Consider the following 144,179-nt stretch of genomic DNA (forward strand, 5'->3'; position numbering starts at 1 on the left):
TCTCGCTCCTCTGCTGGCTGCTCTGAGAGGCTGGTACCACAGTGGGAGGGGGTGCTTCTTTAATGCGTCTCCTTTTCTTCATTTCAACAAGTAATGTATTCGTTTCACACCATCTGTATAAAAGGTGTTCTGCTAAAAACCCATCATCGAGGGGCTCACCAGCAGAGCTTACACAGTGCTGACCTTGCATTCAGCTGCCCCAGCGTGTCTGTGTCATGTCTCCCAGCCAGAGGACAAGGCTCCCCGAGCGTAGGCTCCATGTCTGTCTCCTTCACGCCAGGTCCTGGTCTGACAAGTAGTCAGTGCTCAATAAAATGTAGTGGATGAATTCATTATTGAGGAGAAGCCTTGACCGCCATGTTCAGTGTCCAGGAGACATGTTGGCAACATGTGCTGTGAATCTCAAAGGCCTCTGAGGGTAACTCATGCTCCTAATAGTATGACGGTGACTTAGAATCAGCAGGTAAGTCACAGCCCCGGGACCTGGAGAGCAAAGATTAAAGAGTACAGTTGTAGTAAGGAAGGGAATCCCTCTGTGAGCTGCTCTCCTCAGCTCTGCAGGCTCAGGGGTCCCTCTCCCTCTGGGGGAGTGAACTAACATGTTACCGTGTGCCCCCCACGTCCTCTGTCCTTGGCATTTGACAGCCATCATCCCTCTTCATCCCAATAATAGTGTAAGGTGAGAATAACGATCCTCATTTTACAAATGAGGAAAGTGAGGCATAGAAAAGACTGTGGGGTGGTAGAACTGAAATCTGAACCCAAGGCTGGCCCCCAAACCCATGCTCTTTGTTTGGACTTCCCCGCACTTCCTGCACTGGCCAGGTTAGCCCACTACGGCTTTCCAACTGTACATCTATCATTCTTTTCTTGGCACCCATTTCACAGGCTAGCAGGACCACTCTTGAAAGACCAGACCAACTCATCCGAGTTTGTTTCCAGGCTTGGACAAGCCCGGACCGCTCAGTGGGCTGGGTGCTGGCAGCGCTCGGCTGTGCGCTTCCGACAGTCCCCGAAGGGGGTTGAAACTCAGGGCAAGTGGAAACTTCCCCCAATGTGGTGTTCAGAGATGGAATTCTCTCTCTCTCTCTCTCTCTCTCTCTCTCTCTCTCTCTCTCTCTCTCCCTCTCTCTCTCTCCCCCCCCCCCTCCCAGTTTTAAAACAGTCAGGAGCATTGGGGCTACAGTCTGGGCTGGGCTCCTCCAGGCTTGATGATTTATTCATCAGGTGGCTTTGGTTCGTACATTCCTCCACAGGAATTTGTTGTAGAAGGAAGTGAAGATACACGGCAACCCATGGGGCTCTTGTTCCCCCCCTCCACCACTCAACCCTCACCCAGAGGTGAACAATGACAACTCTCCAGATCCGCCCTCCACCCCAAGCTGGGTGCTTGATTGCCAAGGAGATAGCATCTGGGCAGCAGGAAACAATTAGCTGCTATTGTATTATTTAGGCTGGAGCCAGAGGGAGGTTAGGGACTCAGGGTGGGAGATTGGCAAGTTTATTAGTTTTCTTCCCTTTTACACGCAAGTGGACACTAATCCCCTTGAGCCCTGGGTTGGCTAAGCCAATAGTAAGGTCAAGTTGACTTCCTTCCTTCCTTCCTTCCTTCCTTCCTTCCTTCCTTCCTTCCTTCCTTCCTCCCTTCCTTCCTTCCATTTCCTCCCTCCCTCCCTCATTCACTCCCTCTATTTCGCCCTCTCTCCCTTCCTTCTTGTTTGAAGGCTTACTTCACTACTTACTCTTTGGGCAGCAATTTGCTTCACCTTTGAAAGCCTTAGTTTCCTTTTCTGTTAAATGGCAAAAATTATAGCACCTCGTGGGTTTGTTGTGAGGCTTAGATGGGCGAATCCATTTTAAGTGTTTAATGGAGTGAATGCATTTTAAGTGGCCCAGCACAGAAAAAGGACACACTGAATGTAAGCTTTCACTATTACTGTTGTTGACTTAGCAAACAGTGATTGCTAACCTACTGTGTGCCATGCTTTATGCTAGGTGTTAGGTATGGTCCATGCCTTTCAGTGACACCCAACTAGTAGGAGGAGCTGGACCAGTTACCACACAGCATGGAAGGGAAACGACAGATGAAGCATGACATTAGGAATTACCATATGCCAGACAATCTTCGAAGATCATTACTTATTTAATCTTTACAACAGTCTCACGAGGCAGATACTATTATTTTCTCCACTCTTTAGATTCAGGAGCTTTTTAGAGGAATGAAGTAACTTGCCCAAGTCCACTCAACTGTTGGGAGGTGGGACGGGAAATCAGACAGACTATACTGGGTGCCTGGCCAGCGTGGGGCATGAGGCTGCGTAGACTGAAGCATGCCTGAATTGACTTTGCAAGTCCAGTAGGCCAAGAAAGCAAAGCAGGAGTGAGCAGGGGCAGAGGACGCAACATGTGGGGTCCCTCTGGTTGGGGCTCGCCCAGTTGTGGAAGGCCGAGGATTTGACCTGGTTTCCCGTCTCTTTAAAATGGGAGTCCCACTTAGTGGTGTAATGCCTGTGAGGCCTGAACAAAAGCATGTGTAGTATGTAAAGAGCATTCCACGTGACAGGGTGCAGAGTGCTGATAAGTTCATTCATTTATTCATTCATTCATTCACTCACCTGTCCAACACATTTTTATTAGGCACCTACCATGAGCCAGGCACCTTCCTGGGCATTGGGTATAGTGGTAAAATAGACAACCTCCGTGCCCTCATAGAACTTATATCCTAGTAGCCAAGACAGACAATAAACAAGTAAACAAAAAATGTATATGTAACATAAGAGCAGGTGGTGGCAAAATATAAAACAGGCCAAGGGGTGGCCGGAGGTTGAAGGGGGCAATGAATAAGGCCTTTCTGAGGAGGTAGTAACAATTAAGCCAAGACCTGAATGGAGGAAATGAGCCATGCAAATATCCGGGCAAAGAGCTTTCCAGACCAAGGGGCAGCAAGTGCAAAGGTCCTGAGGCAGAACATGCATGGGGTGATGGAAGAGCCTCAAGGAAGATCACGTGGCCAGAAGGAAGTGAATAAGAGGAAGGAGAGTGGAGGAGATACAGTCAGACATAGATCATACGGAGGCTTGCGGGCCAGTGGGGCCTTTAGATATTGTTTTAAATGAGCTGAGAAGCCACTGGGGAGGGTGGGAGCAGGGGACTGCCTTCCGATTTTGTGCTAGGTGTTTCTATGGTCCATGCCTTCCGGCAACACCCAATCTAGTGGGAAGAGAGAACTCTTCAAAAACTAGTTAGAACACAGCATGGTACGTGACCTGACAGACAAATAATAATACCAGGGTTTACTCTATGCTCGGCACTCCTATTTTATTTCATGAATCTTCACAACAGTCTCACGAGGCAGCTACTATTCTTTTCTCTTTTGTTTAAGTGAAGAGACTGAAGTGCAGAGAAGTGAAATAACCTGCCCAAGGCCATTCAGTTGGTAAATGTTTCCAGTAAGTTCCCTCTGGCCACTTCCCGGAGAATCAATTAACTGTAGGGGTTACAGGAGACAGCAGGGAGACCTGTGAGGAAGCGGGTGCGATAATCCAGATGAGAGAGGTGGTGGGTGGCTTGGATGTTGGTGGCGGCAGTGGAGGTGGTGACAGTCAATCTGATTCTGGATTTCTTTGAATGAAAACCAACGCGATTTGCTGCTGGATCAGATGTGGGGTGGGAAATAAAGAGAGAAAGCAAGAATGAGCCCAAGATTTTTGGCCTGAGCTACTGGGTAAATTAAATATTTACTGAGATGGGGAAAGCTGCAGGAAGAGCAGGTTGGCAGAGAAAGTCGAGAGTTTGGCTTGTTTAAAACATGTAAAAATACATGTTTACTGGAGGATGAAACTGGCTGCTGAAGCCACATATCCACCCTTCCCACACTCTTTGATTGTAGTTGAGGGGCCTCCATAGTTAAAATGGTTGAAAAGTGCTTTTTAGGCAAGGCCATTTCATACCCTGCCCCACCCTAGGTTTCCAGAGAGAGAGGCCCCTCCTGTGTGACCTTCTCACTTTGTTTTTACACCTTTAACTTTGTTTTGGCAGCTTTGACCTGAAGAGAGCAATTTCAACTCCACTTGTCCTGGGGTCAAGGGGAGGCATCCTGCCTTGACCTCTTTCCCTGGTGCCCCCTGCTCCCCGACTCTTAAGCATTTTTTCGCATGTAGATTATAGTCCTGCTGGCCCTGGGAGAGCTGGAGATGGGTTTGGGGCCTGCAGAGCTAAGTGCGAAGTCTGTCCCCCACCTTCCTTGCTGTCTGAGGAAGCCCAGATGATTCAGTGAGATGAGAGGCTGTCTTCGGGAGGGAAATAGCACGCAGTGGGGAGATCTCTATCTGAGCCATTTGTCTGCTGCCAACCCCGCCCCCCACCCCACTTCCCCATTGAGGGCCTCCCTGGGGCAGGCAGCCTCTTCCAGCTCTTGCCATGGGCGGGTGAGGGTAGGGGGGGTGACTGAGTTCTGGAAAACTGACTATCCAGTTCATCTCGTTCATGTTTTACGTGGGCAGTTTCTGCAGATTTTTGACTTAATTTTATAGGGTGTGCGTGTGCACAGACCAGGTTCTGCTTAAACCTCAGATTTCTCACTGGGTTTCATCTCAAACGTCATTTCCTTAGCGAGGCCTTCCCTGACCACTACCTAGATCATTCTCCACCACGTCACCTGATTTATCTTCCCTGTTGCCCTCTTCACTCTCTAAAATTATCCTGAACATCCTTTTCTTTCGTCATCCTCGTCCTTCACTCTGAGATGTAAGCGCCGTGATGGTCTCACCATCCATTACCAGCCCCGGAGCCCAGGCCTGTGCCTGGCACACGTGAGGTCCTTAGTAAAGGCTGGTGAGAGTCCTGGGGGAGGGCCCGTCAGCAGGGGCGACCCACTCCTCTTCTGGATCTCTGCTTGCTATGAGAGGACCCCAAGGTATAATTTTTCCTTTCTGTACGGTGGAATCTTTGTTATTTTTATCAGGCAATGGGGGCTCGTAGGTGAACATTCTGCTCAACTCCCAGCATAAGACCTGGGCAGTGGAGTTTTACAGACCACCCTCCACCAGGAAAAAGCCATTCTCTCCCTTTTCCTCTCAGGACATCCCAAACCACCCCAGATTCCGCCCCGTGTCTCTCTCTGGATCTGGGGGCTCTGTCTCTCCCCCACCCCCATGTCTCTGTGATTCTCTGTCCCTCTGTTTCTGTATTTCCATCCCCCCCTCTGTCTCTCTCTCCCTTTCCTTTTGTTCTGTCTTCTTTCATTTACTGAATTCTTCCTTCATGGTAAATGTACACATAGATGCTCTCCGACCTGATGAGTTCACCATGGTCCGTTTTTCAGATGGGAAATGGATGCTTAGGGAGGTTTGTGACTTATCTCTTCACACAGCTGGTGCATGGCCCAGCTGAGATTTGAACCCAGGGCCTCTGATGCTTATGCAATGCTAGACCATGGATCCGACAGAATACAAATGCTAGCCGGTGGAGGACATGGTGATTTCAGGTCCACTGCTCCAACAGGTTTCTTCTGAGCAGGAGGGAGGTGGAGACGCGGCTGGCCAGGCCAGGTGTGTCCGGATGGGTGGGCTTGTGAGGTCACACACCCTGGAGGGTAGTTGTCTCCACTCACTGCTGCCTCATCGAGTCCTACCTGATGTGAGAAGTGGGGAGCCCCTTTGGTGTCAGTCCAGGTGCTGCCTGCAGGCCTGTTTGGTTTATTTGTAACCCCAAGGCTAGAGAAACTTGGGGAAGTTAGAGCTGGAAGGAAAGAGGCAGCTATAAATTGTCTCCACAAGTTCACCTGTGACAGATGCAAGGAGAAGACTAACTCCAGCAGATCTCTGTTTGGCAAGAAGTGGTGAGAAGGACAGGCATAAAACTCTCTTCTTGTTCAACCTAAAAGAAACACAGCTCTTCAAACTTCAACATGGGGGGTGGAAAGCCTAGGTTGGGTCAACCTCAACCATGAGCTCCCAGACTGCATTTTGAGATGTTTGGGGCAGCCTTGGAAATAGCTACCCTCCAGCTGGCCTGGCATGGAGATGTTATTGTTAGAGTAGGGGGGAAAATGTACCTAACGCCTTACCCTACCGTCCTCACGCACTGAGTGGGCCGGTAACCTTATTTACAAGGCTGGCTTATTCACTCATGGCCACTGAAGCTAGGAGAGGCAGGATGGAGACAGACTCTAACAAACGAGTTATTTATATCTACATCCCAGACCTCAGAAGGAAAATTCCCATACTTAGACATTCCTAGATGGCCTGCGACACAGGATATTTAAAGTAACAATGGGCCAAATTCTTGCTCACATTTTTGGCAGGGCTCCAGCCTCAGAGTCCGCAAGAGAGAGACTTGTCCGGCTGTGTAGCTTTAGATGGGGTGGGCAGGGAAGGCTGTTTCTAATTTGGGACTTATTTAAGACCTGACTCCCCCTCACCCCCACCCCCTTCCTGGAATTACAAGGAAAACATGATTTTGATTTTAGAGACAACCTTCCATGTTATCTACTTTGGAAGATTGTAGGAGTTGTAGCTCTGTGGATACCCCACTTTGAAAAAATAGGACGGATATTAGCTAAACTAACAGGATACTTTGAAAAACCCTAGACCTCTTCCTATATTTCTTTACCTGAGGGTGGAAATAGCTACTACCTATGGGCAGTCTAGTAGCCAAACTGAATGCTGCAGGCGACTGTCTCGAGCTGGACGTGGCCCTCTACAAAACAGTCACTGGCCCACGTAACATGCAACTTTGTGGCATGAGTTCCACGGAAGATCTCAGAAAAGGTTGAAAATGGTGACTTCCTATGCTGAGGAAGTTGGTGACTTCCTGTACTTAGGAAGTTGAGATTCTAGTCAAGATGACTTAAGGCCCAAGTATATGGTATTTTCAACCTTATAAAGTAGAAAATGTACTAGCTCTGTCCGCGAGGGTGACTTTGATTGAAGGTCACAAGAAGTACCCAGCGTAAACTGGCTTCAATGGTAAGATTTAGTCACTTATATAAAAGGAGTCTCCCAGTATCTGACTTCAGGACTGGCTAATTAGGCAGCTCAATGCTGTCGAAGGGACCCAGTTTCTTGCCCTGTTTTCTCTGCCCTCTAGCTTCTGGTCTTTAGACCAGCTCTCTTTCTAGTACTAAGAAGGCTGCAATTCCAGTGTCAAGAGACACTGGGTATGTTCCTTTCTTCCTTGTTTCTCATTTTAAGAATGAAGCAACTTTCCCCGGAAGCCCCCAGCAGATTTCCCCTCACATCCCATTGGCCATCACTGTTATCACATGTCAATGCATGAACTAATTGCCAGCAAGGGGATTGGGGCCAACATAATTTGACTAGACTCCTTAGGGTGCATCACTGGAGCTGTGAATAGAGTTACTTTTCCGAGAATCACATGGCAGAGGGGTGAACTCTCGAAGAAACTTGAAGCAGCAAAAATGGGGAATGGTATCAACCAAGATGTCTGCCACACTAGCTGTGAGAACAAAAATTTGCAAGCAACTTAAATGTCCATCAATAGGGGATGGGTTCATTTATTAAAAAAAGAAAAAAAACTGATAACCAATGTGCCAGGCACTGTCTAGACCCTGCAGAGACAGCAGTGACTAAAACTGCCCTTAATGAGGGGAAGACGGATAGGAAATAAGTAAATGAACATATCTGTATCTCATTGCAAATTAAAATAAGGCACAGTTGAAGGAAAAAACCAGGACAACAGAAACAGCCCAGGAAGGCCTGTCTGAGGAGGTGCCATTTCAGCTGGGAGCTGAGAGGAGTGAGCCATGCCCAAGGGAGTAGAAGAGCATTCTGGCAGGAGCTAGAGGCTGCACAAGGGCTCAGAAGCAGGAAAAGGCTTCTTAGCTGGGTGGGGGTGGGGACAAGATATGGGTGGGCCAGATTAGGCAGGGTCTTGTGGACTTGGGTAAGGGGTTTGAGTTGCATTCCAAATTCAATGACAAGAAACTGAAGATTCTGGAAATTTTATTTTAAAAGAAACTTTTTTATTTTGAAATAATTTTAGGTTTACAGAAGAGCTGTAGAATACAGAGAGTTCCTATATTCCCAGCTCCCCTAATGTGAACGTCTTACATAACCATATATATTTATCAAAACTAGACAATTAACATTGGTACAATACTATGCAGACTTTATTCAGATTTCACCAGGTTTTCCACCATGTTGCATTTAGTTGTCATATTGCCTCAGTTTTTCCTAGTATGGCACAATTTCTCAGTCTTTCCTTGTTTCTTATGGCCTTGACACTTTTGAAGAGTACTGGTCCAGTATTTTGTCAAGTGTCCCTTCATTTGGGTTTATCTGTTGTTTTCTCATGATTTGACTAAGGCTATGAATTTGAGAGTAGAATAGGAGACGTGAAATGCCCTTCTCATCACAATTTTAAGGAGTCTGTGACACCACTGTGACTTATACAGGTTATGTTTAACCTTGATCACTTGGTCCAGGTGATGTCTGCCAGATTTCTCAAGTGAAAAGTTATTATTTTCCCCTCTTCCATGCTCTATTCTTTGGAAGCACACACTCATGGGGAGGAAGAAACTGGAGGGTGTTAGGGCAGTGACAAGAAGGGATTGGATAAAAACAACGCTCACGATGGAATACACTTCTCTAAGTACTGCAGAGCAGTTGCTGAGGACCCAGTGAAAGCGGTGTGCCTTTCATGTTCCCTCCTGTTTCTTTTTGTGGTCACCTTTAAGGTGCATGAATGCCATACCATACCATCTCGGATTTTGCCCTAACTCAGAGATGTGCAACTTGGCAGGTTTTCTGGAGAGAGAGGAATTTCCTGTGTCCCCCAGTGGCGACTACAACCGGCTACCTGTGTGCACCCTCTCTTTGTCTCCATCACTCACACACTCCTGTTTTGACCACTGTCCTCCTTGGGCAGGGTGGGCAGAAACACCCTAGTATATAGTGGTCCAGGTGAGGCTTGTGGCTGGGTGTGGAGAGCAGAGCATATCACAAGGGGAGGTGGCAAGATCATAAAATGAAGTGCCATGCATTCTGTTAGAAAATTAAAAACTCCCTGTTAGAAAGTCCCTGTGCATTGTTGAGTAAAAAATGCATTTTGTGCTGTGTGATCCCTTGTGTGTGGTTTTAAAGATGGAAGGACAACCCCTAGCACATACGAGTAGTAGACGCTCACTATTTGTGAAACGAATGAATGGTGTATACCAAAATGTCAAACTGAATCTGGGAATATGGTTTTATTTTTCTGCTGTGTCCCTTTTTGCAATAATCATGTTATTTTCTTTATAAAAGAATAATTCTTTTTAAAAGATTTTTTAAAAATAGATGTCCTTGATTCTTTTTCCTGAAGCTAATCAATGATAATTCTTATGCTGGCCTGGTCTAAGTGGGGAATATTCAATACTGACCCTTAATCAATGTTTCTGGTAACCATACATGTCCTAGAAGGGCCAGGAGAACCAAATAACACAAGTTCCTAAACTGACTTCCTTTTTTTTCTCCTTGGAGATGTTCTGTCATAGGCAAGGGGTGATGGGAGCTGAGGACTAGGAATTTGCCAGATTGGCCCTAAAGACCTTCACAGTCCATGAGTGATGCCACAGGGATGCAGCCAGGGCTTCCAGGTCCTCCCACGTGCCAACCATCCCCACAGATGGCTGGCTGGACACCCTGCTGACACCCTCTTTCCCAGTGTCCGTGGGTGGGGGCATGGGTTAAGGAAGCAGGGGCTCTGGAATCAGGCCTGCACGACCTTGGAGATATTATTTCACCTTCTAGGACCTCGGTTTCTTCATCTGTAAAATGGGGGTAATAAAAATACTGACACAGAGTGAGGATTAAAGGAACTAATGGGGGAAAAGCACTTGGTTGGCATTGGTAAATACTCAAGTGTCAACCATACGAGATGGAAGCTGATCTTATTATTCACCTGATGATTCCGTAGTGGAAATGTTACGTCCTCTCACACGGCTAGCTTTAGGACAGAAATAAAGTCTGAGGCCTCTTGTCCATTCCCCTTTGACCCTCCTCTCAGAGTATCATTAATTAATTAATACATTTAACAAATATTTATTGACTGCCACACATATGCCAGATGCTGTGCTGGAAGCTTCCGAACAGGTGTGGAGTATATCGAAATGCTCAGGGCAGTGGGTGTGGCCTGGGGAAGCAGTGCCCAGTCACTAGCAAGGTACCTTGTTGGTTTACCCCAGTGGACAGTTTCCATGTGCTTTGTGACAAAGGCCAGGCAGCACTGAAGCCATGAACAGGAGGCTGGTTTCATGGCATCAGAGCTCATTCTCTAGTGAGGGACAGGCTGTGAACAAGTAAACAGGTCATCACATCACTACTGTAGGGGTGACAGGAAGGAAGGAAGCAAGTAAGGTCAAAGAGAGGGAGAGAATCCAGGCGAGATTGAGTGGGGGGATTCCTGATGGCATCGATATGGTTGACGTCACTTTTGGGGAATTTTTTTCATAGGAGACACAACAGATTGGCTCATCAATGCTTGGAAACTAGTTTCCTAGAAAGACAGAAAACCTGGCTCCTATTATTGGCTTTGTAGCTAACCCGTTGTGCGACTGCCATTCTTGGGGCCTCACACCCCCACCCATATAATGGATTGGACCGGTGATTCTTAACATTTTGGGAGGGGCACATACTCCTCTGAGAATCTGGAAAGTCTCTCTCAGACAAAAAGCACCAACACACAGAAATGTATCGACAATGTCAAAGGGCTCCCTTTAAAACCCCACAAATCCTGGGCTAAGAACCACTGGCCTCCGTGACCTCAGATGTCCTTTTTGGGATTATGACTCTGGTGTCTGTGTCTGAGTGACACGCCTGTAGGGTGAGCGTCCTTAGAAAGCCCTCTAGGTGGGGGTGGGGACATCATGTTTTGGGTTCAACTACTCTAGGAGGCCAATCAGACGTGACACAGGAGCAGCGAGCCAGGTAGGTGACATAAACAAGAGAAGCAGACGGGGCTAAGGGACAGCAAGGTACAAACATGATGATCAACGCCAGCTGGCGCTCGGCCTGGGGGACTTGGTCAGTGGAAGGGGAGGGTATGCCACGGGAAGTGAGGAGACCCTGCCCAGTGTGGAAAGGGGGGCTGGCCAGACCAACTCTTCTTATTTTTCAAGAGGTTTCATATCTGGGTTTAGAAACCTCTTTTCAAATGACAGCCAACAGTTTCTGAAAACACTGTGGGCCAACACTTTGTGACTTGCCTATGTGGTCCAGGCTGCTGGGCTGAAGATGGAGAAACTGGTGCTGAGAGGAGAGAAGACTTCTAGTCTCTGCTCTCCCATGTGAGTCAGGTTTTGACCTCGAAGCTACTAGTAACACTTATCAGTGCTGTGCACAGCCACTACCTAGCGCTCCAGCTGTTACCAGGTCTCACTAGTGAAGGCAGCAGAGCAGGCTCATTGCTCTTCTCACCACATTGCCTTAAGAGGAGTGGCAGTCACTTCTCAGAGGGCCCCATGGTCCTGGCTGTGCCCACTCTGAGACCTGGCCCCGCCGATGGACACTGCTTCTCTAATCCAGTTAGATCCTGGCGTCTCAGAGCTTTAGTGATCCAGGGCTGGCTGGAGCAAGGCCTGGAAACTGGTCAAGCAGTAGCCTGGGGGGGTTGGGATCACAGCTTGGGGGCTTCCAGGTCCCTACCCCTGCCGCCGTCCATTTCCACCTTGGATGCTTTGACTTCCAGGTCCCTGCCCGACCCATCTACTCCAAGGCTGGCCTAAAGATGAATGTGACTTTGCCCTGGAAACAGAGCGGTGGCCTACACCTTTTACCCTTTGTAAATATCTCTCCTCACCCACCCATGCAGACCACACTTCTGATTACCTGGGGCAACTTCTGATTACCTGGCCCCCTCTCTCCCCTGTGAGATTCTTGCCCCTGGCCACCATGGCCCATAAATTCCATAGGTCTGGGGACGTGATTCCTCTTTTGATTGCAGAGGAAATCAGGAAAGCTGGTCAAGAGCAATGTAGTATTGTAATGGAAGGTCCTTCCTGAGATCAGTTTGAACATGGGGCCTCTCATTTTATGTGGGGTATTGTGGTGCGGTGGTTAGACCCAGGTTCAAGTCCCATCTCAATTAGTCTATGTAGTCTTGGTTAAAGATCACTTACTCTATTGATTTATACAGAAGCACAAGTAGGAAGGAAACCTCTTCCTAGGGACAAAGGAAAACATCCCAAGGGAGGTGATATTTGGATTGGGTCTGAAAGTTAGAATAGACCTTAGCATGCGGTGCACACAGGCTTTGGAGGAAGATCCACCACTCATCAGCTGTGTGACTTGAGGCAAGTGACTTAACCTCTCTGAGCCTGTTTCCTCATCTGTAAAACGAGACTGATTATATCAACCTCATTTGATTGTTTTCAAGATTGTAAATGGTAATACAAATAGTCTCTGTAATGATTTCATAAGGCCACTTGACCTTTGTTACCCTGTGAAGGCTTACTAGAAGATTGCAGGTACTCCAACTATTGATTTCAATTAGAGGATCACCTCGAGGCCCATTTTCTTGCTTTGTGGATGATGGATACTTTGTTCAGGGTCCAAAGCCACTCCCTCCCTCACCATGCCCAATGGGAAGGCAGCCAGTCAGAAGTTCACCTGAGTCTCTTCAGGTACAGAAAAGAAAGAGGCCAGACCTAGTTAGGACAAGATGGGAAAGGAAGGGAACAGGGAGGGTTCCAAACCTTGCAACAGTTAAATGTTAATATAGGTGTCGGCATAGGAAGTGTCTTCTAATGGCAGAAGGAAGCCAGGGAGTTTTTCAATCATCTCCTGCTTAACAGATACAGATGTATTCATAATTATCCCTTGCCTGGGGCCTCGAGGCCCAGGTGGGCTCCAGAAGGCCTGTGTTCCTGCCAGACAAGAGTCCTTAAAGAACATCGTGTAGACAATTGGAATGCCATTTATCGTGCAAAACACAATAAAACCCTGAGCTCTCTTCCTGTCTCAGAGACCCATAAATTATGAAAATTATACCTGCCCTAGGCCATGGACATATTGTTTTATTAAAGTTCCGATGAATAAACTTAAGGCTCTTAAAAATGTCCTCTCGGCTTTCATCTGGCACACACCTCCAGCATAGAGCTGTCTGCCTGGGTTCATTTGATTAGTTCACAAATGTTCTTTGGAAAGTTGAGCTCATTTCAAGTTGCTGGTTCAGCAGGCGGGAAGGGCTGGCTGGGGAGCTAGCTGCAGGAGTGGCATGGGGCCTCCTGGCCAGATGACAGAGTTGCCAAGGGGTTCTCGTTGTTTGCGGTCGGAGCTGGGGAACCTTATTCTTTGCGAGATGAGCACCTGGCTTGTGGTGCCCTCACAAGGACTGTGTGGTTACAAGGTGTGGAGAAGGTTGAAGTTCTGCTTTCCTGCCTATCCCCTTAATTTTAAATTCAATGACTGGAGAGTCTTTTTAATTCATCTTGTGCTTCTTCCCTAAATTAAGATGGTAAACCTTCAACTATCTGTTTTTCTGGTCGACCCCTCAGTCATTTATTGGCAGGTGACTTCTCTGACCCTCAATTTCTGAACCTCTGAGAGGGAACTAACAATGGTATCTGCCAGGTACAGTACCTGGCAAAAAGAAACCATTCAACAAAGGCTAACCCTTATTATTACTCAAAAGCTATTTCATAACTGGGAACGGAGAGGGACAGCGGGGCCAGTCAGGGATAGACAGGGAGGCAGATGTGGAACTTTTTCTCTGGATACCAACTTTAAAAAAAAAACAAACAAATAAAAACAAGCACATGTTCATTCAGCTCCCCTTTCCCCAGGAGCATTTGGGTGGGTGGGACTCTTTAAATTCCCAACACCCTGTATAGGATTTTGTTACTTTTAATCCCCACACACACGAAACAAAGTAAAACCAGGGGCACCTACTCCTCAGGAAACCCAAGGCTGAATCAAAGCCTGGTATACAGGTTTCCCCCACTATGGGAAAGTAGAAGATGCCTACAAATCCTTCCGTTAGCTAAAATGGCATAAAGTGAAGGAGCAATTACCATTAATTTATACGGAAAACTTTTTGAGTGTTCTCAGATGCAAAAACTAACCAAATACGCTTAATTACATCCAGTTTTACGCCAAGTGTAACACTCCTACGAGCTCTTACGCTTTTCTGTTACTTTCGGACTCATCTTACTAAGGGATGCCCGAGACCGAAATGAAGCAGATGCTCTCAGTTCAAAGCTATGGCGGCTGGATATCGAGATGCTGAGCGTAGTTTTCCGGGCAGGAGCTTGGCGGTACCACTCTCGCCGCTGGCGGTGCACGCTGCTTCTGTGTCCGCTCACTGCAAAACAAACGCTGAACGCTATTTACGCAAAAGCGAAAATCCTCTTCCTCTTCAGATTTCTTTCGGTTAGCCAAAACAGGAACTGTTTACAAAGTGGCGTGAAGTGACTTTCAAAAGGCAGAGGCTACCTGTAATTGGGACTGAGGCAATTAAAAAGAAAAGCATCCAGTTACTTACCTCCACAGTGGAGGAAGACAGTGAAGCACTAATTACCCTTTGTGCCTCCAGTGGGAATGGGACAAGGCCCCAAGGGTGGGCGACAGGGAGGGGCGGAGCCTATCTTTATTCTTAAAGTAGTATAGCAGACAAGACCAAGTTGAGGAAAAATATCCTTTGTGCTTTCTTGAGCAGTGACCAAGGGGATCCTTGAATGGGCTTGGATATCTCAAAGAGGGGCCCAAGGATTTCCCAAAGAATTGCAAGACACCATCATTGGTGACTCCAGAGAAACCGGTAAATGGACCCAGGGCTCCTGATCTCCTCTCTCCTTCCAACCCCCTGACCCTCATCTTTGTTAGTTGTCTGTCCCCACTTATGGGTAACAGAAAAAAAAATTTTCCCCCTTTCTTCCGCCTCCCCCTCCCACTCCGTTTCAAGCCATTGTTTCTCAGTCTAGTTGTGTAGGACATACAGCTCCCTGGCCCATGCTGGTGGTAGGAGCCTTGTGCTCCTTCTGGCTGAGGCAGGCGGTCGCCAGTCATTGGTGGGCCGCTCACAGCAGCTCTCGCCGGCTACCGGCCACTCACACTGGCCACTGGCCACTCATGGCAGCACATGGTAGCCCACACAGCACATGGTAGCCCAGCTCCAGGGAGAGCTGTTGTTCACAATCTTAGCTGTAGAGGGCGCAGCTCACTGGCCCATGTGGGAATCAAACCAGCGACCTCTGCGTTAGGAGCACCGCACTCGCTCCGACCACCTGAGCCACCCAGACCACCTAAGCCACCGGGACAGCCCAGAAAGAAAATCTTTAATTATTGCTCAATTCCTTTTCTTTCAGAAAACAAGAGGCATGTGTTCACATGTTCAAAATACAAGTCTAACTCATTGTGATTGGCATATGAATTAAAAGTAATGAAAAAGTTCCCCAGCAACATAAACTGAGAGGTGGCCAGAGTCTCCACCAAGTTTGAGTGCATTTGGTGGGGGGTGTTGGGGAAGCAGATGGAAGGTGCATTAAAAGGGCAAAGGCAAGTCATTCAATGGATGGAAGTCTTTACAGGTCCAAGGAACTGGTTTTGTGTAATATCCACCAATCTATTGAAAATAAAACCGCCAAAGGCTTTTCTGCTTTGCCTTTTTGAAGCATGTATGTGCATGAAAATCTGTTTTGGGGATACCAGGGCATAAAAGCTGCAGAATTTTTGTAAACTGGGCAGGTCAGGTGACAAATCCCCACCTCCACCACTTTCCAGTTTGAGTTTTCTTGTCCATCTGTTACCAATACACGCCTGTGTAAGAGAGGGCTTGCCAGAGCGTTTAGCAGCACCTGGCAGGATTCAGCTTTATAAGAAAGTGAAGCTTTCCTCCAGTTATCATAGAAGCAGGACAAGGGACTGCCCCAGTCCAGGGGCCCTGCCAGAGCTTGGGTACACATTTCCATTTGGTGAGTGACAAACGTGGGGCCTTGCTGGGTGAGGATATCGGGAGCACTAAGACACAAACACGAGACACAGCAGTCCTGGGTATATTTAACAATATATATTTATATATATATTTCTAGATCAGTACATTCAGTTTTAACTTGTTTTTTTCTTCACAAACAGAAGAACTCTTACAATAGTAGACTTTCTAAAATAAATACTATTAAAATAGAGCTTCAAAATAAATATTCTATACAAAGGGAACCTTCTGTGGTAACTTTTGTTGTGGGGGTGTGAAGGGACTAGAGTGAAGAGGGAAAATGAAGTAAGACTGTGGTGGAATGGGAACCTTGAACAGCTTTTCTAACACAAAACCAAACTGTGGGGCAGTGAGAAGAGAAAGCAAGATAAGACACCACATGGAGTTACCCACAGCAAAAAAACGGCAGCGCAAGAAATCGTCATCAGCTGTCACAGTAAGCAGAGGGCATGAAAATGCTTTCGGAAGGCATGAACCAGAAGACCGGTGAAGCTTGCGGGATGCCCTAGTGAACAGAATTGTACAGTGCAAGTTGTGCTGCCCACACCCCGTCAGACATCTCCTGGGGCAGCATGGGAGAACATGAAGCTTTGAGGTGACGGAATCTGGGTGCTGGTCCCAACCAACACTTTACTTTCCATGTTGTGCAACCTTGGACAAGTCATTATCTAACTGGGTCTCACTCGATGTACACTGGGGACCAACGGAGACTCCAGCAATGCTGAAAGAACCAGATGTGTCACATGAAGGTCTTCCATCTCTGTCAGCTATGAAGGGGCCCACATCAACAGCAGGGACTGGTCTCCACCTCCTTCTAGCCAGGGGTGGTGATACCTTGTTATGCCCCGTCATCTATCTGGGAGGGCTTTGCTCTCCTAGACCCAGTTCCCAGGGTGCTTGCTGGAGTTTTGGGCCTTCAAAAACCCACCCCTGAGAGGGGAGCAACCAGGGTCCCCTAGGACAAGTATCCTGGACCCAGGCTTGTGGCCCCACCCCCAATTCCTGGTAGAACCACCACCCACTCCAGGTTGACCAGAAGTGGAAACTAGCTGGCACTTTTCAAAAAAGGTCAAGATGAGGTCTAATCCAGCCAAGCAAGCCGTTGATGACAGAAAACACAATTATCCAGAAGCAGCCACAGAAATGTGTTGTCTTTCTGAGAGCTTGGTCCCTCAGTGGCCCTTGGCTGGCCCCCGGGGTCCACGGGCAAGCCAGTTTTCTGTTGTTTTGCCAAGAAGCCGAAAAAAACATGCTGGGGGACTGCTATGCAAAGGAGCTGGGAGAAACCAAGCTGTTCCACTCCTTCCCTTCACCACCGACCACATGGGACGCGAGTTCTGCCGACATCCATCTAGCAGGTTAAATGCAAACTAAAAAGAACAAGCCAAAACGGGGGAGGGAAAGAAAACAGAAAACTAAAACCCAGAGACGTCCGTGTTTACAACTATGTACACAAAAAGTCAGGGTTCAGGAGGCTGTTTGCCAGAAACAGGGTCTGTAGAGAGGGGGTCGGTGGGGTAGGTGTGTGTGTGTGTATGTACACACAGCTTATGTATATCAGTTCTCCACAGAATGGGCGTGTAGAACACCATCACCAAAGTGCAACTTGCCACTGGGTCAAGTTTCCCATGGAGACATCTGAAGGAGAGGCTCTGGGAAAAGTTCCGAGGCCTCGCCAAGAGCGGACACGTGCCCTCTCCTTTGGGGGTTAACCTCGGCACACCTATTCTGAGGAAGACGTCGCCAAGTCCCTTCAGTACACATCTGATACATTCAATTAGTATAAGTGGTTGGCTGAATGTGTTTTTTCCTACCATTCTCTCCGTTTGTGCAAGAACATCCATCACGACTGTGGCAAGGGTAGCTACATGAATCAGCCTTAGAAAATGCAGATGCAGTATTTCATATTTGCCTTTTACAAGCTAGCAAGTGTTATATAAATAAAGCCTAACATAATAAGACCCTCCCCTCCTTTCCTCCAATCAATAAATACCTATGGTTACAATTAACTTATTCTAAATCATAAGATGTTACTACTAGTCTTCGAGAAGGGGGGAAAAGAAAAGTCCTTGAGAAGCACTGGATGCGTGCCAATCACAGCTACCTGCCTCCTTGCCTCCTTTCTGGACAGTTCTGTTCCTACAGAACACACTGGAAACGCTACAAACGCTCTACCGAATGCACTTCCAGTTTCACCTGGGGAGGCTTTTCTGACCCAAGCCACTTCCTCTCCTTGGGGGGTTGGGGAGACGACACAAAATACCACATGAAGCAAAAGCCCCGTAGAATAGCTGGGGAGAAGGACCAGACACACTACCGCGTTTGCATGCAACAAGTACCTACCCACTGGACGTGCTGCACTTTCTGAGTCCTTTAGCACCTTGAGAGAAAGAGTTGCTACGTCTTTGGGGCTGTCGGGACGGGGTGGTGCGGCCACGCACAGAAGCGGGGCTCAACCCCAAGAAGTCCCTGGGGAATGTTTTCCCTACCCATGCTCTTCCGACTCCCCCGTCAGGGCTTTCTAGCACTAAAATAGACTCTTTTTTCATCATCTGTCTATTTACATTAAAGATACAGACACATCACTGTACATAAAAGGCTATGACAGCAAGCAGCAGAATCAGAAGAGAAGAAACCCACACCCAGCTCGGCTCCACTGTCACTCTGCCAACGGGAGGTGCTGCCTCTCTTCTTTGCTGTTAAAATCCTCTTCTTGGTGGGGAGGGGGGTTGTGTTCCTTGAGGTTGCTCGCCCCCCCAGATTTTGAAATCAGCCCTTCCTGGGGGGTGGCCCAAAAGGAAGCAAGTGTTTTATTATTGTTTTCTAAAACACCGTTAGCATCTGGTTTAATTATTCTATAAAAACGTAATGACTGGATCCAGAGACCACAGCCTCAGACTCATTGGCAAAATGATATTTGGTCTCGCATTTGCCGCCCTGGGCTTCTCGACCCATAAAGTTTCTGAAAAGGATCTGGGTAGAGCGAACTTGGGACACGTAGCAGGCAGGTGAGCCTGTGACTCAGTAAGAACTGGAGCACGGTGTTGTAAGTGGAACACCCCAAGAGTTAGTGATAGAGCCAGAAGGGAGAGATGCTCTGTGTAGTGGCTCCTAAATCCATCTGTGGCTCCGGAGACAGAGCGAGGAACGCGGCCTGGGCTAACGCCCGGGCCGTCCTGTTCTCAGGGGCTCCCGAGTATGTACAACAGGGACTGCCAGGGTCTACTACACCTTCCTCGAGATATTCCACTGTGGGGTAAGAAGGGGAGGAGAAGAAGGTATAGACGTCAAGACTCCAAGGGTCTTCTTCGAAGGTCCCCTGGCCATTCAGTTAATGGTTCCTCCCAGGCAGCCAAAGAGAATGGAAAAGGGGGGGGAGGGAGAGAGGCGGGAGAACTGGGAAGGCATTCAAGCAGCTGCAACTTCCGGATATGTGGCCACATCTGTGTTCCGTCTTCTGAAAAAAAATCCCCCCACACCACACCACGCCCCTGCCACTGTCTGTCTGACACAAAGTTCCAGGACCCTGAAAAAAAACCCAAAGTGCTTCTTCATCCTTTTGGGGAAGAGGGTGGGTGACGGGGGGGTCTCTGTGTCTTTAGAAGCTCGGGCTGGGCAGGCAGACAGACAAGGTCAGCCTCAGGACACGAAAGCCTCTGGCCTCGCTGCGGTCTTCTCGGGCTTCGGAAGGGACCCAAGTTTCCAGGGGGAGCGCGGGGGCTTCGACCCAAAGTGTCAGAAAGGCTTGTCGGGTCTGCAGGCCTTGGCGTCGCTGGCGGTGGCCTTGCAGATGACGCTGTTCGTGTGCTTGCAGCGGCAACCAGGGCGGCGTAGGCGGTCGTAGCCGCGCTGGGCCAGCTTCACGCAGCCGGTGGCGGGCAGGTAGCACAGCAGGCAGGGCAGCACCAGGGAGAGGGCGCCCATGAAGGACCAGCGGGCGCAGCAGTTTGAGCGGGAGCAGGAGCAGGGGTGGTCAGCACACGAGCCCTCATCGTCCTCGTTGGTGCAGTGGTAGAAGACACCCTGCACCAGGCACATGCAGGTGCCATAGTTGACCAGGGTCTGCGCCGAGCACAGGCACTCCTGGTTGCAGACCCAGCAGGAGGGCAACGTCCGGGGGGACGCGCAGTCCTTGCACTTACACTTCCCACAGGCCTCGCACAGCAGGAAGTGCTTGTCCAGCTCTGGTGGGACTCCTGGGCCCTTGAGGTCCAGCGGCTTGCAGTGGACAGCCTTGGGCTGGATACGCACAGCCCTCGGGGAGGCCTGGTCCGCCACCGGCGGTGGTGCCATGTGGTCTAAGAGCCGCTGGTCAGAGGACGTGCTGCTGCTGCTGCTCACAGAGCTGGGGCGCCCACTGAAGGAGATCCAGTGGTGGGTGACGTCCTGGTCACAGCGGGCAGGCATCGGGGCCAGCTCCGGGGGCCCACCCCGGGTCCGCTTAGGGCCGGTGGGGGGTGCCAGGCCAGGGTTGTCTATGTAGTCGTTCTCCACATGGCTAGTCTTCATCTGGTCGATGGGAAGGATGGTGAGTGGGTGTTGGAGCCGGCTGTGGGGCATTCGGCTGTCAAGAAGGGGCTGGACCATGAGTGAGCTGGGAGTCAAGGGGACGCTCTGTGGGATCGGGGGCTCCATTGGGCTGGAGGTCCTGGACTGCGCTGAGAAACAGGCTTCTAGGGGCCCTGGGGGGTGGGGAAAAGGAAGAGAGAATGGATTCCAGGCATCAGTGTTTGGCCTGTTAACACCCCCGCCCCCATCAGGTCCTTGGGAGCCCAAACGAACCGGGAACTGGTTTCCCTTGGTGGGCTCTCCAGCACTGAGGCTTCGACGTTTAATAACGACCGTAATAATAGTTAAGTGGTAGAAATAACACTGATTTAGCACTTAATATATGCCAGCCACTCTCCTAAGCACCATGAATATTAAGTCACTGACTCTTCACAATAACCCTAAAACGTACCTTCTATTATTATCCCTTTTCTAGTTATAGAAAACTAACGTTCAAAGTAACCTGTCCAAGGTCACACAAAACTATCAGTAGCAGAACCAGGACTCAAACCTGGGCTATCCAAGTTCAGGTTTATAATCCCCGTGGAACATGCTCCTTTAGAGAGATAGCCCCATGGTCATCAACACAGGCAGGCTCCGGAATCAGATCCAAGTTTAAATCCTCCCCGCTGCCTCTCCGTGTCGCTGAGAATGAGGTTTATTAACCTCTATGCTTCAGTTCTGTCAACTGTAAAATGGGTTCTTGTGAGGATTAAAAGAGAAAATGCATATCCAGTACCTAGCACTTTGCTTGGCAGACACAGCAAGTGCTCAGTCATTAATCACCATCCCAGAGAGCAACAGTTTCGATTTCCTGAGCACTAATAAGCACTACACGCCAAGCATTGTGCTGAGTGCTGAGGATGTGGTGACTCGGAGAGGCAGCCCTTGTGTGCTCCCACGGCGTTTATCAACTGGATAAACAAAAGCCTTTATTTCAGATAGTTACAAGAGAAGGAAGGGCTATATCTGATGCCTTCACGTCCAGGATATTAACTTATTACAAGCACTTCTAAGAGCCGCAACCTCCAGTGGCTAATAACCCCTGGGTAGGTGTGCTTCTGACAACTTGGATGGGAAATCCTCTTGAGGGGCACTCACATTGCCCATTTCCAAGTGCTGAGCTGAACATTCAGCCTAAATGCTATTTACTAGAATAGCTAAGCCAACCCTGGATCAGTTTCTAATTTCACCGAGAGAGTGCAATTTTAAGTTGGAATCAGGCCAGAGATTCAACTGCAGTGCCTGACACGGAACCCCAGGAAGTCACTTAAATCAAAGAGCGGAAACGGCTTGGTTCAGATTTAGAAAGTGCACATTGTTTTCTATTAGAAGTGCCATTTCCTTGCCTGCTGACCTTTACATTCGGAATTCGGCTGGAGATCAATTTAAAGAAATAGCAGCAGAAGGCCAAGACCTCTGCCCAAGGGGACACGATTTGGAATCCAAGAGAAAGATTAGACTCTGGGAAGATTCTACCAGGGGGTGGGAGTGAGGGTGGGGGACGGAACAGGGTGTATCATAGAAGGGGAAGATAACTGTCTGGAGAAAAAAGGCCATTGTATTAACGTGTTATGGGGTGGGGGTTTTGGTAAATGCTTTTTCAAGATGCTAATGATGTTTTCCTTAGGAGAGCTGAGACCCTGGGCCTCGGCCCTTTCATTCATCTTCTCTCCAAGGTGATGCCTTAGAAGGGGATGTAGACTCGTTTCCTCTTCCAGTTAACTCCATACCGATCCAGACTTGGGACACAGTCGGCCCATCCCAATATTCCAATCACAGGAGAATGACACCTCCCCCAGGTGACTTATCAATGTCTATAAGTAAAGAGTGAAGAGGAAAAAAATGAAAGGTATTCAAAGCAACTCAGTATCATATTTCCCTTATTTGAAACAAAGGTTTGATCAGAAATGGTTACATTGTTAGATGCCTGTCCAAAATGAAGAGCTGCTCTGGATACAAAGTTCATGAAGAGGATTAAAAGGGCATTTATTCACAGGATTCTCATCTGTATAGCACCCACACTGTCAAATGCAAAAAGCATTAAGTCTTTTCTACAAGGTTCAGTGCTCCATCAACTGGTATTTCCCATTTGCATAGGGCATGGATTCTGGCTTTGCTCTCATCGCCCTACCTACTTAAAAGATGCTAGTATTTCTGTGCATGGTTTTTCCCATCTTGGAGAAAGTCTGCCTAGGGGCAGCGCCTGCCTCCTGCTTCTACATTCCCTTCAGATGAAAAGAGCATCATCTTCAAATGGGAGGCTTCCTTCCCAGTGGTGGGTCCGTCACCAAGAAGTAGTCATTCACTGTCATTCACCAAAGGCAGCCTCCTGTAGTCAGGGCTGGATGGAGGAATGTCAAATAAGCACCTACTAGGAGGAGTTTTTCCAAGGATCAGGCTGGCCATAGGGGAGGAACTTCAGAGAGTGCTACTACCTCAGCCCACTTACACTTTGCAGGGCTTCCAAAGCCTTGCTTCTAGAATAAATGGGTTTGGAGTCAACAGAAGAGGGTTAAGAGCCCCCAGGTCCTTTACCTGGAGGAAAAGGGGTGACGAGGCCTAAGAATGGGAAATGCTGACAGAGGCACAGGGTAACACTCTCTGGCGCCAGCCAAGAGGTGCCTTAGCCAGAATCTCCACCCTGGACAAAGACAACACAATTCCCTTATTCTAGAAACTCAGGTCACGAATACTCAGGGTATTGCCAACAAAATGTCAGTAGCAGTTAAAAGGCTGCATTGCCCCATGTTGTTGGACTCTTGTTTCTTAGGACCAAGATTTCTTAGGACCAAGATAGGGACTTGCCCCAACCCGATGACCCATTCTCCTTTCCCCAATTCTGTTCCTGGAGTTCTTTAAAAACAGCCACGTTTTCTATGGATGAAGCAAAAGGCATGAGCAATGCTCAGGGATTTTAGCAGGTCCTGGAATCAGAAGGCAGATACATGGGAAAAGTCCCACCAGGACACCGTGGTGGGAGCAGCAGCTACTGGCACTGGGGAAATTGGTGTTAGAAGGTCTCCATCACCCTCCAGAGGCAGGTGTCAACATCTGGGTCTGCAGTTGGGGCCAGACACGGGAATGAGAGCTTGGTCCATGATGACTCAGCTCTCGGGACAGGCTGCATCCAGCATGGCTCCAGCAGGCATTATTCTAAAATGCGTCTTCCCTGAAATCCAAAACACTAATTCAAAAAGACATATGCACCCCATGTTCATTGCAGCATTGTTTACAACAGTCACGATATGGAGGCAACCTAAGTGTCCATCGATAGACAAATGGATAAAGTGGCACATCTGTGCCATGATTACTCAGCCATAAAAAAGAATGTAATCTTACCATGTGCGACAACATGGATGGACCTAGTGGGTGTTGTGCTAAGTGAAGTAAGTCAGACAAAGTCAAGTACCATATGATTTCACTTGTATGTGGAATCTAAAAAACCAAAAATGAATAGGCAAAACAGAAACAAACTTGTAGCTTCAGAGAACAAATTGATGGTTGCCAGATGGGAGGGGGTTGGGGGCTGGGGGGAGAAGGTGAAAGGGATTAAGAAGTACAAATTGGCAGTTACGAAATAGTCCCAGGGATGTAAAGTACTGCATAGGGAATGTAGTCAATAATATTGTGATAACTGTGGGGTGTCAGATGGCTACTAGACTTACCAGGGTGATTACTTTATAAGGTACATACATGTCTAGTCACCATGTTGTATACCTGAAACCAATATAATGTTGTATGTCAGCTATAATTGAAAAATGAAATTACAAGAAAAATGAAAACAAAAACAAAACAAAAAATCTTGAATTGAAAAAACAAAATACATCTTCCCTATCGTAACCTGGATCAGGATTCCTCCTGGCCAACCAGCTCAGCTGGCTCAGAGCTGTACTGCTCAAATCTCAGGCCTCATGGCCTTACCTCCCCATTAGCAGAGACCCTCCGCAGGAGGGCTGAATTCATTTGGCTGACAAAGAAAAACAACTTCCGAGCAGCCAGTGTGATTACCCCTCAGCACAGCTAAATGATGTCTCAAAAGCAAAAAAAAAAAAAAAAATCCAATCCTCAATTGGCTTCGAAGATCAATCTCGAATCTCTGCTCCCTGGGACACACCCACTCTCCAGTCTAAGCAACGGCTGCTGAACTTAAGTGCAGTTTAATATGTACTCTGCTTCCCCTGCAAGGAAGGAAGAGATTTATAATATAAATAGGAGAGAGCAGGCTTTGCCTCATTTAGGCTGTTTGGAAGACTGATGGCCAATTTGGAAGACTGTGGACAGAGAAACAAAGCCAGCACTCCACTTAGCCAGAGAAGCACCTCTATGGAGTTTTAGGTGGCGGTCTTATGGATTAGTATGAGGAAAGAAAACTTTCACTCCACTCCATCCTTCTAATAATAATAAATAATAATTATAGAAGCAGCTGATATTTATGAAACATTTCTTGGTGTTAGGCTCTGTGCTAAGCCCTCCCTGCTTTTCTCATGTAATCCTCACCATCTCTGAGGAGGATAGCACCCATTTCGCAGAGGAAAAAAAAAAGGAAGAACAAAGGGTCACAGAGCTGGCAAGTGATCAGGGATGCGTTCAAACCCAGTAGCAGGAGCTCCAGAGTTTGCAGTCTCAGCCCTGCAGTCCTGACTTACAATAACTTCTGGTTATTCATGGAAAGGCATCAAAGTGTCAGTCACTTTCATAGCCATGAACGACACCAGTCTCCCTAGTTTGCCACCAGCCCTCAGGAACCGCATCAGGCTATTTTCAGGCTCTTAACCAAACCAGCAGGGAAATGAAGCCAGGCAGGGCTGACAGGAGACTGGCCCCCAGTTAGGGGAATTTTCAGTGTGGACAGCAGAGACGGGGGTTTGAAATCTGTCATTAAAGGAAGGCTTACAGCTCAAGTTATCTTCATTTCCAATTCCACTTTCTTTGCTATCCCTTCTGTCACCTCACCGCCTATCCGCCCCCGCCCCCCGCCCCTCCTCCCAATTTACTAAGTGTTCTCATTTTCAGTTTTCTTCAAGTTTGAATGGGTCCCACTTGTAGGACCTCACCACAAAGCAGTTCCTAAGAGGAAAACCCTGCAGTGGGAGGGAATCCCCTCTCTCTCCTCCCACCTATAAAGCTGAACTTAAGGGTCCCTAGGGCTTCTTCATGGATGGGGCTTTCTGGTCTGTGGGGAAGGGGGAAGGGAAGGAGGAGCCAGTGTTGGAGGAAGCCAGAAGAGGCCTAGAATACTGAATCAGCAAGACACTGGAAAGCCCGGTGCACACAGACCTGCGCTTGCAGCTGGGCCCCCTGTGAGCCTGAAACTGCGTTTGTACCTGTCGGGTGGGGATGAGCACTGGACTGCTCCGTACAGGCTGGCTGAAAAGAACCAAGGCGCATGTTAAAGGTCCAGGCCACCCACCCACCCCTTCCTTTCCCCTTGACTTCCCCCTGAGGAGAGGAGTTGGGAAATACTAGGAAAACCTGACAGTTGTGCTTAGAAAACTGCAGGTCAGCTCATGACAAACTGGCAAGAGGCTAAGAGTGAATGGGCAGTTTCTGCACTACCCCATTCAGTCTCAGCAGGTTCTTTCAGTGATGGTTGTTTAACCCTTTCACAGCTCATTAAGAAGCGTCTCTAGGCTGCCAGAGAGATTGCCCGCCCCTAGTATCCACCTATCCTACCACTTGGTTCTTTGTGACAACATCCCAGATTAGTCAATTAAGCTCCAACCAAATAATGACTGATTGCTTCAAAAAAAGTCTTTAAAGATGAGGGGGCAGGAAGCCAAGGACTTGCCTTCCCTACACCCTAGTGAGGAAGATAATCTCTGCATCTCTGCTGAGAATGGCCCCAGTAGGAGAATAAAGCATTTAGGCAGCTGGATCTGTCTGAGATTCTGTACTCCTCCCCACCACCTCCCACTCCAGCGCCAGCACTAGGGAGCTCACCTCTCCCCATAATCTGTTCGCGATCACAAAAGAAAACAGCTGCTTTTCATCACTCTGTCCCATCACCAGTTATCACTTCCCAATCTTCTTCTCTTCCTCTTCCACAACCAATCAGCTGTGCTCCAAGCCCCAGGGCCCAGAGGATGGAGGAGAGGTCTCCTTGTACTTTGGCTCTGGGTATTCTCACTGGCTTCAAATTTCGGCTTCAGGGTATTACCCCCATAATTGTTGTCTGCTCAGATCCCCTTAAAGAGGGATTAGAAGTCAAGAGTGAGAGAAGAATGGGGCTAGAAGAAGCCTGTTCACACTGGAACAATTGGCCCACATCAAAGTTGGGGGGGACGGACCAGAAACCTAGACCCCCACGGGAGAGCCCCCTCTCCCTGACACCAAGATCCTTGTATTTATCTCACCACCCTCCACGAACAAATGAACTTATAATAGATTTTAGCTTACTCCTGGGATGGGGCAGGAAATGACTCCCCCTTCCGCCCACCAGAAAAAGAAAGATTAGCCGACGAGGGAGACAAGGGAAACCACTCTTCTTCTGCAAATGGCCACCTGCCCCAGAAGGGCCCCTTCCCTCCTCCACTAGATCCAACACATCTGTGCGTCCTCCCCAGTGCCCTTGCTTCCTCCACTGACTGTCCTTGGAAAGAACAATCGTGACCACAGCTGAGCGGTGGAGCTTTTTAAGCCCAGACACATGTCCCGGATACATCCCCAGCCTTGTCAGCTGTCCGGATCTGCAGGGTGGCCCCAGACCCCAAGAATATGCCACGTCTTACCTCATGCAGTGCTCCCACACCTCCTGTGTAGAAAGGAGTACCTGTATAGCCAGGGCCTCCGACTAGGTGCCCACGAGGAACAAGGAGCACAGCCCCAGTCCCTAGGGTTCTCCCTATTCTGCAAAAGGGGAGACTAGGGCCTGACCTTAGCAGGTTTCCTAATCACCATCGGCTCTGACCTTGGAGTAAAACAGTTTTCAGGACGTTGCTCTTCATCACCTTCTTTCTCTGGCTCTTTGGAAAGAGCAAACATATGTTCCAATGAATCACTGCTTTCCCTTCTATCGGGAAGATCCAGGTTGGCCATGAGATAGAACCTTCACTCTTGCCATTCTCCTTCCTTAAAAACACGGTCATGTCTACATTTCAAATACAAATTTTCAACTAGATCCAGAGGTTTGTGCAAGAATCCTTACCCAAGGTTTCTTCTCAAGGAACTTCCACCTCAGGAGGCACCAGATGACAGGCACTTTGGGTTTATATACAAATTAAAATGCCACAACTCTCTAAGAACGCTGAACTTCTCTCAAGAAAAGGAGGCGGCTCCTTTCTACACCTCCTTGGTATCAACACCTGGGCCCTACCCCAATGGCCTGAGGAAAGAAAAATGCTTGTCGGGGCCAGAAAATGTCACACCAAGGGACTTTTAGCAACAAGAACTGGAAGAGAAGTCCCCACAAGTGATCCTAAAGTATTAACCCCCAGAGCAGCACTCCTGAGGGCCAGTTCTAGAGGATTAATGGGTGTCCCCCCTCTCTTAATTTTGTAAACCACTGACTTTCAAATTTTGCACTGAAAGGCTCCCTTCATTTGTTATTAAAATCAGCCAAACCTCTGGGCAGTGGCAATGTTAGGTTTACCAGAGTGGGAAGTAAAGAATTTGAACTGAGCAGAACTGGACAGATGGCAGAATTCCAAAGAGCCTCATCTCTTCACCTATTCTAGATGGCTGAAAACAAAACTGACATCTGCAAGCTCCAAATAATCACCAAGCCCCCAGCCTCTGCCCAGCTTTAGCCAGGAATCTTTCTGTGTCCCGTCTCCTCCCACCAAGCCCAACCAGAGCTTTAAGGAGACATTGCCATTTCAGAGGGTAATCTGGAAAAGGTCGTGGGAATGAGGAGAGCATTTATACTCCACAAAAAGGGAAATGACTCCTGAGTTCAGAATCTAAAAAGGAAGATAATCAAGAGATGTCTTTAATGTCTTCCTCACCCTAGCTGACCAACATTTGTCCATCAAGGTATCAGAAATCTGCCACCTAAATGCTCCCTATCTGGTGCTGGCCATGCAGCTCAGTTGGTCAGTGTGTGCACTGCTCACATTAAGATTCGCCTGGCACCTCTTGGCAAATGAACACCCTCCCATGGGCTGGGAAAGAGGAAATTAATTTCACACTGGACGTGTCTACAACTTCTTTATCACTCGTCTGCTAAGAGAAAGTGGGTGGTGGGTGGGGGGCGCAACTGCAGCCCTTCCTTTCCTATTCCACCCCACACTCACACACGAAGGAGCGAAAAGCTGAAAATTTCAGATGTTTATGCTCCATTTGTGTGATGACCCAGAGAACTCTAAACACTGTGAAATCACCAGTGCAATATGGGTAGGGCTTCAGGCCAGAGCGAGCTTATTAAGTGATTGATAAGGCCACATTTCCTAAATGCTCTGGGCCTTCTCCTTCTAGCTTTGCATCTCGGAGCCTTATCAGAAAGATTGGTGAGCCTTGGTCAGCTAACCAGACAGACATGTACTTCTTCTTGCCCCTCCCCATACTGGTGACACTGATTTGCAGGCAGGAAAGAGGTTGTCCCCATTGGATCTGGCCACCCCACTGAACCCACACCTTTCCATTCAACACAAACCATACTGAGGGCTCCCAAAACCTGCATGAGCCAGAAGGCAGGCTCCTGCCCTCACCCAGGCCTGGCAATATGGATGCCCATCCAGCAGCTGGTGAAAGAGGCAGCCAGCAGCTCTTCCCTCTCCCCACCATCCAGCCCCTCCAATCCAGTACGCTTCTCCCGTCCATCGCTCAGCCCACCAAGCCACGCAACCATTTTCTGCCTCTCTTCCCTCCTCTGCCCAAAACCCCCAGCCCCCAATCAAATAGAACTGAGAAACCGCCTTCTTGCACAACAGCAGCTACTGTCTAAATGCTTTTTGATCGTCTGCATAGAGGGGGAACTGGGCACAGCCCTGGCCCCAGTGATGGAGCCAAGCTCCAGCTGCCTTGGCTGGCCAAATCCGCCCTCGCCCCCCCTTTCATGGCCCCCGTGGCCTTGGCGATTCAGAGTTTTCAGAACGTACCGTCTCTATCCTTCTCTTTTCTCGGGTGCTGTCAAGCCTGGTACCACCAAGAAGGAAGGAGGGAAAGCGGGAGCCTTATCTCTCCTACGCACGCAACCTCTTCCTCCACCTCCCACAAGCCCGGCGTTATGTAAACGCACCTTCAGCCCCCACCACAGCCCCAGCGCGGCCCCGGGGCCTCAAAGCCTGGCACAGCTCTGTGCCTGGGGATAGGGAGGCACGAGGAGGCCGAGAAGCCTCAGGCCCTGCAGAGGCCGAGGAAGGTAAAGGCAACTGCAAGGCAGTTGCACAGCATAAAATGCGGCAGCAGAGCAAAGGTCAGACGGCCAGGAACCGCCTCGCCAGAGAGCAGAAATGCCCAGTCCCGGGCCAGCCCGGCGCTGACCATCGAGGGGGTAGGCAGAAGGGGAGAAAAGCCAGTTCGTCACGGCTCCGAAGGGGACAGAAAAACCCACGTCGAGCATAGGCCGCTGCGGCGGGCTAGGAAAATCTATGGCAGAGCTGGCACTGTGGGCACCGAGCCCGGGGTGGGCGAGCCGCCCAGGGCGAGGGCACTCGCCGGACCCAAGAGTTGGCTCCTGACGGAGCCCAGAGCCCGAGGCGGGTGGTGGCAGGAGAAGGAAAGAAGCCAGGACAGAGGCAAACTCCCGGGGCACGCACCAGGCTTTCCGAGTCGCAGACAGCGGGGAAGCCGGGCTTGGCAATGCCCAGGGGTCGGAAACGGCGGTGGCAGGCTATGGACACCCCCGGCGCCGTGCCGACCCAGCCCAGGGCGTCCCGGAGCTGCGGCGCACCGCAGCGGCTCAAGGAGGCGCAGGGAGAGGGAAGGAACACTGAGGAGCGCCTAGAAATAGCGCACCATTTGCCCCAGCCCGAAGGGGAGTCGCGTCGCGGCTCGGAGGGGGACAGTTTCGGACCCTGAGACCGGCCAGGGACTTACTTTGAGGAGCCTCAGAGTCACGAGCATTGCTCCACGTCTGTGCAAATCCCCGAACCCAAGTGGGTCAGACGCCGCTGTCCTCGCAGACGCCGGCGGGAGGAACCCACACAGCTTCCTGCGCTCCGCAGCGCCAGCTCCGCGCTGTCAGCTTCTCTCGCTGCCTCCGCGGCGATGTTGCAACCACTGCCTGGGAAAATGGCTTTTTTATGAATGGGAGGGAAGGGAGCTCTAGTGCGCACGCGCGCCGCTCGCGATTCTATGAATGGGTGGGCACAAGAGACCCTGCGCGCGCATGCGCCGCACTCATTTTTTTCTTTTTTTTTTATGAATGGGGGGCCGGAAAAGAACTTAACCCGTGATTGCTGGGGCTGGCTCTCGCTCCTCCAGGGGCCGTCGTTCTTTTACAAAGAGGGGTGGAGGTTGTTGTTGCCTTTTTTTTTTTTTTTTTAAATGAATGGAGGGCGGCGGCGACTGCTGCAGCTGGCTCAGCTGCGCGGGCTGTACCCCCTCCCAGCCTGCGAAAGGAGGTAAAGGCCACCTTCACGCCACTGCGGGCCTGGGCAAGAACCGTCAGTGTCGCTGGGGGCGGAGGGAGGGGGCATGCGGCCTCTGGATCCTAGGCCGAGAGGGGGCAGGGAGACGACACACCTAAATCTAGGGATCTTTACTCGCCGCAGGCAGTCGTGGGGGCGGGGGAACTGCAAGACCCCTGCTGGGGGCCTTCTCTTTCTCTAGACTAGGAGCGTCGGGGGCGAGGGGTCTTGAGGCTGCGTTTACCAAAAATCAAGACAACGTCAAACGTCCATATCAAAGAAGGGTGGCGTGGGGGTTGCTGAGTGAATCTGGTTTCTTTCCTGAGGCTGAGTCTCCCTTGAGTGAGTGCAGACCACCCCTCCCCCCCATTTCTTGGGTGTGGACAGCGACAGGGCCGAGGGCTCTTCCGGCTCCAGTATCCTCCAGGGCGATGCTGGCTAGTCTAGAGGAGACCTGACTTTTGACCCGCAGCAAACCCCTTGCCCACCCCCAGTGTAATGTCCGCAGTACCCCGGCGTCTGTCCGCCCTTTGCTGCCCTGACCAGCTCTAGTTACCCTGTCCACGCCGGTGCTTTTCGCAGCCCTCAAGGGATGAGGGCCTGAAGCACCGAAGGCCTCGGCTCTTTGCTGCTGTAGGCGCTTTTCCCCAACCACCCCCTCCAGCTCCCCTCGGGAGAAGCGGGAGCGGCAGAGAATTGGCCAGGTGGATGGGTGGAGCCGGCCGCTCAGAGGATGCTGCCGGGGTGGCCACGGGATTAAATAACAGGGCTCTAGAGCCGCAGAGGAAATGGAAATGGCCGGGGATCCTTTCTTTGCAGTTAATGATGGGGGGGGGGGGCGCGGGGGGAGCGTATCGGCTCTGGCCGGTGAAAAGAAAGGCCCCGCCGTTAGGCCTGACTCAGGGAAAGTCGGGAGCCCTCGCAGCAGGCCCAGCTCCGCCCAGGAACCGAGGAGGCAGTAGCCTCCGGGGAATTGGGGGTAGGGGGTGGCTTTGATGCAGGGATAAAAGCTGGGCCAGGGCCTGAATCCCCTGGAAGTTTTGTCTTGCGGGTGTTGTGGCTTCACCGGGAGGTTGTGAGGCTAGTGCGCCTCGTTTTCTAACTACACCACCATAGGACTGTACTCGGCTGTTGTCAGAGGAGCCGATGACAGGCTTCCAGCCCAGGACGGAGGTCTGGCCTTGGCCTGGAGCTGGGTCTGGGGCTCTGGAGACAGTTAGCGGAGGGGCATTTTGCAAACCCAGACCAGAACCCAAGGTCACCGAGTCCCAGTCTAAAATGCCTTCTCCATACTTACCTTTACAGTGTGATTGGTTTACTCAGCTCCTGGGGGTGCAGAACAGGCCCTCCCTAGGGGAACTCAGTCTTTTAAGGCCAAGACCTTCCTTAAAACCAAGAGGAAAACTCTGAAGACAATAAGAGTATTTTACAGTTCAGGACTTCCCTTGACAGGTATTAAATTTCAATATCATTATTCCTATTTGTCAGAGAAAGAAATTGAGGCCAACGGTCCTGTATCTGGTAAATGGAAGATCTAGTACATTGTAGTGCTGATTTTCTAAATTTTTGCAACCCCGTTATTTCTTCTTTGCTCTCACCCCTTCAGCATCACAAACTTAAAAACCTGTTTCTTACAAGTCATTTAAGCACGTTGAACAAGTAAAGTTGGAACTAATTTTCTAGCCAGTGCTCACTTATAAGGCCTTCTTCAACAATTAAAAGAATAGGAATAATAAGTCCTTTCTAAACTATGGAAGAAAATCAGGGTGTTGAGGGGTTGGGGAGCGTGGGGGTGGGGGTGGGGGTGGGGGGGATTCACTGTCCTGTTTCCTTTATTAGTGTTCCTTCCATTTCTGGTCTTTTCTCAGCTTTCCTGAAGGAGAAGGTAAGGAGACCCCAGCCCTGGTGGGATGGGGAGAAGATGGAAGCGACCCCAGTGCTGAACTGGGAGAAGCCTCTGATGCCTGAGCAGAGTGTGATTCAGTGTTTGGGCGGGCACTGGGGACCATATCCTGTTCCTACTTGGAACCTAAAGAGAAAAGAGGTTTCAAGCATGTTATGACAAATTCATTCATTCATTTGTGCATTCATTCATTCATGTATTCTGTGCTGGGGCCTGGCCTGACTCTGAGGAGTCAGTGGTGACAGACTGACAGCCCTCCCTGCCCTTGTGGAGATCACAGTCTTTTAGAGAGACAGACAGATTTGAGATTTGAGGCACGATAAGCACAAGGTGGCAGGGGGTGGGGGGTGGGGTGAGTAAACAGGATCAGAGGGTCTGGGGAGTCGGGAAGGACCTGATTTTAATTTGGGCATCAAGGAGTATCTTCCTGAGAAGGGGCTTGTGATTGTGAGTTGAGTCCTTATGACTGAGAAGGAGTGAGCCTGAAAGAGGAGACACGTCAGGCAGAGGGAGCCTGGGTGAAGGCCCTGTGTGGGGACACGCCTGACATGGAGGTGCTGACCAGAGGCCTCTGTGACCACAGCTTGATGAACAAGGTTGAAGTTGGCCCCGTGAGGAGTTCAGATATTATCCTCGTAAGGGTTTGAAGCAGGGTTGTGACACACTCTGATTTGTGTTTTAAACCTCGTCAGCAGCGCACAACCCAGTGGGTGAGGGGACAGAGTGAAAGATGGTAGAGGAATGCAAAACAGTTTTTCCTTAAGAGGTTGAAGACACCGCATTCTTTTGGATCGGGCAGCCAATAGGCCTGTACTGGGGTTTTTTTTTTTTCCTACTTCATCTGACTTTGTTCATTCCAAAACTGCTCAGTCTCTTCCCGGTATAACTTTTCTTTTCTTCTCTTTTCTTTTCTTTTCTTTTCTTTTTTTTTTTTTTTTTTTTTAACATTTTTAGTTCTAATAAACTTTTTAAAAATTAGTTTCAGGAGTGCAAAGTAATGTAGTAGTTAGACATTTACAACCGTCACAAAGTGCTCCCCGCCCTCCCCCCTCCCCCAGACATCTAATACCCCTCTGACATCGTGTATAGCTGTTACTATACCATTGACTATATTCCTTATGTTGTACTCAAAAATATGGAATGCTTTGTGAATTTGCGCGTCGTCCTTGTGCAGGGGCCATACTAATCTTCTCTGTATCGTTCTATTTTAGTTTATTGCCAAAGCGAGCACCCGGTATAACTTTCCTACTAGAGGGAAATCTGAACAATCTTGCATTCCTGCCCAGGCTAATTACAGTCTTTTCACCCCAACTTCAGTGTAAGTGTCTTCACCCCCACCAGATTCTGGCCAGGCGAGTGGAGTGGGTTCAGTTCTGGGCTCTGCCCTCTTATCTTAAGCTCCTGGCCTGGCCAGCACCTGGGAGCTGAGTTAGTGGGAGTGAGGAGAGGCAGAAATTCCAATTCAATAATAGACATTTATGAGCATTTACTGTGTTCCAGACCGATGCTCAGCACGTTTTTCTCTATAATATTGCTTTAAAAAGCTGTCTTCTTGCTCTTTTCCAAATAGGAAGTCAGAGGCGCTGTTTTAATTATTTATCAATTCCACAGAAAATTATTATGCTCTTCCTGTATGTCAGGCACGGTGTTAGGTGTTGGGGTTACAGTGATAAGAGGAATGGATACTATTGTTGTCCTCATGGAGCTTACAGTCAAATGGTGACACCACAGTGGGGATAGGGCCGGGATATGCTTTCCCTCATTCATTTCTATATTCAATTGACATTTTTTAGCCTTTTGTCAGGTAGTAAGCACACAAAGCCAAGCCCCCAACCCAAACACATTACTTGCTCCCATCTACATAGAAATTGTGAACAGCACTTGTTTGTAGTGAAGTAGGGAGATAGACATTAAACAAATAAATGATCAAAGAATGATTTAATTACAGTTAACAGCAGTAGTTAGTGCCTTAGAGAGTACAGAGAGCGAAGGAGGGGGCCCACAGCCTGGGTTGGGTGGCCTGGAAAAGTTTCTCTGCAGCTCAGATCTGCAGAATACAGACTCAGCCAGGCGGGGTTCAGTGGCAGAAGGCCCAGAAACAGGATGGACGACGGGAAGTGCTAGAGCAACTGAAGATAGCCAGGGGCCCCCTCATCCTCTGAGGAAGGAAGGAGGTGTCAGATCCCAGGTGAGAACTCTGTTCTTTCAGCTTTGGAGGCTGGAGAGCTTGAAAGACAGATGTGCAGACACCAACTGCAGATGGCTGGGGTTCAGTCTTACCCTTACAAGCTCTGTAGCCTTGGACAAGTTATTCAAATTTTTCGTGCCTCAGTTTCCTTCTTTGTAATATGAAAACTAATAGTAGTACCACCAAGAGTTGAGTGGAACTTAAGTGGAATAATGCACATAAAGGCCTTAGAATAGCCCTGGGTCACTGTTAAGTGCTAAATACACACTTAGATCATTATTCAACATACCCAGACATTTTGATCAAGGAATGAGTTAGAATTTTAAGAGGAGCCCATTTATCTGGGTGCATCAACACCTCAGAAAGGAAAAACAATCTAAAGTGCAAGGAAAGTTTTCTTTATTAATGAATACTTAAAGTAATAATGCTGTAGCTGTCACTGCACGACAAAAGTGGTATTTTTCAACTGTGTATCTTTGATTCACCAAAGAGTTGATTTTAACCATGGCCAATATAGATGCTTGAATTTCAGTGGTAGCAAAGAGTGTAATATAATGCTGACTATTTGCTGAATGATGGTTCTTTTGTGTCAGTCTGGAGAGGGGATGTTAAACACTTGGTGATTTTGCATAATTCTTAATCTCCTCAAGCTTCTATTGTAAAAGGGATAGTCATACTGTAGTATCTGCTTCAGAGGATTGTTCAGTGCTTCAGAGCACTAAATGCATGATGTTTTTAAAGTAACTTAGCTCAGAGCCAGGTGCACAGCTATTTTTGTGGTCCTGTCATTTCTGTGTAGTGGAAATTTTAAAGATTTTAATTTGGTTATGATAATACAGATCACTAGCTTCCTCTTCTCCATCCTTCCTCCAAGACCCTTGGTTTTTGCTCTTTGCTGAGAAGGGCAGTGGAATGTTATACAAAAAAAGCAATTCCTGAAGACCTCACATAATTCAAGAGTGATTTCCTCATCAGTGTGAATGTAAAGTCAGACTTGCATAGTATCCGCTTTGGCAACGGAATCAAGGTTTTAATGAATATATTTATACGGCACAGTTCAAATCTGTGTTAGTTCAAATGCACATAAAATGCAAGCACACTGTCCATTTCCAATGTGGGAGCTAAATCCAGAGCAACCTGTGTGATCATTGAACAAGAAGAAAAAAACAATGGCCAAATCAGCCCCCTTGGTGGTCCTTGCTTGCAAATCACAGAAAGTCCCTGATAACCAGACTGGGGACCCTGGGAGAAGCACAGGGACAAGGAATGGATGTCTGGACCTCTGGAGGGGCCAGTGACTTCTGAGGCCCTAGCTTGGCTCCCATACTCCATGAGAGGGATGGACTACACCCTTCTTCCTGACTTGACACGTGTGCTTTGGGCCACATTTTCTCCCCTGGCTTCCATTCATGCCACTTCATTTGGTCAATCATTCATTCAACCAATGTTTAAGCACTTTTGAAGTACCAGCAGCCATACCAGGCTCTGAGGGTAAAACAGCAAATGCAAGGTGTGATAAAAAAAAAAAAAAAAATACAATGAGTGTTTAAATTTAAAAAGTTATTACAGTAAAAGACACATTGCCATTAATCCCCCTCAAAATACTCCCCCTCACTTCAAACACACTTATCCCATCATTCTTGCCACTTTCTGAGGCAGTTCTGGAAGTGCTCTTTGTGAGTGTCTTTAGTTGTGCTGTCATGGCTGCCTCAATGTCCTGAATCAGTTCAAAATGTTTTCCTTTCATGGTCATTTTGACTTTGGGGAAGAGCCAGAAGTCGCATGGTGTCAGATCCAGTGAATAAGGTGGATGAGGACACACTGCAATGTTTTTATTTGACAGAAATTGCTGTATCAGAAGCCATGTGTGACACGGAACCTTTCCATTGTGATAAAAAACTACAACGAATGCTGCTGCCAAGTGCCAACCAATGGAAGAGCAGGGATCTTCAATATAGGAAGCAGCATGTCAAACCTTAGTACCAGTGTATGACAAGTTTCAACTTGTTCGGTGCAGTCAGTTGGGTGTGAGCTATGGTTGAGAGAAGGTATGTTTTAAAGTGTGCCATAAATCATCCTCCATCATGACAACACTCTGTGTCACACATTGCTTCTGGTATACGGCAATTTCTGTCAAATAAAAACATTACACTATGTCCTCATCCACCTTATTCACTGGATCTGTCACCATATGACTTCTGGCTCTTCCCCAAAGTCAAAATGATTCAGGACATCGAGGCAGCCATGACAGCGCAACTAAAGACATGAAAGAGGACTTCCAGGAACTGCTTCAGAAAGTGGCAAGAATGATGGGATAGGTATGTTTGAAGCAAGGGGGAGTATTTTGAGGGGGATTAATGGCAGTGTGTCTTTTCCTGTAATTTTTTTTTTTAAATTTAAACGTTCACCGTATTGTTTGATCACACCTTGTATAATATGGAAATCCTCTGCTCTCATACAACTTACTATAATGAGAAGAGCAGATAATAAAAAAAAAATGACCACCCAAATAATAGCATAATTTCACATGTAGATCAAATCCACAAAGGGAATAATAAAGGGATGTAACAGTGCATTGGGGAAGGAGTTAGCCTCTTTAGGGAGGTTGGGGAAAGCCTCTCTGGGCAGTCTGACGCTGAGGAAAAAGAGCCATGCCAGTGCCCAAGAGGGAAGTCCATGAGTGCAAAGACCGTGAGGGCAGGTGCAAACCGGTGTATTCCAGAAACACTGACACCTTGGGCCTGAGGCTAGAGTTGCTCATCTCTGCTCAAGGACATTTCTGGCCTCCTTCACCACACTGGGTCTGGTCCAGGCTCCAGACTCTGGAGTACACAGCCAAGTGCACCAGCCTCAGGCCCTGGGGAGGAATTTACAACCATGCTGAGCCTGTTTACCACCTGCCAAGGAGCCCTTGGAAAGCACAGGCTCTTTCTCAAAACCAGTTTTTATAGTGCTATGTGCAAGGCAGGATTTTTTTTTTCCTTAAGTAATCTTTTTATTGAAGTATAACATTAGTTGAACTATATGAAATTGCCAATGTTCAACCAGTTTTTATGGTTGTACAAAGATGGCAATTTCATGTGATTCAACAAATACATTCAGAAAGTGCACAGAGCAGAAGTGTAAGACTCAGTGAAGTTTCACAAAGTGAATACAGCTGTGGAACTAGCATCCAGGTCAAGAAACAAATCACTACCAGCATTTTGTAGACCCCACTCATGCTACTCCCATCCCTAACCACTACTATACCCCACCTCCACCCACAAGGGTAATCACTATTTTAACTTTCAGCACTACAGATTAATGTAGCCTATTTTTTGATCTTTCTATAAGTGGAATTATACAGTAGGTAGTTTTTTTTGGTGAGATTCATGCCTGTTGTAGTTTCTTTTTCATTGCTGTATAGTATTCCCTTATATGACTATACTACAGTATATTTATTCATTCCACTACTGATGGGCATTTCGATTGTTTCCAGTGTTTGCTTTTAAGACTACTGCTTCGGTGAACACTCTTGTACATGGCTTTTGTAGAACATATGTTTGTATATCTGTGGATGTATACTGAGGACTAGTTCAGCTTTAGGAGGTATTTTCAAACAGTTATCCAAATGGTTGTACTAATTCACATTCTGCACTGTTTTATGCCTCTTTGCTTCGTTGGCCAGGTTCTGTACAAAGGATGAATATGGGGGTAGTAGTGGGGAGGGTACTGGACACGATTCATGGGATGAATCTCAGTCTCTTTAGTGATGAAGAGGATAAGTCCTGCAGCCAGTTACACCTGGGTGTGATTGTTACTCAGATCCTCTCTTTACCTACTACTTCATTGACCTTGGGCAAGTCACCCAACGTCACTAAGCCTCAGGTCCTTCATCTATAAAATGGTATAAGTATAGTAGCTCTTATCTCACAGGGTCCCTTTACTTGAGACATGTTTGTGGAATGCCTACTTTGTGCTAGGCTCTTTTCTGGGCACTCAGAATTCAGGGGTAAACAAGACAGAGGAGTCTTTGCCCGCATGGAATGTATGTTCTAGTTAGGGGAGACAGAGCAAACAAATCGTTAAAGTAATTTCAGATAGCAAAACATGCTATGGAGGCAATACAACAGGGTGCTATGATCAAGCAATGGGGTGAGGGTGGTAGGGGAGTCAGCGCGGTATGACTGAGCTGTGACCCAAAAGACTAAAAGGAGGCAGCCCTGGGTGGATCTGATGGAAGAATACTTCAGGCAGAAGGGCTACCTCAAAAGTGTGGTGTATGTGAATCGTAGAAAGAAGGTTGATACTGCTGGAACTGAGGGGAAGGGTTGTTTGAGACAAAGCAGCAGAAATAGGTAGGGGCTGGCTCATGTAGGGCATGATAAACAGTTTGCATTTTATTTTAATATCAGTGGAAGTCATTGGAGGGTTTTAAGCAAGGGACCAACATGAACTGATTTACGTGAAGATTGTGTGTGTGTGTGTGTGTATGTGTGTATACACACACACACACACACATATATGAAACTTAGCAGAGAGTCTGGCAGAGTGATGTTCAATAAATGTTAGTTGCTGCTACTGCTATTATTGATGCTCTTAAAAAATCTAAAAGTTTTCCTCCTCAATGATGATGAGGAAGCCGAGGCATAGAGCCATTACCATTCATGTGTAAAGTCAATCAAGTCAGAGAACAGGATGTACATGTTATTAATCAAAGGAAATGCTTTTGGTTCTTTTCCCAAATGGGAATTTTAAGGCAGAGGATTTTCTCTCTGGTTAGCAATTGTCTGGAGCCAACCAAATTCAGCTCGCTCAGCCCCACTTTGCAAAAATGGTTAGAGTTCGGTCACTTTGGTGCCATTGGCCACAGCCCCGGCCGCCATTTAGGGCCCTTGTCAAAGTTCACGGTTGATTGTTCAATCCATCTACTTTCGCGCTGGGTCCGATGGGCCAAGCACGCGGCACTTCTCCCTGTCTTCCACCTTGACTGCCCACCAAGTTTACTGAGGTGCTATCCACTGCCCTGGGTTGGAGGCTCTTCCACCTGTTCTTGCCATATAAACATTGCAGGGAGTATTTTTATGTTGAGGAAAGGCCTTTGAAGGAAGCTGTTTTTAAATCTGTCTGATACAGAGAAACGTCAAGTTAATAATCTGTGAATGAATGAATGAATGAATGAATGAATGCAAATTGTGTAATGAAACTGGGCAAACTTCTTAGGGTACATAACACTTCTTTCTGAGTAAAGTGCCCCTCTCTTAAGTAGGATGTTTTCATTCCTTCATCAATATTTATTGAGCTCCTACTAGGTGCCAGGCACTGTACAGCAGTGAGCAAAAAGGGTGCCATTCTTACCCTCACGGAGCTTCCAGTCTAGTGGGACATACATTCATCAAATAGTTGCACAAATATAAATAGAAAATGACAACAGTGTTAAGTGCTCTGTAGGAGAAGTATTAATGCCCTGAAGGTGTATAATGAAGGCTTGGGCTTTGGGAAAGTTTCTCTAGTAAGTGACACTTGAGCTCAGACCAAAAGGATGAGTAGTGATAAGTGGATTTGGAATGTGGAGTGAGAAGTATTCCAGGCTGAGAAGAGCATATGCAAAGGCCCTGAGGTGGGAGGGAGTATGCATGGTGAATCCAAGGATATACGAGAAGGCCACTGTGACTAAAGGGCTGAAAATGAGGTGGATTTGGATCCCAGAAAGATCAGAGGGCACAGATCACAAAAGACTGGGGACTATGTTAGGATATTCATTTTATCCTCAAGAACTGTAGGATGCTCTAAAAAGGCTTGAAGCTGTGGATGTGAGTGTCTGAGTATGGGTATTAAGGAGTGTGTTATTCTGGCTAGTGGAAAATGGATTGGAAGGAGCCAGAATGGGTTCTGGGAACTGCCCAAACTTCCTTGGCCCTTCAGTCCTAGAGGTGATAACGGAGTGCTGTTTTCAGGGTGTTGCACTATCCGTGTGGTTTCCATACACTCTCCCCACTTGTTTGGACATAGTTTCTTTATCAGACTCTCCTCAAATGACCGAAGTTGTTCTGTTTGACTTTATAGAGAAATCACATTGGCTGGATAAAGCAGGAGCAAACTTGAGCAACTACTTAACCTAACTCCTTTGTTTTACCTGTAACAAGCACATATGACTGGATTTTGTTTTTTAACCAGTTTGACAAGTTTTGTCTTTTTAGTGCAAAGGAGTACTTTTCAGTTTGCATGTATTTATGTAAGAACTGAAAATTACTGAATTAGTTAGATTTCTTTCTATTTTATTTTGTGCTATTTGTCCTGGTGTGTGTGTGTGTGTGTGTGTGTGTGTGTGTGTATTAAGACTATTTTTTAAAGCAGTTTTAGATTAATAATAAAGCTGACAGGAAGATACAGAGATTTCCCATATCCCCCTTCCCCTATACAGGCATAGCCTCCCCTATGCCCTGATTTTTCTTTTATTTTTCTTTTTTCTTTTTAATTTATTGGGGTGACAATTGTTAGTAAAATTACATAGATTTCAGGTGTACCATTCTGTATTACATCATCTATAAATCCCATTGTGTGTTCACCACCCCGAGTCAGTTCTCCTTCCATCACCATATATTTGATTTCTTTTTGTTTTTCCTTTTACTTTTTTGTGTTCTTATGGATTGAGGTTTTTCAGTCATCCCATTTTTTTTCCCATTGATTGCCTTGGAAGTGATAGTCTCTTTGTCTATTCTTTTAGTGGATCCCCTAATCACAATTTTTACCCTCTTAATGTACCTTAAACTACATTAAGCATTTACCTTAAATGCTTAAGTCACCACCCCCCTCTCAATCCCCCCGCATTTATATTCTGTTATAGTCCCATGCTTTCATTCTATCTTCCCCACCTCCCCACGACAGATAAGACATTATTATTGTTTCTTTATACAGTCAAATGTTCACTGGTAGCTTCCTTTCTATAAGAGCATCTGTCTGAAGGTGGCCGGTTAGCTCAGTTGGTTAGAGCGTGGTACTGATAACACCAAGGTTGCCGGTTCGATCCTCTCATGGGCCACTGTGAGCTGCACCCTCCTTTAAAAAAAAAAAAAAAAAATTCTCATAAGAGCCTCTCTCTGAGATTGTCTTCCTTCTGCCTGAAATTAATCCTTTAGAATTTCCTTTAGTAAGGGTCTGTTTGTAGTAAATTCTCTTATGTTTTGTTGGTTTGAAAATGACTTTCTTTTATCCTCATATTTAAATTCTTGAATAAAATTCTTGATTACCACTTATTTTGTCTCAGCACGTTTAAGATACCCTTCTGGCTTCCATCATGGCTACTGAATAGTATATGGTCAAAGTGTAGTTTCTTTGCTGTTGATCTGTGTTAGCCCCAAGCCCTCTACACTTTCACTATTACGTAAATAGGTGTGAGTATTTTTCTTTATCCTTCTTGGGATTTTTGGACACAGAATTTGATGACTTACAACAACTTGGAAAATTCTCAGCAGTGCCAGCACGAGTGTGAACCCAGTAAAGTACCTAGGGCACCAAATTTAAGGAGGTGCTCATTCTTGAGTTTGTGCAAATGCAGGATTGAACCTGTGAACGAGTATCTAAAATAAATATTTAGCTTTAGGCACCTCACTCTAGTCCTGGTTCTGACTCTACAAATACTTCCTCTTATTCTTTATTTTCTTCTGTAAATACAATTAAATATGCATTAGACCATCTTATTCTATCCTCTAATGTCACATATGTAATTCTTCACATTTTTATCTCTTTATATTTCTGGGTCACATTCTAGATTTCTTCATATTCATCTTCCAGTAAACAAATTCTGCCTTTAACAGTATCTAATCTGCTATTTAATTCATCCTAGTTTTTAATTTTTTTTCCCCAATTGGCTTCTTTGCCTTCTATAGTCTTTGGCTCCTGGCTCATGTATTTAAACCTCACATTTATTTCTTGAAATATATTAAAATACCTATTCATATTCTATACTTCATAATTTCTGTATCTCATATTTTTGTGGGTCTGATTACACTGTCTGTTGTTTCTGCTGGTTCTCACTTATGGTGCCTTGTTTCCTTGTGTGTTTTGTGATTTTTAACTCTAAGCTCAATTTCTTGGGACTTTGTGGGCATTCCTTGAGGCGTGGGTTGAAACTGCAGTCCTTCAAAGAGGAATTGTATTTGCTTTCACCAGTTACTTGGGTTTATTCCAAACAAGAGCTCCTTAAATTAAATTTTCTGCTTTAGGTTTTTCAAATTACATGGGGTACAGGTAGTATGAATTCAATCTATAAACTCATGTGGAGGCTTTGTAGTTATGAATTTTCAGGGGAGATTTGTTTTCATTCCCTCGTTCAGTATCAAAAGTTGGTCATACAAATTTCCTTGATGCCTCTTCTGTGCCATGAATTTATTTCTCATTCACCCTTACACAGAGATTGTAACTCTTTGTTAACCCTTTGGAGGGGCTTCTATTAGACTTTTTACCTTGTGTGGGTTTAAGCTTTATCTCCTCATTCCTTGTATTCATCAAAATGGAAGCTTCAAATCACCAAGTTTTGGTAGATACCATCAATTTTAACTGTCTTGGGCACTCAGTTATGTTCCAGAGTTCCCTTTTCATTTCTTTTTTGGCCTCTGTATATTCCTTACATATTGCCTATTAAGCAAGGATTTATGAAAGAAAAAATATATATTTTATTCAGTGTTTGAAATTTTTCTCATTGGGAAGGTCATCCATACTGTCAGAAACTGAACCAATTCCTTTTATATTCCCAGAAAAAGAGGTAGCATGATACAGCACAAAGAGTTTTGAGGACAGATCTTACTGAGTTCAAATCCTCATTCCATTTTTGCAAAATCCCTATGCTGTAGGCCTCAGAAAACCCATCTAAAGCCACAGAATGGAACCAAGAACAAAACCCGTGTGAGAGACTAGAGCTTGTGTTCTTATCCTCAATGCTATCCAACCTTTCTGACAGAACAGGCTACTGAGGCCTAAAAATTCAGTACTTACCTAAATATAAATGTGCCAAAATAGTTAATCTATGGGAAGAAAACAAAATAGATCTAAAACACTGGACAATAGGCAGTGATTTTTGAATAAAGTGGACATTCTTTGATTGGCTATGAGGTATGAAAGAAAGGGCAGAATAAAAGATGACTTCACATTTTTGAGTGGTAACCAGATGCATGGTGCTTTTAGGTATAGGGAAGTCAGAAAGAGAGCTGAGTTTGGTTTTCTGTTTTGTTTTGTTTTACTTAGTGCCTCACTTTCCTCATCTGTAAAGCAAGGTGGTTGGACTCGCCTTTAAAGATTCTGTGGTTCTAGATCTCTTGAGGCTTAAGGATTGGCCAAACAATTCAAGAGGAATTGTCTGGCAGGTATTAATTCAGAGCTGGAATCTGGATGAGTGTCCAGGTCTCAGTGTGTGGACATGTCGACCAGAGTGGAAAATTGGGAGAGGTAGGGATGATAGTTTAAGCCATGCAGATGGATTTATAGAGGAGGATGGGATGTTTGGGTGTAATATCTGTTGTCATACAATATAGGGAATGTATTAGTTTGCTAGGGCTGCCATAACAAAGTACCTCAGACTGGGTGACATATGCAACAGAAATTTATTTTCTCACAATTCTGGAGGCCAGAAGTCGGAGATCAAAATGGCAACAGGGTTGATTTCTTCTGAGGCCTCTTTCTTTGGCTTGAGATAGCCTTCTTCTCTCTGTCTTCACATGAGCTGCCTTCTGCCTATGTCCTAATTTCCTCTTATAAAGACACCAGTCATATAGAATTAGGGCCCACCCTAATGACCTCATTAATTACTTTTAAAGACCCTATCTCCCAATACAGTCACATTCTGAGGTACAAGGGGTTAGGACTTCAACACATGGATTTAGGGGGATGGGGGACCCTATTCAGCCCATAACAGAAGGTAAGAATGGTGGGAGGACAACAGAAGAGTACAGTTACCCAGAGAAACCAAAGGAGAAGAAAGGTGATGAGAGAGGTAGTAAGGAACAAGAATGGAGGAAAGGGCACCTGGATTAACCCCGGGAACTCTTGGGGGCTACATGCAAGGCAACCATTTCAGTAGAGAGATGGAGGCCAGGCTTTGAGGGGTTGTGGCATATGCCAGCCTGGTAAGAGAGTGGAGGGGTCAGGCCCATGCAGCAAGCTTTTGGTTTCACTTCCAGACACAGTAGATGCTCCATATGTATATTTATTGACTGCATAAGTTAATTTCCTTTCCTCTCTCTTCTGATATTCCCTCGTCCTGGGGTTTGGTTTCTCTTTAGAAACTCTGAGGCAAGGCTGTATTCCAGGACCTTGGCCCTAAGCTGATTCGTCTTATGTGGCTGGCTCTTGAGGACAAGCCAGGGAGAATAGAACATCTTTTCTCCTAGGAATCCAGAGACAGAGGAAAACAAAAAACCTGAGTGAAAAGCAAACCAAACCACATTATCACTAAGCTGCTACAGTTTCAAAGAACAGAATGGGGTGACATGGGGTTGGAGAGACCTTGAGGGTCATTTTGCTATTTTCCTGTCTGCCCTCCAGAAATGAAGAAGTTGTCCATTCATTCATTAAAAAAAAAAAGTTTTAATTAAGCACCTACCCTGAATCGGACACTGTGCTAGGCAAGAAGGAGATATCAGTGGAGCAAATAGCAAAGATTTCTTGAAAGCTTATGTAATGCCATGTCCTATATGAAGCACTTGGTGAACCTCCTGCTCTCAAGGACAGTATAAGACAGGGACCGCTGGGGTTGCTTTTGCTTTTTTTTTACAGATAGGGGAATGGACTAACTAATGAAGCTTAGGATGGGTCCCAGAGCTACAAGCAGGCAACTTTGACACAACCCAGGGGCACCTTTTTCCAGCCTAGCTTCCCTCAGGCCCCTGAGGCTTTCCTCAGAGTACAGTAAGTGGCTGGCTTGGGGTCGTATATGAGTCAGGCCGAGCTGCAGATAAGTAGTCCCAGTTCCTGCCGTTCCATCCTGTCCTTGGCCTGAGAAAGGACTCAGTGTAAAGGGACGGATGTGGGCTAGGATAATAATGCCGAGTCACTGCTGATCAAAGCCCTGTGTGTTCACCTCCTCTCAGCTACCATCTGAAGCCCGTCTCAGCTACTGTCCTTACTGTCACACTCACATCCCTCTCAGCCCCACTGAAAACAGCTGGAAGTGTGTCTCATGAACCAAAAACGTGTTTCCTTCCTTCTCTGGGGCTTCCTCAGGGCTACCTGAGAACACAGCTGGATTCTGCAATCCTATTCCCCAAAACTCAGGATTTCCTCTATGCTTTCAGGGAAAGGGAGGAACATGGGTTCTGTGAGCGCCTTCCTATTGGGCAGGATCATGAGGAAATAGCCCAGTGACCTCTTTCTTCTATTTTGAAGTGAGGAAGACGGTGGTCATGCTGCAGATTGGTGAGTCAGTGGGTCCACGGACTGAATGCCACGGACTGTGTATGGGTGGAAAACTCGGGAGGTGGAACCAAATTTGAAGAATCACCCTCAGTCTTGTCTAATCTGGCAATTAGAAGCCTTGAAGACTGAAGGGGTCCACAGACACACACACACACACACACACACTCACACACGGATGTTCGTCATAATGTTGTAGTAGTGGCAACCTACATGCCCATTTGTAGGGAGCTGATAAAATCGATGATGAGTGCTGTCTACAAAAGAAATTTAAGTTGCTATTAAACACTGTGTGGTAGATCTATCAGGTGTGGATATAGAAAGGTGTGCAAGACTGATCGTTAAGTGAATAAAGCAAGCCACAAAACAGTGTACGTGTGTATGTTTCTACAGCCATGGCTGCTGTCTGGAAGTACACATGAGAAACTGCTAACTGGTTACTTCCAAAGAGTAAGAATGGAGGTTTGGATGGGAGTGAGACTTTTGTTCTTCACTTTACCCTCTTCTGTACTTTTGTTTTAAAATAATAGTCATACATTGCTTTTATAATACAATGATAACTATAAAGAAAAAGTGGAAGAAAGGCTTAAAAAGGTTCACAAACCAAAAGCTCCCACCCAGACAATTCAGCACTGATTCCAGGAGTGCTGAGGGCAGGAGGGATGACAAAATGGGCCTGAGATGACCTTGCATGATGCAACTTGCCCTTAGCCACTGCTTACAGAGATGTGCTCTGACTAGCCAAGGGTGGACACAGAGGTAGGGAGTGGAAGGAAATCACTGTTTGCAAGGGTTGACTCAGTTACAGAAAGTCTGAAACAAAATCAAGGCCAAAGTTCAACTCCAAGAACTGGGATTGGAGTCTCTTACAACAGTAGCTAACATATATTGAGTATTTACCGTGTATCAAAACAAAGCACTGTGCAAATTGCTTTACTCAGCATTATCTTATTTAATCTTCACAAACAACTCTATGAGGTAGCACGGTTATTATTCCAGTTTTGCAGATCAGCATACTGAGGCTCCGAGGGTTTACATTACTTGCCCAAATACACAGTTAGTAATTGCTCGGGCTGGGATTAACCGAGGTCTATCTATTTCTGAAGTCAGCATTTTTATCACCTCCTGAATACTACTACATGTTAAACTCTAAGGGGTCTTTAGCTGCAAGAATAAGACATCCTTACATCTTTGCCATCAAGGAGCAGCCAGGATAGCTGGGGGGAACCACACTAACCTATGTAGACTGTATAGTGTCTTATATAAGGCACCTATCCGGATTTAACTGGACTACAAAGATGGTAAGCACTATTTGGATTTCAAAGTTGGGGAGATCAGCAAGGCTTGAAGTTGTCAATAAAGGCATCTTAGAGGAGGAGAGATTTAAACCAGGTCTGGAAGGATGGATTGAATTAAAAGAGGGGTAGGGAGAACATTCCAGAGAAGAGAATGCACAAGTTGTGCACAAATCTGCTCCAAGACAGTGAAACAGCTTGCCTAATCAGAGTGAGTTGTGTATGTGTGATAAGTGAGCTGGTGCATGTATGGAGGGAAAAATAGAGCATTTACAAGTAACTCTGAAGGTTGAAAACTGGCAGAGGAATTGGGACTTAATGTGGAAGGAAAGGAGGAGCCTCTGAAAGTGTTTTGGGCAGTGAAGAGATACTGAAATGTGATGCTCAGAGAGATTAATCTGACAGAGGAGTCAAAGTGACTTGGAGTGAAGGAGGGAGCCAAGTGAAAACCTAGGTGTGGGTGATGGGGGCCTCTAAGGTGGTACTAGCAAGAGGAATGGAAAAGGAGGCTCAGTGTGAAAGCTACTGTAAAGGGAGACGAGGCAACAAGACTTGATGATTGAAGAGAAACAGACTATGAAGGAGAGGGTCCAAGCCAAATAATTCCAGGGCTTCAAATCCAGGTGTTCAAAGAAGGAAATGCCTATATCTGGAACAAGGAATTGGGAGAGGGTTCTTCTGACTTGCTATTGAGGTGGGGTGGGATGAGAGGATGAATTGAGTTTTCATCCCAAACTTTCCTTCTTCCCAAGATAGTGAGACAGCTTAGGGACTTTTTCTCTGATTTGTTTTCTTGGTGGTATAATGCATAGTGCTTTGTCTGGACCACTGCATTCATTTAACAGATCTTTATTAAGCTTTCAGTAGGGTCTGATTTTTGGGAACGTAGCAGTGGGCAGGGCAGACCTGGTCCCTGTCCTCATGGGAAGCAGATATTGAACAAGAAATTATAAGGATTCTTTCTGTGTTCCTAGTATCAAGGTAGCATTTCTTTCCCCAGACCAGTCCTGTTCTCTATCCCTCAAATCCAGAGCATGCACCAACTGGTAAGAGCGTTTGTCAAACATTTTATTAGCGATTGTATCTTGCAATAAAAAAGAAAAATATCATCACAACCATTAATTTATTCCTTTGTTCTACAAATATTTATTGAGTGGCACTGTGGATCTATATTTTTAGCCCCCATGCTCACAATCTAGTAGAAGACTCTGAAGGTTGAAAACTGGCAGAGGAATTGGGACTTAATGTGGAAGGAAAGGAGGAGCCTCTGAAAGTGTTTTGGGCAGTGAAGAGATACTGAAAAGTGATGCTCAGAGAGATTAATCTGACAGAGGAGTCAAAGTGACTTGGAGTGAAGGAGGGAGGCAAGTGAAAACCTAGACAAATAAGCGGGTAATGGTAATAAGGCGTAATAAGTGTAGTGAGGGGGTAAGCCCTAGGTGTTGCTGGAGCGACTAGGAGAGATATCTACCCAACGAGGAGGGGCAGGTGGCTGGCAGGGAAGTTTCCCTGAAAAGAATAATGAGGTGTTAGCTACATAAGGGTGGAGGTGGGGAAGTATATGTTCCATGCAAAAATGTACTTCTAGTTCAAAGACCTGGACACTGCAGAGGCCTAGGCTTCTTGGGGAATGATTTACAACCTAGAATTTTATACCTAGCAAAACTACCAATCAAAATGTGAAAAAAGAATAAAAGGTTATGCAAGGTCTCAAAAAATGTACCTCCCATGTATCTCTTCCCAGGAAGCTAGTGGAGGACCTGCACCAACAAAACAGAAGAGTAAATCGAGAGAGTAAACACCATGAGAGTAACTACATGGAGCTCAGGTAGGTGGGGGCTGAATTAAAAAGGCTTCTACAGGCATAGTGAGCAGTTGGACTTCATTATACTACCAAAATATACTTATAGTAATAATCAAATGACATTCTAAAATAGTGATTTTTTTTTTTCCCAAACCGAATCCTAGGGACCCTTTAGATCAACATTGTGATTGGCTTCAACCAGAAACAATAGTTTTAATACGTTTTTTATATTTTGCATTCCTTTGAAAAGGATTCTGAGTTTTAAAGAGGTTGAAAAAGACTAAAAATGAATATAACTACTACTTAAGCAGCCTTATGCAATTTGGGGGAGCCCTTAGGGTCAAGAGTTGTAGGAATTTTAAGTCTTATGTAGGTGGCCATAGGGCTATGAAAGTTCCTGGAGCAAATCTCTGTGGGAGAGGAAAAAGTGGTATGGGGAGGTAATGAGGCCTAGTTACCAAATTTCAGCAGGACTTTTTGCTGGTCATTCTTCTTTCCCCAGCAAAGGTGATCTGTAGAAGAACATTTCTTCTAGAACAGATCTGCTTACCAATTAAGTGTTGTAACTGCCTTCCCCCAATCACTTCCAGACTGCCAAAAAATAAATTTTAAAAATGCACGTATGGGGTGGGGGAAACACAACATGACCATAGTTCCTTTCCTGCTAAACTTTGCCACAGCTGGAATAAGGCAGGTTGTGTATGATAGTGTGTGTGTGTGTGTGTGTGTGTGTGTGTGTGTGTGTGTGTCTATTCAGTGCGCTCAGAAGAAATTTATGGGTATGTTATATATTTTAGCAAATCATGGTTGAAGCCAGAGCAGGGATCCAGGTGTTCCCTAGATCTGAAGCCAAGGAGAACCTTTTATTTATGGATTCAGCACACAGACAGTTGTTTTCTTTTCAATCTCTGTGTTCCAAGTACAACGATAAAAGATCAGCCCAGAAACCAAGCAGCTTGTTATGGTGTTTACTGGTTTTGCTGGCCATAAAAAAGGGTGTTCCCCAGCTCCCCATCAGCTGGGAGAAATCCTTCCCCACCCCTCCTGACCAAACTCTCTCTCTCCCACTAAGCAAGTGAATTTTAAATACCACTCTAAAGTTGTTGGCTGGTGACCTGGAAAATTCCTTTTGCTTTGTTATGCTGCTAATGGCCCATCAGTTTAAACCTCCTACCCCCAGAAGCTTACTTTCTCCTAACTAGAATGAGGAAGGCAGGAGCAGAAGTCAAAGAGGAAGAGGGGGCTGGGAGAGGAGGAAGGGAGAGGGAGAGAGAGAGAGGGAGAGAGAGAGAGAGAGAGAGAGAGAGAGAGAGAGAGAGAGAGAGAGAGAGAGAAATAACTATTTCTAAGGCTTTTGGGAAGATTCAAAGATGGCCAGGCCAGGATGAATGGAAGGAAGGAATTCCATTTGTCATGACTTGCCTATATAGCAGCCAGCACAAGGGCATCTGTACATAGAGCCTTATTGAATAACTTGAGTTGAAAGTGATAATTTTTGACTGCAGTAGTAGCTCAGTCTTGTAGGATTCTGGTGGATGTAGGTCTTCTGGAAGACCTCTAATTGTGGGGGCCAAGATTCAGACTTATGTTTGAGATGTGTAAACTAGTAAGAGTGTGAATGTCAACGAGCCACAAAACTCAGTCACCTTTCTGACTCTCATTTGAAAGGTATAGTTAATAACTGACTTGGATCTTGTTATTGTTAGTTATAAAACCAACAGTTACCTTTGACTGCATGTGCTAGGAACAACGTTCAAGACTTTTCCTGTATTATCTCATGTAATTCTTACCAAAAACCTCTACGAGGTAAGTACTATTATTATTCCCATTTTAGAGCAGAGGAAACTGAGGCTTAGCAAGGGTGATGGAGCTGAGAATCTACCTGGGTTTTCTAGTCTCTTAGTTCATGCTCTTCACCAGGACATTACACTGTGTATAAACTACAAAGATCTAAGAAAACATAAATAAGAGGAAGTATAGAGGGTCACGACGATTCCTCCCTAGAGCGGGACAGTTTACCTTGTGCCAGTCATGCAGGCCATGAGTTTGCTGAGTTATCAGGTCCTCACTGGAGGGGACAGTTCTGCATATAATGTTATAAGTGGACCCCTGCCCGTACCTTTTGGGGTTTCTGGGATAAGGGTCTGACCACAAAGCACTATTGTTTCCCTTCAGGTCTTGGTCTGTCTGAGTCCATTTCTCAGCTTCCAGAATAATGCACAGACACACAGGGAAGTCAGAGCCTTTGAACACCACTGCCATTCCCTTCACCCACCTCCACTGCCAAGGAGCCCCTTTGGCAATTTTTCTCTCTCAAATGAGCTTTGTCATCTCCTACATCAATTGGAGCTGGCAGCTCCCAAATCTGTCTTCTGTGGGACACTCCCTGACTGGAGGGGAGGCAGTTGACCAGGTAAGAGACTGCCACTGGAATGGCATGCTGAGGAGAAAGCAGCTGTGGAAGAGCAAGGGGACTAGTAACACCAGCTGGAAGAATCAGCAAAGATGGCATTGCCAGGCGTCTACCCTGGAGAGTTCCCAGGGCCCAGAGTGGCCTGGTATGTTTCCCCTTTTAATATTTATTTTTGTTATTTATAAATAGAAGTACCTTTATCTTAAAAAAATTAATACATGATTGTTGTCATTAAGACAGAGAATGTAAAAGTATACCATTAATACAACACACTCCCCTGCTGTGCCCCCTAAGCCCCGCCCCCATGCATCTGCCCAATCATCATTAGTCTGTCCTTTCAGATGGTTCTGCTGGTTTCCTGTGTGTGTGTGTGTTTTACATGAATATTACTGAGAAGATCCTATTATGTGCCTTGTATATATTATCTGCATCTTTCTAGTCTGTACAGTTCTTTTTTCTTTTTTAACAGCAGCCACAATAGTCTGTAGGAATGAACCATCCTCTTTTTTCTAATCTCAGTTTTAACAGGCTTTTTACTCCCGGGGGGAACCTGTCTCAGTTCCCACTTACCACACCCCCCTCCGGGTCCTGTCTCACAAAACTTCTCACGTGGGACAGTGGTCACAGGAGAAAAGGGCAGTGTTGAGCCCCATACAGGAGTGTGTGGGGATAGGTGAGTGTGTTCTATCCTGACCATACTGGGGTATAAAGAAAGTTCTTCTCTCCCCCTCGCCCTGCCATATGGCTCTTCCATCTGGTTAAGGCAAAACTGCACATTTTACAGGGATCATCTTCGAAAATGACTAAGAGGATCAATGCAGAGAAACATGAAAAGCTGTTTTCTTAGAGCCACACTCCCTCATTTGGGGCACGTATACCTTGGGGCTGTCAGAATTACTAGAGGTCATCCAGCCCAGTCCCCTGCCTCCATCCACGATGTAGGAACAGCCCAGACTTAAAGCACCCCATGCTCTTCTCTTGGTAGCTACTCTGTGTGATTGACAACTCCATTAGGTAGAAATTTGCTCCCTGTCACTGGAAATGCACTCCAGCTTAGAGGATTCAGGCAACACAACTTATTAGCTGTATGCTCTTAACCAAATTTTGTATTCTCTTTGTACCTCAATTTCCTCATCCGTAAAAAGGGGATAGTAATAGTACCTATCTCATTTGGTAGGGTTGTTCTTTGTAATTTAAAATATATAATGTATTTAGTGTATGACACACGGTAGTAGGTGCTAAGCACTCAGTGTGACTGATTATACCCTGAATTCAAATAGCTCTGGGTTTAAAGTCTGCGCTTTAAACCCAGACTTTAGAAGTCATCTAGGTCACTGGCTCTTAACCCTGGCTGCACACTAAACTCACCCAGGGAGCCTTAAAAAATGCCAGCACCCGGGCTCGGTTACCAGAGACTCTGATTCTGTTGGTCTGAGGTGAGATTGGGGGTCAGTATTTTATAAAATTTCCCCGGGGAATCCTGATTTGCACCCAGGGCTGAGAACCACGGAATCTAGCTCAGTGTTCTCATTGTCCAGATGAAGAAAATGAGGCTAGAGCAAGGAAGGAGTCACTCCAGTTATACAGCCAGAGCAGAAGGACTCAGGTCTCTCTTATCCTGGATGCCAACCTCCGAGGCTTGTCCTCGTGAAGAAAATATGTCCTTCAGGTGGTCTTGGGATGGGCTTATGTGCTGCCCGTTTCCAGTCTCTTTCCTAATAACTGTTGACCCCTCAACCAGTTCTTCCCAGGTCTGGAGCCTTTTCACCCTCCAATCCCTAGGTCAGAGGGTCACCTGCTCAGAGAAGTCTCCCTCTGGAAAGCCGCTCTTCTAGAATATGATCCTTTTATCATAGCCTTGTAGCTGTGGAAATAATCCTGTCCATTCCCTTCCTTCCTTCATTAATTCATTTCGAGACCTTAAGCCCCTTGGGGGCAGCGACCTGACTATCCTGTTCCTTCTGCACCGGGCCTAGGATGATGACCAGTGCTTAGTAAAAAAAAAAAAAATGCTCATTAAATGACTGAATGAACGAAATCCCAGGAGGGCAGTTGAGTGTTTTTTTATTTTTCTGGTCCTAGCCATCTGATTCTCATTACTCCTACAGCTTGGGAAGCCTCTCTCTGCTTTAGCGTTTTACAAACCTCGTGTGCGTACGTGGACATTTAAACCATAAATCTAGAATTTGGGGGCTGGAAAATTCGAGGCGAGGGGATTCGGAGAAAAGGGATAAAAACTACACGGAGGTCCGAAGCTGGGACAGCACTGCTCTGGGGTTGGGGGTTGGAGGTTGGGAGGGGAACCATCCGACGGGCGCCCCTCGGATCCCTGTCGGCCCCCGCGGTGGGAGATGGCCTCGGGCTCCGACATCCATCAGGGGTGCGCCGCCACTGCCTCCACCTCCTCTCCCGGGAGTGGGGGGAAGGGGAATGGGAGGACGCCACAGGGGAGGTGACGCGATGCGATCTGGGTCGCGGCCCGAGGGCGGCCGCCTGAGCCGCCCCCGCATTCCAGCCGCGCGCGCCCCCGGAGGTGGCGCCTTGGGGAGGCTATGGGGTTTTTTTTTTGGAGCCGCAGGGGAGTGGTGGGGGGAGGGGGCCTCTGTGTGTCCCTTTAAGAGCCGGAGCGCTGCCCCCGCCTCGCAGGCGCCCGGAGCCTCACAAAAGAACAGGATGTTGTTGATTTGTCACCAAACCACAGAGAGGAAATGATTGTAAATTTCCTTTAAACATCCCCACCGCGCTCCGGCCGCCCCCGCTTCCGCCTCCGCCGCCCCCGCCCGGCCCGGCGCAGCGGGGCCTCGGCGCTCCGGCTGGGCGCCCGCTCCCGGCCTCCCCGGCCTCCCGGGCCAGGCCACAGGCCCCGGCTGGCTCCGGGGCGCCTGCGGGGGGAGTTCCCCCGCCGCCGCCGCCGCGTCCCCCGCTCGCGTTCCAGTTGCTTTCTTCTGATTATTTTTTCAACAGCTGCAGCGGAGGAAGGGCCTCAGCTCTTGTGGACCTGAGCGCTACCCTTCCCTGCTCGACCTTTTCCTACTGGAACGAATGAGACCCGGGCGCCGGCGCCCTGGCCGTGTCCGGGAAGCACCCCAGCGCACCCCGGCTCTCTTTAGCCTCACAATCTCCTTGCAGAGGCCGTAATCGTTAGTTCTCGTGTCTGGGGAAACTGAGGCCCAGGGAGGTTCCGTGAGTAGCCGAAACTCACCAACCCCTGGATCCCCCAGGAGGCTTTTGGAACTCTCTACCTAGGTTTGGTTCACCCCAAAGCTTTTGTTTGTAACCATGGAACCATACTGCCGCCGGAACCTCTTGGAATCCTCAGTCATCCAAGGTGGCAGTTTCTACTGGGAAGTTCAAAGCCACAGTTACTACAGGAGGAGCGTCCCCCACCATTTCCAGCCGGTCACCCCTTTTCAGGAGCTGCTTGGCTATCACTTCCACCTGTGCTTTTCTGCATCCTTACCTCTCCCTCCACCTACCCCCACTGCTTTGTAGGATTTCTGGAAGGCTCTGATGGAGTCAATATTCGCTCCCAACCTGTGGCACAAGGCGGGGTGGTCGTGTCCGGTCTGTGGTCTCGGGAAGGGTTGCCTTTGCTGTACAGTGTTCTTTTGGATCGGTTAATGCTTGTGATTCCTGCTTGGCTGCACTGGCCTTTTTGGCTTGAATATTCAAAGCAGCAGTTAATGAACGAGGCACTGGCCGCTTTTACTCATTTAATCTTTAAAATAGCGCCACAGATAGACATTGTTATATACAGATGAGGAAACTGAGGTTCACAGGGGTTGGAGAACTAGGCTGGCTCACACAGTGAAAGTGCAAACGACAGGCCTCATTTAGTCACCCCGTTCTGATTACTGGTGGTGTCCCTCTTTGTAACCATAAATCCAGTACCTTAAATCTGATTATTAAACCATGTGCTTTACATCTTGAGTATTTGGTTATGGGGACTGGTAGTGAAGGGACTACAGGATATTTTTGTTGAGTCTTTTGTTACCTCTACCTCCACGGAACTCTGGGAAAAGAGAACCTGAATAGCTGACACTAGCAGACTGGAATCTTCCTTTTTGGGGCTGTCTGAGGTTCTGAGTGGCTTGGAAGAAGAGGAGGCCCTGATGTAGAGTCTTATGTTCTCTCCAGTCTACTTGAATGGGAAAATGGAATCCATAGAAAAATTATCCGGTGCTGGATTCCTCCGGCTGAATAGCCCCCTTCTTTTGCAAGACCCTTAATTCTAAGCTCTAATTGCTGGTGAGGTGAATGGGGGTTGGGGAGAGAGTTGTGTTTGCCTCTGGAAATCATCAGTGTCATACAGGACAGTTACAGTCATATATGCCTGCTGTGTGCCGTGCACCGTGCCAGGTGCCGTGTATGTGCTTTCTCTTTTGAGCCTAAGAAGAAGGATCCTAAGAGATGAAAAGCTGGTTCCCAGAGAGGTTGTGCACCTAGGAAGGGGGAAGCTGGGGTTTGCATCCCTCCTCACAGCGTCCCCTGTGTCTGCGAGAGGAAGTCATACAGGCACCCCAGAAACTTCAGTGCTTGCCTTCAGTCAGTGCAGAAAGCCAGGAGGGTCTTCGTTGCTGCTGGATTTTGGCTCCTTTGTGCTCCAGCTGTCTGCAGTTCCTCAACTCTGAGCACATTTGTTGATGGATTTCCAGAGCGGCTGTGGTATCTCCACCTGTCCTTTTTGCTTTTATAGATTGCCAGTCACTGGGGCATCCGGGTCCCGAGCACTTGGGAGGGAAAGCCATCTGCTTAATTGCTTCCATTCCCCAGATGAGGAGCGCAGGGTACCAACATGCCGAGTTTTTGCTCTGAGCAGGCTGACTGGAGGCAGAGCAAGACAGCAGGAGCCAGGGCCCCCAGGCAGGAGCCAGGGCCCCCAGCCTCGCCACCACAGTTCCGGGGAAGAGGAACCAGAGGGCAGGGCTTTTGACGTCTTTCAGCCTCAGTTTCCTAGCCTGTGAAGAACTTTGGCTACGGGGTGGCCCTTGCAGTCATCATCATCCGAAGAAAAGCTGCTGTTTATTCACTCAGTTAATATTTATTAAACATGCACTATATGCCAGGCACTTTTGTGTAGGAGCTGGAGAGAACAGCAGTTAACAAAACAAGCTTCTTGGAGTTTACCTTTTAGGTGAAGGAGACAAAAACAATTTAAACGTATGTATGTAAAGTGTCAGGTAGTACTTCCTGCTGTGGACAAAAATGAAAAACATAAGGGGGGAAGCCGGAGTATGTGTCTGAGGAGGGTAGCTAGTATTTTATTTAGGCTGACACGGGAAGGTTTGCTGATCAGGTGGCATTTGAGAAGGAAGGGAAGGAGGGAGCCACACGGCTTTCTGGACGTTTCCTTTAGGCAGAGGAGCAAAGATAAAAAACCCAAGAGACGGGAGTGTGTTACATAGCCGTAGCAGTGTGTCAGGCACTGTGCTAAGTGCTTTATGTTATATATTGAATTCTGTTACTGCTGTATTTTATTTAAAGAAGCCAAAGCTCTGAGTGGTGATTTGCCCAATGCCCTGCAGCTAGCAGGTAGTGGAGGTGAAATTCAAATGGCAGGCTTACCCATCATGCTGCTTCCCACTGAGGGACTCTCCTTTTGGAGCTAGTGTTTAATTCATGACTTGGTTCTTTTGATTTCGTGGGGATTAAGTGTCGAGTGGCCAAGGTGACGCCTGGGCCCTGAGTTGCATAGTTTGGGGGAGAGAGCTCAGGGCCTGAAGTTGCTTTTTTGTGAGTGAAAGAAGGTAGTACATTTGATGCTGGAAACCCCATGTTGTGTTTATGGCAGAAGGGGGAAAAAACACCTTCAGATTAGTGTAAACAAGAGAGATGGGAGAATGGGGTAGTCTGAATCCCTTCGCCCCCGTCCTTCGTTTTAATTTCCCCATGATGGGCCCATCACAGCATGTTGTATTATACAGCGATAATTAAAACACTTGGATTAGTGAACTGAGATTTATAGGGCAAACAGGAGCCAGAGGAGAAAATGACAGTCATCTCTCTTATTTGCAGGCAGATATCCAAATTGCCCCTTGCTTGCTTTTCCTTCCTGACACTATCACCTACTTTGCTTAATTAGGTCCTTTTTTCCCCCTCATATCATTTCCAAAGCCCAGCCTCCTGCTCAGCAGTTTGTGAAGCCACATGCTGAACCCTTTCCCACAGCCCAGGGAAGATGAGTCAGAAACATGGCAAACAAAATGCAAACACCTTTGCACCAGGCTGTGGATTCCGGCTGTCCATCAGCATCCTGAAGCAGAGTGGGGAGGGCTGAACCCAGGGCCCCAGGGAGGAAGCTCCACGAGTGTACCAGCCCTCCTTAGTTTTCCACTAAGCACCCTCTTTGTTGTGGGAGCAGAGATGGTGAGTTCCGCAAACAGCAGACCACCCTCAAGGTACATTCCAAAACCACACAGGAAGAGTTAAATCCTGCCCCCTAATATTTATGGAATGTTTTACTATGTTCTAAGTATCATTCTAGACTCCAAGGGGGTGGGAGGTAGGAGGGACTGAAATGAACAAAATACTGCCAAAATTGACAATCTAATAAGACAGGATAGTTGAAAATAGCTGGTGAGAATTTTTGGCCAAATTCATTTCTTTGAGAGTTCTGGAGTACCTACTTTGTGTCGCATTGTTATAGGCACTGAGCAGGACAGGACACCCCCAAAACCCTGCCCACATGGGTTTACAGGCTACCTGGATGGGGGAGGGGCAGGGCAGTAAATTGATTGCTAAAGAGCGTGAGAACTATGGAGAAAAATGCAGTGGGGAAGGTGGCAAGAGAGTACTGGGGCTTGTTTTAAAATGAAGTCAGTGAAGGCACTAGTGTGGTGACTGACAGATCTGATTTGGAATCTGGGCTTTGATACCTACTAGCTGTGTGACCTTTAAGTTTCTGTTATCAACTGGTCTGAACCTCATTTTCCTCATTTGTAAAATGGGGCTAGTTATAGACACTTGTAAAGGGATTAGATAAGGAAAAAATATATAAAATACATGTCTCATTAGGGATCCATGAATGTTAGCTGTTCCTAGTATTACCTGCTTAGAATAGGGTGATGGGAAGCTGAAGGACTGACTGCTCATAATTACAGATGGAGAAAAAAGAGTTATTATCCATGTCCCCTTTCCTTTCCCCAGTAATCACAGTTTGCCCACACACCAAGGAGAAGGCAGGAGTACAGGTGAACTCTTGAAGCCAGAATTAAGATTGGAGAGGATTTAGATAATAGTTTGGTATGTGGGACGTAGGTGGGAGTTAGAGGGTTGTCAGTACTTTGCATTCTCTTTTAAAAATTATTTTTAACATGATCTGTGTTCACCCTTTTGTTGTATTCCACAACAAGCCTGGCAGGGAGGCCAGGGCTGCCCGCTTGACAAATGGGAAACCAGGCACAGGATGTGAGTGCCCGGCCAAGGTCACCTCCAGTCTCCAGAGGAGATCTCCTGCCGGTCTAGAGATGAGTCATCCTGGAGTGTTGCTCCCGGGGTGAAATCACAAAGGAAGGAAGGCTTGGATTTATTGCAGGCAGCCCGGGAAGTTTCCTGTTCTTGAGAAGTCTCAGAAACAGTAACTCTTCCACCTGAGGGGCCTTATTTTCCCAAGGTCAGCTTCGAGAATAGCCCCCAGCCCCCTGGGAGATTCAGGATCTGATTTGGGGTGAGGGAGAGGATGTTAGAAAGCCTTTGGCATAAACGGAGGAAACAGAAAGGAGAAGAAAAGAGAGAAGGTATATAGTGGTTGAGAGCTTGGGCTCTCGGCTCAGACAGATCTGGGTTTGGTGGTTCTGTCACTTACCAGCTTGGGCAAGTAGTCACAATAACCTCTGAGCCTCAGTTTCCACATTCGTAATGTGGGGGATGAAAAAACTCCTCTGCCCTCAAGATTCTTTCGGCTGGTCTAATAATGGGGACCACGTATACATGAGAAAGTCAGAGACCCCACATACGAGTACATGAAGGATTCAAAGACAGAAAGGGAAAATGAGGTATATGTGACATTCTAAGCCAAGGATCACCTTGGGGCTTCATTGCAGGACAGTAAGAAGAACAGATGTTTAGTAATTGTGCCCTGCCCTATAGATAGGTCAAAAATAAAAGGTTATCTCTGATAATCTCTTATTAAGGGCAAGGCCCCTTAGTCAAATTCTTCCAGGTAGTTAAGGGGGATAGAAGTTGCTCTGTAGCCTGCAGCGTCTCAGTTGCCTGTAGCTCAAGACCATCTGCCTACCACAGAGGCACATCTTGGGGTGACTCATTCTGGACTGCTGCAGTTAAATGGGATAGTAACAGTACCTGACTCACAGGTTGCTGGGAAAGTGAAAGAAGATGGTAGGCGCTGAGTGTTGAGGACAGTGTCTGGCGGTGGGTGCTCTTAGTACTGTGAGCTGTTGTTGGAGAGGAAAAGGTCTTGATAAGCTCTGTCCACTGAGGCGTTTAGTCAGTCACACAGCAGGTGCCCTCTTAGCCATCTAGGAGCTTATGCTGCGACCAGCAGAGCAGGACCAGACAAGCATCCCATGTCTTTCCACCCGTGTCACCCTCCCTGGCATCATGGTTCAGTGGGTGTGGCACCTGGGAGTGTACCCCCTCAGTGTCCTCTCCTGCTCACCTTCACGTTTGCTTCTTTGGCTCAGACCCTCTATTCGGCCTGTCTCTGTTGACTCCGTATAATGAAAAATAATTGAGCCTTTCTCCACTGATAACTGTGCAGGAACAAATCAAGTGCCACCTCAGTCATCGGCCTCTGAACACACCACACCTGCTGCCAAGTGTCCTGCTGGAGCCTGGTTCCTCAACTCAGGCTGCGGGAACCCATAGGCTAGATGCACTTCTGAGGGTGGCTGACACACTGGACAGCCTTGTGGTTGGTTGTCTAAGGGTTGTGGGACGAAGGTGCAAAAAACAGCACTTCTGAGCATTTATCCAAAGGGTTAATTGTTATGTTCTCCAGTGATGAATTTGCCTTTCATCCTTCTGCCTTCCTTCTTTGTCACTCCTTGCCTCCACTGGATGTAGAAGATTTCATTACGAAAACAGATAACGGGTGGGGCTGAAGAATTGCATGGGCTTGGGGGACGGGGGCAAGTCACAGAGGCTCCATATTTTTCTGATTTGTGTATCAATTGTCCCAAGAGCAGACCTCAAACTTAGTGATAGATAAGATTTTTGTGACTGTTTTTCACTTAGCACTATGTTATAGACATTCCCCCATGTTCCTCTATAGTCCTCCCAATTATTGTTTAAAATGGGGACATAAGATTCCCTAAACCATCGCTGTGTAACCATTTTTCTCCTTTGGGGCATTTGTGGCCAAGGTCATTGGCTAAGGGCTGCTGAGCAGCATGGGAGGGTTGAAGGTTTGGCTTGTCGGAAGCAGAAGCACGCTGCAGCTGAGAGGAGCATACAGAGCTGCTACCCTCCACCCTCCCACCCCTCCCCTCACTGGTTTTTACATTAGGCATTGAGTTTGCAGCCCAGCACTACCTGGCTATTATTTCAGCTGTGTGAATTAGAGTGGGTGAGGGTGGCAGGGGAGGATCAGTCCTCTTGAGGTAGACAGAAGAGGAATTTTTATCCCCACTTTACAGATAAGGAAACTGAGTCCTGGGGAGGTCAAGAGACTGACTTGCCAGAGCCGGGCTCTGAAGTGGCAAGATGGAGAACAGTGTCTGCGTTCTGCTTCCCGGTGTTTTTCTCTTCCATCAACCTAATGCTTGTTTCTCCTCCTCTGGTTCATCTCATCCAGACCACTTTTCTTCCTGACACATGGGGATGCTCCCCAAGTAAACCTGTGTGTGCCAATGCAGATTAGATACAGATGTTACAGCTGGGCTAGACCCATGTGAACGAGCCCTTTCTAAAGAAGGGCAGAATAGTTGGCAAAGAAAACCAGAACTTGTTTCCTAAAAACTTCCCCTGTAGGAGGTGGGTTTTTACTTTTATTTTTTGGTCTTAGCCAGGAGGGAGATGGTGGCTGAAGTTCATCCCTTAAATCTTCAAGACTTGAAAGAGGCCACTCAGGTCTCTGCCCAGAGAAGTGCAGTGCTGCTAGAAACACCTTTTTCGAGTCTAGGCAGTGGTCACTGCAGTTTTCTTTCATGATAGAAAAAGACATGAGTCCTTTAAAAGGGCTTTTGCAAACAGCATTGAGTTTTTAGACTGACAAGACAGTTTTGAAAGAAGAAAAAAACATTGTTTATGTCAGCTCTGCTGCTTATCAATATAAAGTGAAGATTAAGATTCATTTATGTGAATAGACTGTTTGGGGGGAAATTCATATATATTTGCTAATGGAACCATTTCCATATTCACAATGAAACACACACACACATACACACACACAAACCCCCAAACCCAAAAACCAAGGCTCATAAAACCTTTCCTGGGACAAGCAGAAAAGGGGTGAATCCCTGAAAATACGAGTTTGTGGTATTATCTTCGCGTATTAGCAAATTCTTTAAGCTTTCGAAGTGTGTTGGGGACCTAGTCTGCTGTTAATTAGTTTAGCATTTTCTTTCAATTTATGCCTTTTCTAAGCTGTTTGTCTTCACTCTGGGCCAAGCCTATGCTAGCCTACCTGACACTCACTGTGGCCTCAAACTGTTACAACCCCCCTTTGAAACAGGGCTCCCGTGTGCCTCGCTCCCCAAACACACTGTGAGAATGGCTCACCTAGAATTGGGCAACACGGGGGCCCTGGAGGTGTAGTTATGAGAGATGACCAAGCTCTGAAAGGTTCCCTAATGGGAACTTAGTAGCAGACAGGATTTGAATCCAGGTCTAGATGACCCACACTGTTTTGCCATAAATTAGCAAATCTGTGCTGAGCCCTTTCTCTGGGATGACACCCAACTGTTAGGAAGGCACCTTGAAGAAAATGCCAAGAGGAGTCAGATGGATACCTCTCTGACTCCTCAAGGTACCTGCAGTCTAGGGTAGGTTAGGGGTGATCCTTTATTGTATAGAAACGTGTTAATTCGCAATCCTCATTTTATACATAAGAAAACTGTGATCACACAGGTCAAGTGACTAAGGTCACACAGCTATGAAGTGATAAGACTTTTATTAGGTGGTTGTGGCTGGAAGCCCTCAGGAGTCCGAGACACTGATGTGGACCCCCTCAGGGCTGTCCTGAAAGGGCCCACAGAGCCCAAGTGCTCAAAGGGTCTGTGCTCAGTGCTTCTGGACTGAGTGGAGATTCCAAAATGGATTTCTCCCTGTAAGATGCCTCCAAGGCTCCCGGGTCCATGGCCTTCCTGTCAGCAGAACTCATGGACTCACCACCTCTCCCCGCGTGAAGGGTCCCTGCTTTGGCAAGCTCACTCAGGAAACCTCCCATCCCCAAAGATTTCCCAGTAGGACAGACGGGGCCACTGATTTGAGCTGTGCTGTGTAGAAATATTTGCCCTAGGACCACAAACCAAGGAAGGTGTGGAGGGACGGGGAGGAGGGAAGGCTAGGAATTGCCGTGTTCTCAGAGAGCAGTGAGCCCCAGGGCCTTGGTTTTCTGGCCCCCACCATGGACGAGGTTTACGAACTCTCCCAGCCCCTCTGCTCAGCTGGGAAGTGGCATCACGGGAACAGGGTCTCCCTCAGTGTTGGGAGGATAGGGGAGAAACAGCTGAGCCCGTTGTCGGACATCGAGTAGCTGTTTTACAGGTTTCTTTCCTTCTTCTTCCCTCCCTGCCTCCCTTCTCTCTTAATTCCTAGCTGGTTAATACGCCCTGTGAGGCTCACCTGCTGCCTTGACATCTGCAGTGACAGCATTTCCCTTTCTCACACTCTCGGCTTCCCGGCGACTGCACTGCCATACACGACGCTCACTGGAGATGCGCACATCACGAGAGAAAAAATGTTGGGGCAGCCACATAACGGACCAGGAGGGGGTCCAGTGAGGCCGATCTGTATTTGCCCTTTTGAGTCATCCGGCCTGGGTGTTCATCCCAGCCTCTGCCACATTGGCTGTGTGACCTAGGGTATGTTATGTAACCTCTCTGTGCCTGTTTCATACTTGTAAAATGGGATGGGAATAGTACTCAACCTTACAGAAATGCAGGGAGTATGAAACACAGTAGTTCACTAGAGCCCCTGGCACTGGAAAGTGCTAGGAACTGTTATCTAAAGAAAACACCCAATTCAATGGGAAGGGACTTGACACATCAGGGCCCACCCCTTTATTTTTTAAACTAATTTATTTAATTGACAATAAGAATGACAAAATAACATTTATTGAGCATTTGCCATGTGCCAGGCTCTGTGCCAAAAACTTTCCATGTATTAACTTGTTTAAAAATGTGAGCACACAAGAGAGGTGTGTCTGCCTCCCACCCCGAGTTTCCCTCCACGGATGCAGCCACTGTTACCAACTCTCTGTGTCTTTACCGAGGTCCTCTGTGCATCTGCACATATTTCAGTCTCTGTTTATCCCTTCAGCGTTAAATATGAGGAGACTTGGGCGCAGGGAGGAAACACAGCAAATTGGAATAATAGTTTGTATTCTGTGTAGAGGGCGCTACTCCAGGCACTGTGTGATTTTGACCCCTTGCTACAACTCTGCAGAATGAGCTGTAGGTATTGTGTAGAATAAATGCGCCAAGCTTTAGTTTACCTCAGTGGGTTGCTTGAGGATTAAATTAGATAACCCCCATAGATGGATTTTTCAGAGTTCCTGGCACATCATAACTTCTCAGGAGATGATGGCTGCAGGGAGAGGTTCAATGTTTCACGGGTGCCTGAAGCTTGTACACTTTGAAGGATGTCTTTAAGAGAAATAATACAGGGGTGGCCAGTTAGCTCAGTTGGTTAGAGCATGGTACTAATAACACCAAAGTTGCCGGTTCGATCCCCGCATGGGCCAGTGTGAGCTGTGCCCTCCTTAAAAAAAAAAAAGAAAGAAAGAAAGAGAAAGAGAAATAATATGAATTATGAATTCAATGTAGGAATGTAAGTGATTATTTATTTAGAGGAAGGAAAGAACTCCAATTTACACATTTTAAAAACCAACAAATGACTCCAATGCTATAAAATCCAGGAGAACAACAGCCCATTTTTATTAATTAATTGCCTGACACACCTCTATCATACTTTTTATTTCTACATTTTCTGGCCTCATACTCTTTGATCACATTTTCATATGATAACAATGTTCTAAAATAACTTTCTAGAAGGAGAATAAAAGAAATTCAGCCTTTAGCTTGGTTGATCAACGTTTGTTTTGTATTATTGACAGCTTAGATGCAGAAATGAGTAAATTCACACACACACACACACAGTAGTAGTACTGCATGTTCATGTTCCACAAACAGAAGAATTTCAGTAAATTCTATTTTGTACTGTTCCCATCAAAAATGAATGAAGAAGCTATGGTCCATTATAATTGTATGCATTGAGTATATTTCTGACAGTAGAGAACTTCCATTTTGATTAGAGGAACTGATCTCCCCCTTACAGTATTAGGGGTCTAGTAATTATTAGGTTGATGCTTAAGTAATTGCAGTTTAAAAGATTAAAAATAATTGCAAAAACCGCAATTACTTTTGCACCAACCCAGTAGAAGCGTTTCTACTGGCGGGCATCTGACTCTGTCCATTTTAAACCTTTCTCCTCCTTCCCTACCACACTCTTCAGTGTTGGGCACTGTAGGACATTTCATGTGGTGTTTCAACCGCTGAGGTGGCCTCAGGAACTGGGTGGTGGGCTCTTGGGTACAGGGGTACCCCTGGGAGCTGTGCCTGCCCTGGAGGGTTAGCAATCACTCAACATGCACGGAGGTGACTGTGAGCCCCAGAACTATATCCTGCTAGGCTCACACTGAGTGTCCCACCTACTTGACTCCCTCCTAGGCGTTCCCTGAATGCCTGAGGCCACCCTAAGATCACACAACAGGAGGACAGGAGTGACAGAGGGAAACTGGAGTGGCGAGAGACTGTGCTCTTTGCAGTGATGGTTAAGACTTGACTTTGGCAAAGCTTAGAAAAACCCGTGACCCCAGTTTCTTTCCGGGCCCCCTCTGAAGGCCTTGTGCTGAAGCCTCCGTGCTGTCAATCACAGTGCACCTTGCTCGCTGTGGTTAGTATTCGTGGTGAAAAGCAGTGTACTTCCAGATAGAGCTGTGCAGCCCACTTTGGAGCTGTGCAACCTTGTTGGCATGTTCATTCCCTCCATAAACTTAGGTTCCTCTGCAGTAAGCACGATACTGTGACTAGTATCCACCTCGCTGGGAAGGTCAAGTCCATGAGGACAGACATGGCCTGACTGTTTGCTGTGTCTGGAATACATGGCCCACACTCAACAAATATCTGTTTTGTAGATTTAATGAAGTATAGGGTATTGGGTGTTTACCCCAGTCTCTTGGAGAAGAGGAAACTGAGGCCCAGTGAGCTGAAGTCCCTTTCCTGTACTACGCACTGCCTCTCGTTAGACCCAGCGGAGACCCTGGGTCTCTGAGCCTCCCTTTGTTCCCGCTGACCCTCCCCTGTGAGCTGACTCGGAAGGGGATGCTTAACTCACTTCCGAGTGCCTGAGATAATCATTTGAGTTATTCCCTCCGTTATGGACAGGAGCCAGGGTCTCTGGGTGTCGTCTCTGGAATTTGCTGTGATCCACGGAATCCACTCTTCCAGAGACTCGCCTGCCTCTTCCCCTCCCTGACCCGACCTGGGTCCCTGGGAATGGTGGGAGGCAAGGAGACAGTTGGAAGAACAAAGGTGAATGTTTCTGAGCCATAAAATAGTGAGCCTGAAAAACAAGTTTGAAAGATGAATGGCTCTGGAGCTTGCGAAGCTTAGCCGGGGCAACCCTTGGAATTATTGACATTCCTGCGTAAGAAGGCTGGGAGGCCCCTCATGGGTGGGAATACCCGCCCTCATCTGCCTCCACAGCTCCCTCCAATTCCCAGAGGTCCTCCAGCAAAGCCGGAAGTCACTCTGTGCTGCAGAACCTTGGTGATGAGGCCTGAGGGGCATCCGTCCGAGGTCATCTTGACATTATGTGACAGGAGCTGTGGTCTACAGAGCCAGGTGGCTGCAGGGGATCACTCCGCCAAACATGTAGAGCAGGTGACAAACCTGCAGTCTGGACCCACAGATGGAGGGCACCTCTTTGCCCTGCTTCTCCTCTGCCTGGTGTAGATTTCCAGCCAAGCTTTGTACCCGCTTCCACCTTGGTTTTATTATTATACAAGCTGCCCCAATGGGGTGGGCCTTTGCCTGGGGTGCTTCCCCTTTCTACCTTGGAAGGATGAGAGTGCTCACTCCTCCTGTGCCCCTTCCCCAATTAATAAGACAATGGGATGTTGCAGCCTCTGCTTCCAGCCTATTCTCCCTCCAGCCCTGGGATAATATTTATATACAAATGCTGGCTCTGATCTCCACTCAGAAAACACCAGCTGCTATTGAAAACCTTTGTGCATGTGAGAGAGAGCAGAGAGGCTGGGCCTCACGTGGGCCCCCTCCCCTTGAGCTGCTCTGGAGGGTGTTAGGGAACAGTGAGTGTGTTTGTGTTTTTCAAAGTCATCCCAGGGCTCTGTCCAGACAACTGAAGGCCTGTCAGAGCCAAAAATGACTTATTCCTTTTAGAAAAGACAAAGGGATTAGGTGTCCCAGGGACTTTGAACAAATGCATTGTTGGTGGTTTTGATGGAGGTTTCATTTAGGGAAGGTAAGTGCAGAAATGAGGACGCCAAAAACGCAGGCTGCCAGGGTTGTGAAGACCCCTGGAGACGCAAGGGTACACGCTGCTGGCAGGGATGTAAATTAGTGCAGCTTTTGGAGGGAAATTTGTCAACATCTTTCATAAAAAACAAGCATGACCTGTGATGCAACAATTCCGTGCCTTGGATAGTATCCTAGAGTGATGCTTGCCCATGTATACAAAGACCCAAGTTCAAAAATGCTCACTGTAGAAAAAAGAGGACAGCACCTCTGTGTCTCTCAGTGGGGGGCTGGCTCAGTAAATTACGACTCAGCCACATGATGGAACACTAGATAGAGGGCCATTGAAGAAAAGAACAAGGTAAATAATAGCAGTGGCTGACACCACACGTATGATACTCTGAACACTATTTTAAGTGATTTTTATGTTTTACAATATTTACGATATTAACTCATTGAACCTTCACAATAATCCTTTAATTACTATTACGGGAATATTTTTATAGATTAGAAAAGAGATGTTAAGGAATTTGCCCGTGGTCACACAGCCAGTAAGTAGGGGAGTCGGGTTTCTAGCCTGCTGGGCCCCGGGTCCATACCTACCACACAAATGTCTGTATGTCCAGATGCCCTTGACGTGTTATGAACTGAAAAATTCAAGTTGCAGAGGAATAGAGGGTGATCTTATTTACGTTAAAAAAAAAAGTGTATGTATGTGCGCCTGTGAATACATCACATCCGTTGGTGAAAGTAAAGCTCTGTTAGAGTACATATCCAAGCAGCAGTTCCCTCCAGGGAGGGGTGTGAGATGGGGGGGTGCAAAGAGGATTTTTTTTTTTTTTTTTTTTACTTTTAACCGGATATAGTTGTATATTTACTTCAACAAGTGCTTTTGGTATTTTAGAAACAGTAAGCTTGAGGACACTATCAAGGCAATGATAATAAAATAATAAAAATTTAGTTTCTATGTCTCAATAGTCCCTTAGAAAGAAGAGACATGCTCTAATGATGGGCTCAGAGTAACCCTTGTGATTAACTCCAGAGTGACAGACGGGGAGCCAAGCGTAACAGACAGCGCTTTTCATAAATTAGACGAAGGTGATCTGAGGAATTGTTCTTCTGGTTGGCTGAGATAATTACTCTTATTCCCATTACCCTCGAAAGTCTTGCCTCCTCCTGGAAGCCTTGGCCCAGACATTGGAAGAGAAATGATAATGTTCCTGACACACAACCCCTCCACATTCCATCTTCACTCCACCGCCCTCCTGCATTTTATGTGTTCACTTAATGCACCATTGCACCTCATGTAAATACGCCAGGTACTGGGCCTTTGTTTAATCACTGTCCCTTCAGAGTCATCTCGTAAAAATGGACTCCTGGTGCATTCTATTTTTAGGTATTTTACAATTTGCAGATCTTATTCCCATTTCATTATTTCAGTTCACTGGGGACGGTGCCTTGTCCCTGTAATGCACTTTGTACAGAATCTCTTGGAGAATTAAACTATGCAGGGGCTTAGAAGAGGGTCTGATGGGGAACATGGGGGTTATCAACGTTTGAATCCCCATTTTTAAATACCAGTGTTTAAGTATTGATTTGTGAAATGTGCCCCATCATAAAGAACATAGAATAATAGCCATACCAGCTTTACTTACTGTGTCAGGCCCCAGAGTACCCCGTGTTTCCACACATTTTCTTATTTTAATTCTTGAAGCAAGTTTAGAGGATACTATCTCCCATTACCTCCATAAGGAAGCTGAGGCTCAGGGAGGTTACATAAAGTCCTCAAAGTTGTACATGTGAAAAGTGGGAGATGGATTTCTCACCCACGTCTCTCTGTCTGTCTGCAAAATCTGAGCCCGAGCACTCAACAGAGGAAATAATAGCCACCTCCCTAACATACTGTTAGCAATTTAGGGTTTATTTCCTTTGTTTTATCTATCTAAACAAAACAACGTGGTAATCAGAGGATAGGTAAAATGTTTATACCCTGTTTTCCTTTTTCACTAACATTATCATAACGATCTTCCTTGTTGTTTTGTGACCTCATTTTAAATAGCATACTTCTTTTAACTCAATATTTAAAAAAAGCAACAACCACAAAAACTAATGACCTGATTAAAAACGGGCTAACGCTTGAATAGACATTTCTCCAAAGAGAACAAAGAGGACAACAGATTTATGAAAAAATGAAAGTGAAATCAAACCATAATGACATATTACCTCACACCTTTTAGGATCGCTGTTATAAGAGAAAAAAAAAAGAGAAGAGTTGGCGAGGATGTGGAGAAATTGGAACCCTTGCACACAGTTGGTGGGAATGCAAAATGGTGCAGCCGCTATGGAAAACAGTATGGAGGTTCCTCAAAACATTAAAAATGGAACTACCATATGAACCAGCAATTCTACTTCTGGGTATTTACCCCAAAGAATTGACATCAGGATCTCGAATAAATAGTAGCACACCTATGTTCATCGCAGCACTATTTACAACAGCCAAGATGTGGAAACAACCTAAATGTCCATCGACAGAGGAATGGGTAAAGAAACTGTGGTATATACATACCATGGAACACTAGTCAGCCTTAAAAAAGGAGGGAATTCTGCAATATATGACAACATGGATGAACCTTGAGGATATTGCACTAAGCAAAATAAGCCAATCACAGAAAGACAAATCCTGCATGATTCCACATACATGAGGTATCTAAAGGAGTCAAATCCATAAAATCAAAGTGTGGAATGGAGGTCATTAGGAGCTGGAGGAAGGGGAAAATGGGGAATTCCTAATCAATGGGCATAAAGTTTCAGTAAAGCAAGATGGATACGCGTTAGAGATCTGCTGTACAACATTGTACCTATCGTCAACAACAATGCATTATACATTTAAAATTTTGTTAAGAGGGTAGATTGTATGTTGTGTTCTTACCACAATAAAATTGAAAAAAAAAAGATTGCATACTATTCCAGGAGAGTGGTGTCCTTGGGAGGGATTCCTTGGCGTGGAAATGTTCCTGTGGTTTTTGAAATCAACTGCTAAATTGCTTTTCAGAAGGGCTGTGTTAATTTGCACTTCGACCAACAATTTTTGAGTGTCATTTTCATCATATTCTTGCAGGCATCCGTTATTACTAAAAAATGAAAACACAAACAAAAAAGTCCAACTTGTTTGCTAATATCTACCAAACTGTTCACAGTGGTTAAGGTTGGAGAGTGGGATGGGGCTGGTGGTGGTGGTGGGGACACTGAAGGGGGGTGTCCATTGTCCGTTTTATCTAGTGTGGTACTATTAATATTTTATTATAGGCAGATATTACTCTTGTAATTACATATTTTAAACTTTTTATTTTGAGATAATTTGTCTTGCAAAAATAATAAAAACCTTCCATGTACAGTATACCCTGTGCAATATTTTTTTCTTTTCTTTCTTTTTCTTTAAAGATGAAGTAATTAGAAATGTCCCCCAAATGACAGTCCTTTCAGGTCAGCAAGACACTGTAAATCAGGGTTTCTTAGCGGTAGGATTAGGGTGCAACAGCAACTCAGGGAAAAGCTCATTAAAATGCAGACTCTTAGGCCTGAGCAGGCTCTATGAGATCAGAATGTTTGAGGGTGAGCCTGGAAATCTGCATTTAAACAGCCTCTTCTTCCAGGTGGTTCTGACGCCCCACAAGGGCTGAGAACCACTGTTAAAATGTTCTTCCTTTTTATTTTATTTCCTCCAGCAATATTGTGGCTTCCTTACTTGGAAAGCCCTCTAATGTGCAAAGGTTGGGAAAAGCAAGTGAAATCTGAGCATCTTTGCTGCAACTTTTCACACTTTGTACTGCTACTACTCTGCTGCCGCCAAGCTGTCAGTAATTTGTTTTCTCAAAAGCCTGCTCTCACCCTCAAACTAGCAAAGACCGCTTCCAAGAGAGGCCAGGTCCAGAATGTCGGTGTGGATGGTGGTGGTCCTTCTCACCCTGGCCACTTCTAGCCCAGAGGTTCCAGGGAACGTGTCCTGGCTTCCTTGGAAGAGCAGCCTGGAGGCCCTGAAATGGGGAGGACTCCCACCCAGATCCTGGCTCCAGGTCCTCCTGTTGTTTCTTTTGTTTAAAGCTGATACTTTTCCATGGACAGTTTGTTTCCCCTGGACACTGTGGGCACAGCCGTCCTACGTGTGTTACACGGTGGAGGCCCGCCCCTCACCCCAGCACTTCCACCCTCCACCTCAGCAGTCCAACCTTCCTCTCTGCCCCTAGAGGTAGTCTTTCCGAAATTACCTGATAACTTAGTGACTGAATGACTATGAAAAGGGAGTGGTGGGAAATGTGGCCTGAAGGACAGCAGAGAGCCAAACTGTGAAGAAGTTTGAATGTAAGCTGAAGGAAAGTCTATTGTCGTCAATGCTGTTTGCTCCTAACATTATTGTTTTCTACATTTAAAAAGTAATACCAAGACACACCAAGTGTTATAAGCCCGTATTACCTTGGAAATGGAAAAAAAAATTTTTAATGTAATAATGGTTAATATAAGTAATTTGGAAAATAGAAAAGTAAAAGTAGAGGGGGAAAGATGGCCAGCAGTGTGGGGAGGGGGACAAGGACATAGGCCCTGAAACAGAAAAATAGGAGTACAGATTCCTTCTTTCCCCCTTACCAGCTGTGGGCAACCATTGCCCAGCTTAATTATCATCTTCGAGCTTCGGTTTTCTCATTGGTAAAGTGAGAATAAAAATCGTTCCTCATTTAGTAGGCTTGCCGTGAAGATCAAATGAGATAAGAATGCATGTAAAGCAGTTAGCAATATGTTGCGTAAGTTAGTTCTTTTTCATCTTTTTCATTTCCTTTCAGTCCTTTTATTGTAAGTTCTGTTTTTGTTTTCACATAGTTGTGATCACACTGTCTATATAATTTTATATCCTGCTTGTTTCGCTTAACGTGGTAGCCCAAGACTTTTCCATTGCTATTTTCATCTCCTCATAAACATACATTTGAATGGTTGCATAATATCCAATTGAATGGATATATCAGATACATTAGAGTTTAGTTAACCATTTCTTTATTGTTAGTTATAGGAATTATTCCAGGTTCATTGTTCCAGATAAACCTATGTATAAACACCTTTCTGTGTAAAATGTCACCCTTCTTCTTCTTGTCACTGCCAGTTACAACCATTTCCTTGGGGGAAATTCTTAGAAGGGAAATGATAAAGTCAAAAGGCATGAACATTTATCAAGGTTTGTGACCTATCCTGCCAAATTGGTTCCTGTAAAGTCGGCCTCCACTTTTATTTTCAAGGCAATGGATGAGACTCAGGCCGAGCGACCTGGATTTTATTATGCAGTGCAGCTGTTGGGCGGGTGTCACACAGGGTTGGAAGAACAGAATCAGATATGGCATTTAATGGATTCATCTGGCAGCCACTGAGAGCGTGGGTGCGGGCAGGGTCAACGTTAGGGGAATTACTGCGAGGAAGTTCTGCCCCAGGGCAGTGATGCCACAGCTGTCCGTGAACCTGGCTCTGTCCCCATGGCAACTAGGGGTCCTATCTATAGGAGAACCTGTGGTCACAGTCTCACAATCCCATTTTCGCCATGAGTTGCTCCGCATATGTAAATTTATGCCTTTTCAATCTAGCATAAGTTGTTTCTTTCCCATGTGATCAAAAGGACAGGGCACTTTAATTTTAGGAATCATAGTACAAGATAGTGAGTGAAGAAAGCGGGGAGCTCTGGTGTCACTGCCTAGATTGGGATCTCAACCCCACCACTTATTATCTGTGATCCTAGGCCTCAGTTTCCTGATCTAGGAAGTGGTACCTACCTCATAGGATTAAATTAAATAAGGCGTTGTGTATACAGAGCAGAAAGTGCCGCATGTTTGGTGTCATTCTTATCTCCTGCTTGTAAAATTAAAGCCTCTGATTGAAGGAAACTAATTCAAACTCTAGATTCACTACTTTCCTCCCCTCTAGAACCCAGCAAGGGCATCAGAATGAGGGAGCAATACCAGAAAGCCCACCTTCCCAACATATGTGCCTGCCTGAAACCGTGGGGGTGGTAAGGCAGGAGGTCAGGATGATAAGTGACCATGCCATGCCGGGATGCAGTACTTTCAGTGCTAAAACCGGGACAGTTCCTCGCAACCTGGGATGGTTGGTCATCCTAGCACAATGGTGTAGTGGGGTGACGGGATCTGGTAACGTTGTTCAAGGGAGAGAGAACCAGAATCTGGAGCATTCAAGAGGGTTCACTTTTTCCCTTAACTGTCGTTCGGCAAACCCAGTTGGAAACTCGTTTCACCTGGAACTGCAGGGAACTGGCTGCCAGAAATGAGACCCAGCTGGGGTGGGGGTGGGGTGATAATGTGACTCCCAGGAAGTGGGGCGGGCCCTTCAGTACCTTCCAGATTCCTGGGATGTGAGTGGAGTGAGCTTCGTGGCCGGGAAGGTTGTGTGGAGTTTTCCAATCCTGGCCCGTTTTCTGCTCTCAAGACGCCTTTCTTCTTCGCGGGAAGAGGAGTCAGTAGCCCTCAGTGGACTGGGTTGCTTCCCACTTCTGCCCCAGGTAACTTCCTGATCCTCTGGGTCTCTCTGTGTACAACACCCCTGAGACAGAGGCCAGGGGAGGGGAAAGTGACCACACTTAGGCTGCAGGCCCTGGAAGGGGTGGTCAGTAGTCAGTATTTCCTCTTCCAGCCCTTTCAAAGCATTTGTAAATCGGATTAGCTTTTCAACAAACACTTGAAGGTTTGCTCTCCTCTGAGAGGCTCAAAGGACTGAGGAAGAGTCTCCATCTGTTTACTTTTCCTTTATGTGGAAATCTACTTGGGCAGTTTCTACAACCAGCTGTCCCTCCCCACTGAGGTTCCCCCCTCCCCCACCCGGAATTCACCAACCACTACGGCCCTGGCCCACTGTGGCTTTGCGGGTCTAATGAACCTCATGCCCTCCAGGGTCACAGCTTTGAGCAGTAGGGCTCAGGGCACTCACTCGGACCCATACTGGCCGCGTGAGTTTGCCCAGAGTGGGAGGTGAGCTGAGAGTGGCTGGCCCTGTTACAGGGTAGCCAACAGGAGTGCTGTATCTCCTCCTGTGGGGGGAGAAAGCCAGGAAGATGGGTGCAGAGCCGAGCTTGCTTCTGGAGAGCAGAGTGCTGGCTCTCAGCCCCACCAGAGCTCCTCTTCCTCCCCTTTTAATGAAGACCCTGCTAGGGGTCAGGGAATGTACGTGGGGATTGGGGGGAGTGGAGACATGCAGACAGATGTGTGCAAGGATGTCTATACAGAGCACAGAGACTGGAGGTGTGGAAGGGAAGGAGGGCAGATGGTCAAGATAGACGTCTATGCTTTCTCCTCTATGTGAATATAGTATGTAATTAGCTCATGAAAAGTGCATATTCAACCAGAGAATTAGTCCTTGTGATGAGTATGATCACTGCTACGTGAAGTATAGGGTCGAGGCTTCGAAGATTCAGGAATGACTTCCCAGGGGAGGGTGGTGGGTAAACTGACACGAGAGAAGTGGTAGTAGCCAGGGTTGTTCATTCAACAAATATTTGTTGAGTGTCTGTTGTGTGTCAAATACCATTCTAGAAGCTAGAGGAGAGCAAAACACATAGACACCTGCCCTCGTGGAGCTTACAGTCCAGTGAAGGGAGACAGATAAACAAAAAGATCATGTGATGTCAGGTGATATGAAAGAAGAATGATTCTGACACTTATTAAAATGGTAAGAAAGAGTTTATTCAAAATTATTGCACTAGGCAAAAAAAGATGGAGCTCAACTCTGAATACAGCAAAGACAGTTGGGGATTTATAACCACCGAGGGAGGGGATCGGTGGATGGAGACATCAAGGGTAGGGTATTCTTGCTGAACAAACATGACAAGATTCTTGCAGAAGGCAGGCCAAGGACTTATCCATCGGAGACAGGGGACGAGGAACTTGATCAGATGTCAAAGGTAGGGGGGATGACTTAGCAGGAGTCTTTGTTAAATGGCAGGCCAAGATTGAAGCCTAGTGGAGAAGAGGGCTGAGAGGAGCCTGACTAAAAGTTGATCAAGGAGAGAGTCTTTGGTGGTGGTGGTGACAGATGCTGTTGAATTAAAATAAAGGAGGTGTCGGATGGAGTGGCTAGAGAGTGATGGTGATTTTATTATGGTGTTAGTGAGACCTCTCAAGGGAGATCATTTTGGGCCGAAATCTAGATCACGTGAGGGAGCTGGACTTTCAAACACCCAGGAGAAGGGTTCCAGGTAGAGGGAACAGCAGGCACAAAGGCCTTGAGGAGGGTACAAAGGCAAGGAGGCCATCGTTTGTAGGCGGGGAGTGGTAGTAAATAAGGTCAGATGACGGTGTGGGTGAGGGTCGGTCACACAGGGATGTACAGGAATGTGTTAAGGGGTGAGAAGTCCAGAAGAAAGGACAATTTGGACCCAGGGTAAGAGAGAACTTTGCTCATCTAGAGGACCACAAGAAGATGTGTGTCTGGGAGCATAAAGAGGGAGCATGTGCCAAGGAGCAAGTCCAGGGGGCCAAGGAGGAGGATGTGAAGGTGGCTGGGGGCGCAGAAGAGAGGAAGAGTAAGAGCCAGAGGGGGAGGGGCGGGTCATGCAGGTCCTTTCCCATCTTGGCAGTTGGGGTTTCTCAATCATTTTAACAAGAGCCTCAGCCCTTGCGTAAAAATCAAGCAATAAAGGGAGGAATGCCTCTTCATTTCACTTGAAGAACTACAGAAAATGGAAAGGAGGGCTGGCTGAAACAAAGTTGGAGCTGGTCTAGCTTGGCCCACTGCCCTTCCTATAAATATCGCCCTCCCAGTCCTGGAAAGGTATCAGTTACGGCTCTTGTGAGCTACTGGGGAACATCCTTCCTGTTCAGATGTCCAGGCGCTGGCGGCGTGTGTACATCCGTGTGCACAGTGCCTGGAAACAGGGAACGAGAGCGCAGAATAAGAAGTGTGGGATCCTGAGCCCACTCCTTTTACCCTCGGGGGCTGCCCCACTTCCTCGGGGGCCCAGGCATCCCTCTGGCATGGCTTGTGCTAAGAAATCTGCAAAAGTCATTGGCCATGCTTGGACTAATCCTTTGTGCCAAAGGGGTTGGTGGTGTGGAGGAGAGGGAGCTCCTTGCCAAAACCAGGATGTCCTTCACTAGTGGTGAACCCTGCTGCCTCCTGGCCTCTTGGCCCAGGCTTTTGAGAGGGGAGAGGGGGAAATGGGATTGAGGGGCCAGTGTAATTCCACAACATATGAGTTAAAAAGCAGATGAAAACCCACAGAGTAACCAGACATTCTTCTCTTTGCATGCAAGATCCTGCTGGATGTTGGAAGAGGAAGGCATATTTTTCTTGCTTTTTAGACATTACATCCTGTGAGGGGAAGATTTGGAACAGATGGGGGCCAGGGGGGCCTCACTGTCTTTGCTTGTTTCCCCCTCTCCCTTCCCACAACCAGAAATGTTTCATTTTTTTTTCCCTAGTGAAGTTAATTTTTTTTAAAAAGGAAAAAATGTCCTGTGGAGTAGGAAAATAAGACATCAGGAGTCAGGGAGAGATATCTACAAAGTTCCAGAAAGAATCCACTTTTCATGGCAAAGGCTTTTTCTAAGTCCAAACATAGATAATTAATTCACAATTTCATTTTAGGTATAATCACTGCTCCAGTGACACCTGCATTAACGAGGGGGAAAAGAAAAAGGATCTCCTAACAGGTGGAGAAAGAGGCCCTCTGATTAGTGAAAGGTAAGGCATGTTTCTGAAATCCTGGGTGCGCCATGTGGGAAAAACAAAATTGGTAATATCTCGTGGGAGCAGTTCGAGTGTTTGCACGATTTCCCCCCCACATGTGTTCTGTCGGGTCGGTTGCATTAGAGAAGACCGTAAGCGTGCTGATGTAAAGTGGGCTGTGATATATTCTATTGGCTGCAGCTGGGTCCCTGGTAGAGCCTGTCCTTGGCACTGCTGTAGGCCGCTGGACAGCTGGTATGGTGTTAGCCCCCAGACCACAGTGCTCTTTGCTGAGGAATGTCCAGAGCGCGCTTCTCCTTCCTCTGAACCCAGAAGGGACCTCTGCCAGTGGAGTCAAATGGCAGTAATTAGCCAGGGTGGGCCAGCTGAACTGCCCGCTGCTGTTTTTATCTGTTCCCAAAAGGAACATGGGTTGATTGCATGTGAAAAGCAAAGGGCAGGAGGAAGCGAGAACAGCCTGTTTTCCTTCTGTTTTTCCTTTTTGGCTCATGGAGCCTGTGTGGGGATGGTCTCTTCCTTCTTGGGAGGAGATGGTGTGCTCCCAGGTCTAGCCCAAGAGACAGATGACCGGAATCTCTGGTCCTTTTCAGTCCTGTTGCCTGGCTCGGGCATGCTGTTTCTGAAGGGTGTTCTGGGAAGTTGGTTCAATGAGGCAACAGCAACAAGCTGATTCGAGGAAAAAGAGAAAAGGTGCTAATGGCTGTATGCTCAAGTTCCCAGCTGATATGGAAAGCTATGGGAAATCAGACTCTCCTCCTCACCCTGTGAGATACACATGTGCTTCTGCAAGAAAGACAAATTAAAAAAATCGCTTGATGGGAGAGAAATATGTCCAATGGGCCTAGGTAGGATGGCAGCTCCCGTCTTGTTTCTTCACTCTCAACTTCGGGAACTAGATTTATAATTAGATACAGTGGGATGGGAGCATTAGATTCTCCCACCCCCTCTGTTAAAATTCCCACAAGCGTTATCTGGCCATTGGAAAGGATGCTAAAAGGCAGCAAACACTGACCGAGTACCATTACCTACTGGGCACTACAGTTAGAACTTCAGGGGACACATGAGTGACTAAAATACAGGTTCATCTTCCACAGAACCCAAATGCAAATATAAGAGTATTTAACTCGTGTGAAATCACCAGGGTCAGACAAGCATGCACAAGGTAGACCAAATAAGTTCATTCAGCAAATATTAATTGAGCACCCGCTATTTGTGAGACCCTGTGGACACAGTGGAAAGCAGAACAGACACAGGCCCCAGCTTCTTGGAACTAGAGTCTGGTGAGGAAGATGGACTAGTAAAAGGCTCCACACTGTGAGAAGTGCTGGCAGAGGACGGAAAGGGTATTGTGGGCCCTTTCTGCAGAGTTAGAGAATAGGGAGGACCTTCCCGGAGAAGTGAGGTTTAAGTTAATCCATGAATAAGAACTAATACTTGAATGTTTGCTCTAAGTCAGCCTGGTATAGCCTTTTGGTCTTGGCGTCCTTTTCCGCTTTCACTCTGAAAAGTGTTCGGTTGGGATGGTGAATTGTGTGGCTCCCTGCTATGGGCCAACCACTCTTCTAAGAGCTCCACCATCAGAATCGTGCTGGCTCATAGTAAGTGCTCAAAACTGAGCTGTTTGCTAGTCACTTGACTTACCTCATTGAATCTTTGTAAAATCCCCGAGGTGGGTAGCATTTTATTTTATTAGTATTTATTATTTATGAGTATTTTTATTCTCTTACTTTTGGCCCCAAGTAAGAGAAAGCCCAGCTAATCAGAATGTCATTTATTGCTGACTAAACAAGAAATCCGGGGCCGGTGGCAGTATCACCAATGGCATCAAGGTCTCAGATTCTTTCTTTTTACTCTACCATCAAGGCCAGCTATGCAATTCGTGGGACCCAATACAAAATGAAAATGTGGGCCCCCTTGTTCAAAAAGCAGGGAAAAAGTGTCACGGTACTAAACCATAAAGCTTTTTACAGTAAGTCCTCAGTTAACGTGGTCAATAGGTTCTGTGACTTTAAGCCAAATGATGGCTAATGAAACCACTTTTACCCGAGGCTAATTGATAAAGGCAAGAGTTAAATGCCTAGGGCAGCTCATCAGCACTATAATGATGGACAAGGACCTGCAGTACTTTCTTCTGCAGTCTTTCTTTTGACTTGCCATGGTATTTTTTAAATTAGCTATTTAATGTTCTAAGTAAAGAAAAATTAAAATGTTAAATTATTAGCATGAGTTTTACTATTTGTCTTTATATTGTACCATGCTGGTTTTAAGTGCAAACATAAGAGCATTTAATTTGTGTGCAAAATTACACAATTTTATTCAAATGAGATAGTCAAATTATATTTTTAACAAGCTATTTTTCTTCTAAAATGCTCATATGTATTAAAAGTAAAAGGAAAAATATAATTTGTTAAAAATTAAAGTTAAAATTTTAATCCGAATCATTTAAAAGCTGAAAAAGCTATTTAGTGTTTTGAATATTAAATCTTCGTTTTATTAAAAACAAATTTCATACCTGCAACTACAGTGCTCAATGTCCACTACATTTCCAAAATTAAGAATTAGTGTTATGCTTCATGCAGTATTGTATTTCATATATATGTGAGACAGGTATCTACGTATGTGATACATATATGCAATATGATATAATTTGGCAGAATGTTTCTTAGCCTCCATGTAAAACTGGTGCTAATATAGCACTAATTGTGGAACTGTGAATAGGAACAGAAGCAAGAAAATGGGTATTCAGCACTCCTGAGCTCCTATCCTTCCTTTTGCAAGACTGTGTTGCATTTGTGCTGACGGGAAGGATCTGACAAGCTCATTTGTTTTTTACCCAAGTGCTCCTGCCACTCATTCTCCCCACACTCCACTGCTGTGTTGGTCTCTCGTGGTGGCCAAAACACAGTCCACGAACCTTCGCTGTTGGATGCAGTTACCTTTTGTTTTGAAGACCTAGGGTGAGAGATGGTGAAGTGTTTCTCTGGGGCCTGGACAGTGTTAGTCATAATGCGACGTTGACGGATGTGGGTCGTGCTGAGTGACTCAGTGATGGAGGTGCCCATGTGTTCTTTAATTTTTACACGTGTGTTTGTGACAGGCGGGACCCTCTAAAGCATGGGGCCCAGGGCAGGGGCCTCTCTTGCCTGCTTCTAAGGATAGTACTGTATTTTCCAGAAGCCCTCAACAGACTTCCTCTTACATTTCATTGTCCAGAATTAATCACTGGCAAAAAGAATGTGGGTTTCTATAACATTAGACCAATCGTGATGCATTCCCTACAATGAGCACAAGGCTCCTGAAAAATAATTGGGATCCTGTTAACGAGGAAGAAGGGAAAATGGTTGGGTATGTAACCACTGGTATCTCCTCAGTTATTATTCCCGTTTATGTGAAGGGGAAATGGAAGCTGAGAAAGGTTAACGTCATCCAGGTAGGAAGTGGTGGACCTGTGGTTGGAACCTAGGAGGCCCAGCTGTAGATCTGTCTTCACCACTCTCCTGACTGCTGCCCGTGGCTGATGAGGAGTGAGCTACTTTGGGGACTGAGCAAGTGAAGAGGGTGGAAAGAGCATTCCAGGAGGAGGAAATGGCAGGTGCATAAGCCTTGCGGGAGGCAAGAGATGGCATAGTCTAGGTGAGGGTTGAAATGCGTTGAGAGCACTTTGTGTGTATTGTGGGAGGGAAGGCAGTGGGGGGGCTGGAGAGGGTATGCAGTGGGGGCTGCTGAGTGGAGATGGGAGCTGGCAAGACTGGAAGCAGGCGTGGGCTAGGCAGTTGTTGAAAAATTCTAGAAGGGGAGAGATAGTGAAAGCTGAAATGGGGGGGAGGGAATGTATGTAATCGAGATATTTAGAAAACAGAATTGGTAGGATTTGGTGATATAAAGGTGAAAGAGAAGGAAGAATCAAGGATGACACCGGAGTTTATGCCTTGGAAATGGGTTAGTGGATGTGCCCTTCAGACACAGAAAACAGGAGGTGGCGCCAGATGAGGGGGCGTGGAGAATGAGTCCACTTTTTTCCCCATGTGATTTTGGACATGTTGAGATAAAGGAGATAAGTGTCGCTGTCCTATAGTTAGTCTGAAGCTCAGGATCGAAGTCTGGACTGGAGAGAGATGTGGGATTCTTCAACATGTAGAACCTCTGGGTTCCACTGTGGGTGAGCATGTGATGTGTCAAAAGATTGTCTAAGACGGAGCCTCGGAACTCCAGTATATAAGGAAAAGGGGCCCACAGGGGAGAGCGGGAAGGAGCTGCCTCAAGTAGAAGAAGCCAGGAGAATTTGTGCCACTAAATCCAAGAAAAGAGAGCTTTAAGAAGTAGGGAAAGATAAGGCTTGAGAAATGGGTACCAAGATGATTGATTGTAGCAGGCTCATAGCCTGCTTGAGCCTGAGAGCAGTAATGGGGAAAGTAGAGGGAAGGTGATAATTTATTCAAGATAATCTGAACAGGAAGAGAAGGTAATGACATAAGAAGATCCAGGGAATCTGGGGGCGGGGTTGGGGGCGGAGTGCGGAAGACTCTGCTGAGAAGTCGATGAGAGGTTGAATATACAGGGAGCTGGGTAGTGAATAGTGCAAACACCTGAGAGGCAGGAGAGGCTGGGATCCAGGGCTTAGATGGAGAGGGGACTTTTAGGGAGGGATGTGGCTCCCTTTGGAAGGGGTGGGGAGGAGGCAAGGAGGATGCCATACGGGCGAATGTGTGGGACTGAGAAGGTGAGCTGCCTGTCGGGCGGTTTATTTCCTTTTTAAAGAAACTGAAAGAAAGGAGGTGGTAGGTCCCACACACGATTTGGGACATGCTTACATTAAACATTATTCATTGTGTATCTGAAACTCAAATTTAATTATATTTTATCTGACAACCTTAACTGGAACTGGCAAATTGGGTAGCTGGTCCTGCTGGGGAGACTGGCAAGCGCAAGGTGGTGTTGAAGGTCCAGCAGAGGTTTCCTTCTGTGAAGCATCTGAGAGTGGGGGATGGGGAGGTATGCAGACTGGATTTGTTGTGGCTCTAGCTTGTGAGGCTGGGAACGGCTTCTAGCAGGACACAGCCTCCTGAATGTCAGTGTGGGGAAGGCAGGTGATGGGGGATGTCTGGATGAGATCATTTCCCATCTCACTGACGTGAGACCCCAAGTCCTCACCTTGGTTTGTGAGGCTCTGCCTTCCTTCCCACCTCTCTCGTCCCCTTGCTGAGCTCACTGCAGCCTCTGGCCAGCTAGCTGCTCCTCAAACACTCCAGGTTCCTTCAGGCCTCAGGCCTCTGCTCTGGCGGTTCCTTCTGCTGGAATGTTCTTCCTCTGGGTAACCGCAAGGCTTATGGCCCTTACTCCCTCTGAGACCCTCAGAGGCTTTCCCTGAACACTTTGTTACAACTGCACTGCCCACCCCTGCCCCCTCCATCCTCTAGCCTGCTCTATTTTGCTTCATGTCGTTTCTTACCTCCTGTCACATTACATATATTTACTCATTTTCTGTCTCTCCCCACTAAAATGAAAGCGCCATGAGGAGAGACTCGATCTTGCTCACGGGCGTGACACCTGGTTCAGGGCACGCAGAAAAAACTTAAATATTTGTTGAATTGAGATATAAAATAATGATACATGGAGGGTACCTTGTGGAGCTCTTAGATTGAACTTTTACGAGTGAATTTGAAAAACCTCACTGTGTGCGCAGGCATGTGTGTATGTATATATGTATGTATATGTATATATAGATATATTCAGTGACACTCGGCAATAAAAGGAACAAACTACTGATACACGCACCAACATAGATGAATCTCAAGTGCATTGTAAGTGAAAGAAGCCAGACTCAGCAGGATACCCACTGAAGAACTTCATGATATTCTGGAAATATAACTTCATGATATTCAGGTAAAAGGCCATAAAGCAAATCAGTGGTTGCCAGGGACTGGGAGAGGCGGAACGGCTGGCACAAAGGAATTTTGTGGGGTGCTGGAAATGTTCAGCGTCTTGATTGTGGTGGTGGTTACATAATTACATGCGTTTACTAGAATTCATAGAACTCTACTAAAAAGGGTGAATTTTACTGTATGTAAGTTGCATCTTAATAAACCTGACTAAGAAACCACGTTCTCGCGTAGATTTTTGTTGTAGTATTTAGGCATTTCTTGTGAATGTTAGCTAATAATTTACTTTGCCTGGGTGGCAAAGCATAACCCCAGTTCCATGGTGACATTCCTGCTTACTGGTGCCAATGAACGCCTGTGCCAAGAAACTCATTTGTTCTTAAAGTGGGAGAGATTTGTTTAGGGAAAAATCTGTTGTTCATTTCCTTTCCAGCATCTCCCACTCCCTTTTAGGAAGAGAAAACCTTTTCCTGTGTGGTTGGCTAGGGCTGACCTTTGCCCTGTGTCCCTAGGCGTGGGCAGGTGATCCTAGCCAATTGAATCCTTCCTGGCACTTATCTGTCAGAGCACATGGGGAAGATGATCTGTTTTTGCTGGAATTGGTAGGACCTAAATGTGAGTCTGTTGGTGAGTATGTGGTTCACTAAATGGAGAAAGGACAGACACACAGGACCCTGACGTTTGAACCCCTAGATCCAGCCATACCTGAAGTTATATGCACTCTGGCCTCCCCCGTGACATCAGCGAATGAATTCCAATTTTTCCCACTTAAGCCATGTCGACTTTGGTGGCTTCTATCAATCACAGCTGAGCAAGTTCTGACTCATACACTGCAAATGAGAAGTTCTTGATCTATGAGGTGATAGGACAGTAAAGATGAGACAGTTAATTAATGAGTTGTGAGAGGAAGTTGAATTTCCCTGAACCTTTTTATTGTGGAAGCAGGAGCAGGGACAGAGGGTTGAGATGGGGGCGAAGGAAGGAGATGGAAGGGTGAGCAGACTGGCATGCTCCTGGCCAAATGGGGCTGGGGATGTCAGGACCCCATCTCCTCCCAGCTAGGGGTCCCTGGCTGGCTAAGGAGACCTGCAGTCAGCAGGCAGTGGGATTGGAGGGAGTCCAGGACTACAAGCCAACTCTGGGCTGTGCCCTTAATTCCTGAGCCTCACTTTCCTTTTCATGAAACAGGAGTGCTGACGGCCTGCCCGCCTCACAGTTTGTGAGAGAGGCTCAAACGAGGTGACAGTCTCTGAAACTCTCCTGAAAACCATCGGCGCTCTTGTAGCTTTCTTTGCTTAAAGGGAAAAGGCTGGACTACACAAGAACTGGAACAACAAGACCCCCCCATGTCTGTTGTGGGACTTGGGCGGTGATCTGACCTTCTTTGTGTGAACTGCAGATGCTAGATGTTCTTGGGTAAACAGAGGGAGAGAGGAAGCATACCGGTAGGGCCCAGGGACTGAGAATTCCTTAAGGGTCAGGGACGTGGGTGTGGAAGGAGTTTTCTGAAGGGTGGGCTGGGCAAGGGGCCTGGGGCAGGTTTCTGGCTGGAGTTGTTAGTTCCGTGCCTTTTACAAATTGGAAAGAAGGGAAGACAGTTTTTTTCTTTGTTTCTTTTAAAACATTATGTGGAGTTTCTCTGAATACAAAAGAATCAATTACGTGCTTAAGAATTTTGAAAATGCAGGAAAGTAAACATGAGGAAATAAAACCACCCATGATCATGTTACTTCCAGAGATAACACTGGTAATATTTTTGTGTCTTTCCTTCCAATATTTATTTCAGCGTGCCTATGTATATTTTATGTATATGAGATGGCTTATAAATAAAATTTGATTCTACTCTATATGTAGCTTTACAATCTGTTTCATTTAATACGTAATATAAACATTTTCCAGATCTTCATGTATTTTTTTGCAGCCTGATTTTTGTTGTATTTCACCATATAGATGCATCCTTTTTATTGGGTAGAAGACTATTTCCACTTTTTTAGGATTATGAAATAATACTGTGTTTAAATGCTTACAGGTGTGTATTTCGTGCACATCCTTGAATAATTTTGTAGGACAGAGCTTTCGAAGTGGAGTTACTAGGGTAAGTGAGAAGTCCATTTGAGAAGTTTTGTCTTCGTCTCGTCAAGTTGTCCCTGATAAGTCAGGCCAATTTGCTGCCTACCAGTGAGTGGTACATGAGAATTTGGTCCCTGGTGGGTATTACTGAATTTTCAGATACTTGCTAGTTGATATGTGGGAAAAGCTATCTCATTTTTATTTCAATCTGCCCTTTTTTTCTGGTTACAGTAAAGCTGAGTACTTTTTTCCATAGAATTAATAGTTATTTGTGTGTTTTTGTAAATTGTTCTTTGCGTCCTTCATTCATTTTCCTGTTGCAGTGCTTGTATTTTTCTTACTGACTTATAAGGACTCTATTTATAGTAAAAATATTAGCCCTTTGTGGGGACCAATACATTTTTATGACTGTGATGAAATGTTTTAATAATGGATTTTTTGTTGAGGTCTAAGGCAGAAGGCTTGATTCTGGGGAGGCATAAATCTGAGGCTGCCCTCCCTGTTCCCTACACATACACCTAGAACTCTTGAGTATCTGAGTATGTTAATCGCAGACAGTTGTCTTTAACCCAGAGAGGGGTAACTGACCCCACCGCACAGAGCTGGCTCCAGGCAGAGCTGGGCTTGAACTGGGCCCCACACGTGCGTTCAGATTCACCACCTGGGACGCCTCTTGTCTCTTCTCCCAGGCCTCCAAACCCTCCCTGGAGGCATTTGGTGCCTGGGTGATGAGTGTTTTTACACCAGTCATTCTACTAGAAAGCAAAATCTGTTTGAAAGCTGTGTTACAGGTTTTTCCAGAACTTCTGGTTTTTCAGAATCCACCTGCTCCCCTTGCCCCCCTGCAATTACCATTTGAATTTCCCCATCTGCAGCTTCCTTTGTACCATGCAGTCACTGGGGCCAAAGGGGCTTTCCATCAGGGGATCTGGTTCCTTGGGTATGGGGCAAGGTGGGTGGAGCCCTTCGGCTGACCTTGGGGCCAGTCTCCCCAAGAGAGTACCTTTTCCACATTCAAAAAGTAGCAGCAGGTCAGTTAGGAGGTGGATTCTTTCCTTGTCTCAAAGGTTCTTTCATTTCAATATGTTCATAACGTTTTTCTCCTAAGGCTCCTTTTCCTGAAAGAATGAAGTTGGAGGCTTTGGTTGCTAAATTTAGTCTGTGCTGACGCACTGGCCTTCTTGCTAGCAGTCTCCTTGTGGCTCGGTGTTTCTCTTAGCCTCGCTTGTTTGCTAGTAGAGGAGCACCATCACATCCTACGTAATATTTAGCTCTGAGGCGTTTCCAGATGGGAAATGCGTTTCTGAATTTTCATAGCCGTGTTCTCTGCATCAGTGGACTGTCGTGAAGCTGGGGGCTGGCAGCCAGCAGGACAGGTCGGGGGGCTGGCAGCCAGCCTGTGAGAGGCAAAGATTCACAGGGTGGTGGCAGGGGAAACCAATGCAGTCATTGTCATAGGTTTGCCTGTCCTAAGCAGGAGAAGGAGGTGGTTCTTGGAGGAGATCTGGGGACGGTGTTTGACTACGCTGTGAATGGAAAATTTTCAGGCATGGGAGGCCCTCCTACCTGAAGCAAGCCTTAGTATTGTTAAAGAAAAAGTTATTCTGTCACTTGTTAAGATGATAAGAAAGATTTTATTCAGGGCTGTTGCAATAGGGGTCCTGCAATGAGGGAGAGAGACGGGGCTCAACTCTGAATCCAACACGGACTAGTGGGGGTTTATTGCCAAGGAACAAGGTGAGGGGCTCAGTGAATGGAAAATTAGTAAGAGGAGACGTCAAGGTAGAGGGAGTCCTGCTAAACTGACCTGACGGGATTCTTGCTAAGACTTGGCTCTGTAGACCTGGTGAGGAAGGCCAAGGCCTAGGCCTAATCGAGAAGTCCCAGGGCTCAGGGAAGTCTGAAGTTTGGTCAAGGAGACAGTCTCTGTCAGTTGCCTCCTCTTGTTCAAGGGCAGAAGAGACTTTCTTCTTTCCTCTGAACCACGTTAGTTCATTTCTCGTTCAGTTGCCTTTTGTTCATTGAGGATCAGCTGAACCATCTGTTGGACTTGGTAGGAGAGGATGTTTGCTGGATGGTGTGAACTGTCAGGCCTTTAACTGAGGGGGATTCTTGATCTGCTGTGGATGAGTCCTTTGAACTTTTTAGCACGTTGTCCAGCTTGAGCTTTTAGGGACTCTAGATCTTGGTGGGGAAGGTCAGCTACAACCAGCCTGAAGTTCTGATAAATAACTGGACAATCAGGTTATAATTCCCAGTGAAGCCACATCAGGAGGGCAGGAGAAAATTGGAAACTGAAATTAAGAATTCGGTAAGGACTCAGAAATTCTCTGTTCAAGATGGCAGGATCTGGTCTACTTTACAGGTAGGTAACAAAGTAAAAGGTAAAATATAATTTACCAAGAGGTGAAAAATAGCTCAGTGACAGTGATCAGGACCAGAATTTGATAGCCCACGAGAGTGTGCTGTAGTTTTCTACTGAAACACGACATTCCTGAAACACGACCTTTGGCTTTATTTATTTGTCCTGAGATATGCTCCTGGGAGCTGTTTATCAGAAATATAGCCACTGACGGGTAGAGTGATGAGAGGGAGAATGGGGCTTTGTTTGTCATCCTTAGAGTGGTCCAGACCTATTCTTCCTAGGGATGGTGCAGAGGGACAGACCAGACTAGGGGCTCAGCCACACCCAGTGTGGCCTCCTGAGGTCACCCAGCCTAGCCTACGTGGGCAGTGCCCAGAGTTACTGGTGGGGGAGGAAGGAGAGCACTCCCTTCTCCCCCTGTGTCCCCCAGTGTCCAATTAAACCTTGCACGTCAGGTTGCTCTAGAGTAGGCCCTGTTTTCTTAGCCCCTGCCCTCCAGAGACGTTTGCCTGCCACCCTGGCTGAAGTAATCTTGGCACCAGCCTGGGAAGGATGTAGTGAGCATTAAATGCTGATGGAGTAAAGCTCTTAGCCTCACATTTCACATGCGAGGAATGACCGCCTTCTAGGTGGCTCATTAATTTGTTGCTTCGGCACTGTTTTAGGTTCAACTGTCCAAGTAATGAGCAGAACAAAGTCTCCACCCTCACAGAGGTCACATTCTAGTGGGGAGGACCCACAATAAACGTGAGCAAATAGATCTGAATGCAGTATTGGGGAGTGAAGAACCATAAAGCAACTGAAAGGGGGGGACCAGGAAGGTGGCATGTGAGCCGAGGCCCGAGTGGAGTGAGGGCGCCCATCATGAGAATGTTGGGGGCATTCTAGGCAGAGGGCCTGAGGGTGGGACCGAATCTGGTGCAGCAAGAAGGCCCAGAGGAGTGGGGGAGAGGCGGCAAAGGGAGTCAGCACGGAAGCTACCGTACGGCATTGGGACTTACCGTCATTTTACACACCGGTTATGTCCAGAGTGCCCAGGTGCGATTGGCTGCTCCTTTCCCCATCTGTCCCTGTGCGCACACAGCCACTGGAGCAATGACCACACGGGCTCCCGACGCTGCCTATTTTACCTCCACCCTGGGAGCTCTGTAGGCCAGGGGCCACGTCTCCTTCTCTGACACCCAGCACCTAGCATGGAGTACGTGCGTCACACATTTGAAACAAATGTTAGAGCTCATGGGCGCAATCTATCAGGGCTTTCAGTGTGCATTTCGTCTTCTCACTCAGTCATACAAGAGACCCCTCCCTAAGGCGTTGTCTCCATTTTGCATGTGAGGAAATAAGCTCTAACCCTGCCTGCCGTACCCGAGGGTCCACACGCAGGAACCTGCTGAGCTGGGATTTGCAGCCAGACCTGTAAAGGCCATGCTTTCCCCCATGACCAGGCCAGGAGGTTAGTGGCATTCAGCGGCTTAGGCCATGTTTGCTGTGACTGCCCTTCCCAGGGCTGTGGTGTGTACCACCAAGGTCCTGGCATCACTCGGTCACCTGGGTCCCTAAGGGGTCACTTTGCATCCCTGCCTGCCCGTCGCATCCCACTGGGCCTGCAGGGCCGTCCCTCAGATCTCCTTACTGCTTCATAATCCACAAATGGAAAAGTGGCACTTAAAACGAATTTATTCAGGTGGGAGTCGTGTAAGACATGAAAATAAGGCTTTTGAGCTGCTTCACATAAACTGGAGTGTAAGTGAAAAAGCTTTTTATTTGGTTTCCGAGCCAGACTTTGAGAAGCCAGTGGGCCGTGTGGTCTGGAAGCGCATGTTATGGGCAGCGGGACGGAACAGGGGCCACTTTGAGTGGCGAGGAGGGAGAATCGTTCTCGCGCAGCTGGAACGGCCAAGAGGCCGGGATGTCAATAAACACAGCCGGGACACAGAAAGCCTTTTCGGCAAAGATGGAAGGTGGGGGAGCAGAGTCCAGGCAGTGCCTCCCTCCTGGTGTACTGGAGAAGGAAAATGCTTGAGGTAACCCATGTTGGCAGCTTTTATAGCTTCCTCCCAGTCATGTGCCGGGCAGACCCTGAACAGGCTGGTGTTTTATTTTCATGTAGTGAAGCCGAGTGGACCAGGGCAGCTCTCCAGCCGCGTCTGGCCTGGGCTCTGCCCCTGGAGTGCCTGGGTCCAGGGCAACGACACCGCCCTCAGGGAAGGCGGGAGCAGGGTTGTGGGCCTCTGCACGCTCGTTTGGCTTGTCACAGCCTTTCCCACATAAGGTCCCCTTCTGACCAGTAAAAGTGACGGCATGGGAAGGGAGTCACTCCAGGAAGGAAAGCACTGGTCCCCGCTGCCTTAAATTGTGCTGGTTGGGAGCTGCATGGGAACCATAGCACGGGAAATCCACAGAACATTCTTTGTGCCTTTGGTTGCCACTTGCCAAAGCTCTTTCCATGACTAGATTTAACCTGCATTTATAGCTCTTCTCTTTGGTAATATGTACATATGTGTATGAGGTATATTTGGACATGGATTACGTGTGTAGTTAAAAATGTGTCTCCATTACGTTGGTAACTTGCATGGGCGTGCCAGGCAACGTTTTTTGAGAGCCATGGGCTGGGGGATATGTTCAACTAGCTACTCTGAGACACTAGCAAAACTTAGAAAACTTCTGTTTCGTGAGGGTATGATCTGCTGTTTTACGTTTTTGTTACAGACTCCCTCTCTGTGTTTTTTTCCCAGGTATTACATGGAAACAATTTATGTATTAAATTTTTTAAAAAAATATTTTCATTCTAAGAATTTTAGTTTTGTTTTTTATCTGTATTTATTGTGGAAAAAAATTAGAATTATTTTCAAAAACAGGAAGATAAAAGTCCTCTGTAATCCTATGATTCAGGATAATTGCTGCTGCTATTTTGGTGTTTGCTCTTCCAGACTCTTTGCTCATGAACATATATTAATGTAGAATAAAATCTGATAATCAATAGCTAACATTTGAACAATACCATTTGCCAGCACTATAGATGTATGGACTCATTTAATCCTCAACAATCTGGTGATAGGTTTTATTATTAAGCCCATTATACAGATGAGAAAGCAGAGGCCCAGAATGATTAGGTACTTTGCTTAAGATCACGTAGTAAGTAGCCGAGCCAGCATTTGAATCCAGGCAGTCTGGTTCCAGAGCTAGATGCTCTTAGCTTTTCACTATACCTACTTGTAAAAGACTAGGATAAAACTATCCACACTGATTTGTGACCTGCTTTTTTTTCACTTAATACATTATGAACCCTGTCAGTGTTGATAACCTTACATCTAGAGCATCATTGAAAATGAGTACGTTGTGATACATATGTCCCAAACATGAATGTTTTTTTCCTAAGTGGCCATTTTGGGTAATAATATTAATTACTATATTAAAAAATAGCAAACATTGAGGCTCTGTGCCTGGTGCTGTGCTGACTGCTCTATGCATATTATCTAATTTAACCCTCGTAACAACTAGAGCCTCTTGCAGAGAAACAAGTGAGGGAGCAGCAGGGTCGATTTTTCAGGGTATCTCATTTATATAAAACCTCAGATTTAGATGTTTGACCTTATTGTCAAATAAGGTTATATATGCAATAACAATATTTTTCTTAATTTTTGAAACAACTTGTTATTTTGACATAGTTTGATTCTGAGGAAGTTGTGAAACTACTACAGAGGGATCCTGTATACCCTTCACCCCGCTTCCCCCAGTGACAACATCTTATATAACCGTAGTATATTGTCAAAACCAGGAAACTGATGTTAGCATTTCCTATGAACTCAGGTACTATGTTTGTTATTAGTGTTAATACTTTTTAAAAATAAATGCTTAAAATACATCACACTTGCTCATCTAGTTTGGTAGTTCTCAGTTGTTAAATATACAGGAGTTTCTAAGTAGAGACAGCTCGGGCTACTCCTGCCTCAGAGAGGTGAACACTGTTACTAGCTCCATTCAATGGGTAAGGGATGGAAGTCAGAGAGGTCAAGTCACTGGCATGAGGTCACACAGCTATAGTGGGCTTCAGAGTTGTGACTTAACCCCTCTGATTCTAAGATTCACTCTCGGAGCCCTGCACTCCCCAGCATCTCTTCTGGTTTGTTGCAGCTTAGGGTCAGGCTTTGAATAGAAGTAGTCATGTGTTTATATGCATCCAGGTGTGCACATGTGCATACACACACACACACACACACAGACACATAGGTTCCCTGCTCTCCAGAGTCCCTTCTCCTAGACTGGAAAACGCTAGAGCTAGAGAGGACCTTGACTTGGGCATTTAGCCCAAGTCCTGATTTAATGGAGAGCAGTCAGACCAGCCTAGGGTCCCATCTGCTGTGCCCCAGAGCTATAGACTGATTCTCCCATAAACACTCTCATTTTCTTGGTTACCTTTTGCGACTCTCTCCAGTTGCTCGTTTCCATGTTTGCTGACTTCTAGCTGCCTGGCTCTCCATTCGCTCAGCTCCCTCCTGGAGGTGTGTGGGGAGCCTGGGCAGTGGTAGGCTGAGCAGCACCCCCTGGACTTCTCCACTCTCCCATCACTTCTCCCATCCCCCTGCCCCATACCTCTCAGCCAGCGGACTGGACTCCAGCAAAGAGAAAGAAAAAGCCACGAGTGTAGGGAAGATCCAAGCAATTAAATTTCTCTATAATCCTGTCCACAGGAAAAGATATTTTACCCTCACCCAAGTCAGCCCCTCTCTTACCACCTTCTTTTCCACCTTCATTCAGAGCTTTAGCGGCCAGCCCAATCCACTTGTGTAACCCAAAAAGCAGACAAAGTCTACCCCCTTCCTTTCCCAGCTACAGCTTATCAGCTCAAGCAAAGCTGATGTGTGCAATTTAACACTCCTGTTTCTTTAAGACATGAGGGCCTCATCTGGTTGATCTCTGAAGTAGCTCTGCCCAAACTTTGACTGGATTTTGTGTGGAGCCGTGAGCGTACAGAGCAGGATTGTTCCAGCCCCTACCCACCCACTTCAGAAATCCCAGATGTGACTTCCACTCGCAGTTGATCTGACAGTTGTGTGTGTGTGTGTGGCAGTGTGCACGCCTGTGTAGGTGTGAGAGAGAATTGGGTGGCCTGCATGAACCTCCTGAGCTGTTGGGACCAGGCCCTTGCTTGTTGAAGCTTCTGGTCCCTTTTGGTGGAGAAGTGATCCCAGACCAGGAGCTGTAACTCGTAGAGTTTGGGCTAGAGAATGATTCATTCACAGAGCTGGTCTGCCAGTTAAGCAGCGTTTGCTAAATGGCATCACCACCCTAACCTCACTACATGCTGCGTCCTGTCCCCTGCCATCCCGTGAGGCCCGTGGAAAGAGTGCGTTTTCTCATCGGAAGCCCCCTGGCCTGAGAGGAGGGAAAGGAATGAGGATTAACTTGCTCTGCCCTGGTACCTGGACTACCTTAGCTCTACAAAGCTCAGTCCATATTGGAGACTTTTCGTATGCAGGGGTGAACAGCTACCCTCCCTAAACATAGGGGTGGGCTATAGAGAGAACATTCCAGAACAACAGGTGACAGGCAGTCAGGTGCCTGCCAGAGCAGGTCTTTCCAAAGGGCGATGAAGTGAGGCAAATATCAGTAGTTCATTTGCCCTAGTTTTTAAAGTACATTCCAGCATTTTAATATTTATTCATTCTTCCAACCTTGTACCATACAGTGTACAATGCAAACTTGACCAAGACTCAGTCTGCCCTCAGGGATGGTCCATGGGCCAGCAGCATCAGCAGCTTCCAGGAACCTGTTGGGAAAGCAGAGCCCCAGGTCTCGTCCCAACTTACTGAATCAGAATTTGCATTGTCACATGCGTATATTGTCCCAAGATCCCATGGGGCTTCACGTGTCCATTAGAGTTTGGGAAGCACTGAGCTAGTCCACATATTCTTCCCTCCTTATTCCTCAACTTGTGACAGACATCACTCCATCAAATAATTTTTTTCATTTACTGTATGTTTGATTTGGCACATGTGATGAAATCTCTTGGTCATCCCTGTCGGAGTAGGAGAGAATTCAATAAAAAGTAATTACAATGCTGTGTAATAAATACAGTAAGTGAGGCACAGGCTATGGGCAGCTAGAGGAGGGACCAACCCTTTGTGTGGGGAGTTGTCATGTGGTAGGTTGTGTTCCCCCAAAAGATAAGTCCTAACCCCCAGTACCTCAGAATATGACCTGATTTGGAAATAGTGTCACTGTAGGTGTAGTTTGTTGAGGTCATCCTGGAGTGGGGTGGGCCCCTGATCCAAGGTGACTGGTGTCCTTATAAGAAGAAGAGAGGCAGAGGCACAGAAAGAACACATGAAGGCAGGGGCAGAGACTGGATTCATATAGCTGCAAGCCAACAAGTGACAACAGTCCCTGTCATTTCTTGGCTTGCAGCTACATGAGTCCAGTAGCTGGAATACCAGAAGCTAAGAGAAATGGAATGGATTCTTCCCTGGATCCTTCAGGGAGAGCGTGGCTCTGGCGACACCTTGACTTGAACTTCGAACCTCCAGAACTGTGAGATAATACATTTCTGTTGTTTTAAGCACCACCACCACCCCCCGAAGCCCTAGGAAACTAATACAGGGGTCACAGAAGACTTGACAAAGAAGGGCAGCGGAGGGGGTTTGCTGGGCATCCCCAAGGGGAAGTCATATCTGCAGAAAGGAGAGCACAGGGAGAGGAAGGGAGGTGAGAGAGCATGGACTTGTTCAAATAATGAGGTGGGTACTTGGATTTTAAACAGGGAAGGGACAGATTTTGCTTTTGGAGCGAGGAACTGGGGCGGAGATCAGGCTTTCTACTAGTAGAAAAGCGGTGAGATTGTCTAGTGTTGCCTCAGTACAAACATATACATGCTTTAAACACTAAGAAAAATTAAAGATGAGCCAGGATCCTCTGTAGAACAGACAGGTAGGTGGTAGGACTTCTGTGAAGCTTTTTCATTATCTTGATAACTATTTGCTGCATACTGTGTGCCTGGTCCTGTGCTAGCAGAAGCGTGTAGCGTAAGGTCAGACAAGCTTCCTGCCCCAAGGAGCTTAAATTGCATGGGGAAGACAGATGATAAGCAGTAAAGCAACATACAAACAAGATAACTCCTGATGGTGATAAAATGCTTTGAAGGGAATAGAATGATCTGACATAAGGTGGTCAGGGAGTTGAGGGTAAAATGAGATAACGGACAGCACAGGATATGCATTGGATAAGGTTATTCTTCTTCCTTTAAGGATGAACATTTTATCTGCCACCTCTCCCTTGGTTTTTAATTTGCAGAGGTAGATAATGGATTTCCGCCCCCCAAACAAAACCTCTCTTTCCTTGATATGCTTGGGATGGCCTAACATTTGTCTTACTGCAGGGATGGTCAAGTGGGCTTCCCAGCTGCTGATAGCAAAGTCCGTCTATGCTTTCTTCTCTGCCTAAAACCAGAACCTGCACTGGGCCGATCAGATTTCAGAGTCCTCCGGCGTCTCCTCCAGTCCTGTAATCAGCTCTTAGAAGGGTCTCCGATGCCTGACTCGTCCAGCTCTGTATCTTGGAGGAAAGACTTCTTTTCCTTCCCTTACGTTGCCTTCTGCTGTCTTCCCGTGGACTCCAGGTTCCATTCCTCCTTCTGAATGGGACGTGCGTCTCCCCTCACCGTGTTTATGGCTGGACCTGATCTCACTACTTAGTGCCTGTAAATCTCTGCCGTCCCTGGCCTTCTACTGTTTGTCGAGTGCCTGTGCTGTGCCATGCCAGGCCCTGCGCTGGGTGCAGGCAGGAGTCCCTGAGTGAAAGGACACAATTCCTGCCCCTGGGCAGGCACGTAGAGCAAGACACTGTTCCCACCGTCCGTCACACACACCGAAGGACAACTCCTCCGGGACCTGTGCTGAGAAGGAGCCAGGTACCTGGCACCGTGAGAGGGTACAGTGAGGGGTTCAGGTCTGGTTGGGAAGGCTTCACCGAGGAACTGAGGGCAAGATGCCAAGTAGACCTCACCTCAGTAAAGAGGGGCAGCGGGAGCAGCAGGTGCAAAGGCAAGGTGGTGAGAGATCGTGGGGAGGCAGGGGTGAAAAGCTGCCCGGGAGCAGTGAGCTACCTGCACCCCTTCTCTGTCCCAACAGCTCCCCAGATAGCCTGGCTGCTGCCCACCTTTCCCACCTCTTGAGTCGAATCCAACAGCCTCGTCTTATTTGACCTGCCAGCAGCACTTGCAGAATTGATCACGCCTTTCTCCTTGAAATGGTTTTGTCACTTGGCTCCCAGGACACTACACCCTCCTGGTGTTCTTTCTGCCTCCCTAACAACTCCTTGTCTCACCTCCTTTTCGTTCCTTGTCTTCTTTCCCGCCTTATGTGTTCAAGTGTCCCAGGGTTTGTCCTAGGATCTCTTCTTCTACCCCCACTCCCTTGGTGACCTCCAACTCTAGCTTTAAACACCATCTCTCCATTTATCATCTCCAGCTCTGACCTAAGTGTCAGACTCATATATCCAACGACTTACCCAACATCCCCACTGGAATATCCAGCAGGCATCTTAAAATGAACAAGGCCCAAATCCAACGTGTCTACTTCTCCCCCACAAATTTGTTCTTCCCCCAGTCTTCCCCCGCCCCAGGAAGTAACTATTCCACATTGTATTCAAACCACTGACCTTGGAGGCATCCTTGAACCCTCTCCTCCAGTCCACTTACATTCGCTGCATCAGCAAATCCTGTCAACTCTACCTTCAGAGTCCATCTGAAATCTTTTTACTTCTCACCACCTTCATTGCTACCCGAGGTCCAAGCCACTATTGTCTCTTGCCTAAATTAGTATAGTCAATTCCTAACTGCATTTTTGCTGCTGACCCAGCCATTTTCAACATGGCAGCCGTAATGATCCTTCTAAAGTGTAATTAGGTCGTGTCATGTCACTCTTTGTTCCGAATCCTTTAGTAGCTATACATGTCACACAGAAGAGAAGCCCAAGTCTTTACAGTGGTCCACAAGGCCCAGCCAGAACTCGCCATCTGCTGCCTCTCTGACGTCATCTATTATTATCCTCCCCTTGCTCACTCTGCCCCCCTGTATGCCCTCCTTGTTTCTAGAACATTCTAGGTTTGTTCTCACCTCAAAGAATGTTTGTTATTCCCTCTGCCTAGAATATTCCACCCCCGCCCCCCAGGTCCCTGCATAACATTGTTTAGTCATAATGTGGATGAGATACCTATCTTGTTTATATCAATTAGCCTATGGTGGCAGAATCTATAGATGATAAGTGAAGACTTACTGTATAAACCTTTAGCAAGTCTTTGTTCAAGTGTCTCCCCTCCACCTGAATTTTCATTCTGTTTTCCTGGGTCATTCCTTACCCCCTTCCCTGCATGGTTTTCCTTTCTGGTACTTATCATCAAACCACAGACAGATTTTGCTTATCGGGTCTTTTCTTTCCTGATAAACATCCCTGTCCCTGCAGGGCTTATATTTTAATCTTCCTCACTGCTAGGTCAATGTCTGGTACCGAGGAGATGCTGGTATATAGACTCAAATGAATTAATAACTTCACACAGATGAGTCATTTATAGATTCAACTTAAAAATAATGAATCTTCAAATCTGTGAACGTGACACACCTCTCCCTTTAGTTAGTTCTCCGTTTATTTCTCCTAGCAGTGGTTTGTATTTTTCAGTGTGCAGGCCATGCATGGCTTCTGTTAAATTTATCTGTAAATATTTCAAGTTTTTAAACATGCTATTGTAAATGGTATTATTTTGTACTTAATATCTCAATTGCTTATTGATGGCATATAGAAATACAATTGATCGCTGTGTTTTGAGTCTTTTTGACTCTTTTGACTTTCTAGCCTGCAACTCGGCTAAATTACTTATTAGTAATTTTTGTGTAGATTCCTTTGGATTTTCTACATATACAATCATGTTGCTTGTAAATGAAGATAGTTTTACTTCTCCTTTTCCAATGTTTATGCTTTTTATTTCTTTTTCTGGGTTTGTTGCCCTGGCCAGGACTCTAGAACGATGTTGAACAAAAGTGGGGAGTGACATTTTTGCCTTATTCCTGTCCACTGGTTAGTTTCCTCTCTCTGTCTCTGTCTTTCCCTTTCCCCTCCCCCCATGTATCTATTTCTCTCTAGCACTTTTACAGTCACCTGTGCACTGTATCTAGAATATATAAAGAATTCTTAAAACTGAATAATAAGAAAACAAACATCTCAATGTAAAAAATGAGAAAATAATGTGAAAAGACACTTCATCAAAGAAGATATATGGATAGCAAACATGAAAAGATGCTCAAAATCACTAGTCATTAGGGAAATGAAAATTAAAACTACAATGAGAGATACCACTGGTACTTATTAGAATGGTAAAAATTGGAAAGACTGACATCCAAGTGTTGGCAAAGACATGGGTACTGGAGCTCAGATTCCCTGCTAGTGAGAATGTAAAGTGGTCCAGCCACTTTGGAAAACAGTTTGGCAGTTTCTTAAAAAGTTAAGCATACACTTCTTATGTGATCTAGCCATTCCACTCCTGGGTATTTACCCAAGAGAAAAGAAAGAAAGCAAGCTGACTCATACATGAATATTTATAGCAGATTTCTTTGTAATCGTCAAAACCCAGAAACAACACACATGTCCATTTACAGATGAGTGGATAACTATATCGTGGTATGTCCAGAATGCCCCTGAATTCGTATTTCCCCTCTGAGAACCTGAAGTCCAGATTTGTGCACTTCATATTCAGGGCCCTTCACCATGCATTCCAATTTCGCTTTCCATCGTTCTCTCCTGGCATTTCTCTTTTGGGTGCTCTCTGCATTGAGCGCTTTTAAGTGCCCTGAACTCTGGGTGTTTTAAAGGACAAAGCTTCGCAACTGCGGTTATTATGCCTTGGATGCCCTGGCCCTTATTTCAGCTTTATTATCCTGTCAAACTCCTGTTGAAGGCACTGCTATATGTTTCTCCTCGGGCATCTCCTCCTGCTCTAGAGTTAGATGCTCCCTTACCTTAAACCTAGCAGAGCTCTTAAATGGCACGCACAGATCACTGTGCGTACGTCTGCCCACGGAATCGCCAGTTCCTCAAGGGCAGGATATGGGAGGCCTGGTGTTTTGTTTTGTTTTTTGAATCCTTTCGGCTTAGCATAGAGCTTGGTAGACCACAGGTCCTTGAATGAATAAGTGAATGAATGAGTGAAAGAATGAATTCGTGTTCATACTATTGAAAAGCTATTAATACTTAGCAGTGAGGCTGGTTTTATATGTGAGTTAGATCTTTTATTCAACTGAAGGTATGCTCTGTTTCCGCAACAGTACCAAAAGCTGTAATCCTAATCATCTGATGGGTCACTGGGACACAGTGTCACACATACAGATTCTTATAATGCACATGACTATTGCAGCACCAAAGTAGTAATAGCCCAAATATTCTTCAGTAGGGAACTGATTAAATAAATCTCAGTACATGCGTAGAATGCAGTTTTGGGGTTGGTTAAAAAAAATCCTGAGTTCTGTACACACTGACATGGAGACATGTAAATAAATACAATACTGAGTAAAAAGAGAAGTTTCAAAACTACAGAATATAATCCTGATTTTGAGAAAGAAAACTGTGTATTCATACAGGTCTATATGTACACTATGTTAATATGTTCTTAGTAAGATCTGGAAAGATATTCACTTAGGGAGTTGGAACATGAGGAAACGTTCTTTCTTTTACTTTATATGCTTGGATATTATTTGAATTTGTTATGAGTATGTTTTGCTTAGTCATTAAAAAACCCACGCAGATTAAAAATATATGCCTGACCAATAAGACTTATTATTTTTATGAGAAAATTTCAGACACTTCCAAAAATAGATTCTTGGGTTAATTTTAACATTTTAGATTTATATAGCATCTTCCTAAAATGCAAGCTGCTTTTACCTGATGATCTTATGTTCACTTTCAGATATCCTCTTGGGGGAGGTGGAGTGGAGAGGAAACTCAAGACCAGGAAGGGTAGGTGCTGTATCCAACTCTGTCCGAGTGTAGGCTGCAGTGTCATTGTCCTGCTCCTAACGTCGCGTAGCCTCTCAGAAAGCTCAGCTACCGCCTGACCAAAGTAGGATGGTCTGATTCCTTCCCGGGGGTAAGCACACGGGCTTTGTAGTCATAGACCTGTTTCTGACCTCAGGCATTACCACCTACTAGCTGTGTGACCTTGGCCAGGATTCTCTTAACAGCTGTGAGTTAGGTTTCTTCATCCGTAACTTTAGGATCCTGGAGAGCACCTGTGTTCTCCGGTTGTTGTGAGGAGTAGATGTGAATGGAGGGTCTGAAATGAATGTGGTGCTTACTAAATGTTAGCTTTTGTTGTTACTCTTGTTACTATTGTGAACCAGTTACTTGTTACCAGTACCTGAAAGAAAGGAGGCCAGATTAAAGGAAATCAAATGAGGAAAAGGATGAATTTTAGTATGAGTTGACACAACTTCGTTTTCCAGTTACATTACTATTCCTCTCTGCATCTCTTTTTAAAAAATTAACCCTTCTGTTGCTAAGTGCTAGCAGGTACATCACGGCTAGCTCAGTAGAAATTGTAGGAAGGACTGGAGAAAATATTTTGCGTGTAAGGAAGGAGGAGCAAATTGCATGGACTGGTGAAAAACATTTATAGGCCGAGGGGTTAGGAAAACCTCTTTGCAATACTGCAGTGATCCAGCAATCCAGGTCCTGTCATAAGTGCTGGGTAGCACCCCAGTGGGGCGATCGGCCAGGAAAATCTGTTGGTAGGACCAGTGCTCTAGCCCTGGGAATCAAAGCTCCATGAATGGCCAAGGAGGGTCAAGTTTTCCAGGGGGCTCCTTGTGCCCAGGACTCCTCGGTTACTACAAGTGCTTCTGAGGAGGCATCCTGTGCTTTCTGTCTGCCTGGCAGAGCCATCCCAGCCCACTCTCGCTGCAGGGGGACAGAAGACAAATAAGGAGGGTAACTGATGTGGCAGTGTCCCCTATACGCCTTAGGTCTAATCGCATCGCGCCCCTGGGTCTCTGGGGACAGCTGGCAGGTGGAAGCAGAGTGCCCTCTCACCCAACCTTCACAATATTGGGTGGCTGGGGCGTGTGGCCCTATGAATGCTGTAGGGGTCAGTGTGTCAGAGCTAAAGTCTCATCGTGTTGGCTAACACAGGATCCCCTTAAGAGAAGTTCTGTTTTGTTTGTTCTTCCTGGTGTTTGCAAAAGTAATAATGGTAATAGCTAAAACTCACAGTGTTTACTGTGCGCCAGGTACTGTTCTAATTGCTTATATTCATGTATATTATATAGTTATACATCTATAGTAATTTGATATATAAATACATATATAAATACGCATTTATCAAATTATGTATTAAAATTAATATGTATCTTTTATTCCTCACGCTAGCCCCATGAAACAGGCACTACTATTACCTGTAATGGTAATGGGTTTTCAGATGGGAGAAATGAGACATGAAGAGGTTTAGTAAGTTGTCCACGGTCACATGCAGGTAAATGGCAGAACTGGGATCCAGAAACCCAGCTGATCTGGTTCTGGAGCCCAAGCTCCTGTTACACTGTATTGCATGTCCATTTGTTTGAGCCATTTGTTTAAAAACTGGGAAATTTCATACCAAATCCAGAGAGCTGGCTTGTCTTGACAGATCAGAAGAATTGGAGACACGGCTATGTCCCCTTGTGGTGATAATTGGGTGGTGCTCAGTCAGGCCAGCCCTCTTGGTGGTCTCTGCCTCGCACCCCAACCCCCCACTTCCCCTTTGTCCATCTCCTTCCTGACTCTGAGGCCCCAGCTCACTTGACCAATTGTCCATACTTATTTGTACCTGCAGGCATTTACATTTTCAACCCCTGGCCTAAAGTCCTATCATACTTACAGATATGAATACTTATAAAAGTGTCCGTACTTTTCCTTCGAGGTAGGACGTATTTTCACCCCCTTTTCAGTGTGTGGTCACTGTGGCATGGAGAGGACCAGTACTCACGAGGAGTTTTGAACTTCACCTCGTCCCAGGGTCTGTCCTTTGATTACTGTGTTTTTCTTCCTCCCTTAAGGTTTGGGGGTTCCTCCCTCCTTGTTAGAGATTCTATGGTGAAATGCATAACTGGAGCAGAAGAAATCGTGGTACTGATGGAGCGAAATGTGACAAGGTCCACCTAAACAGCCCATGCCTGTTTCGGTCTGCGCAGAGTGCATAGTCAGATTTCTAGAACTGTGTGTTGAATGAAAAATAGACTAGAACGAGCTATTCATGAAGCGAGGAGAAAAATCTGACATTTCAAAAACGTGAAACGGCGCCTGATGTAAGTTTAAAAATTGTTTATTTACTGAATTTTTCTTTTCCCCTTTATTACTGGAGGAAATGCCCTTCTTTTTCTAGCCAGTATTACTCAGGATTTTTTTTCCTTCCTTTTTTTGTTAAGCAAATGATACAATTCTGGCCCATTTCTCAGTGACGTTTATTTTAAAATTCCCAGAATTCTCTTTAAGTGGTGTGAGAGTTGGAGCAAGTGGTAACAACGGAGAAACGAGGTTTTGGCCTGGTTATTGTCTAACCAGGTGGGTTGGGGTCCTTGAACTTTAAGAAGCTTTTGTGTTTCCAGCTGTACCAGGGGGATTAGTGGCTTAGTCCTACCTCATGGGAGCGACTTTATTGTTACCTCTCAAAAGGCTGGGACTGTATGTAATGCTTCGGTTTTTACACAGCACCATCTGCTTCAAGACCTCAACATGCTGAGAGTTTTGTACCCCCTGAGTCCCTCCCTCTAAATAAGTTCAGTATCTGGAAGGGTGAATTCACTTTGGATATAGCCACAGATGTGCAGGGTAATATGTAAAATGCAATTGGTTACTTATCAATCACGTGGCCATTGCCAATCTAACAGAGGTGAGGCAGGGGGCTAGACTGCTGGAAAACAGATTTAACTAAAATGTGGTTCCTGCTTTAAGGGTTCTGGTCAGGGCATATAAGACAAAAGCATACAAAACATGTAATAGCCATAGGAAGTAAAAAAGTTAGTAACAATAAGTAGAAGAGAGAATATGCAGCCCAGGAGTAATTGCCGAATGAAGGCTGCAGATGTTAACGTCCGAGGGGAAGTCTGAGCTCTGTTGGGTAAGGTTCCTCCTTGAAAAGCAGCGGAATCCAGAATGAATGTATCCAGTGCAATTAGAGGGACACTTCGAAAGGGAACAAAGCTGCTTGTGTAAGTGCGAGGGGAAATGCTGGCCTCTTCAGTGTAGTCCGGAAATTCATTCTGTAACAAAGAACTGGAATTCCAAGTCAATGACACCTTCCAAATCCTCTCAGACTATGGCCAAAATTATAGAGAAGGAATGGCGAGTCAATTCCGTTCAGCCAGAACTGGATAACTATGTACTTTGCTCAAATGCCTGGGATCTAATGGAGATGGGACAGCCGCCAGGAGATAAAGCAAGTCAATACAGGATTGGGAGAACTCTGATGCTGGAGCAGATAATGAGGAAGGGGCCAGGATTTGAAAGCGTGACCTCTAAGTCTTCCTGTGTAATGAACAGAATATAATGGAAGGCTGAGACCTGAGACCCTGGCGCACCTGGGTGTGTAGTTCCCCAGCCAGCAGCTTGGCTGCGTCTCTGGATAAGTGGGATGAGCTCTGTGGGAACCTTACAGCCTTCAGACTACCTTCAGTGTTTACTGAAAAGAGTAGAAGGCAAGAGATTTCCTCCAAAGGAGACAGGTGTTTGGCTTAGTGGTTAAGAACTTGAACTTTGGCTTCCAGACCAGGCTCCCACGTTTGCTAGCTGTGTGGCCTTGAGCAAGTCGCTTAGCCTTTCTCAAATCATCATCTGTAAAATGGGAGGAAAAAACTATAGTACCTACCCTACGGGCGATGGTGAGAGTAAGATTGGGGATAAAAAAGTACGTAGCAGTACTCACGTGAGTACACGATAAGTCAAATCTTTTATTATTAGTAAAGGAGATGATCAGGAAATAAATATTCCAAATTACTTTTTCCTTCTGTAAATTCTGGACCTGGATTAGAGACAAAGTGGGAATGATTCCATTCTTCTCCCTTAGTTCTCTACCTACAGCCTTTGAGAAGATAAAGAAGTAACTCATGCTGCTGGGGGATCAGAATGTTTTTATTTCTCTCCCCTTAGAGAACCTTAGATATCTTAGAGCCGTGCTTCGTAAACACGGACTTGCATATGAGTCACCTGCGAGTCTGCATCTCTAACAAGCCCCCTGATGCTGCTGCTGGTCCTCAGACCAAATTTTACTTGGCAAAGTCTGGAAAGGCCTGGGGTCATGGAGTCCAGAGGCACGTCGAAACCTCTCCTGCAACTTCCCTGAACTTGCTCATCCAATATGCTTGAATACTTCCCATGATGACAAGTTCCCTACTTGTCAGGCAGCCCTTTGTTTCCCGATGGCAGGCGTGATGGGACTGTGTCTTTTACTCGCTGTTGCTTGCCTCCTTGTTATAGCCATTCATTGATCCGTGTTCATTACTTTGGCAGCAGTGGGTGTGGAGACACCACACAGGTAATGCATAACCCTGATGAAGCTTTTAGCCTGGTTTTGGTCTTTGATTGGGGGAGGCCATGGGCGGGCTTCCCCGTCCATAGTGGTGATGAGGAGGCAGCGATCCCCGGAAAATGCCGAATTTTGTGGGCAGGTACATGTTTCTGGAGAGAGTTTTCATAGCTTTCAACAGTTTTCCCAGGGCTTCTGTTCTAGAAGATTGAGAAGCACTGGATTCTTCTTCATGGACTATTGTGTCCCTCACGAATCTATTTGGATTCGGTCCAAATCTAGATTTGGTCATGAATCTATTTGGTCACCTAATGACCCTCCCTAGTCTATTTATCTCTTGTCTGTGTCTTGTAAAATTTTATTTCCATAATTTTTCTTGTAATTTGGTTTCAGGTACCCTGTTGACCCTCCTAATTTTTCCTGTTTTGTCTGTGTCCTTCTGAGGTTGGCCCCCAGAACCAGGTACAAGCTAAACTCCAGGAGTCAGCTGACCAGGAGGTGTGAGCTACCTCTCCTTGATTTGACCAGCAACTTCTTTCAATTCCTTTTAAAAGTGCAATATCTTCTTTGGAAACCTTAGTATACTCGACATTACTATCAATTTGGGATGTTTGTGTTGCAGATTTAAACAAAAGAAGAGAATTTAACATTTAAAGGGAATTTGTTGGTAGATGTAACAGGACCCAGGGCTAGTCGGTGACTCTGCCTTCAGGTGAGGCTTGATCCAGAGGCTCAGACACTTTCACCAAGGACCCAGCTTCTGTTCTCTCTCATAGTCAACAGAGCCCAAGTCTTTTTCGCACACATTACATAGAGCACTGTCTTCCACCATCTTGAATATTTTGTATTGTTTTTTGGACCACGTGTGCAGGACTTAGTGTTCATCCCTCTGAAGCATCTCATTAGACCATAGTCCTGATTATACCAGCTACCCTACAGCCTCCCTGTCCAGCTTTGGGTCACCTTCAGATCTGATCCGATGCCAGCAAATTAATGATGTTGAAGCAGGCAGGGTCAAGGATAAGCCACAACATGCTCATGCCCCTCAGACACGCCTGCCAGAGTTGATGCCACACACCCTTTGAACATGGATGAGTATTTCTTAAGGTACATTCTGAAGGACACTAGTCTATGGGATGGTACTCAAAAATGGGACCCTGTAATCAAATATATTTGGATTGTGCTACATACTGTAACCCTTTCTTTCTTTTTTAAGTTTTTTTTTTTAAATAAATTTTATTGGGGAATATTGGGGAGACAGTGTGTTTCTCCAGGGAGTTGTCCTTGAATTTAGTTGTGGACGGTGCAGCTCAGCTCCAAATCCAGTGGCTGTTTTCAATCTTTAGTTGCAGGGGGCACAGCCCACCATGCCATGTGGGAATTGAACTGGCAACCTTATTGCTGAGAGCTCACGCTCTAACCAACTGAGCCATCCGGCCGCCTGTAACCCTTTCTTGAAGACTCATGATTCTTATGAGTATATAGTAAAAAGAAATAGTCTTTTACATATGGTAAAAGAAATTGTTAGACGTGGTTTTCCAAGTACACCTGACCGTTAAATTCTCCTCCCCTGCCCTGCTGTGTATCACCTGATAATAATCGGTACACAGATATTCTAGAGAGCACAATTGGAGACATGCTCAGGTAGATAGAGGGTCAACCAGTTCTGAGTCATTCGATTGTCTTATCATCTGGCCCAAATGCTTCCATAGTTGGCCACAAGGGTAAAATAAGACATTGTAAAATGCCTTGCTGAAAACTGTTGTATCTTGCCAGTCTATCACCCATTCAGACGGGGGACAATTTTCAACTGGATACTGTTTACCTGAGGCTGCTCTCTTCCTAAATCTGCCAGGTGAAGTTTGGGTGCCCAGGATGGGTGTTTTTCAAGTGTCCTACTAAGAGCAGAACCCAGACAGACGTGGAGGCTCTCAGGGAAACCCAGAGCCAGGACATAGCCTGTCATCATTCATAATAGTGATAGTAATTGAAATATAATAATAATAACAACAATAATAACAACCCACAGTTATTGAACATTTACTGTGTGCAGGCACGTCATTCAGCGCTTCCTGTCTTACCTCACTCAACCCTCATAGGAACCCTGTGAGCTGGGCAATACTATTGTCCTTATTTTACAGACGAGGAGCCCGAAGCATCAAGAGCTTGGACAAATTACTCAAGGAGACACAGCTAAAAAGGGAGCTGGATGTGAAACCCAGGTTTGACTCCAGAGCCCACGCACTCAACAGATTCACTGTATTGTTTCTCTCACAATCACGTAGTCACAGGCATTTATTAAATCTCAGCTTTGGGGATAGCATGGTATTTGGTGAAATTAAAGACAGCAACTAAATAGACACAGTCCTTGCCCTTAAGGGACTGACACTTTATTTGTGGGAACTTTTGTAGTCTGCTCATAATGAAGAGAATGCTTACCAAGCAAATAGAAGTGAATGCATGAAAGTAGAATCCCAAATGCCACACAAATGGCCTGCTCAGACCTTGACAGCCAAATCCCAGACAGCTTGCTTGTGGATGCCTCCCTCCCATTTTTCCACTTTATCCATTTTCACAAATTTCCCTCTTAGTCTTTATCTCCTGCTATTCCCTTGACCTCTGCTCGTCCCCAGGGGAAACCAGTCACCTCGTGGCTCCTCAGTTCTGGGTCTGTGGTTGACATCCACAGCGCTTGGACAATGACCTACTTTTGAGTGAAATGCTGGCTTTTCAGTTATAGCTTCAATAGGCTGAGTTGGCAGCTTGTCAGCAGGCTTATTATGTCACCTAATGACTGTGTCAATTCCCTCCTTGCCTGGCTTCCTGTTAGTAAATATCCTCAGGATGCTCTTGGAACCCAGAAGGTGTAGGAGGCCTGGTGAGGGAACCAAAAAGAAAACAGGAGAAAGAAAGGGGGAGAGAAGACCTGCTCCTCCCTGCCCAAAAAGAGAAAAACAACAAAAAAAGTATACCAGGAAAAAATTCTCTGAAACAGAGGGAAAGAAAGTTGCCCTGAGGTGTCTCCCTACAGAACAGTTTTGACTCCAACAAGGATGTTTGTTGTTTTAAAATTTTTTTGACCCTCTCTGATCTCCTTTCTCTCCCCTGCGCCTCCCCCCTACCCCCCATGCCCTTCCTTCCTGTTTGGCGCTTTTAAAATGGTATTACTTCTCTTCCACAATAGTAACCTGCTGGGAGTAATAGCAGAGACATTTCCTCTCCTGTGGTTCTCCTTGTCTTTTTACTAACTCTCCCCACCCCATCCCTTCCCCTCTGCTCCTCTTCATAAACATTTCCCTAAGGTGTGTGCAGAACGTCCTGCAAAGGTGAGCTGTGCTTGACGTCTGATCCCCCCCCCCCCCCCACATACACACTGCCCCTTTCAGGGGGCTGGAGCATGCAGGTTTCTGCATGACCTCCCTTTTGCACGGTGAACTGCAGCCTTGAGTTTGGAAGGTACAGACTCAGAGGTTTGGCTTTTGCATTTGAGGGTAATAATAATTGTGTGAGCTCATGCCCCTGGGAGTTACTCTAGGGATTCCAGCCCCTTCCAGCCCTGTGGAGTTGGGTTAAAGATTTCAAGCAGTGTTGGGGGTGCTTGCCTGTCCAGCCTTGCCTGGGGCCAGGCAAGGTCATCCTTAGAGGCCGGGGCAGTTCCACGTTCCTCTCCAAGGACTGTTCTTTAGAAGGCAGAGTTCAGGTCTGCTTAAACCACCAGAATGGATGAATTGGTTAGAGTTCTCTGTGTGTCACTTGCTCCAAAAACATAGATTCATAATCCTGAAGTTCAGTCTCAAACGTTTCCACCAAAATACCACTACTTTTACTGATTATGTATCTCACCAGAGTTGAAAAGCCTAAGGCAGCGATTCCTCCCTTCCTTCAGCCCTCCCTTCCTTTGAGTTGTTAGTTCAGTCATAATTCATCGTTCATTTAGCAAGCATTTGTCGAGTAGTTCATTGCGCAGTGCCAGGTGAACACACCAGAAAGATCTTTGTCCTCATGATGTGTATGGAGCAGTGGGGGAGACAGAGTGTGCAGGGGTTGAAAATAAACACGTGCCCATCCACTGAGAACCCTGCCATTGAGGGAATGGGGAAGGGGAGAGACCTGGAGAGGGTCATCAGGCCAGGTGAACCTGAGGCGGTGACATTTGATCTCAGGTGCAAAGGATAAGGAGCCGGCCCACTGGAAAGCTGGCAGGCTCTGTGGACTGTTCCCAGCAGAGGGTCAGCATGTATGGAGAGTCTTGGCAGAAATGAGCTTGCCACCTTCCAGAAACAGAAGAGGCTGGAGTGAAGGAGGTGGAGAAATGAGCTTGGGGGAGTGAAGCAAGGCCTGAGTGTTGAAGTCTTGTACTTTCAGAAAAGCATATGGAATGTGCATCTAACTCCATAACATAGCTGTCTTTTTTTTTTTTTTTTTTAATAAAGTAGTTTTAAGAAAGGCAGTGCAATGTAATGGCTAACCTCAGACGCTGGCACTGGATGCTTGAGGCTGAACTCCACTGTGACCACTCCTCCTATAACCTTAGGCAACGTATTTAACCTTTCTGGGCCTCAGTTACTATATCTGAAAATGGGAACAATTAATCGTACCTGTTTCATGGGGCCATTTTGAAGAGTATATGAGCTGACACACATGCCTGGGACAGAGTAAGTACTCAGTAAACATGAGCTGTTTTTTGTTTGTTTGTTTTTTAACTTTTCCTGGGGAATATTGGGGAACAGTGTGTTTTTCCAGGACCCATCATCTCCAAGTCAAGCCATTGTTTTCATTCTAGTTGTGGAGAATCAAGCCAGCGACCTTGGTGTTATGAGCATTGCTCTCCAACCAACTGAGCCAACCGGCCGCCCCACCGGCAGCTCAGCTCCAAGGCAAGCCGTTGTTTTCGCTCAAGTTGTGGAGGGTGCAGCCCACTGGCCTATGTGGGAATCAAACTGGCGACGTTGGTGGCATGAGCACTGCACTCTAACCAACTGAGCCAACCGTCTCTTCAACATTAGCTGTTTTAAAAGAAGTTTAAAATATTAGATCGGTTCTCCAGGAGCGTGTTCCTTTTTATCCTGTGGCTTTGTCTGTTCTTGAGCATAAGCATATGCCCTGAGAGATACGCAGATCTCTCTTTGATGGACAGTTCAGAGACTGGCTTGGCTGGGACAGCTGACCAGGCTTGAGGCAGCTTCCGGAGTAATGCCCATTCTCTCCTTAGGTGCTGCTTGGATGTCCTCCTGTTGCTCTGAGCATCTGGATCCAGCGTCTCCCAGGGCCAAGTGTGGGCTCCAACAACCTGGAAGCCTTCTGGTTCTTTCTTTCTTCAGAGGCACAGGGCTTTTGGTTGGACTGCTCATTGTGATTGTTTGGGCATCGGAAGTTCATTTCAATCCAGCAAACATTTATTGGTCATCTTCAGTGTTCAGGCGCAGTGCTGGGTGCTGGGGCATGGTACAGGATCAAGCCCACTCATTCCCTGGAGGACGGTACCATCTAGTTGGGAAGCCAAAGTCATGAACACATAATTCCAGTTTAAACTGGCCACCTGGAGATCCTGGGATCAGCGGAAGGGGCTTTGACCCAAACTGGCTTCAGAGAGACCATCCTAGAGAAAGTGATGCTTGAGTGACTAATGAGAAATAATAAGTTAGCCAAAATGGGAAGGGCTTTCTAGAAGGTAGGAAGAGCTAGCGAAGGCCTGGAGTAGGGCAGGTAGTGTGGAGAGAGAGGGGGAACAGCAAGCAGTTGGAAGAACAGGGCGGCAAGTAGAGTGTGGAGGCTGCAGCTGCAGAATGAGACGGCTTGTGTGCCCCACTGGGGAGTGTGGGATGGAGCCTGCAGGCCATGGGCTGCTGAAGGTTCTTAGGAAGGGAGTTCTGTGTCTGCTGAGCAGATGGAGGGCAGAGTTGGGGATGGGATGGGTAGGGCAGTAGCACGCCACAGCGAGGAGTGTGTGGGGATCTAGTCCAGGTTGGAGGTAATGAGGGCAAAAGGAGGGCTATAGTAGTTGGTGTGGAGAGGAGGGTGGATTAGAGAGAAACTAGAAAGAGACACGGACAGGCCTTGGTGGAGAAGGACTCCATGGGGGACAGTCCCACGGGAGATGGGCTTTCAGGGATGTTGGGACACTGGAGACAAAGGTATTATTCAGGGACCTGGGCACTGACTCTGCCCTCCCCCCCGCCACACTGCCCCCATGATGATGTATCCTGAGTGCTAAGTTTGGTTCAAGGACCAGCGATTCCCAAGTTGGCAAACATTTCCTTAAACAGAAACCCAGGGAATTTCAGGGGAAATTCTTTTGAGTTGCTGATACATGCTTGTATATATATTTAAAAGAGACAGTGACCTACAAAAATTCAGTCTTCTCAACTCTGGTGGGACCCTTAGTGGAAGAGTGTCACCAGGTCAACCGCTTGCTTGTGAAAATCTGGGGTCCAGGAGTAGGGGGTGGACGAGAAGAAGATATGCAGCATCTGCCCCTTCTCTGGGTATCCACTTGGCCCCAACAAGTTTTACATCCTCGACCGAGTACATTACGAACCTCTAGCAGATATCTGTGTGCTGCCTCTCCACTCAAGTCTGTAACGTCCTGGCAAACCTGCTCCATCTTACCCTCTCAATTCCCACTGGTGATCAGGTCAGGGGAGTGGTTTCCTGCACCCTATCACAGTTTTACAGTACTTGGTGCCAGGTATGACATGTCGTTCACAACGTGCTTTGTTATCTAGATTATGGTCTTTAGTTCTGTTATCCCATGAGGAGGGTGTCGACTACCCCCATAGAGAATGGAACTGTGCCTCCAAGAGCTTACATGAACCGCCCAGGCTACTGGAGGAGGGAGCTGGGACTCCAACCTGCGTTGTGTGACTGTTACAGCTGCACTCACCGTTGTGGACACAAGTAGCGGACAGTTTCTGTTGGGCATCTTCTTGGGAAGGGATAGAATGAATGAAAAACTCCATAGTCGAATCCACGGAATTCAAAGAATTTGCATTCTGCAAATCTCCTGCCTGTCCTGCTGCCCGTGAAGCCCATTCTCTAGTCCCACCCTGGCGAGACTTTAAAGCTGATCCCTGAGCTGAAATGACTGGATGGAGGGAGCAGCATGCACTCTGTTATTATTTAATAAAGCGTGTGTTGTTCCCCACTTGGCAGTGCAGCCAAGTCCCTGTTCTAGCAGGTGGTGGGTAACTGGACCCAAGCCCCCTGGTCTTTGCTCAGGAGCTCCTTGGTCCAGCCTTTGATATCAGAACAAGAGGAGAAAACAGTGACACAGGACACTTCCTGTCCCAAAGGGGCCGCGATACAGGACACCTGAAACAACAGGCAGAAGAAAAGCTTCACTGGAGCTGCTTCAGGAAAGCTGCCCTCAGCCTGCCCTCCATGAGGCATCGAAGATCTGTGAGGAGCGGGACTGGACCAGCTGTTTCAGTGAAGTTCTGCTCAGTGGATTATCACGGGTCCTCTGTTGACTGGGCACAGGCTTGGTACTCACATCCCAGCTCCTGCCCTCGTGGAGGGTGTGATCCAGTGATAGAGACCAATAAGCAGGCAGTAAAAACTAGTGTGATGAGGTTTAATTTGTCATAGAGAAAGGAGAGGGGCTCCTAAACTATTCTGGAAAAGTCAGGGAAGGCTTTCTGGAGGAAGAGGCGTCTAGGTTGGGATTTGGAGGATGAAGAGGGCTTTTAACATGCACAGTTGCACAGGCTCTAAAGGTCTAGGTTGAAAAGAAAAAGGAAAGCTTAAGCTTAAGAATTTTAAGAAAAACAGAAAATTAAAACTTCAGTGCTGGTCTTGCTCTCCCCCACCCCCAATTTTCTAGCTCGCTATTATTAGGTGTATCTCCCTTCACATGGAGGGAGGCAGGTGGAAAGTACTGGTGTTTGATTGTCTCTGGGATAGATGCATGCAAATGAGGTGGCTTTTATCTTATAAAGTAAAATGCCTGGAGGCAAGAGCCCCAGATTAAAACCACCCAACATTGTTTTGATTTTTTTTTTTTTAAAGATTTTATTGGGGAAGGGGAACAGGACTTTATTGGGGTACAGTGTGTACTTCCAGGACTTTTTTCCCAAGTCAAGTTGTTGTCCTTTCAATCTTAGTTGTGGAGGGCGCAGCTCAGCTCCAGGTCCAGTTGCCGTTGTTAGTTGCAGGGGGCGCAGCCCACCATCCCTTGCGGGATTCGAGGAGTTGATCTGGCAACCTTGTGGTTGAGAGCCCACTGGCCCATGTGGGAATTGAACCGGCAGCCTTCGGAGTTAGGAGCATGGAGCTCCAACCGCCTGAGCCACCGGGCCGGCCCTTTTGATTTTTTTTTTTAAGCTGATGCATAGCCAACCAGTAATTTATCTTACATCACTGAAAGGTACCTGTTTGAGACTGTCAGGAGTCCAAGTGAGTTGTTTTATACAGCGGAAATTCAAAAACTCTGGGAGTTTGGATATTTCAGTCAAAATCTCGACTCTGCCAGAGGCTATGCGTATGATCTTGGATAAATCACATCCCGTCAATCAAAAATAAGAAATAGAACTCTGACATTTTATTTATTTGTTCATCCAGCTATTGTTTATTTCCCCCCAACTTTTTACTTTGAAAAAAAAAATCTAAAACTTACAGAAAAATGATAACAGTATAATATGTGAGTACATGTAGACATATATACAAGTGTATTCATTTTGCTGAACGATTTGAAAGTACATTGCAGACACCGTGACATTTCCCTTCTAACGTACTACTGCAGTGTGCGTCTTTGTATTCTCCTACCTAACAAAGGTGGAATTGTCAAACTCAGGGAACCTAACAGATACAACACTCTAATATCCAGTCCACTTTAAGTTTTCCTTACTGTCTCCCTCATGTCCTGTATTATTCTAGTTTTTATTTCTGATCCAGTTTAATCAAGGGCATATATTGCATTAAGCGGTTGTGTCTTTTTGGTGTCCTCTAATCAAGAATGGTTTCCCAGCCTTACTTCTTTTTCCTTTCCTGAGGTGACATTTTTGAGGAGCCCGGGGCAGTCATTTTGCAGATTACACAGCTTACTTGTTCAATAGTTAACAGGAGTTGAACGCCTCCTGTGTGTCGGGCACTGTGCCGGTGACAGGAAAACATTGTCATCAAGGCAAGTGGTCTTGGTCCTTTTGGAGCTCATAGAGAGCCTGATGATAAATAAGCAAGTTACAGAAAAGTGAAAAAAAAAAAAAAAAAAAAAAGCTCTGAGGGGCTGAAGAGAGTATCTGCTCTGAAAAATGAAGGCATAAACTAGGGCATAAACTAGGTCTGAGAGAAGGCCATGGGAAGAGGGTTTTGTTTTGACGGGGTGACTGAGGAAGGCCTCTCTCTGAGGTGGTGATGTGTAAGTTGAGACCCACAGGATGAGAATGTGCCAACGAGGAGGCAAAACAGGTGGACTGGTGAGAATAGCATTGTGGGCAGACGGAACAGCACGTGCGAAGGTCTACAGGCTGGGAAGTGTTTGGCCTGGGAGGGGAACTGAGAGGGCGTTTGATTGCAGAACGGTGAGCAGGGGGCAGGAGGTGTGACAGGAGGTCGATGCCTTGGGTAGGAGCCAGATCGTGGTGTAGCTTTTCGATCTAATTTGAGATACACTGGGAAGTCCCTGGAGAGTTGATACCCGGTGTTGTGAACTGAGGCAAGGTGTTGTTTGTAAGGACTTAGAGGGATCACAAAAGATGGTTTTAAAATTCTGATTTATCGTTGAATTTGAAGTGATACCTGAGTAATTTCTGATGCATAGACATACTAGGTTGATAAGGATAAGTCTTGTTTCCCTGTCTTGTCTTTGGTTTATCAGTGATGAGAGCTGACATAGTTGTACCCTGGAAACAGCCCTGTGGTCCCGTTGCCTCCCAGGCAGCTTCTAATTTGGTCATGGACTGCTGTCTCTGGCATATCGTGCCACCCCTAGCTGTGGGGCTCCTGCCTCCCACAGCTCTCCCGCCTCTCTGAGCCCCCACCCACCTTTGTTTCAGGTTCTTCAAGTTGACTGTCCTGGAACCAGATAAAAGCTTAAGGGGAAACAGGACAGCAGCACAGCGAGGCACCCACTTGTGGGCAGGACCCGTGCAGCTGGAGGTGGTGCTCCATGCCAGTGCGCATGTCCTTTGGGTACAGAAGAGCCGCAAGGACACTGGCAATGAGCTCAAAGCTCCCGAAGCAGAGACATAGAGGAGAGGATCCTGGTGTGCAGGGTTTAGCAGCACTGATGCTAAGTCACCATTACCAGTCTGCTCCAGCTTTATGCGGGAGGTGATGTATTTAATTCACACACTTGCATTAATTCCTCCCCTTGTGGGCCCTCCATGAGGTCTGTCCCCATTGTTGTTCTTCTCCAGTCATTCAGCCTCTGCTTCCTATGTGTTGAGAACTGTTGGGAGCTGGGGGGAGGTCACCGAAGAACTAGCGCAGCTCAGAGTCTAGGGGTGGTAAGAACAGCCATGAAACAGCACTGCAGGCAGGAAGGTGCCTGATGGATGCAGGGTCTGGCCCCTGCGGTCCAAGCTCAGCTACAGGGGACTCATCTCAGGGCCTGGAAATGCCCGGCTCCCTACTTCTTTAGGGTCTTGGCACCTGCCGTTCCTCTGCTAGAATGCTTTTCCTGCCTCACTCCCTCGCTTAGCCAACTGCTACCCTGGGAAGCCGTCCTTCCCTGAGCACCCTGACGACGCCTGGTAACCTTATTTCATGCATGCCCAGGTCTGTCTCATTCCTTCAGAGTACATAGTTTTGTTTTGAAAACTGCGTCCATGTATGTGTGTGATTACTTGATTATTGTTTGTGTCCCTTACTTGGTTGTAAACTCTGCAAGGGTGCAGGGACAGGTCCATGGCTATTCATCACATAACCCCGACGTACCCCACGCTTAACCCTTTAGCGGCTGGGTTCTCCAGAGAACTGCCAGTTACAGATGGAGCTTGGGAAGCGAATGTGTGGCTCGGTGGCTCCTGAAGGCTGGCAGGAAGGCAAGGTTCTTTCTCCTGTGGGCAGGAGCCCGTCTGTTATTGGCACGTCCTCTGCAGACTTCAGAGAATCCAGTGAGATGGAAATGAGAAGGAGTTGGACTGCTGAGCAGTAGCGAGTGTTTGGAGACACTGGGCATTTCCTGTCCTCCTAAAGAGCAAGAACCCAGGACACCTGAAGTAATAGCCACCCACGTACCTTTGGAGCAGGCCACAAGGCACTTCATTTCACTGACCTCTCTCCCCCGTACCTCATCGTTTACACCGTGGACCCATTCCCCATGTTGGGATTGTCTTGAGAGGAGCAGGAGGTGCGTTTCATTCTTCTGTTCTATGCCAAGTCCCAGCTAGGGAGAGGAAGTTCTGTAATCAGAAGTGTTTTCCCTCCTCGGCTCCTCTGTGAAGACACTACTCTGAAAGAACGTCTCATTTCATTGAAGACCTGAGCCAGCCTCGGCAGGAGCCTTTATTTCACTTGGATAGTACTGATTCCCAAAGGACGCTGGGCAAATACACTTCTGTGTCCCCACATCCTTGGGATGTCCCGCTGAACAACGTCTTCAATTATAACTGGGAATCTGTGTGGCAGCGCGTGAATAACTCAGGAGCTGGGTACAGATAAGGTGGTTGCAACCTGGAAGAAGAGCCTATTTTTGGGTGGTCCCCAATGGAGATCCATGCATTAGTACCCAACTAGCCCTGCTCCTTGGCCTTCCGATAAGAATGAAATAGCAACAGTGTGCAGTCAGAGGTCAGAGACTCAACTGTCCACAACGAGTAGGAAGGGGGAGCTCTCCTGGCCTGGAGGCTGTACTCTTTAGTTAGCCTCAGTCCCCACCATTCCCTTTGGTCCCCAAGATAAACACGACTACTAGTTTTAAAGGAACAGACTGCTTAGGTGGACACACATCTTAGTTTCTATTTTGGTTGTTAGATGTTTGGGGTGGGGATTATGGTGAACTAGAAAGCTTGGGGCCGCCTAAGAGGGCAGCTGCTTCTCATCTCAAGACAGTTGTTGCCACATGAGAGTATAGAGCCAATGTTACCAGATAACCTGCGTTTCCAAGAGAAGCCAGATATCTGGGCTTGTATGTAAAATTTTCAAACGTCAACAACAAACCCATGTTTTGAAAAATTTGGTGTGTGTCAAACGTAACTTATCCATGAGTTATGTTTTGCGCAAGAATTAGCACTGCTGGGCCAGTGCAGCGTGGGTCATCTGAAAGGCTCCATTTTCTCAGAGGGCAGGACAGAAGCAGATGGGTGTAAATGAGAAGGATTTAAGCCCAAAAGATTGCTGCAGGGAAGCTGCATGGGCTGGGAGAGACCCCACACGTGAATGTGGGAAGGCCCCCATCATTTTACCTCCCTGAGCCTCAGCTTTCCAGCGTACGAAATGGGAAGAATGGTGTCTGTTTCTTCGAGCCTGTTAACGTGCCCTGCGCTGTGTTCCGTAGCTGTCACTCCCGGGGATCTCACCGTCAACATGTTCAAACCGAACTTGTTATGGCTCCCAGGTCTTCCTGCTGGTTGAAGAACCCCACACTTCTAATCCCTGGATACGGCTCTGCTTTCCCCCTTGACCCCGAGACACTGTTGGGGTCCTGATCCACCTTTCCCTGCTGTCTGTCTTAAGTTCCTTCCCTTCTGCTTCTCCTGCCACCATCCCTTCCACGTACTCATTACCTTTCACCTGGATTATGTTAGTTGGTTCCATACCACCAAACCTACTTCCTCCAGGTCACCTTTCTGAGGTGCAGCTCTGCTGGTGGCAGTGTTTAGTTCCTCCCCAGACCTATGGGTGGAGGTTCCATAGCCTGGGCTCCTGAGCTTCCCACAACCTGGACTCCCAACACTTTTCCCATCTTGTGCCCTGCCAACCTCTTCTGTTATCCCTTGCCTTCCTCAGCTCACCCATGCACCCTGGTACCTCTGCTTTCTTTTGGTTCCTCATGTTGCCGTGTTCTTTCCAGGACCCCAATACTTGGTATGCTGGTCTCCCCTCTCTTCATTCAGCTGACCGTTAAATGTTTCTGCCTCAGAGAAGATTTCTCTAGTCTCTCCCCTTATCTGTGCTCATCACACCCGAAACTCCTCCTCAGCTCATAGCCCAGCAGTTATGAATTATTTGTGTATAAACTTGCCCGTCTCTGGCTTTCTTACTAGACTGAAGCTCTGGGAAGGCGGTACCAGGCCTTCTGCGCTTCTTTCATGTTCACTGAGTGAATGTACCCTCCTTCACGTCTCTTCCTACACCGACTGCTGCAGAGAACTGACATGACTCACTGTTCCCTGCACATGCTTTAAATGCATGGTCTCTGACATTGTCTGCTTTGGTTTAAATCCTCCTCTTACCCATTATGGGCTGTGTTGTGTTGCACAGGTCACTTGACTTCTTTGTATCCTAGTTTCTTCAACTGTACACTGGGGCTGTGAGGATGCTACCTCCCAGCATCCTGTCCCACCTCAAATCAGCTGTGCGCCCCCCCACCCCCCAGCCACTTAGTCTCCCTGAGCTGGGGTTTTCCCATCAGTAAAATGCGGGTGGGGATGATCGTGTTATCATCCCTGTTGTTGGGAGGACCACACGAGGGAACGCACAGGAAGTGCCTGGCTTATGCCGGGCGTGGAGCGCTGCTCAGTAAATCATTATGGCTGCTCTGATAGTTATTAGTCTAGTGGTGGCTCTGGCACAAGTTAGAGAGACCTGTGTTTCAGGTAATGCTTTAGGGCCATCTGTGGGAGGTGAATTAGATCTTCCTGGGGTCCATTCTGCACTAACGTTTTCATGTGTTAGCTGGGGTTGGGAGGAGAGAATATTAAATGGAAAGCCCCCAGTCTAATACCTCTCCTTTCACCTGGCTCAAGCACTTATTCCTGGCGCCTGTTTTTTTGCCTTGAAAAGGAGAATTAGCAAGAGCACATGTGTTTTCATCACTGATTGGTGCAGCCTGGAGCAGTCTTCCCTTCAGCATCCCATGGGAGCCATCCCCCAGCCCTTCTCCTCATCCTCCAGTTTGGTTCCTCATAGGATTTTTCCTAATTTGTGACATCCTGGTCTGTCTTCCTTCCTTCCTTCCTAGACTGGAAGTTTCATGAGTTCAGAGACTTTGTATTGTTCACTGTGGAGAGGAAGGAGGGAGGGAGATAGGCAAAGAGAACCATGTAGCGGTCCTTGTATATGTCCTGTGTGGGACAGAGTCCCAGAGAGCAGTTTCTCGGCCTCGTGTGGAAAGGTGCTGGCTGGGTTATTAGATGGCCATCAGCTGTAATCAGATGGCCATCCGCTGTGGCTGGGTGGCCATCAGCTGTTACTGGTTAGCCATTAGCCACTAATATAAGTGCCGTGGCTACGCTGGCAGGGGAGTTGGTTGGTTGGCAGAGAAGTGTGGATTGCGGCTGGCAAGGGGGGTTGGTTGGCAGAGAAGCAGATGGCGGACTGAGGATCGTGTGGATCCTGCTTCCTGTGTCTCCAACCCAGCCGCCAGTGAGAATATAGTGTTATGACTCCCCTACCTATGGCTCCGTGGGTGTTCCTTTTTGGCCTCACCATGTCCTGCGTTCTTGTGTGGGGAGCGGGAGCAGAGACCCTGCATTACATCCTGTTTCCCCGAAAATAAGACCTAGCCAGACAGTCAGCTCTAATGTGTCTTTTGGAGCAAAAATTAATATAAGACCTGGTATTATATTATATTATACCCAGTCTTATATTATATGAGACCCGGTCTTATATTACTTTTTACTCCAAAAGGCGCATTAGAGCTGATGGTCCGGCTAGGTCTTATTTTCGGGGAAACAGGATACTTTAAAAGTCAAGGACTTTAATCTGGTGCCAACTCTGATTTGAGGACTGGAAACGAGAAGAGACAGCGGTAGGCAGTCCTCTCTGGATCCGTGCAGTTTGACTTGGTTGTTGGTGGATTCTCTTAATTTCACAGAAATCTTTCATGCTTTGTGGCCTGTACATCTCCAAGGAGGATGCAAAGCCTTCTCACCCCATTGTAGTAGAAGATGCTTTTCTCCTTGGTCAGCGGGTGCCTGCAGGCCCAGCTGCACCTGGGTCATCTCTGGATGACTTAGGTCAGAGACGGGTGGCAATAGGGAGTAGAAATCACAGCAGCTCACCTGCACGTGAGCACCTTTTCCTGCGTGCTCAGAGACTCGGTGAGCTGAGTCCTCTTACTGTCCCCATTTAGTGGAGGAGGAAACCAAGTCTTACACAACATAAATTAGTAGCCTAAAAATCATAAAATTTCTAAGTAACAGGACCAACGTTTGGACCGTGTCGTCTGTTTTTCAGAGCAACTGCTTCACTGCTGTGCAGCTGAGCTGTGGATGACTTCCAATCCTTGCCGTTTGGCTTTGGGATCTGTTGTGGGTCGGGAGGCGGGGGAAGGGGAAGGAAATGGTACAGATTTATCTTCCTCATTTTACTTGGCTTAGGCTAATATTAAAATTATTTTGAGCACTCCACTGACAGAGGCGGAAGCAAGAACCCAATTCGATATTAAATATTTGCAATGGAAAATTCACAAAGTCTTTTTGAACAGAAGATATGTCCAAGTAATTCCCACGGGACTAATTCAGACCGTTGTTCCTTCTGCGGCATGCTTCCTGTGGTTGCTTCACTATTCTCAGAAATGAGCATTCCTGACTTTGAAGTCCTGGGGTTACGCCAGGCTAGATGCTGAGCTCTGCCTTGGTTTCCCTGGCATGAAGAAAGGGGGTAAGGCTGTACATTGCACTTACTTGCTTGACTGGTAATTCTGCAACTTGTGAAAATTACGTCAAACCAGGCGTCCCCCATCAGGGGAGTGGGATCCAGCCCAGTCATCATTGGAGCCGATGCTGAGGGAGCCTGTGCTGTGTGCCGTGTAGCGTGTGAAGGGTTTCATGAAGAGACATGAATAATCCTCTTAATCCTCACAACTACCCACAACTACTCACAACTAGTCAAGGTCCCAGTAACCCTCTTTCGTAGACTAAGACACAGGATCAGAGAGGTTAAGTGCTGGACCCAGTTGGCAAGTGGCAGAGTTGAGACAAGAAAACCGGCCCTGTTTGACCCCCAAATCCCTTGCCGTAAACCACCATGCTCTGCGCCAGAACTGAGAACTGGTCGAGGGAGGAGCTGGAGATCATTGCCGGGGTAGGCCAGAATCCACGGCCCCGAGGGCGGGTGACCTAGTCTGGTTTGGTTGTCCTGTCACCTGCTGCATTCCCGGGCGTGATCTTGGTCTGGCATATTTCTATGCAGATGAGGAATGAGAGTAGCTGCTTGCTTCACGTCTGGAGGCTCGCAGTGGGAGCCCTTCATACGCTTGAGCATATGAAGTGGCACTGTCCTTTCCCTCATCGTGGCCGTGCAGCCTGTACCATTGGCAGTTTTGTTGGAGTCTGCTTTCTGACCAGGTACTATCTGGGACGTCAACTCAAAGAGGACAGGACTCTGTGCATGGTGTCACTGTTGGGTCCCAGTGCTCAGACAGCACCTGGCATGTGGTGAAGCTTCCTGTGCGTTTGTTGAATCTTGACTCCTAATCGGTCCCCTGCTTCCCTTGTTTACCCCTACTGCCTGTCTTCCTTTCGGCCAGATCTTCTCATGTGCTGTTCCTTTTGCATGAAATGCTGTTCCCTTTGCATAACATACTGTTCCCTACTCTTCGCCTGCCTAGCTCTCTCTCCCCTTCATGTCTCAACTTAAATGTCACCTCTTTAGATGGGCCTTCCCAGATCTCCACGTAGCCCATCCCCCTTGTCCAAATGGTGTCTGTGCTAAATGCTCTCCTAACACCCTATACTTTTCCTGCAAGGCATGAGTCCCGATTTATAATTACACATTTATAAGCGGAACTGTTTAACGTCGGAGCTCTCACTACACTGTTAACTCCACCGGGGTAGAGACCCTCTCTGTCGTGCCCACTGTGGTCCTCCCAGAACTTGGTAGGCACTCACTGTAAACATCTGTGAAGGAATGACTTCTTTTCGTTCCCCACTGACACCGGAATCCTCCAGAGTGATAGGTTTTAATGTATTTCATATTTATGCCTGGGTGGAGGCTTTTCTCCACACACCTGAACCTCACAACCACTTCACTAGCTTGGATCAGACTCACTGTATCCTGGAGGGGAGTGGTTTATTTTCCCATTTGGATCTGAGAACACTTGGGTTCCTAGGAGGCTCTTGTCTGTCCTTACCATGGTTACCCATCCCCGGGCCAAGGGAACCATGGCTGCGGCTTTGAGGGCCACTGGCTCTTTCCTAAGTATTTCAGGGTTCTTCAAAGTCATAGAAAACGAGGCTTAGTCCTCAACCATTTATTCTTTGGGCAAGGTGAAAAAACGTGTGTCTGCTGGCCGCCTGTTAATTATCTCCCTCTGTCCCGCTCTTCCCCACTCCCTCTCCCTCCTTCACTCCCTCTCTCCTCTCCCCATCTTTCTCTCTCCCCCTCCCCCCCCCCCTCCTTTCCCTGCCTCATGGCGTCTTGTTAGCCTTAAACTGACTGAATCTTTCACTAGGAAAAAAATGGGAGAGGTTGGGGAAAATCAAAACCAATAATCCTTTTCAAGTGGGAGCTGGGTTATTGCAGTCTGGGGGTGAGCAGAGAGCTCTCGTGTTTGAGGCCAGAGCAGGAGGAAGCAGAAACATCTGAACAAAACATTTTGCAGGCTGTGAACCGTCTCTGGGTTCTGGTGCCCTTGACCTCTCTCACAAGTGGCCACTCTGAAGGGGAAGACATGCCAGAGAGACCAGAAATTCTGCTTGGGCCCCTTTGGTCTTGCTCTTCCCTCCTTATCCCTTTCTTCTTATTGACAAATTCACCTCAGGCTCTTCCTCGCTTGCCCTTCCTCATCAGTATTGGCTTTCAGCTCGCCCAGCCCGACATCCTGTGGACGCTGCAGTTCAGACAAACAGCAAGATCATCAAAGAGAGGAGCATGAATGAAAAACTGCTTTATGACATGCCTTCAAAGTGTCTTTTTAGAAGTTCAAAGGATGTGGAGAGGAGGCAGGGGAATCAAAGAAGATGGGGAGAGCAATGAACTCTCCAAGGAATCATTGGGTTTTTCATTGTGTATTTTCTATGACGCTTGTGATGTAAAAATCAAAAGTAATCCCAGCCCTCAAGGGTTCTCTGTGTGTACATCTGATGCAAAGACCGGAAACAACTCACCTTGCTGGTGGGGGGTTTGACCCTGATATTCTAAGTTATCCATTTGCATCTGCATTTCCTGTTTGGACCTTGATCGAATATTTTGATCTGGGAAGACTGTCCAGAGATGGAGATTGATGCTGCTTATGTGGTTCGATGGAGATGAATAATTTAGTCTGTGCAGAAATTCCCCATTACCTTTTCCATTTAAAGACAAGCCAGAGTCCTGCTGTAGCAAGCAATGGCTATGCAGAACTCAGAAAAAAATCTGGCATAGATCATAAGATTCCAGAGACTTCTCTTCTGTCAGACAGGAGAACTGAGATTCCATTTGAGGCTGGAGCTGGCCCTCATTGATAAACTCGTGGGCACACCATTGATAGTTTGATGCAGAAATGCCTTCTGCCCAGTCCACCCAGAATGCTTTGGCAACTAACAGTGACAGGCACGTGGCAGACGATTGAATGTAATGAATGAATAAATGAACACATGCACAGCTTTGTTTTGGTAACCCTTGAGATTCTTTTATGGGTATGTTTCCTATTCAGTTTGGGTCACTCAGGCCCAGAATACAAGGACAATCTTGAGGATGAGATTTGAAGTGCTATATTAGTCAAGCCTGCAAGGGATTTCAGCTGCAAAGGACAGATGCCCCCACTCAAAGCAGATTGAGGTAGAAGGAATTTTTTGGTTAATATTGAAAAATCCAAAGGTAGATTTCACTCTGGCTGGACTGGTGCAATAGACTAAAATGTTTGTGTCCCCGCAAAAGTTATATGTTACAACTCTCCAAATGACCAATGTGATGGAATTCGGAGATGGGGCATTTGGGAGGTGGCTAGATCATGAGGGTGGAGCCCTCATGGATAGGATTAGTGCTGTTATAAAAGAGACCCCAGCGAGCTGCCTAGTCCCTGCCACCAAGTGAGGACACAGCAAGAAGGTAGCCGTCACCAGATATTAAATCTGCCAGCACCTTGATCTTGGATTTCCCAGCCTCCAGAACTGGGAGAATAAATTTCTATTGTCTATACACCACCCAGTCTACGGTATTTTTGTTGCAGCAGTCTGAATGGACTAAGACAGCTGGTTCAAGGACCTTTGACAGTGTCCTCAGGACTCCGGTTTACCCTCTCCACCTCTCACACACCTTTCCATACACCTCTGTATGTGTGAAAACCCTGTCTTCTGCAGACTCTCCGCTAGGATGCTAGCGCACAGCAAGTATTGTTGCATGGTTAAGAACACAGTCTCGGAAGCCGGAAGCAGTCTTGATTCAAATCTCCAACCCATCATTTCCTACTTGTACGATCTTAGAAATGTTTCTTAACATCTCTGTGCTTGTTTCCTTGTCTTTAAATTTGGAGATGGTGATGGTGATGGTGATAGTTATAGCTAAAATTGGCTGAGCACTTGCTGTGTGCTTGATGTTCTTTTGAATAGTGTATGTATAAATTCACTAATCTTCCCAACAGTAGTACCCAAGGCAGGTACTGTTATTAGCCCCATTTTGGCGATGAGGAAACTGAGGTTCAGAAAATTAAATAACTTGCCAGTTATACAACTAGTAAATGATGGAGCTAGAATTTGAACACAGGTAGTCTAGTTCCACCGTCAATACCATTGATCTCCAAAATATGCCATCTCATATAGTAGAACTTGCAACTCATGGGATTCATGTGGGAATTAGAGATAATATATATAAAGACAGTTAAGGCAGTTCTTGGTGCATACAGTTCATGTAATTTCATCTTAAAGAAGGCAAAAAGGCTGCCAGTAATTTGGGCCTATATTCTACAGTCGCATAACTTCAGCACAAAACAGCCATCTCTTCCAGGAGTTCTACAGACCTCTCAGAACTGGGTCTTGTTGACTCTTTTGGGGTCACATATCCATATGTGTGGGGTCCCCTATGCATGATGGCCAAGAGACTGTGATGTTCTGAGGAGCCAGGCTGGGTCATATGCCCACCCTGGGGCTGGAGGCAGGGTTGGCACCACTTGCACCACATCAACTGAAAAATGAAGGAGGGTCGTTTCATTAGAGCCAAAAAGCTGAGTTATTAGAAGTAGATAAAGAAACAAGAGCAGCGCCCCCATACCAAGTATCCATACTGGCAATAGAGGCTGTCTGGATTTTGGGGGGGAGAAGAGCACTGTAGCTGATAAGTGCAATGAGAAGGTGGTCAGAGGCCCTACCTCTAAGTCCTGCTGAATCCTCCAGCGTGGAGCAGTGAGGGAAGAGGGTTGAACAGGTTTGGAAAGAAGCACCATCTTTAAGGTCAACTCGCTATACACTCAGGGCAGCATTCAGAGAGCTTAAGTCAGAAAGTCAAGTGCTAGTTCATCTGGATCTGCAGGAAGGTAAATAGGGCGTAATTACCCAGATGGCATGTGGGCAGGCCCCACGGCCACCTTATGAGAAGTGCTGGGCAAGCATTCGAAACCACTAATGATGCCCCTCACGTCCCTGGTGCTGCTCAGAGATGGCACCGCCATCCCCGAAGTGCCCATTCCCATGGCCCTGGGTGAGTCAGGCGGTGCTGAAGCATGGCTCTGCCTGAATCACCAGTCCCACTTCCTTCATTTCCTGGTGGCCTCCACCCACACAACCACCACACCCAGGTTAGCACTGACCAGTGGGACCAAAATTAGTGTCTGAGGCAAAATGGGAATGTTGGTCCAAGGTCCCGTGGGTGGTATATGAATTACAAAGGGCCCGGAGGTACAGATACCAGCTCACCAGTTTCTACATAAGTTCCCACCACCTTCCACGTACTGGGCCATCTATTGCCAGAGTAGGCAAAGAGACATTTCCTTCAGTGGCCAAGTCCAAGTAGCCTGCGCCTGTCAACCATTTCAGGGTTAGGCTGCAAACGTAAGTGTGCGATGGGTACCACCGCCATGAAAATAACTTGATGATAGAAACTCAGCTGCTTTGTCACAACTGCTTATTTATATGTGTGTATGGGTTAAGTTAGTTCTGCACGTTATTTCCCACGCTGGTTATTCCAAACACTTCTGTGTTACCTGTCTTCTTCCGTGCAGTGATGACCTTGCTTAATGCCTTCCAGAAATGAGAACGTCACCTAAACATCTAACACTCTCTGTCTCTCTCTGTCCTTCACTGAGGCCCCAGAACCATCTCTTCCTGCAAATTCTGGGTATTTTATCCATAATATTTCCTACCCTCTCTCACCCCACCATATTATAATTAATCTATCTTTTCTGACTCCTGTATTAAAATGGCCCATCCTACAAAGAATCACCTTCATTCAATACCCTGTCTGTTTACCAAATGTCTTGAAAGAGAAGTTTGCTTATTATCCCTACTTCTCAACAACTATTATGACCTGGTTTCTGCTTTGACCACATCACTGGAACAGCCCTTACAGTAACCACCTTGGAGGTGTCCACACTGTTTTAAAAGCTTCATCCCTATCACTGAAAAAAATATTGAGTATGTGTCTCAATATATGAATATTCATTTATAAATTATATACAAATGCTAGTGTACAAAAATATGTACTATATAATATAACCAAAATAAATATTTTAAAACATGATTTAAACATAGAAGTTCAAATATTTTCCCTAAGTGGGTAGTCTCCTACATGCTTTGGTCTAATTACCGATTCCAATATACAGTTGACCCTTGAACAATACAGGGGTTAGGGGCACTGACCCCCCTCCGTGCTGTTGAAATTCTATGTGTAACTTTGGACTCCCCTAAAACTTAACTGTTAGCTTCCTGTTGACCGGAAGCTTTACCAGTAACGTAAATAGTCAACACATATTTTGTACGTTATATGTATTATATACTGTGTTCTTACAATAAAGTAAGCCAGAGAACAGGACATGTTATTAAGAAAATCATAAGGAAGAGAAAATACATCTATAGTATGAAAAAAATCCTCATATAAGTGGACCCGCACAGCTCAAACTCATATTTAAGGGTCACTGTCTTTTATTTTGTCAGCTTTCATTGACATATAATTTAATACAATAAAATCAATTTAAGTGTACAATTCAGTGAGTTTAGACACGGCGCATAAAGTCTTATAACCACGACATCACTTGTAGTATAGAACATTTCTATCACCCCAGAAAGATTCCTCATTCCTCTTTGCAGATAATCTCTTACTTTTGCTCTGACCACTTGCAACCAGTGACCTACTTTTTATCCCTATAATTTTGCCTTTTCTAGAATTTCATATAAATTAAATCACATAGAATGAAGTTTTTTGTGTGTCTGTCTCCTTTCCCTTACTATGGTCCTGTTGGGTTTCATCCATTCTACTGCATGTATCCACAGTTCCTTTATTTTCACGGCTAAGTAACTACCCACTCTATGGATATATCAAATGTGTTTGTTTATTTACCTGTTGATGGGCATTTAAGTGGTTTCTGGTATTTGGCTATTATGACTCAAGCTGCTATGAGAATTGACACGTAAGTCTTTGTGTGGGTATATGTTTTGATTTCTCTTGGGTAAATACCTAGGAGTGGGATTTCTGGGTAATACGCTAAGTGTATATTTAATTTTTAAGAAACTACAAAACTGCTTTGCAAAGTGGCTGTACTGTTTTGCATCCACATCAGCAATGTATGCGACTTCCAGTTACTCCCACATCCTTGGCAACACTTGATATTGTAGGTCTTTTAACTTTTAGCCATTCAAATGGATATGTAGCGGTATCCGTTGTGCTCATTTACCATCTATATCTGCTCTTTGATGAAATGTCTATTTTTCCCATTTTATTTTTATTAGATTCTTTCTTTATATTGAGTTGTAAGAGTTCTTTATATATTCTATATACATGTCTTTCATCGGATACATGTTTTGCAAATTGTTTTTCCCAATATGTAGCTTGCTTTTTTGTTTTAACAGTGCCCTTTGAAAAGCAAAAGGGTTTAACTTTGATGAAATGCAATGTGTAAATTGTTTTCTTTTATGGTTTATGTCCTATTTAAAAAAATCTTTGCCTAACTCAAGTTCGCTTACATTTTCTCACGTGTTTTTCTCTAGAAGTTTAATAATTTTAGCTTTTACCATGAATCATTTGATTAATTTTGAGTGAAAATTTTCTGGTGGTCTGAGGCAATGTTTTTTGTTTATTTGCTTTTGCATATGAGTATCCAATGGCTTCAGCACCATTTGGTGAAAAGATGGTCCTTTCCCCATTGAATTGTCTTGGCAATTTAGTTGAAAATCAATTGACCATAAATATATGTATCTATTTCTGGATTTTATTCTATTTCATTCATTTGTGTGGCTATCTTTATGTCGGCACCATATTATCATGATGACTAACTATAGCTTTATAATAAGGTAGTATAATCCTTCAACTTTTTATTTATCAAGATTGTGTAGACCTCTCTACTTTTTAAATATAAATGTTTAAATCTGCCATCTTGCAATTTGTTTTTTATTTGTCCCGTCTGTATTTTGTTGTTGTTTCGTCTTTTGCATTCTTTTGGATTAAATATTTTTCTTATGAGTTTATTTTTTTAGCAACTTTATTGAGGTAAAATTTGGGTACTATAAAGTTACTCATTTCAGATATACGACTCAATGGTTTTTTAGTAAATTTACAGAGTTGTGCAGCCATCACCACAATCTAGTGTTAGAATATTTCTAACACCCCCAAAAGACCTTTTGTTCCCATTTGCAGTCAGTATGTTTCCCTTTTATCTCCTTTATTGGTTTAATCAGCTATACCTCTTTTTAAGGTTTACAGTATGCATCTTTAACTTACCACAGTCTGTCTTTAAGTACTATCATTCCACTTCATGTTTAGCATAAGAAGAACCTTACTTACAATAGTATATTTCTACTCCTTCCTCCTTTTGTGCTATTGTTGTCATTTTGTTTCTACATGTGCTATGAACCCCTCACATCATTGTTGCTATTTTTCATTTACACAGTCGCTTCTCTTTTAAGGAGATTTTTAAACGTAAGAAAAAAAGTATTTTATATTGATGCGCATAGTTTTCATTTCTGATGTTCTTCATTCCTTCGTGTAGACCCAGATTTCCACTTGCTATCATTAATTTTCTCCCTGAAAGACTTCCTTTAATACTTCTCAGTGCTGGTACGTACCTGATGACTCTTTCTATGTTTGAAAATGTCTTCATTTCATCTTTGTATTTGAAAAATATTTTTTGCTGGGTATAGAATTCGAGGTTAACAGTTCTGTTTTCTTTCAGCACTTTAGAGCCATTGCTATCTTCTGGATTGCATTGTTTCTGACATGGTCTGCTGTCAATCTTTATTCCTCTAGCTACATTAAAGTTTTCCTCTTTATCACTGGTTATAAGCAATGTGATTATGATTTGCCTTGGAGTAGTCTTCTTTATGCTTCTTCTGTTTGACATTTGTTGAGCTTATTGCGTTGTGGGTTTATTGGTTTAATCAAATTTGGAAAATTTTTAGTCATTATTTCTTTCGATATATTTTTATGCCCCCCACTTCTGTTCTCTCTCTATTTTTTTTTTACTACAATTACAAGTATATTAGCCTGCTTCATGTTTTCAACTGCTCTGTTCATTTTTTTTTTCTGTCAGTATTTCGTTTCTGATGGTTTCTATCACTATGTATTTAAGCTCATTCATCTTTTTTCCCCTGTAATGTCTAAACTGCTCTTAATCCCATCCAGTTTATTTTACGTCTCAGGCATTGTATTTTTCATCTCTAGAAGATAGACTTACAACTTTTTTCTATCTTTCATGTCTCTCCTTAACATGTTCATGTTTTTCTGTAAGCTTTTAAAACTTAATAGTTATAATACGGTTTTAGTGTTTTGTATGCTGTTTCTATCATCTGTGACATTCCTGGGTTTGTTCCTTTTGATTTTTTCCCCCTCCTCATTATGGGGTATATATTTTCACTTCTTTGTATGACTAGTAATTTTTGATTGGATTCCATATATTGTGAATTTTTATTGTTGCATTCCTAGAATCTTGTTGGGCTTTGTTGTTCCGGGATACAGTTAGTATCCTTGGAGTGAGTTTGATACTTTGGAGGCCTGCTTTTTCAGTTTTGTTAGGGTGAGTCCAGAACAACTTTTCGTGTAAGCCAGGTGTTGGCCAACCATGGCCCACAGGCCAGCTGCCTGTTTGGGGAAATAAAGTTTTATTGGAATGCAGCTGCACCTATGGCTTACATATTGTCCGTGCCTGCTTTTGGCTCCAAGAGCAGAACCGAGTCCTTGCAACAGAGGCTGTATGGCCCATAGGCCTGAAATATTTAGTATCTGATCCTTTAAAAAAGAGTTTGCCAACATCTGGTTCAAGCTATTATAATTTGGGCTCAGTATTGAAGCAGTGGTGTCCTGAGGACCTACCTGATGGTCCATGTGTTAGGTCTTTCCATGCTTGTTGGTTGGAACAGGAACTGCTCTTGGCCCTGTATGAGCTTCTGGGGATCGTTCCATCTACTTCTTTATCCCTCCTGCACCACAGCCTGGAAACTCTCTCCCGGCAGCGAGCTGGGGCCTCCTAGGGTTTGCCTCATGCTTCCTTTCTCTCAGGGCGTCATCATCTTGTGCTTTCTTTTGTCCTTTGTCTAAACACTGTTGTCTCCTAAATTTTATGTGTTTTTCTAGTTGTTTAAGGTAGGGGGGTAAAGTAGTTTCTGTTGTTCCATTTTGGCTGGAAACCAACACCCCTCAACTTTTATTTTTATCTCAAAAGAAAGGTATTTCTAGCCTACTGGCTTGTCTGCAACACTGGATCTGATCTGCCACTCTTGCCCTTATCATTATCCCACTTTCACAATATCTCCACCTGTGATCTATTTCTTCTGTCTTTGTTGGCGCTGCCTCTTTGCCTGCCCTAAGTACTTGGGTAGTTGGTAGCACTAATCCTGGTTTGTCCCCTTTCCTCCACCCTCCTGTAGCTTCAACCACCTTCTGGATGGGGAAGCAATAAATGTTTAGGGATTTAAAGGGCAGCATGGACTTGTTCAGTTCTGGATTGAAATCTCAATCTCTTTGTTTTGATGTGGCCAAACTCAAGTTTTCTGGGAGTTAAAAATAATTTCTAATATATATATATTTTTTGTGCTCTTTGTGTATACTCGGTAATGTGCTAAATATTAATACTTTATACAAATCACCTCTAACTCTCCATAACAATTCTGTAAGGGAGATACTATTGTCATACCTATTTTATAAATGGGGAAACTGAGGTTCTGAGAAGTTAAGTCACTTTTCCCAGGTGGACAGCCAGAATTTGGACCCAGGACTCTTTGCCCAAACTAGATTGACCCAATACCCTGGTTTCCCTGAGATTTTGCTGGTGTTAGCACTGAAAATCCTGCTTACCAGGAAACCCCTCAGTCCTGGGCAAACCAGCGTGGTTGCCCACCCTAGTAAATTGCTCTGCTTTCTCTGGATCCCTTCTCTGTACCTGCTTAACACTTTTTGTGTAGTTTAAACTCTATAAATGCACGTTAACCATTTTATATGGTGCCTGACACATAGTAAGTGCTTAAAAGTGAGAACTGTTATAACAGGTCACATTTCTAGCCCTTCTGGATATATTGTAGCAGATGTTTGTTTTTCTGTTTGTCTTCCCAACATCTGAGCATCATTCCTCCATGTAGGGACACGGATCCTGGCCCACTCCAGACACTGTCAGAGGCAGAAGTTCATCCCCGCCCCCTCATTCCCAACCTGGCAGTTAGAGCACAGGCATGTGGCCCAACTCTGATCGGAAGCAGGACCTGTGTAGTCTCCATCCCTGTGAGGATGGCAGTGGTGGCCACATCCAGGCTCTTAGGGCTGCAGCAGTGTTCTGGAAGCAGACGCCTGAGTCAGAGCTTTGAATTCCAGAGTCTGTTTCCAGTGGTATCAATAAGCGGTTCCTCAGTGAATTAGGTCCGGAATGCACTTGATGCTTGCTGGGTGCAGAGGTGCCAACCATGGTTCTCTGGCTGTTCTGGAAATTCTGTGAATTATCAGATACCATTTAATAATTTCCTTATCTGCTTGAATTTGCCAGAGTTGCTCTCTATTCTCTGCACCTGAGAGCTCTGATTGATACATACACCGTCTGGATGTTGTGGGCACTTCAAATCTAATGAGTCCCAAATGGAAGTCATTCCCTTCCCTCAGAGACCTACGTCGTTTTACTCTGAATCTCAAGCATAGCTCTTCAGTACTTACTGGATTTATGAGATTAGGAACTGCAAAGTCACCTGCAACTCCTGCTTCCTAAAGCCCCCGCCCTCTGGCATTTACCAAGGGAGGGCCCACCTCTTCTGGTTTTTTTTTTTTCTTTTGTCTTCTCTGCCACTCTCTCTACCCACCAAAGATAGTCTTCCTACTTTGGTGTCAGCTGACTAGAGCCTTTAATCATAACTGTAAAATCCCTTCACAGCGCTACCTACGTTGGTATTTGACTGAATAACTGGGAGAAGGTGAGTGTGCTACAAAATGGCTTTTGCCCTCTTCTGTCCTTGTCATTTAGTCTATCCAAGTTGACACATCCACAGGCCACCACCACGATGGTCTTCTCAGTGCCACTTGTTGTCTTTCTAGGAATTGGAATGATGACTTCTGGGTCAGTGGAGTCACAGATTTCACTTGGCCATCTCCAAATCAATCTGAGTTTCCTTCAACTCCCACCTCTTTCCTAGGACCAGGCATCATTGTAAGTGTCTTCCGTAGAGAAGGTACTTTGACCATCCTCATGTTACAGGTGGGGACACTGATGCACAGAGAAGTTAACTGACTCTGGTAAGTGATGAAGCCAGGATTGGAACCCAGGCAGTCAGGAGCCAGAGCCCCTGCTCTTAGCCTTCCTGCTCTGCCAAGTCTCAATATGGCCTTGCAACGAGTCATTTCTGTTTCTGATTCCTGCATGTTTTGGGAGGGCAGGTTTGTATAAGGACTACTTGGGATCTTATGCGTCTTGGTTGTCTGGGAACCAAGCAGAGGGAACATACTCTCTTGTTGGGGACGTTAGTGTCCCTTGTAACTGCTGGAATCTTAGACACTACTTCTAGAGCACTGGTCCCTCTGGCCCATCTCCTGGGGCACGTGCTACCTAGAGTCCCTTGAACCACCTGAATCTCGGAGTCATACAGATTCTCCACGTGCTCCATACTCAGACCCTATTCCACAGAAACTCTCCAAGATTTATTTCCTGACGCTTCAACTAAATCTCCTGGCCAGGGTTAGAACTTTCCCGTTGGGCTCTGCTGAATGAGGAAGAAAGGCAGCATGTAATGCATAGTGGGTGTGGCTTTCCTGTCAGACAGGCTGTCCTGCTCCCCAGGTCTTTTCTCTGGGATCTGAGGATGTGGTGATTTTGAAGTCACCGAGAGCCTGTATAGTTTGGGCTGCCATGACAAAATACCACAGGCTCGGCAACTTAAACAGTAGAAGTTTATCTCTTATAGTTCTGAAGGCTGGGAGGTCCAAGATCAAGATGCCATCATGGTTGATTTCTGGTGAGAGCTCTCTTCCTGGCTTGCAGACACCCACCTTCTGGTTGTGTCTTCACATGGAAGGGAGAAGGAGACAGCGGAAGGGGGGAAGAGGGACGGGGTAAGGCAAAATCCTTATCTCTTCTTCTGATAAGGCAAAGTCCTATTGGCTCAGGGCTCTTCTCTTATGGTCTTATTTAACCTTCATTGTCTCCTAAAATCCCAATGTCCGGATACAGTCACATTGGGGGTTAGGGTTTCAACATATGGATTTGGGGAGGACCACAACTGAGTCCATAGTGGTCTCTGAACATACCTCAGGGCCCCTAGTGTGGGGCTCTACTCCCAGTGGGGACGCTGTAGGACATTTGTTGACGTATACGTTTCTTAGAGTAGAACTACTTGCCCTGGGATAAGGGGGAAGCTGAGGGCCTCCCAGTGGCCTCCATCCCTAGCATTCCATTGGAATTAGTGGAAATTTCAACCACCACTTTGTGAATGGTTCCAGATGTGCAGGCTTGGGGAGAGCAAGATAGCTCGAAAGCTAAGCTTAAAATTAAAAGTTAGATTAAGCTTGGGGTGGGGAACAGCTACCATCACCTAAGGATCCAAGAAGGGGGAGAAGTCCCATCGTGGGGTACCTTGGACCTGTGACACATGGAGGGATAGCCCTATGCCTCGATGAAACAAGTATCTTGCTGAAACCAAGTAATTAGCCTTGTCCCTTGGCTCAGATCTTGGTCAGTGTTTAGGGCTCCGAACGACAAAGACAGAAGCAAGAGTTACTGAAGACAGTTCCTGAGAAGAGAGAATAGTTCACGAGGAGATTGAGGGCTAATTAGTCTTCAGAAGGCAATTTCAAAGGAGAAACTGTCAAGTGCCCATAGGGGTTCCGTCTTGGGGACTGTGAGTCACTGGGGATGGCTCTGAGACATGTTTCTGTACTGGTTCAGATGCTGGGATGAAAGAGTATGATGCAGGGTCTTAGGGGGGATGGAGTGGATGACGTTTGTGGAAGAAATATTGGAGGGGGGAAATTAGCTCCTGGCTTGATGTGGCAAGAATGCCTGTAAGGCAAGCCAGACATGAAGACTGTGTATTATCCAAAAATGAAATGTCTGCTTGATGTGGCAGAACCATGTGGCAAATGGGACTGCACAGTTAGATGTGCGAAAACCAAGGGTTGATTGAAGACCAGGACCGGGAGGCTGGTAACCTGCCGTCGTGGGTGCTGACTTGCATCAGCCATGAGTGTGGACTTGGGGACAGTTGTTCTGCGTGAGGGGTTTACAGCAGGGAGCTGCAGCGGGGACAGTCACTGTGCATCCTCACGCAGTGCGGAAAGAAGGTTCCAGAATGCTGAAGATGCTGACCTTGTGATCAGACAAGCTCCAGCATTTTCTATAGGCAAGTTACAATCTCCCCAAGCTTCAGTTTCCTCGTCTATAAAGGTGGATTAAAAATAGTACCCACCTATTAGGGCGATGAAAGGACCAAACAACGAAATGCCTGGAAGGGCCCCGTTCATGGTAAATGCTTCATAAATGTTAGCTATAATTATCACGGTTAAATAATACACCTTGTGTCCTTATGATGAAGGACATTTTTAGTTCGGTTTCTCACGTCAGAAAGAATAGACAAATGGAGAAGGAAATAGATAGAAGAACATAAGTGCAATCGAATGGATTTTGGCCCAAGTCATGCCCGAGGGAGTAGAGGAGAGTGCCTCAGCTCTGGCAGAAGTGTTTATCAAGTTAGGAGAGGGAACTGAGTAACACGGGTATGGCAGGCTTGGAAGGGAGAACAAAGAAAGAAAAGGAGTGAAGTTTACATTCCTGTTACCCCTACTGCCACCAGCCTGGGTAAAGCACCCACTGTGTAATGTGCCCCATTTGATATGGGATCGCGTGGAAATAGATGGTCTGCCCCCTGCTCACATTGGCTGCACAGCACATGCTGTCATCATCGGCAGGGTGAATGTAGTGACCATGGAGGAATTAAACACAGCAGGTGGGTAGGCTCCCAAACCCATCGTGGGCCTGACTCTGTCCGACCTCAGGGACACCATGTGTGTCTCGGACAGAATGTGAGTGCCCACCACTGTTCCAGGTGCTCTGTGAAACATGCAGCCTAATCTCCAATTTTAGCCCCATTTTGGAAGAAAGTCAGTGGGGCGAGGGGTTGGGGGTGAGGGAACGATATTCTGGAGGCTTTGGTAAAATTCCAGGTGAGAGGAGATGAGCCCCTAGTTTGAAGGGAGCAGCGGTATTGAAAAAGAGAGGACAGATGCAGATGAAAGAGATTGCATTGGTAAATATCAGTAGGACTCAGCAAACAGGTCGGAGAAAGGGGAAGGAACTCAGGGTTTGGGGCTGGGGGACCCCTCGGAGGAACTTGGGACCTGTGGTTTTTACATGTTAGGGTGTGTAAGAGTCACCTGTGGAACTTAATACAGTAGATTTCTGGGACCCACCTTAGACCTACTGAGCCTGAATTTCTGGGGTGGCCCTGGAATCTGCCTTTTTATCATGTAGATTCTGATACAGATGGTCTGCAAACCACACCTGGAATTGAGAAAACAAACATCTTAGCCAGGCTCTCCAGAAAGCAGGGTCTGTGGCAAGGGCTAAGGTGCTAAGACTTTGTCAGGGAGGTGAAATCCCAGGCTGCTAAGGGGGAAATGGAGAAGATGCAATAAGATACACTGATTTTTCGTGTTGGCTGCCATGCCCAGATAAGCCACGGGGAACCAAGCAGGTTACACTCAGAGCGTGGAGCTGCTCCGGACAACTGCAGGAGGAGCCGCACCTCAGCATAACTGAAGGGAGAAGGAAATAGGCTCTCTCCCCACCCGGCCCCATTCCTCTTTCCGTTGGTAAAAGTCACCCCACTGGGTACTCACTCCCATACCTTTCAGGATTATGTCAGCTGTCCCCTTGGTGGCCTTTCAGGAAGCCAGTCGCCATATCCCCAGCAGTAGAGTGGCAACCAGAGCTAGTGGAGCACTGGCCTAGAGAGAAACGAAGACGGGAGCAGCTGAGGGCGTGTGAGAAGGTGCACAGGTATGTCCCCCAATACAATAAAGAAGCCAGGCTGGGAAAGGTAGATTTCCAGTTCCCATAGTGGATTACAGTTTTGAAACTGGATATTAAGAAGAAAGATTTCTAGGGAAATTATATAGAGATACGCTAACAATGGTGATAGGAAAAGAAGCCTAAACTGACCCTGGGTGGTGAACACACAATGTGATAGATAGATGATATATTACAGAATTGTACACCTGAAACCTATGTAACTTTACTCACCATTGTCACCCCAATAAACATTACAAAGAAAAATAAAAAAAGAAAGAAAGCCTGGAATTTGTATCCAGAGTAAATGTCTTTCAATTCTTCCTTATTAGTATTTCTTGCCCCAGAAAAACTTCCTGTAAAAGAAGACACTAAGGATCAAATGACACATGTGAGCAGTTGCAAATTTTTGCAAAAGGGAAGCTGTGTAAATTTAAGCTATCACCTGTTTATTTTATATCCTGAATTAACTTTCCACCCTTCCTGGTCCAAAGTTCTAATAAAAGGTTTCACTTGGACTGGAGAGCAAATGAGTTTGTGTATCTCATCCAAAATCCCACAGCTTTTTCTCTAAAGACCTGTAAGTTCCTAAGACGCTCTAAAAGGAACATAAAAATAATAATTGTGATTCTTAAAGGCTGCCAATAGCATATGCGGTTCCAGAGAGTAATAACCTTGCTTAACGTTTACATGAAGCTTTCCATCTGTGTGTTACCAGAACTTGGCTAACATTGTACACTGGCAAATGGCATTAATCTGTCATAGAAATAGGTGGAATTTAGTCACAGGAAGTTTAAATAACTGATCATGTCATATAACATAGACAATTAGACTTATTTTCCATCTATCATCCTGAAGCATTTAAAAATATTTCAGGTGGCTGTGAGATCTGATCATAGGAAGAAATATCTCTTAACAATCATAAAGAAGTTGACAACTCATCTGTGAGAAGTTGATTTTAGTGTACGTGTGTATATGTGTGTGTGTTTTCTGGGGGCAGAGTGTAAAAATTTGCAGCTGTTTTTAATGCAATCAGCATACTTGTGAGGAGAGGTACAGGGTAGGTGAAGATTGGTAGATAACTCATGGTTTGAGGTAGAAGTTCGAGGATGGAGACATGAACAGTGTGTAGATGATTAAGTGCCCACAGGCAACGTAGACTCAAATTAAGAAGTCCAGAAAACATTTTGAGCAACTAAAAGGGCCAAAAGGAAGAAATGAGAGGCTAGTGTCCAGCCAAGAAAGTGAAAAAAAAGAAGGAAAAAAAGAAAGATTGTTGTAGGATCTTAAGGTGATCCATTAATTCATTGCAAGAGATACTTGCCAGATAGAGAAAACAGAAGACTATTTCATTAGCTGGATGTTTGAGCGAGATTGGTTATTGGCAATTGGATGTGTACTGTTCAGTCAAAAAGGTCTGATGAAGCAACAAATACGTATAAGGTTTCTTGCTTCCTGTGTGACATCTTTCCTCCCTAGGCCTTCACATATATATCTGTTTAGAAAAAGAAAGTCAGCAAAGATGGTTGGAACAGGATGCTTTGTCCACAAAGCTCTACAATTCTATTTTTTTTTTTTTTCCTGGGCCAAGTTGCCTAGGGCTTCACAGAGGCTGTAGCAAGTGTGTTCTTGCAGGCTGGATCCCTATAAGGTAGGACTGTTGTTTGAACTTTCTGCCTCCTAATCTTATTTCTACCAGATAGGATTATTTCAGTTGCAAATTGACAGGAAGCCCAACTGAAGCCCGCTTAAGCATGAAAGTAATTTATTGGCTCTCAGTGTGCTGGAAAGTCCTGAGTGGATTTGTTCAGGAATGGCTTGATCCAGGGCCTCAAATGCTCTCACAGCGTTCTGATTTCCCTCTTGGTTCTGCTTCCCCTCGGTTGTCTCCATTTTCAGATCTGCTCTTCCCCTGGCAGCAAGATGACTGCCACAGCTTTAGACGTGTCACCTTTCAATCCCCAGCTTGAACAGAGACTGTTTCTACCTAAGGGTGAGCTCCCACACACATCCCAGAAGTCGTGCTGATTGAACTGGCTTTGCTCATTCTTGAGCCAAAGGCCGTGGCCAGAGGGGTTAAATTGTGCTGATTGGTCAGGACTGGGCCACATGCTTATCCCTGCCAGAGCCTTGTGGAGTGGGGAGCTTGGGACCATGTAACCAGGAGACAGGGGAATGGATTCTGGTTAGCCCACAATTAATACTGGGCTACCCTGGGCTCAGTGAAACCTAGGAAGAGACCTGAGTCTGTTAAAACAAACAAACAAACAAAAAAAACACAAAAAAACAAGAGAAGGCCAGAGGAGCAAAAAAGAATTCCAATCCAGAGATGGCTCAGGGATTGAATGACACGTCCATGGAGGCCGCCCCCTCACTGCCCACTCAGCATGCTCTTTGTTCCCTGGGCTGACCGGGGATTTTGTACAACCCTGGTAAATAGTAACTTTCAGGAGATTACCGGGGGAGAGGGAGGGCAATACTCAACTTCCTGTTTAGGATTACTCTCTGAACTCTCCCCTCCCACGCAGGCCATATGTTCATTCTAAGCCTCAGCATCCAGCCAGAAAAGCCCTTTGTGTTTTCTTGGCAAAACTAGGGCCCAGTAATTAAAGTCCATATGCAAAGCTGCTACCTCCAGCCCACACCGAGGTCTTTTAATTAGTATGTAATTGGTCAGAGAGGTACTATCAAATCGCTCCCAGGCTGGCTGGCTGGAAATGCGATGTTTGAAAAGTCCCAGACCAGAGAGGGATAATAAATGCTTTAAGTCCCATCTGTTGGAATGATTTGTTTAAGGTATGAATTTCTGTTCTGTTACTATTTTTAACGATTCCGCTTATAGCATTTCTTCAAACCATGTAGCAACTTACCGGAGTGTTCACTGGAGATTGGAGTGTGAGTAAATGGACTAGAAGGCGGCTCCACAAATCCATGTCTTACCCTTCAAAGAAATTCAGAAAATGCAGTGGGGAGAGGCAGAGGGAGAAGCCAGCTGAGTTTGGTTTGAGTGACTGCTCAGGAACTTTGGGGTGATGTCCGTGCACGAGAACAACCATCAGGGAAATCAGCCCCTTAGCAGTTTGCGGGCTTGAAAGTGAATAGCAGCCGAGTCCTTTAAAAGCACTGACCTGAAGGCACTGTGCAACAGTCTGTCTCCGTGAGAGAAAGAACTTTGCATTCACCTTGGGAGTGAAGTCATCAACTGTGGACTTCATTCAGAGTGACCAAGCAGAGGAAATGAGAAGTAGGGAGCCTAGATCTTACCGCCCTCTGGAAGCGGTACAGACGAGAGTGAAGCTGGACTAATAATAATAATAATGACGGACATCGTTATAGTGGTAGCGATAATGACCTCATCATGACCTTCTGCTCGCTATGCACTGTGCTCAGTGATTTACATGAATTGTCCTTCTGATCTTCACATGGATCGATAAGGTCGCTACTATTGTTCCCCCCCGTTTTCTAGGTGAGGAATCTAAGACTGATGGCCTGACTAACTTTCCCAAGGTCACTCGCTAGTAAGTAGCAGAGCCGGGGTTTGAACCTCACAAGCCCACTCCGGCATGGAGCGTGGGCTCTTAACCAGCATGCTTGCTGTCTCCCTCCAAGCATCACTGAATGCCTTGGTTTTGCTTGAAGACTATTCCATGGAGGAAGAGAGGTAGAAGGTGAATGGCTGAGCCCCTTCCAGGTTCTTTTTATTTTCTTTGCCCTTTGGGCAAACCTGTAGTCAAAACTTGAGGTTTAAAAACTCAGGTGGCCATTGGTACTCTAGGAGAAAGAGTCGGGGCTCCCTGTCAGCTCCTGTGCCTTCTCCGCGGACCCCCACGTATGGAAGGAAGGAAGGAAGGAAGGAAGGAGAAATGTGATACTCCACTAGGACCACCCCCAGAGGAGGGGTGAGGTTGTGTAGGGGAAGACGTATGGAGCATTCAGGCCTGTGCAACCTGAACAGGTCTCTCTTGTTCCTTCATGTGGCCAGAACCCTAACTGTTCCCTCCAAGGGAACTTCTCTCTCTCTTTTCTCCTCCGTCTGCTGCTTGACGGGTAAAAGACGGGGACTCACCCCATTTGTCCTTCTAGATGGAAATCCTTTCTAAAGAGATACTTGTGCTGAGAAGTAATTTGGACTGAGGCCTGCACCCACTGAGAGAAGGCCTGACGGGGTTTTTTTTGTTTTGTTTTTTTTTGGTCTTCTGTTCTTTTGTCTTTCATTCGTCCATTCATTCATTGGTTCCCATTCTTTCTCTTGAGTACACCCACTTTCTCTTCCTTGGCTGAGGAGGGTAAGGGGAGATGGCCTAGATTTACTCCATTCGAGGCACTGAGTCTGTCACCTTATTTTTCTTGCTCGTTCTTCTCCTCTCTCATGTGTCGTGGTGGCTGGCTCTCGTTTGAAGCTGTGTTTGGGACCTGGGAGTGACCATTCAGAGATGGTCCTTACGCTTCTCTAGCTCTCGTAGGGAGCTGCCAGCCCAGACCGTCTTGGCTGGAGTTCTGCTCAGAGCCTGAGGCCAACCCCAGCTAATAATAAAGTGTGGCTTCCCCTTGCTTTGTTTTCTGTGCATCCCTTTCCCCCAGGGGCCTTGTGGGGGCAGTGGCTGGTTTGTGGCAGGACTTGGGTTTCTCTGTGTCCTGGCCAATCCCATCATGATGCCGTATTCCTCTCACTCCCTCAGACTCTGTGTGCGCACCCAGGATTTGCCTGTGGGCCATGGACAGACTTGGTTAAGCCAACTAAGATGGGTCGATCTGGGTGAATGGGGTATAGAGTGAAGGAGGCGGGAGGAGTTTGTGCCAGCGCCCTGGTGCACTGGCCAGAATTCCAGAACTGAAAGCATGTGTGTAAAGCAGCACAGAAACCCAGGAAACTGAGAAGGAAGGAGCAACTACAGGAATGGACGAGAAAGGGAAGTCTAGATGGAAGTCCTCTTGGAAGAGAAAGCGAGTGTAGTTTAAAATGCCATAGTTAACAGAAATTAGAGGGGATTAAGGCTAGAATCTGGAGTAACTGTTATTTGTCCAACACTTAAACCCTTCTAGAATGCTTTCTCCTCACAGAATAACAATATTTCAGGTTTTGGTTGTAATGCCATATTAATAGATCTTGGTTTGGGAAAATAATCGTCTAATCCCATATGGGAGCATTTTATAGTATCTTTCTTTTTTTAACATCTAAAACAAAGGTTGGTTTAAAAAAAAAATCTTTGTGACATTCCTGATAAAACTAAGGGCCTTGCCTGAGGCTGCGTATCGTTCGGTTTATAATCTCTGATGGTTCCAGCATGCAAAGATTCAAAATGGGTTTTTCTGTGGCTTGTCTGCACCTGCTGGAGATCTGGTGTACCTATTAAAGATACACGGGAGCTATTAGCCACCAAATGACATCAAAATTACAGGTTAAACTCTGAATTGGTTTAAACGGTGTCTTATGTCCACCAGGGCAGAGTGAGGGTGGGAGGGCACGTGTTTGGCAAATGGGAGGAGGGGAAAGTCTTCTTATTCATAACAGTCACACACCAAGGGAAGTGGGGTTAGGGTAGGCTTGTGGAAAAAACCTTTAATCTGGTGTCAGGGAGACCTAAGTTTTGAGTCCTGACTGTGTGACCCCGGTAAGTCTCAGTTTGTCATCTTGAAAATGGGAATGATAATACCTGATTTATAAAAAGATAGGATTCAATGAATTGAATTCATACAATTCTTAGTGGCATAAATGCAACAAAGTTACACCAAGCTGCTTTAGTAGAAAACTAGCAATAGCAGCCTTGGAGGAAAGAAGTTTGTAGAAGCATCCAGCCTGCTGAACTGGGGTATGGTGTACCTGAGGGAAAGGTGAAGCCCTCTACCCCCAGACCTGGATTCAAGTCCTGGCGCTGGTTCTTACTAGATGGTTGACCTTGGGCAGCCTCTGTCAGCCACAGAATCCTCATTGCGACAATGGGGGTAACACTTGCAGCTACCGCATAGGGATACGGTGAGGAGTAAAGGATCCATCGCAGTGTAGTGCTGGGCTTCTAAATGACAGTCACCTTCTGTTAGTCACCTTACTCCCTCAGGCAATGCTTCTCCCTCTCGCATTGCCAGGATTTATTCTGCAATTTGTTTCTCTCCCGACAGGTATCCTCCGATGCTTCCTAGAAGCTTTCCCCAGACTTCAATAACTGCAGGCTACCTGCCCAATTTCTGCCACCTGTGCCTGCTGCCTCTTACTATTCAGTTAATATTTTCTTCAAATCAACTTTTTAATATTTATACGCATTTAGAGGAAACTGCACAGCACTGTTGTAAGTGAAAATCTGTCTAGGTCTCAAAATAGACTGTTTATGACCCACCGAAAATCTTCGTATGTTCTACCAGACATACACATATTATCCTTGGGGGACTATGGGTCTCATTCTTTGCTGTTCAAAGGGGGGTTCATCCCTAGGCCAGCAGCATCAGCAACCCCTGAGAGCTGGTCAGGAATGCAGACTCTCAGGCCTCACCCCAGACCTCCCGAGTCAGAATCTGCATTTGAAGAAGATCCCCAATGATTGATATACTTTAGGGGCGGGGGGGTGGGGATTTAATTATTTTTATTGAGGTGAAACGCACATTTACATACTTCTAAGATTTGAGAAGCAGTAGTCTAAGGGGATCATTAATGTTCCTTCCAGCTCTGACAACTAATGCCAAATATTGATATTTCTCTCTCTTTCTAAGATCCAAGTCCACATTGCCAACCTGGATATTCCACGCTCCGCCTAGACCCTGCCTCTGAGCTTCCTTAAGCGCTGCCGTTCCCCCAGAGGGACCTTGTAGCTATATCTAACACCTTCCTTCTCCTCCCCCACCGCAGTATTTGCCAAGTGTGCCCAGCTCTCTCTCTCTCAACCTCTTTTTCTCTGTTCCCATAGCTTCCTGCACTGCAGAACCCTCATCTTTTAGTGCTGGCTATTGCCCTCTCTTTCTCTTTCCTCCGGCCCGTCCTTGCCAGCTCAGTGTTTCTGAGGCCCGGTTTTGATCATGTCATTCCACCACTCGCTCACCTTCTGTGATTCCCTATTACCTACCATGTAGCAGCCCGACTCCTTGGTCTGTCCTTTAAGACTCTCCATCATGTCACGAATTTCGAGCTCTCAGCTGCATATACCTGAGCTATAGACAGGTTTACACAAAGCTTTCCCCCCTCTGCGCCTTTGCCTATGCTTTTCCGTTTCTGAAATGCCTTTTTCTCCAACCTCACTATTTCCCATCTCCACCTCTTGAAACTCTACCCAGCCCAAGACCCCCGCTCACATTTCACCCCCTTCCTGAAGCCTCCATGACTCCCCAGCTACACAGCTTTCCTCACTGTCCACAGCCGTGTGATGACGTCTGCCTTGAGCATGGTTATAGGAGCACGAGACGGAACTCTTCAAGTCTGTATAGCAGGCACCACTCTCAGTGCCACAATGCCAACTGAACTTTGTTTGCCTCAGTTTCTATTCTGAGCTCCCCACATGCTTGCAAATATACCATCCCACCCCCCACTACACTGCCCGTGTCCCCATGAAACATTGTAAATTCTAGAGCATTGGGGCCAAGGATTCTGCAAGATAGTATAGCGAATCCTCAGATGTCCTCTGTCCACTTGGCATCTAGTAGAATGTTCATTGCTGTTCAGCCCTCAGTCACTGAGACAGGTAGGTGGGTGGCTGTACTGTATTCCTGTTTCCCGGCAAGGCCTCTTTACTGCAGCTCTCCCCTCCCTACTGCATTGCTGTCTCTCTTGGACCCACAGGACCCTTCTTCTGCCCCCTGCGCTATGCTGGGGCAATAAGATTTTAATGCCTCACGTAGTCCTGCCACCCATCTGAGTTCTGGATGCTCCCTCAGGCATGGTCAGCCCTGCATTCAGCGTTTCCAAACCTATCTGGAAGTTTTGCTGTTTCCTTCTCCCTTGGAGCTCATCCTGTTTGAAGGGTCAGATAGGGAGACTTTTATCTCATATGGCGTCAGGAAGCCTTGCTCTTATATTATATTATCATGCATTTCCCCCCAACGTGTTAATTACCAGAGTCTGCTCCATTCCCAACAGAGTGTAGACTTGGAAGTTCAACATTTTAATTTTCTCCTTGCTTTCTCATCCCTTCTCTGAGGCAAGGAACAAAGATTGGCCAAGCAGACTGATTAGGGCAAAGGTCATGGATACAAGGGAACCTGGAGAAAAATTCATCATTAACATTATAAAATATTACCCTGCTACAGGATTTATAAACGGCTTGAGGACAGGGAACTCTATTTAATTCATCCTAATATCTCCCTACAGTAACTGAAATAGTGCCTTGCCACAGAAAAGACACTAAATAT

General features: G+C 46.2%; 1 protein-coding gene, 1 long non-coding RNA gene and 1 pseudogene across 2 annotated transcripts; 1 reads left to right on the forward strand and 2 right to left on the reverse strand.

Annotated features, from left to right (window-relative positions):
• Positions 1–15,987: 15,987 nt before the first annotated feature.
• On the reverse strand, positions 15,988–30,671 carry SPRY4 (sprouty RTK signaling antagonist 4). The gene is made up of 2 exons (XM_033096728.1): positions 30,451–30,671; positions 15,988–20,606 (listed from the first exon to the last, which is right to left on the reverse strand). Exon 2 carries the CDS (start codon positions 20,557–20,559, stop codon positions 19,660–19,662), a length of 900 nt encoding a protein of 299 aa, XP_032952619.1. The 5' UTR covers positions 20,560–20,606; positions 30,451–30,671; the 3' UTR covers positions 15,988–19,659.
• A 127-nt stretch (positions 30,672–30,798) lies between these two features.
• LOC117016626 (uncharacterized) lies at positions 30,799–77,359 on the forward strand. The gene is made up of 4 exons (XR_004421935.1): positions 30,799–30,977; positions 46,342–46,462; positions 49,499–49,582; positions 77,261–77,359. It is a non-coding gene; the product is annotated as an uncharacterized LOC117016626 (long non-coding RNA).
• On the reverse strand, positions 34,016–34,116 carry LOC117017145 (uncharacterized; annotated as a pseudogene).
• Positions 77,360–144,179: the final 66,820 nt, after the last annotated feature.

The sequence above is a fragment of the Rhinolophus ferrumequinum genome, chromosome 24, assembly GCF_004115265.2.
Source record: "Rhinolophus ferrumequinum isolate MPI-CBG mRhiFer1 chromosome 24, mRhiFer1_v1.p, whole genome shotgun sequence".
NCBI classification, from domain to species: Eukaryota; Metazoa; Chordata; class Mammalia; order Chiroptera; family Rhinolophidae; genus Rhinolophus; species Rhinolophus ferrumequinum.

Coding starts and splice junctions, on each gene's coding strand:
- SPRY4 (XM_033096728.1), bottom strand. CDS start 20,559: ATGGAGCCCCCGATCCCACAGAGCGTCCCCTTGACTCCCAGCTCACTC.